Source organism: Dipteris shenzhenensis, chromosome 20 (genome assembly GCF_047967505.1).
Source record: "Dipteris shenzhenensis isolate YYH24624 ecotype China chromosome 20, Dip_SZ_1.0, whole genome shotgun sequence".
Taxonomy (NCBI): Eukaryota; Viridiplantae; Streptophyta; class Polypodiopsida; order Gleicheniales; family Dipteridaceae; genus Dipteris; species Dipteris shenzhenensis.
Genome location: NC_141615.1, coordinates 4,061,940 through 4,206,118, shown reverse-complemented (window position 1 = coordinate 4,206,118; position 144,179 = coordinate 4,061,940). Strand labels below are relative to the sequence as shown.

At 42.2% G+C, this 144,179-nt stretch overlaps 3 protein-coding genes across 13 annotated transcripts; 1 reads left to right on the top strand and 2 right to left on the bottom strand.

Annotated features, from left to right (window-relative positions):
* Positions 1 to 3,553: 3,553 nt before the first annotated feature.
* On the bottom strand, positions 3,554 to 4,636 carry LOC147889149 (uncharacterized). Its single transcript, XM_087391620.1, has 2 exons — positions 4,210 to 4,636; positions 3,554 to 3,844 (listed from the first exon to the last, which is right to left on the bottom strand). The coding sequence occupies exons 1-2, from the start codon at positions 4,462 to 4,464 to the stop codon at positions 3,737 to 3,739; spliced, it is 363 nt and encodes a 120-aa protein (XP_087247746.1). The 5' UTR covers positions 4,465 to 4,636; the 3' UTR covers positions 3,554 to 3,736.
* A 31,390-nt stretch (positions 4,637 to 36,026) lies between these two features.
* On the bottom strand, positions 36,027 to 37,436 carry LOC147889148 (uncharacterized). The gene is made up of 3 exons (XM_087391350.1): positions 36,834 to 37,436; positions 36,316 to 36,589; positions 36,027 to 36,232 (listed from the first exon to the last, which is right to left on the bottom strand). The coding sequence occupies exons 1-3, from the start codon at positions 36,916 to 36,918 to the stop codon at positions 36,052 to 36,054; spliced, it is 540 nt and encodes a 179-aa protein (XP_087247476.1). The 5' UTR covers positions 36,919 to 37,436; the 3' UTR covers positions 36,027 to 36,051.
* Positions 37,437 to 69,700: 32,264 nt separating this feature from the next.
* LOC147889147 (uncharacterized) lies at positions 69,701 to 132,704 on the top strand. Of its 11 annotated transcripts, none has more exons than XR_015542867.1 (13): positions 69,701 to 70,090; positions 70,176 to 70,310; positions 70,539 to 70,999; positions 71,135 to 71,306; positions 104,405 to 104,495; positions 104,699 to 104,764; positions 104,861 to 104,914; positions 125,539 to 125,658; positions 125,835 to 125,959; positions 131,502 to 131,553; positions 131,649 to 131,749; positions 132,035 to 132,091; positions 132,196 to 132,704. XR_015542867.1 is itself a non-coding variant. In XM_087391338.1 (12 exons), the coding sequence occupies exons 1-11, from the start codon at positions 69,900 to 69,902 to the stop codon at positions 131,745 to 131,747; spliced, it is 1,566 nt and encodes a 521-aa protein (XP_087247464.1). In that variant the 5' UTR covers positions 69,701 to 69,899; the 3' UTR covers positions 131,748 to 131,749; positions 132,196 to 132,704. The 11 variants fall into 11 exon arrangements, 9 of the variants coding, with proteins under 9 accessions (XP_087247464.1, XP_087247463.1, XP_087247467.1 ...); XR_015542866.1 differs by having other exon boundaries at positions 132,193 to 132,704; XM_087391338.1 differs by lacking the exon at positions 132,035 to 132,091.
* Positions 132,705 to 144,179: the final 11,475 nt, after the last annotated feature.

Genomic DNA, 144,179 nt, shown 5'->3' with positions numbered 1-144,179 from the left:
GATCTAGAGAGAATTTGAAAAAAAGGAAAAAGGAATTAAAATTTTAGTTTAAAAAAATTAATAAAAATAATTGGGGGGAAACCAAGTGAAATTAGGAAAAATTATGGAAAAGGAAGAGGGAAAAATAGGGAAGAAAATAGCCAAAATTTGGTTAAAGATGCGGGGGGAGAGCGGACGGAGAGAGAGAGAGAGAGAGAGAGAGAGAAATTTAGAGCTTTAAGAAAGAAATTGGAAAAAAATTAGGAGGAATCAGGAAAAATTAGGGAGTGTTTGTGAGATAGAAGGAAAAGGAATTAGAAAAAATAGGAAAAGGGAAAATTAAGAAATTAAATGGATGCAAAAGAAAAATGAGAATAGTAAGTGTGTGTGTGTGTGTGTTTGTGTGTGTGTGTGTGTGTGTGTGAGAGAGAGAGAGAGAGAGAGAGAGAGAGAGAGAGCTAAAGCATAGGATTGATTGGCAATCAATAATTAACATTTATATGAAAGTGTGGAAAAAAAAGTATGATGCAAGTAAAGAGAATATAAGTAAAAGTAGATAGTACATTTACCCATCCTTCATAAAAGTAAACCCACAATATTATGTCCAATCTCATGCCCACATGGCATACTCCTCGCTCACACAATTGACTATATAGTATGCACAAGAATAATGGAAGACTTTGCTCCAAGGAAAGTGAGCCAATAATGCTTTAACTATGGTTCCCCTTTGACAAGAGAAAGATAATGGTCATTGCCAATGACAAGGTTTGAATGGTTCCATATTTTAATCCCAAGTAAACAACCCCACAAGAAGATGCGCAAGGTACAAAATGCATACGATAATTAAGCACCAAGGTTATACACTGTATACAGCCAATTAGCTTTATTGTATTCATGAAAATAAATGGAAAGGACAATACTAATGGTGATTTGGTTCATGAAAAAGAAGCAACTGCACTATATGAAACAAGAAGCGAGTGATCTTTACCAATTGATACGAAGTTGTTTCAAGAAGTGACTAATCTATAATTATTCAAGAAAATAAATGAAATAAACACTACTAATTCAATTTGGTTGATGAACAAGAAACCACTCCACTCAGACATCTTTATAAGAAGTGACTAATCTACATCAATCGATACAACGGATAATGGCAAATGGTGATTGAGCCTAGCCTTAAGCTGATTCTAGATTGGATGACAAGCAAGTTTCATCAATGAAGAAGTGCACTTACATCACAATTTTGTAGCTATCAAGATATATGCTTGCAATGCAACTTAACACAGAGTTACCTTCAATGGAAATGGCTTCCACAGAATGCAATTATTGCGATATATACCTACAATGCAACTTGATGCTTGACGGAGTTATCAAGAAGAGCTTTACAAATGTGAACAAAGATAGGCTACCCTTGGGTGAGAATGGACACTACCAATTACTCTCATTATGTATTACTCTTGAAACAGAGAATGAAAAAATAGTGCTTCCTATTGTGTATAATACACCATACAAGGCCATCATTGCTTCTACAATCAATTTGACCTCGCATCTATATAGGTGAGAGCAGATAACCAATTTAATAAAACAAAGCCCCTACAAAGATTGTTGGCCTTTCAAATTCCAAAGCTCCTTAGAATTCCCACAAAGTCCATCTTCAATGACCTTAAAAATTCCCACAATACAATAGTTCCTAATTCTCCATTTTTATCCTCCAATCCAATGACAGAGAGAGAGAGAGAGAGGTGGGTGGGCGGAGAACCTAAAGAACAGGTGATGAGGGAGGGAACTAACCTGAGAGAAGATGCTAAGAGGCAACCACAGAGAGTCATAATAACATACACGGGAGGCCTCATGGGTCTATGGGACAAAATGCAAAATGCAAAATGACTAACAACATCTGTATAAACCAAAGAGTCGAGGAGTGCACATGGCATCTCAGCTCTTATTATAGCACATATTTAAATTCTAGTCCTATGATAAAATGGCCTTCTTTAAGACTCAAGGTCCTTGGATTTAGATTTGAAATCTCTGCCCATTTTCTAGCTTTGTGTGCATCCTTCACATTAGTAAGTTCGATATTCAGTTGTTTGAGCTGAGTTCGAGTAAGCTCCTCAGATATTCATAACCATGTGCCCTTCAACTTGTATGTATGGCGGAGAATCTTTGCTCTTCCTCTCTTCGAAATACACTTGTAGTTGTTTTCCTCTTTTAGAGATACAACAACTGTCATTTGTGTCCCATTCAACTTGTGCTATCTCCTTCTTGAGACCTGTGCTTCATTATATACTTCATCATCATCAAAGCAACCAATGCAATCTTCTAATAGTCCCCCGATGCGTAGTGTTTTCTTATCTCTAGCTTCCTGATTTTCTTTGTTGATTTTGTTGTTGGCCGCAATAGCCATCTCTTGTTTGGTTGAACTTCTTGAGTGGTGATCATCTCTTTGATAGTGGAGACAAGTGTTGGTGCTGGTGGAGATGTGTTGCACTTCTATATAACCTCTACAATGATTTCGTGCGTGCCATCCCTGCCATCTCCTTGTTAGAAAACGTGGAAACACACGTCACCACTGAGATGCACCTGGTACAAGGGTCCCACACCCCACCCCATAATCATGCAGAGCCTCTCCTACATCCAACAAAAGGCCAACAGGATAGTGGGAGAGGGACTCATTATGTTTGTATATTCAAGGATAGTTGTGTCCCCATATTGCTTATGGGATTTCTTTTTCTTCATCTTCGACTTGTCAACCACGCATCAAGAGGCTCCAATAACCCTACAATACATTCATATTACCAAGGTACCATGAGGGGGGTTAGAACCACACACAAAGGCACCACAATTTCCAACACCCCCCATGGGCCAATGAGTCTTGTAAAGCTTTAACCCATCTTAGGGTTTGAAGGTCTTTGCTTTTTTTCAAAGGCAGTTGGATTTCCCTTCTTGTTGTATATATTTCTCCTTAATAAAAATTTGTTTTGCCCGAGAAAAAATTGAAAAGAAGTGGCTCACATAACATTAAAATTAAATTTACGCCACCAAGGTTGATGTCGGGACAACAATACTCAGCCTGCTCGTTATTAGGAAAGGTTCATGGAACCTCCAAAATTTGGAATGCTTCCTTTCTCTATGACCAAAAACACTCCCGATCTAAGAGAACCCAAAGCTCTTACTTTCAACGATGTATATATGGACACATGCATCGCGTGAGCACTTAAAATATCAAAAGTTCAAACCTCTTTAACTCAATGAACAAATTGGGAAATGAATAGAAACCCATCAACCACATGTTTTTTGAAATATCCATTTGGACCAAACCAAACATAGCAATACACTCTAGCTCTTTGCGAAGAGTCACACATCAGAAGACCACGCACTATGACATTGCACACCACCACAAGTAGCACAATAGTGGAGGCTTTAAAGATTTTACGCTACTTTATGCTAGATCACATCGCATCTCATCACATAACGAGCATATATCCAAGAGACTTGGGGAGAGGAAACAACACTACCCACTCTAGGATCAGATACTAGCAGAAGGTCCCTTCAAGATCCTTAAATCAAGCATTCGAAATGAAACATAGTAAAGTTTCATTTATATGTCCATTAACACAACTTTACATATACCTTTGTAAGACTACAAATTCATTTTTCTAAAGTCCAAACACAACTTTGCATATGTACATACCCAAAAATAACGGAAAAGAAAAGTCCACAAGCTTACATCGTCACCCTGATAACAAGATTCCAAAGCCTAATGAGATGCCATGCTTCCCAGTGATAAGCTTCGCTTTAACTCCTGTTCTTGCAAGGCTTTGACAATCTTTCCAGTGTCACCTGCAGATTTCTGCCTCTGCAATCGCTGCACCACAGCTCATTGGGTTTAAAAAAAGATACAAAACAAGTGCCATAGCATCTAACTGTTACGAAGCCGCACAAGGGAAATTATAGAGGCGCATGAACAGGGAGAACATACACATCCCATGAACTTTGCACGACGTCGAAGGGACTACTAAATATACGACAGCTGCTAAGAAAGCAGGCACATCTGACATTTCAAGCTAAGTTCTCTGACGCTGTATAAACTTGCATCCGTCCTTACTCCAACAGATGAACACAGGAGAAAATATCTATTTGAGGGGATCTTCATAGAGAGAAACGTCATAAGCTGCCACGCTGTAGTAAGATCTTGTAAAGCATCAGACGTCCGTACGTTCGAGATCTTACCCTTGCTTGCCTGTCCAGACTAACAGCATCATGAAGTTTCTCAAGTCTTTGCATCGCTCGCTGTTCAATTCTCTGGCGCAGAAGGAGTTCTTGCTTAACAGTTTGGGACTTGACGACAGCCGTAACTTGATTAGTAAGTTTTGCGCTCTTGCCCATAGCTCTAGGGCGGTGAGGGGCTTGGGCGATCACCCATGGCTGCTTCCTAGGGGAGAGAGGTTGCATTGGGTGGCTTCCATCCCTCGACTGGTTCCTCATCTCCGTTAGTCGATCTTACTCTTTACACAGAATAAGTCTCGGTTCGATGTTTTCTGAGCCGTGAGCAAACAGGAACTGCTTAGTAAGACTTTAGCAGAAAGGGTAAAAGCAGGGAAACGTTTACAAATGAGAGTTCCGAAGCACAGCACCAGGACATGTGCTGCTCAAGCCGGCCGGATCTCAATCCGATACTCTTCCGTAATTGTATCGCAAGGTTGGGATCCGAGGTGACGTGGCGATAAGGAAGATTGCACATCCATAGATGACTTAATGGGGCACTCGTATTAATTGAAATGGCAAAAGCTGCCACCAGGGGGAGGGAGGGGCAGGCAGAGTTGAGGCAAGGGAAGGAGAGGGAGATTTGAGGGCGAGAGGTAAGAAGGAGAGAGTGAAGCATGGGGGGCTGAGTGGAGTCAGAGGAGACGGAGCCAGAGGGTGAGCGCATAGAGAGAGTGGAGGGAGAGGGGTAGGGACGAGAGAATCGAGGAAGAGAAGCTATCACGAGGAGATTAAATTAGGTGAATCACGTTAATTAATAGGGGCGATTAATTAACAGCATGTTTTGAACGATTAACTTAGGTTAATCAAAACATTAGGGAGACAGAGCACTAATTAATTAGCCCCCTCTCGCTCTTAGACCACCTCCCACCCAGACCTCTCTCGCTCTCCAGAATTTTCTTCACAAAAATAGCTCTTGTTTGCAACTGGTTTGGGTTGAATTGGATGTATCAGTGAGTAGATAAGAGCGAGGAGCCATATAACAACGCCAAGAATTTGAGTTCATTACCTTTTTTTTTTCATGGTTTATTCCTATATAATTGATTTTAGTCTTATAATATTATGCTTGTGTGCTTTTATCTTCACATTTGTTTTTCTCAATATGAAGATCTAAATGTTTAATCCATTATTCATTGATTGTTGTATTAATTTCCCAATAAACAATAGTTTTTTCCCTACAAGAAAAGAGATTATATTAATGAAAGAAAGATACAAGTTTAATTGCTCCATCTTGTAAAGCCCTAAAGGCTAATCAAAAGTGTGCATCCCTCATAGCATAATATTGGAGGGCTCGAACGAAAGTCGTTAGGAGCCAATTTAGCTCTACAAAACACCATTGAGTTGTGCAATTGCCATATGTGATTCAACATTAGGGCCCGCAAAAGCTAAAGAATGTGTTGTAGCATGGCCTTTTGATTCCCTTTGTTACCTAGCAGCAGCCAGCACTGCCTTCCATTTAAAGGGAAAATGCAATTGAGCCTTCTGCATCCATTGAGAGGAAGCGCTCGAAATCAATCACGTGATAAAGTAGCTCCAAAATACATGAAAATGCAACCTTACAAAAGGAGCATACCGGCAAAATATCCAACCATTTAACAATGCAATCTTTTCTAGAGAACTTGCTTGTTAGCAACCTCAAGTTGAGCCTAAACGAAGGGGTGAGGACCCACACCCTCTGTAGTCTCATACTCCAAATGTTAGTCAAGTTGAATGTCGTCACAACTATGTTCAAACATGAGTACCTCAAGCTCTACGAAGTGCCTAAACTAATCTAAGGTGGATGAATCCTAAGTGCAATCCCAAGATTATGGTAAAATTAAATCAGAAGAGAGGAACTTACATCCTCTCATTTTGGGATCCCTTTGGTGTATCATTCGCGTTATGTATATTGAAGAAGGGTCTACCAAGCCTTCCCTATGAAACATAGGAAGTTTTATGATGATGGAATGCCATGACTATTGAGGATTCACCTCAACATCATGTAATATCATATGTGTATAGCACTAACACATTGAGTTAAAAAGGCACAAGGGTTAGAGGCCACAACTATCTGGATATTTGGTAGTGGACTGTTAGGGTTATTTTAGTGCCCCAAGTAATGGAGCCTGCTTTGTTATTGTGTTACTCCTACTAATTGCCCACTAATTGGTATCATAGTGTTTGTTTGAGCAATGTCCATTGACTCACTAGGAAGGAGATTCTTGGTTCGAGTGGGAGCAATGACGGAAGAAGGTGAGTTAAAAATTAAGAAGTTCAACAGCAAGAACTATCAACATTGGAACATGCAGATTATCTATACTAGAAGGACCTTTTCTTACCATTAGGTGGGATCACAAAGAAGCCTCCGAGTATGCCAACCAAAGACTGGGAGGTTCTTGATGTTGAGAGTTGTGGTGCCATGAGCACTTGTAGAGCAAAGGTATGAGCAAAGGGCAAGCTGCCACATGGCATGGAGGAGATATCCCACATGTGAGCAAGCAAATGGATGTAAGTACCCTCACCTATAAAAGGGAGGTTCATTTGAAGTAATATCAATCAAGCACTTTGCACTATCTCAAGATTCTCTTTATGAGTCCAAGCTAATCTATCTTGGAACCTAATTGACTTGAGGTACATGTCATGAGCACTCTCTTCATCATGTTTCCACATAGGTTCCATCCACCTTAGAGTGCTCCATAGATCCCGAGGCACACATGTTTTGTCATGGTATCAGAGCATAGGTTTAGCTCTCCTAGTTTAGCTCATTAGTAGTTCACTAGGATTGCTTCCATTCCTAGATTAGTTGTAGGCATGCCTTAGGAGCTCATGTTTTTTCTCCTAGGTTAGTTTTAGTTTTAGATTGAGAGAATTCCGTCCATGAGAATTTGAGATATTTTCGTTCTTGTGAGAGCTAAATCAATCTTTTTGATTGTGTGGAAGAGAGAGACACATTCATGGTCATGCCTCTTGAGTGATTGTTCAGATTTGAGAGCATTCTTTGAGAGATTCTTGCTGAGAGGAGAAGAGATTTCCATTCATGCCTCAGAGATTTGGTGAGAGCCTGATTCACAAAGAATCCCTACGAGTCTTCTTGTGTGTGAGAGAGAAAGAGTTTCTACAACTCTATCTACAGCCAGCCAAGGCAACACTTCTTCTACCTTGACTCTAAGGAAGCAGATTGTAGCGAAGGCAGCTCTACAAGCAACTAAAGCAACCTAGCAGGCTATCTACATTACCTAGAGCAGCCAGCCTTCAAGATAAAGCACCAGCGACTTCTACAAGGCTCCCACGACTTCTGCCATAATAGCGCCAACGCCATCCAACCGACCTTGCAAGCTTCAATGCCCATGGCCCTCCATTGACGAGCTAGCCGCCAAGCAGATCAATTGCCCATCATCCATGAGCCAGATTTAGCAATACGTTCACAGCTTCACAGACTCCCAACAACCAGTGCATGTTAGCCTCCTTCGACGAAGCTTCTTCACCATAGCCGCAACTACTGCTTTTTCGCAGTCAGCTCTAGATGACGAGCAATGACCTGCAATGAAAGCTCCAGTGACTCGAGCTCCAAAGCCTCCACCAACGATGGGCAGCCCCTCCATCTCTAAACGACAGCAGGAGTGATGCGCAGTGCTAGTCTCCATCGATGGAAATTGGAGAAGAGAAATCGCCTCAGAAATACAAAGTCTCGTAAGTTTCTCCACAAACGACATGTGGCAGACAAGTATAGTCAAGCTAAGGTTAGGGAAACTTAACCCATGGTTCAGAGGCTTGGTCAGCTTCTTGCCACATGGCAGATAGGGCTTTACCTTGGTTAGTTCAATTAACCTTGGTTAGCCAGGGTGTGGTCACTGGTAGATAGGGTTAGTTAAGCCACATCAGCATGCACAGTCAGCAATGCCTTCTAAGCACACAGCCTCTTGTTAAGCACAGTATGGAATTCTACATGTGAATCCCTGTGCCACATCATCAAAGGCCCCTCTTCTTCACAAAAGCTTCAACAAGCCATAACTTGCAATCCAGGAAGAATTTGCACACGCTTCGAAAAGGAAAAGTGATAGTCTTTTTGAGCTCTACACGACGCTTGTCAGATCAGAATCATTGTATGCAATTAGACACTGCCAATATTGAAAGAAATCAATTGGTAAGGCCTTTGCAATAAATGGAAAAATGACGCATGAATGCACAAAGCATGCCAAAAGCACAAGTGCATGAGATGACCATAGCAGAAAGCATGGCATCCACACATAAAGCATTAAGGCACATGGAAGAACAAAGCATCATGCATGAAGCTACACAAGAAAGAAGATTACAGATTGAAGAACCAACAAGTCAACTAAGTGGAATCATCATCAACCCATGAGCCAAAAGGTGACATCAATGGAATGTATTGAGAAACAAAAAAAACCTTGCCAACCTTGCCTATATTTTGTAATCAAACCTATCCACCTGAGAGTAGCTATGAAAGCACCCAAGGGAGGTATTGACATGTAAACCACACTTTACCACCTTAAGTAGCAATGTATGCACTAAGGGGAGGTGATGGAATGTAACTCACATCTGACCACCTTGCAGTAGCCAAAGGATTATGGCACCAAGGGGAGGTGTTGAGAGTTGTGGTGCCATGAGCACTTGTAGAGCAAAGGTATGAGGAAAGGGCAAGCTGCCACATGGCATGGAGGAGATATCCCACATGTGAGCAAGCAAATGGATGTAAGTACCCTCACCTATAAAAGGGAGGTTCATTTGAAGTAATATCAATCAAGCACTTTGCACTATCTCAAGATTCTCTTTATGAGTCCAAGCTAATCTATCTTGAAACCTAATTGACTTGAGGTACATGTCATGAGCACTCTCTTCATCATGTTTCCACATAGGTTCCATCCACCTTAGAGTGCTCCACAGATCCTGAGGCACACATGTTTTGTCACTTGACAGAAAGGCACTAGGAACAATATGACTATGTTTGGGAGCATCAGTGGCTTTCAACATTCTTGAACAGAAGATGACAAAGGACTTGATAGGCACACTGGATACATTGTATGAAAAACCACCAAATTCTAACAACGTATTACTTATGAAGCATCTATTTAATCTAAAGATAAGGTGGCTCTATAACTGATCATTTGAATAAGTTCAATACGAATACAAGCCAACTAAGGTCTGTAGGTGTAAAATTTGATGATGAGATTCGAGCTCTCTTGATTTTGTGATCATTGCCAGAAATTTGGGATAGCTTGGTCATGATTGTGAGTAGCTCTATTTTTAGGTAAAGTTTAATGATGTTGTTGGTGTTCTTCTTAGCGAGGAAATGCAATGGAAAAGCATAGGTAAAATATCAAGTAATGCTTTGACTCTTGAGAATAAGGGAAGACAATGGGAGAGAGGAAAGAGCTTAGGACATCACAATAAGTCAAGAAGAAGGAAATCCAAATCCAAAGGGAACCTAGAGTGATGGCATTGTGGGAAGAAAGGACATCTAAAGACAGACTGTTGGTCATGAAATAAAAAGGAAGGAGATGGACAACAAGAGAATATGTAGGAAGCAAATGTAGCAGGTAATGTGTTGCACAATGCCTTAATTATTTCATAGGACACTATCATTGATGCATGGGTAGTGGACTTAGGGGCTTCATTTCATGCTACACCTCATAGGAAATATTTTCAAGGTGGTTTTAGGGTTGTTCATTTAGGTGACGATGAAGTGTTAAAGTTGTTGGAAAGTGCAAGGTGTTGATAAAATTGCAGAATGGAAACCAATGGTTCTTGAAGGAGGTAAGGCATGTTCCTTAGTTAAAAATAAACTTAATTTCAGCAAGAGAATTGGATGATAAAGGAAGGATAAAGGTTGCACAACCACATTTGCAAGAAATTTATGGAAGACCAGAAAAGGGTCAAGGTAATAGCAGATACAACTCTTTGGCATCATAGGCTTGGACACATGAGTGAGAAGGGGATGCAGATTCTTCACTCAAGAAAGTTGCTGCCAAGTTTAAAGCAAGCTGATTTGGATTTTTGTGAGAACTGTGTTTATGGAAAAATAGAAGAGAGTCAGATTTCTCAGAGTCGGGAAAGAAAAGAAGAGAGAAAGTTAGAGCTTTTGCATACAGATGTATGGGATCCTGTTGATGTATCATCTCTTGGTGGTTCGCACTATTATGTTACTTTTATTGATGATGCAACTAGAAAAACTTGGGTTTATTGAATTCAAAGAAAATTTGATGTTTGAACTTTTAGGAAATGGAAAGCTCTAGCTAAGAATGAGACAGAATAGAAGTTGAAGGCTCTCAAATCTGATAATGGAGGTTAATACTGCAGGAAAGAGTTTGATTTTTACTGTTCATACAATGGAATTCGTAGGGAGAAAACTCCAAGAACGTTGCAAGAAAATCCTATGTTAGAGAGGATGAATAGAACAATCATGGAGTGTGCAAGGAGTATTAGAATACACGTAGGACTGCCCTTATAGCTTTGGGCTGAAGCAGCGAATACAGGTGTTTTACTTGATAAACAAATCGTCGTCAAGTTCCTTAGATGGTGGCATTCCAGAAGAGGCATGGACATGAAAAAAGGTTAACTATTCTTTTCTGAAGGTTTTTTGTTCTGAAGCATTTGTCCATGTTGATAAGTAATTGAGAACAAAGCTTGAGGCAAAATTCAAGGAATGCATCTTTATTGGATACGAAGTTAGTGAGTTTCGTTTTTGTCTATAAGATTATGAAAGTAACAAAATAATTAGAGCAGAAATGTTGTATTTAATGAGAATGTTATGTATAGAGATCACTTGCAAAAAAGCAAGAAAGAAAATGCAGACATAGAATACAAAACTCTTGATGAAATCAAAGCAATTTAAATTCCTAAGGTTGCAAAAAATGAGAATGTGCAGAAGAACCTCAAATTCCTCTAGGTGCAATAGCCTGGCAATTATAAATACCTACCAAGGTTACCATATGCTTTGGGCAATCATTCTAAATGCATTTCAAAGGCAAGGAGATGGAGATGGAGGAAGTTACAAACTTTGAAAAGGAGTAAAGGTCTAAAAACAAACTACAAGAAGGTGCCATACTTAATAGAGAGATACACTCTAATAATGTAGTTCATAAAGAGATACACTCTATAATGTTATGAGAAGCAATGCCACCTTCCACAACTTATTATCCTATGAGCACGACCAAATCCACACCTCGAAAGTTTTGGCTTCAAGTCTTGACTTGATATAAACTTTGAGAAGAATAATTGAGAAGAATAAAACAATTACACTTCTTGTACATTACGAATCTCGAATGTTGTGTTCAATATTTTGGATTTATTTGATCCAAATCCTAGCTTTAGGAAGCTTGGACTTCAAATTTATCATTTTTGTTTTTGTTTTTTTTTGGGGGGGGGGGGGCAGGGGGGGGCAAAAGAATGCTTAGTAAATTTTACATGGTGCTTCCTTAGATACAAGCTAGTCTTTTGAGCATATATATAGAAAACCTCATAAATCTAATGAACATCTAGTTTCTATAAGTGCAATTGAGTTTGTTAGCATGGGAGGGAATTAGGTAGTCTTTGAATTTAGAATAGATAGGTAGGTAATATCCATGCATAGAGCTCCTCCTAAAAGACAAGCTTATATGTCTTGCTCTAGAAGATGCTACAGAATGAGGCCTAAGGGCCCTTGTATAGCCAAATGCTGCCCTAGATCTGGGCAGTAAGAATAGAAACTTTACATCAAAATCCTAAAAAAGAAATCAACTTTGGGCTATTCATATGGACCATAGTACAAAGCACCCTCCTAGTATTTTAAGCAATAACCAAGTAGAACATTAGTGGATCTCCCACAAGCAAGTGAAATTTATTCCATACTCTCCTTAGAATACATTTTCTAATGACCCTTAACATCTCTTATGCCTCATATCTGACTTGCCTATCCTTAAGCTCTTAGAGTTTGTCCAAAATATTTTGTGTAGAATGAGCCACATAAGCACTTACATTTAGTTTTGATCACAACCATCCTCTTTGGGTATAGGAATAGGTAGATGGAAATTACTACCTATTCAACTACTCTCTCTTGAAAATGAACTAGGATCCTAACCTCCATAAGTCCTTCCTTTCCCTCAAACTCAGCCATTAGTAGGCTAAGTCTTAGTCTCTAATATTAGGACCAAACTCCCTCCTTATTGTTGGCCATTTATTCTACTTTCACTAACCTTTGTCCCATAGTTGGCCCCGCACCTGTAGCACCTTTTAAAGAGTAAACAAGCTTGAGGTACATTCTCATTACTAAGATGATCATTCTCAGGGATAGCAGAGAACCACATGGAGTCTACTACCATGAAGTGGCCCTTCCCTGACCACACTACCTATGGCTTAATTGCCTCAAATTATTTCACATTGATGTCCATAAGAAACTCCTTAGTTGAATACAGTTCTAGGTTAGCAATAACTGCTGTTTGATGGGAATTCTTCCAGTGAGTTTCCAAAAATGATCTAACCCATAGGAAATCTCTCAATAGGATCTAAGACCACATCTCTATTGACAAATTAAGAATAGAGCTTATATATTGAAGACCCCTAGACCACCTCCTTTTTGTCAATAGTGTGAAGGACCACCTTACAAGATAGATCTGTCTCTTAACAGTGGATCCTCTCTATAGTAAAGATCTACAAGTCCTTTAAAACTAATCAAGTGCTTTCTAAGAAGGGAACTAGCAAGGGAGAAAATAAGGTGATCGAGGACTTTATCTTTCTCCTAGGAAGCCTTTCCACTTCTCCACCTTTCTTAAGAATTTCTATAGAACCAATCCCATCAAGCTCCCTTAGTGTGACTATGATGAGAGACCCTGAGGCTAGGAATAAGGTTTCAAGGCAAGCTATAGCCTCTAAAACATCCTCTCTTATGTTTCTAGGAATCTAAGGATGGTGTCATTTGGAAACTATTGGTTAACTAGTTGCATTCCAAATGCCTTTACAAGCATCATTCTTCACCTTCTGCTATATGAGCCGTCCTAAGGCATCTATAGCTATAAGGCATAATTGCCTTCTTGATATCTTTAATTGGAATTGACTTGAGAGCTTACCTTTAATGTCCACTTAACCTAAGGCATTAGTGAGTAGGAGCCTAATGAATCCCATGAATTCCATCCTTCTAGCTAGTGATATGCCTTATCAAAATCCACTTTTATAATTCCTAATCTCTTGGCATACTTCAACCCTCCATTAAAAAGTGAGAGCTTCTAGTATATGCCTTCCCTTGATAAATCCTTTATACTATAGTTTTGCCATTTTTTAACATTTACAAGCAAAATGAATTTTTTGTTTGGTATACATACCAAGTGAAAGTTTAAGGATATTGTCAGCTCTTGGATGAAAAAGGAGAGATATACTACACTTTAGCGTTGTTTTTGATAGACCAAGAGATGAAAGTTTTGTTAACATAGGTTTAAAGGACTTTCTCACACAAAAAGTTTGGAAATCAAGGTTAGTGCCTCAAGTATTTTTTGGACTCATGAGGTAAATGGATTCTAGCATAATAAAAGTATGCTTGTTTGAGTTATTGGGGAAAAAAATTAGTTTCGTTTAGGTTAGACAATTTTAGTGTAGACTAGCCACACACACACACACATACTATGTTCCTACTTTTTTTCTTATGTACATAATGTATGTAGGAGATGCATTAAGTATGTGTAGGGAGGACATTTTTTAGTGATGAGCATCACAATCTAGATGCATGATTTATAGTCTTGAATTAATTAGTGACCTTATTAATTAGTTTTGAAATATAAGAAGGATCTAACAAGGTAAGAGAGCACTCCAAAGAGCTCAACTTCCATACTTATAAGGCAAAGGTAAATTATAGTAGTAGTTAATCAAGTTCATCTTATAAGCTCTTTACCAAATGTATTAGCATAGGTTAAAAACCAACTTTAACTTCTTGAAAAAGATTATTAGTGTATTAGGAATATTTTGCTATTTAAAGTACAAGTAAGGTCATTATTACATTGTAAAAGGTTATTAGAGACGTCAAGGGAGAATAGGAGGTGGTGTGCACATGTGCACATGTGTGGGTTGAGGTGTGCATATACATGCACATGTGATCTAGAGAGAGCATATACATGATTACTTGCACCATCTATCCTCTTATATATATCAAGTTTTAGAAAAAGGTAAACCATAAAAAAACATTTCAACACTATGCACACATGTGTATACATATACCTATAGGTCTATCTGTGTGTGTGTGTGTGTGTCTGTGTGCGTGCACGCATGCACATGCATGCGTGCGTGTATGTATGTGCCTACTTTTTTTTGTACATACATTAGGAAAGATATTGTGTGGGGAGGGGGTGAGGGTAGACACATGTTTGAGTCACAAGTATCACAAACCTAGAATACATGGTTTATGGCCTTGCGTGAATTAGTGAACATGTGCAAATTTGTTGACAAAAACTAAGTGTTATAAAAAGGATACTTGAATTAGTCATATTACGTATGCAAGAAAGAAATTGTGTGTAGGAAGGGGGGTGAGGGTAAACACTTATTTGAGTCACAAGTCACAAGTATCATGAACCTCGAATACATGATTTATGGCCTTTACTGAATTATTGAACTTTTTCAACAAATTATAAACCTTCCAATAAGAGACTTGATAACTAAATTTGAGTGTTGGAATTGGATGAAAAGATGAGAGCTAGTGAGCAAGATTTGAAGCGACAAGTAGGTACTTATTTCCTCCTATTTTCTCCTTTCCACCTAGTTCATTTAAGAAGCAGGCTATCAAAGTAAGTGGAGATAAATAATAATTATTTGTTATTCCCCATATTTCTTTTTGTCATAGAGGCTAATTTAATTTAATTTTGTGCATAGGTTAATCTTATTCTAGGCATAGGTTACTTTTTTACACCATATTGAAGAGGCAATTATTTTTGGTTTTGGAATGCACATCACATGTTAAGGGAAGGAGAGAAGAGGGGTTACCCATGGGCTTTTATTCCACACGAGAGCTAAAGGGAGTATTTAAAGGGAATCATAAAATTTATATATGTTCCCTCCCCCCTTCCTCTTTGCCCTATCTCACATATTCTACTTTGTGGCACTCCGAGGGGCCCATGGAAAGATGGGATTTTTTTTCGCCAATCTGTACAGTTGTTTGAAATGTAGTCCAAATGCTTATGCTGACTTTCTAAGTCTTAGTTTAGTGTTGGTTAATGCTAGGTTAGAGTTAGGTGAGTGTTTCTTAATCATTGGTTATTGGCCCCGCACACTTGGGATACTAGGATCTTTACTTCTTTTTTGTCTCTTAGCTTGTATGACACCACCTTTATTAGCACTGCCTCCATAGCACCATTCTGGTGGATTGGAAATCCTTTGGTGAATTTCCATTTATGTCTTGAAATTGTCATTTATGTAGATTATCCTACAAAAATTATGTCTTAAAATTTAATAGCCCAACACCCTTAAAAAATCGTACGGATACTCTTTTGCATACAAATGCACTTCCTTTTACCACTATAGTAGGAGGCAGTGCCCATGCACGCTTGTGCACTCTTGTTAAAATCATGTGAATGTACGAGGAGGGTCTCCACACATGTCCCCGCTCATATTTAATTGTCCACCCGCTCTTTGACTTCTCTTTTCACGCCTTTTTTCTCTTTCCCTGTCCTTCCAATTGACACCTTTCCTTTCCCCTTCACAAGTCGTCGAAAAGTTTTATTGTAATATTTTATTGGAGCTAGTTTACAATTTTTTCTAAATGGGGACTTTGTTGTGCCACTTTATGTTAGTATATTATTGTTAAAGCATTTAATCAATGGTAACTCAACAAGTCATGCTTTCATTAAAAGTAGGGCAATAGTGTTTTGCCACCTTGTTTTAAGAGGAGGAGGGACTTCACTTTCCATCTTGGTATGTTATGGGGACATATAATAGTGTTTTTCCACCTTGTTTTAAGAGGAGGAGGGACTTCACTTTCCATCTTAGTATGTCATGGGGACATATTCACACTTTTAAAAAAATTTCACGTAATAGCTTTCATGTTAAGGGAAAAAATTAGCGTAATTTCTCTAAGTTTATGCCCCCTCCCTCAGTTATTTACCTAATTAGCCTAAGTTCCCCCCCCCTCAATCACTGCCATTTGCCTCCCCTTCACTTAGTAATCCCTCCCCTCCCCTTTGCTCCACAACCTCTCCCCACACCTCTACCTGCTCTCTTCCCCTCTCTTCTGTCTCTCCCTCCCCTTGTCCTCCCTCAACATGTCTCCCCCACTCAGCCCACCCCTGCTCCCTCCCCATCTCCGTGCACCTCTACTCTTTTATCCACCATGCACACTATTGGCCCTGCCTCACCCATCACAATTGCTCTTGTTGCTCTTTGAATTTTCCAAAATCGGCTTTCCCTCCACATTGCCTGTTGCCTAGGGACGTACTCAAAAAAAATTAAAACTAATGGAGATTCGATCCAACAAGCTGCAGTTGTACTACTAACAAAGGGAAACTTTGTTGATACTCATAGGCATAATCTAGGCCTCATGATATAATTCTTGTCTTGGATTCTCTAAAGGCGTAGCCTTGATCTACTGCTACCTTATCTAACCCAGAGGTAAGGGGGATGGCAAAAAGAGAGGGGTGAGGAGCAAGGAGAGAGGTGGTTAGAGAGAGGCAAGAGGGGCAAGAGATGAGTGAAAAGGGAGGGAGGATGATGGAAGGTTGAGGTGAAAGGGGAGGGAGGCCTCATGCAAGGAAAGGGCTGACGGGAGACAAAGGAAGCAATGCAAGAGAAGCAGAGAAAGGGACGCGATGGAAGGGGGCGAGAAGAGGGAGATAAGGCAAAGAGAGAGAGATTTTTTGGGGGAGAGAGTGGGGGAGCAGGTCCGTACCTTGATTTTCGCATTGGTGGGGTTATTAATCGAATAAACCTTATCCATGGTCAATTTCAAAAAACAAGTCAGGATCAAATGTGGCACATGAGCTATTTCCCCCTTTTTTTGTGAAAATAAATGAAATTAAATTAGAAATGGAATGAAAAAAAGATACAACTGCAAGAGCTTGAAGCTAGTTATAAGACTTGGGCAAGCATTTTGGTTGCCATAAGTATAGACTCATTTTTTCTACCAAAGAAAAAGAGCACATCTAAAGACACTCTTTCCAATCTAATATGGAGATCAAGTGGCACTCTATGAAAAATTAATGAATTTCTACACCTCCATGAACCCTAAAGTATTGTAGCATGAACCATATGCCAAACATGAGCCAGCAATCCATCATCCTTGCTTTATCACCCAGCACCACGGTCTTCCATTTGACCTGAAGGATTTGACCTGAAGGTGAATCGATGCATGATCCAACCACTAATGAACCATCTGCTAGACCTCCTTAGTTACCAAGCATGCCTAGAAAATATGAAAATGACTTCAAATTGAACTTTGCAAAACGGACATAGAGGGAAGATATCCCTCCCTTTGGCTAATATGTCTTAAGTTGGCAGTTTGCAAACCAGCAATCTCCAAATGAAGAAATTAAGGCTACATGAAGGTGTTGCTTTCCGTACTCTCTAGAACTTGTGCCCAAACCAATCAAGAATCATGTGGGGCAAAGTGTTGCCATGCCAACCTGGTCGCTTGAGGAATATCCTCAGTAGTGGTAATGCAAAATCTTTTTGGGACATATGCGAAAGGTCTTTCCCATCAGCATTAACCCAATCACACAGATCAATTGCCCATTGTAACACAAGTGTAGTAGGCCAGTGGTCTTAGATTCCTGTCAATATGGTACTCACAAATCTTTGCTACACAACTAAGAAATCAAAATGCCAAATTATTTTTGGAATTGATAGAAACTGTGACTTCCTTTGGTCCCAGATAGAGTTCCACGTAGTAAAGCATTTGTTGTGAAGCCATAAAGAGACTCTTGATTTAATCTGAATAGGAGTGACCCCATTATGATACAGCCAACTATAAACCTTCTGCCCCAACGACCTATCCCCACAAAACATGTGTTCATCTTCCACCCAAACTCTTTAACGACATTTCTCCAGATCGGCAAGTGCTATCTTAGTATGTCAGAGTGCTGAATTTTGATCTTGAAAGGAGAGAGAATGACTTCCTACCAATTTAGCTGCCCCTCAAAGAAGCCAAGTACCCAAGAGAGAATGACTTCTTAAAACTGACGAGGATCAACAACCTATCCATGCACATGAGAATCAATCCACCATGCATTATTAGAGATGTAAAATCTGTCTAGCCGGGTAGCCCACCAGGAGACACCACAGTGATAGTTATGACATGTAAACCTAGCGAGCTATTTGAGTTGCTGAAAATCACACAAATCAACGAGCGAGCATTGCAATACCATCCTCTCCCAAGCATGTCTTTCTGCCAATGACAAATGATATGCATCATGAGACTGATCGCTGGAACACGTAACCATGTTCCAATATCTTGCCAAGAGAACCTTTTTGCCATGTACTTTTTGGCAAAGGCGATCCCATAATTGAGCCCATAAAAGAGAGCAGTTGGGAGCGTAAACAAAAGCAACCATGAATTCAAATGTAAATTGACTTCTAAATTAAGAACCGAGCCGTCAGCATTGGCCTCGAATATCTGAGCTTGGATATCTATTTGGACATATATGCCACTACCACCCCTAACTCGAATAGGGAGGTTGCCAAAAAACTTATAGCTATTCACACTAAATTCCCTCTAGGTTGGTGGAACCAATCTTAATCTCTTGCATCATTAGGAAATATGGCCCATATTGATGCAATAATGTAGCCATAGCCTTCGGCTTCCATTGCGCATAACCCATGTGCGTTCTAGCTAGCAAAATTGATGGCCGGCATGAAATTAGGTAGACCAACCTAGCTGGCATCAGGGAAGACCCCAAATTGCACTTGCAAAAGGGGGATCAGTCCTCTTATCCTAGAGAATACACACTTTTGGAGAAGCTCATTTTGGCTGGGTGGGCGAGATAAAAAGCACACAACCCAAGGAGCTAGCAATCATTTCAACTCCATCAATCAAGTGAATCCACATCGTACACTCATGTAATAGGACCTCCTCAATAGAGAACGAAGTGGACCATGGAAGGGAGTAGACAACACCTTTGAAAGATACAACATTGAGCACTACATTGGAAGATATAACACCTTGGAAAACCCATGACCTAAAAACCCAAAGTCCTACAGGTTGCAACAACCTTGAAAGGATGATGAGAACCAACATGCCAACTCATCTTCGCCTGGAACCTTGCCCATAAAAAACAAAATAAAACCACATTCCAACAGGCAATACAATGTTGGCATAGACGTTCTGGAGAAATGGCCACCTTGCCCTTGAATGTCTTAACCATATTGTCATTAGACTCTCTAGCCAAACGTTGTACGTTAGCTAGTGGACCTTCCATGTCGTCATCCATGACCTACGGCGAGAGGCATGCACATACCTCGAGGAGCACTCCTAGCTTCCATTCATGCTTATTTCAGCTATTTACGACAGGTAGCCTAGGGGGAAGTTTGGTTTTCTTGAGCCCTCATTAAGCCACATGTATAATTATGGGCCTTTTTTTTTTAATCTAAAGGTCTGAAATTTTCTTTATTTTTAGGTATGCATTGCTTTTTGTTAGTATATGTTGGGATGCCAAAATTTTTGAGGTTTGCAAACGGGGTCTTGGGTTCACACAAATTTCTATTTCGGAGCAGGAAGATTCACTTTTTGTCTGGCTTGATCCTGTGTTGCATAACATTGTGTACATGTCCTCACTTTGATGTCAAATGATACAAAGAGAGGTCAACATTCATGTAGTTTGCATGCACTTTTTAGCGTATCACTCCATGAAGGTAAGAGTCTGTAATCTATTGTCCTCTCAATACTCAAGACTGCTTGCAAAGACAATTGATCCAAGATTTTACCATCCATGCTTGCAAAGAGTAGTCCATCAAAGCTTTTTCAGTCCACATTGTCGGAATTGTCTCAAAACCTGAATCAGACTCGTCATGCCTCCCCAAAAGCCCTTTCGCTTAGATGCTACGAGTGGCAATATTTCAGACTTAACAAGGCTTTTGACGAGGATGATATTGGCTCATATGGTAGTATCACCGTATCCCGCTGTTTTTGGAAACTCACCACAGAAAGCTTGTCCTTACCGTCGTCATTGACCCCTTCTCCCTTCAATATATGGCCTACATTGCATAGACTAGATTTAGCTGTTATTTAGCTGTTCCAAGCATAGCACATGTTCACCCTCAAGCTAAGCAGCTTCAAATTAGGGATTGTCACGACTTGGAAAGGTTGCCAGCAAATTTGAGTCTTACGAAGGATTTAACTCTGAACAATTGTAGATCCTTGAAAATTACCACTAGTTTGCCTCCCAATTTGCAGAGAATACGTATTTGACTACTGCGTTTGCTTCACATTGTTCATCGACCTCAACTCTCTGGCTGCATTAAGGGAATTAAGCATGAATGACTACGGAAACTTGAACATGTTACACGATCTGAGCGAGGTTCAAAGCTTTGCTTAATATCTCCGACTCATGGAGAGGCTTATGAAGAGGTCAACGCTTCATGTGACATCGGTTGCTGCAGTAGCACACCGAATTGCATTGCCTGCAAGTTGTAAAAGCTCTCCTCTGCCATGGATTCTAGAGCTCTGCATCCCAATTCAAAAAGCTCACACTGTCCAACGCTCAACCCTCGATGCAAGAGCGCAGCCTACTCAAAAATTCCTCCATCAGAGCCAAGCAAACTAATGGATGTGGTGCGCGTCGTCCAGCCAGTCGAAGAAGCTATCGAGCAAGGCGTCTTGGAAGTTCGTTTGGCTGCATAAATCTTGGTAGCAGATGTAGAGAAAAGGGAAATTGAAGAGGAGTTGGAGATGGTGATGGAAGGCGAGAGAGGCTGCATCTTCTTGTGATTGGAATCTCTTCAATTGAATCCGCAGGGTTCCCGCCCTGTTTACAGTTTTTAAGTATTACCTCTTGCAAATCTTTACACTATTTTCTGATGTGAGATCCTTGGGAGACTCTCGAGTTAATAGAATGCAATTCCTTAGTAAGGTTCACATGCGTCCCACCCAACCTAAAGGTTTCTGTGCTACATGTTGCGATTCCTTACTAAAGCTTGATCTGAGCTACTTGGATCGATTGGAGACTATTGGAGACTGTCTAGTTGAGGGGAAAGGCTTTGTAGGCCTCCCACACAACCCAAAGGTCCTGCATGCTACGTGTTGTGATTCCTTATTGCATATTGATTTGAGCTCCTTGGATCAATTGGAGACTCTTCACTTGACGAAGTGTCATTCTTGTGATAATTCTAGCATCGTCTCATGACTTTTTTACAGCTTGGTTGAGAAAATGGGTGCTAACGGAGGGAATGGAGCAAAGCAATTCTCCTCCACTCTTTGTGCACCGTCTTATGAGATATAACTCAAAGATGATTGGGAAAATGATGTGTGGCTAGTGATATATGAAGTAACAGGGGCTAGCCCAGTGTTATTATGAAGTATATCTGATAATGCCGAGGATGGTGAGTCATTGAAGGATCTGGCTGCCGTTCTTATGGATTCAGAGCGAATGACTCTTCAGCTTGCATTAAGGGATCATGAAGGAGATGGATTTAAAGGGCAAGAGTTCCTCAGGATCATGACAACAATTGTGGAGAATGGCGGTGCTGCAAGACGGGAGAAGTGGCATCAAAATTTGGGGATATGGCTAGGGCATATGCTATTGCGCATGGCCTTGTACATACAAACCCTGTGCAAACCTGATTCATGTGAGGTAGAATTTGTGGAAATCATGCTATAGGGACGTGATGCATGACTTGAAAAAGCTCAATTCAAGAGAATACTTCATGGCTACATCCCCTTGTTAATGGCCGCAGGCAACCTAGGGAGAAGTTTGAGTTCTTTTAGCTCTTCTTGACCTACTTGACACAATCGTGGGCATTGATTTCAAGCAAATCTAACGGTGTAAAAAGCAAGGTGCAAAAGCGTAGTTAAGTTTTTTATCAAAAGGATTGTCATAAATCTATATAATTCATAGCAAGGACATGGTTGTTAGCATTGTCTGTGTCTTCAAGCAACAATGCAGAGGTTTGGTTGCTTGCAATGTCTTGAACCAAGATTCCAAGGTAAGATTCTCTCTCAGTTGATGTGCATTTGGTATTTTTAGTTTATAGATTTGAGGTTGCAGGACAATTTAAATCATTAGAGCTCTATGGGAAAGAGGTTGATCGATCTATCTATTTGTCTATCACTCCATGCATCACATTAGCTACAATGGAAACACTCTGGTGAGGTTGTTGGAAGCCAACTAGCCTCTAGGATTTGGTGAAGGAGTCACAAGTAGACAAGATGGACTTGTGTTTAAGCAGGTGCTAGTACATAAGCGTAGCAAGGGCCTTTAAGAGATGAAGGCTAGTGTGGCATAGGCTTGGCTTGTGAAGCTTTGGAGAGCCTTGCAATGACCTTATGCTCTACTCTCACAAGCTTGAAAGCTCGACTTACTATAGTGTTCAAACTCCCATTTTCTCAAGGTTGGAGAGGCACGTAACGCTAGCTAAGTGGAGTGAGAATGTTACGTGCTCTACTTCGGACTTCCTCTAATGATAGTTGTCTGTTTGCACTAACATTCTATTGAACGATGTGAGAATGTTGGATCATCCCGCTCAAGGACACACGTAGATCCTCTCAAGCTCACATTGGCAAGTTTTCAGGATATTGTCTCTAAGATCAAAGAAATCACCAAAACACGACGAGAATTTGAATTTTTCCTATCATGCAGCTCATAGTAATTTTATTAGCGTTTGACTATGATTATGACTATTGACATTCAGGTAATGTGCCAGTTTCTTATCCATTCATGAGACTTATCCTCGGATATTCTTGGTATTATCTCAGCACCCAGGGAATAGTCCGTTTCCTCAGATTATATCTCTTTAGGGAAGGAAGCGCGCTGCCTTTCCGCCCACACTATGTGTGGTTATAATAATTATATATTATATATTATAATATAAATACTTTAAATTACTCGTGCATCCAAAATTTCTTGTTTTCAATCTGAATTCTTATAGCATTACTCTCGTTTAATGCATGTTATCGATGTGAGGGAGCAAGGAAGGATGCAAGATTGAAGGATGATGACACCTTTATTCATATGGTTATAGTCCATGTGGCACTACTGTATAAATTGCAATAAATTGCAATAAGGAATAGTTAGTGTAGTGCCTTATTCATGTATTTGTTGAACTTCGGTTTCCTAAATATGGACATCACAAAATCAATAATAAATCACCACCCTTGACATTTGCAGGGAGAATCGGGTCCTAAGTGACTTTGTCTCAGGTCTCTTATCCACCACCATCTTAGTCATTCACTTTTTGGCCTGCCCTGTATGGGTCGTTTGGTTTCTGCAAAGCAGAATTTTCATCAATTTTCTGCATTTCAAAGTCCTTAAATGGGCCGCTACGTTTTACACTAAACATTCCAGACGACCTGCAAAATCTCAATGTTCTAGATTCGTTGTAGAACTCTAAAAGTAAGCTTGGTTGGATGCGCTGGAAACCTGGGCATATTTGGCTTGGTGAATTTGGTCTCTTCTCTTTATTGTTTCGTTTGTGGCAATGTGGCACGCTTCTCGTGGAGAAGAATAAATCATTCGTGTGCTTGTAGTCAGCTGGCTATATGATCGTGCTTCCACCATGCCAATCCATATTCTTGGTTCTCGTTGTTGTGTTTGCGTTACCTGCGATGGTTGGCTTGCAAGCTTCTTCTGAGTATATGGACACTGACAGCGAGGCATTTGAGAAGGGTGCGTGAACGTTTGGCCTTACTTTTCCTCCTTCCTTCACTCTTACGACTTCGTTTGGCACAATTACAAATTTGTTGGCGATTTGCGGATTCGTGACTATTGTTTTCTTCAGTAGGGCTTGCCAAAATCTGCACCAGATGCCCGTGACGCCGAATTATGCCAAGATCAAATGTGAGGAAGACATTGGCAAAACTACTCTGGAGGGTGCCAAAAATCGCTCCTCTGCAATTCTAAGTAGTTTCTTGCTCTATTCTTCCCTGTCTGTGCGTCATTTTTGCCAAAAATCACCGCGCATTGTTTCTTGCGAGCTCACATTTCGTTCTGCATTTTGGTGTCTTACCCTGGCTTGCATGGCCGAATGCCTTGACCCTGTGTGGTTATTGTTGTTGTATTTGATGAGACATAGTTGACCATAGTTGTGCAATCGTCTTCATACAGTTTCACAAAACTGTGGAGTTCCATTAGTTGTGTTCCACCAGCTAAACTGTTGCGTTCCATGAACATCTCTCACCTCTCTTTGCCTGCATCCTCCTTGATCTACTTAAGGTATTGTATCAGTTCTTGCTATTCTAGGGATATTTTTCGTGCTTCCAGCCTTAGCCTGCAATCTCACACTTTCGTTTTGAGCAATGGTTGATTACCCTTTGTCCTGTTCACCTTCCATGATGTTCGCTGCAGGTTTGCCCCCTCTCCTTTCTCTCTACCGAACGGCTCATGAAAATTCCTTGATGGTCCGGTATGCAGGAAATGATCACCCATTGGGTTATCGCAAGTGGATGGCTGAGAACCAGTGACAAGAAGGATGCAAGGTTTATCATTCGGATTGTTAGCATCCTCGATGTTTCTCTACATCCATTCCATCCTTTGCTTGTCCCAGTCAGATACTTTCGGCCAAAAGCTATAAGATTTGATTACAGAGTCTGGCTTCTGCTCATCCCTTCTACCGTCGACATTCGGGCTCGTTGTTTCCTTTTCTTCCATTATCAACTCAGCCACCAGCACCCGAACGGGTTGTTCCCTGTGCAAGTTTAGTTGTCCAAACTGCTCTTTCATCTGCATGCTCTCCTGAGCTGTGTTTTTGAATCCGCTTATTCCTTTAAGAACAAGGATTATCATGAACCCTAGCGTGCATTTCGAAGAATTGGAAGTGTGCAAACATGTATAGTGCAGGATATTGCACGCTTCTGTCATGAAGGAGATTTAAGACAGCGACTTTCGTGAACGCGTTTCCCGAGCGAAGGATTTGATTTAAGGCTTGCATAAACTCAACCCCAGACCACAATGCTAACGTTAGTCCAAAGAAATGCATTAATTTTTTGATATTTAATGTTATTTTTGTTTAAGTGGCCCAATCCATTTTGCATGTTCTTGCATGAGGAAAAGTCCATCTCCACCTCATGCATTCTCAACCCCATTGGTTGCTACATGCACAAGTAGACCCCCCAAAGAAAACTTGCTCAAGAGTTCTTCAATAAAGAAAATGCCATGGCGCTCACCCAATAACTCTTTCCAAGAAGTTGCGGTGAAGGCTTGTGCGCAAGGTATGCATAATTTCCTATTTTCTATTATTTACTTCACATAGTAAAGAAACGAAGATTGACTCCACATTTTTTTGGCTTGATCTTTAGTGAAGAATCTTGCGGAAGAAAAAACGGAGTACGTTACTTTTAGGTTTAGAATAAGCACTCAAGCTGACCGCATGAGTAGATGTAAGCGCATGCAAGCAGTCATGAAGAATTCAATACCTACAAAGGGTGGTGTGATTGATCTCATTAATATTAACTCCGATTAAATGCTTGCACTAGTTTTTATAGCACTCATGGTACTCTAAGTTGTCATAAGTTTGTTATGTATTTCTTGATTGCTATTATGTTGTGAAGAGATTTTACTTGCCAAACATTTCTCTTGGTTTGTTATTTATTGCAATAGAGTTGCTATAAGTTTGTTATGTAGCTTTGCATTTCTTTTATATTGAGGCAAATTTTACTTTCCAAGCACTTTACAAAGCTTGCTATTCATTTTAGTAGAGGTTTACTTTTTTCTTTAACAAGATTAGAAAGAAAAAAATGATGGCAATGATGGCAATAAATGATGGTAAAATAGAATCATACACTTTCAAATTTTGCAAAGGTAGCAAGTAGGCAAAATGTTTCCAAGCAAGACAATGATGAGGTCAATTCACACAATGGACCAAGAGATGGCAACCACTTACAAGTAGCACCAATTAATTTCCCTTCCTTTTCCAAAGCCTTAATTTCAACAAAGTAAAACTTTGTGGCTGGGGAAAATTTACTTGTGCGCTTGAGCATAACGTAGTTATCAGAGTGTGCGCTGCATTGTCTTGTTTTTAAAGGAAAGCTGCTTACAAAGTATGGTATATACAAAGTTCCAAATGCAAAATACCCTAATTATTTGAAAGTTGATCTAATGAACAAGTTTTGCTCAAACACCATCATGTTGCTTGTTCCTTCCGTGTACATACACCAATTTGTAGACTTCTTGCAAGTTGGTGAATTCAATAGAATAGAGGAGGCGACTGTAGTGCCCAGAGGAACAAACGAAGGAGAAACCTCTAAATTCTTTCTGCCAGTTGATGCAACTACATGCATCATCAAAGGAGAACCATTTGAAGGAAACCTACGCTTGTTGCTTGACCATTACCTGTGCGCATACGTTCCTTGGGCAGCCACATTAGTCAATTACAACAATGGCAATGCATCCCAAGCCATGGGCACAATTGCTATTGCCATAATTAAAGTTGCAAGCGAGGAAGGCATGGAGGACCAAATCATTGTCGCATATGGGCCAAGGGACCAGGATAGAGTAGTAGTAAGGCATTTGTACTTTTTTTGAATTTGTTTTGTGCACCTTGCTAAAGACCTTTGCAAACTAACTTCCCCTTCCATTGAAATTCTTGTAGCTTGCTTTTGTTAACGAGTGAAAGCCCACACTCACGCAACTGATCCAAGAGTTCAACCAAGAAGGTGTTGTCATGTATGTGTTGAAAAATGTCTTTCTTGAAAACAAAAGGCACTATTTGTGTCTTTGACTTCACTATTTTGGCAGAGGTTCCAAACGGAGTGGTGTAAGACACCTTACAAACCACATTTGTGAGCCAAGTTTTAGGCTATGGGACCAAAGTGAGTATGTTACAGATGATTTTTTCTTCAATTTCTACAATGAGTATATGTAATGCCACAAGTGTGCATGCATTGTTTTGTAGATGTTTGGTGTTTTGCACTTCACGAATGTGAACTAAGATTTGATCGATCATGTGTGAGACTTGTAGAGGCACTTGGGTTAGTCGTGACCCTCTTTGTCCCTACTGTTTCTCTTGCAAGAGTTCCCAAAACATTCTCCAAGTCCCCTGCTTGTCAGCAAACTTGTCAAGTGTGCGGGAGAACAAGTGCCCATTCATATCAGAGGTCCTTATGTTGACGTAGTGCTCTCTTTGGGGCTTCCATTCTTGCAATTGTATGAAGAGGATTTGATGGACGCACATTGCAAGCTCAAAACAACCAAACCCAGTGGCAACTTACTATCAATAGCTCTGGCTTTGTCATTGCATTTGAGCCTAGTGCTTGATGTATTTCTAAGGGCCGAAAGGCATTGTGTGCTTCTTTGATTTTGGAAATACATCAATTGTATCTCCTTTTGCTCTTTCAATTGTTGGCTTCTTCTATCTTTGGCATTGCTATGCTTTAGAATGAATCTAGAAGAACAACCCCAAAACAAGCGATTAATAAAAGAAGGCACTTTCAACATTGACAGTGCTGACAACAACAATTGCTTCCAAATGTTTGTTACAATCAATTGCTAAGCATTTTTTTCGACCACATTATGACCGAACCCATGGGACAAATTACTCCATGGCATACATTGTCTTCAAAAAACGGTGAACAAATAAATTTATGTGTTCGTGATGTCCAATCTTTGTTGATTCTGTTAGATATCAATGCTCCACTCTCGTGTAACTATGCGGGAACCAGCTAACTCTACTTGTAAGCCCCCATATGAGGAGAAGGCATTTGAGTAGCTCGATTATCCGATAGGTCCTGGTTTGGACACCAGATGGGGGCCATGTGTGGCCTGATGGCTGGACGGAGTTGGCACACTGCCAACTAGGCTACATGCAAGTGCGGGAAGGCATTCCATGACTGAACACACTGAGGGTAGACGGAGCATTTCCCAAGGCAACCCACTCTCGGGTTGCGGGGCCCGTTTGGAGCCTCAAATGATCCCGGATGGCTCTGGGCCGCCAAACGGTGACCATAGTTAGTTGCTCTATTTTGCACACCGGTTCTATCGTGTGGTCGGTGACCTATTTCGGGACTAACCCCCAGTCGGCCGTTTTGGGCAGACTAGGTCGGTCACTCAATTGGGTCTAACCCACTATGACTAGTGGCTATATAAGAGCAAGCCCGTGAAGCCCATTTTATCATTGGTTACAGTAACCCTGATTCCTTAGCATCCAACCTCCGTCCTCTACTGTTTTCAGCATGCCATCAAAGCTTCTTTCACAGGAGCGCACGGCTGGGAGGCAGCACCATCTATTGTATCAGTTTTACAGTAATCAAATTTTTGATTCTCCATACTATCTGTTTTCTCTCTTGCATACGAGATCCTGTTATCTGTTGAGCACAGATGTTGTATTGTTTTCTTATAGATTCAGCGACCTCATATGGATTGATTATCATCACACTTAAATGCTTCAATCAAATATTTGGAATTGCATTTATTTTGTTACACTACAATGGCTTAAAGTTATCACTTAAAGCCAAAATAGGGAGCCACAGACATGAGCACACCAAGTACTTACTCGTCGATGAATCCCTTGATTCTTTCACTATTTCTCCTTTGTCACATTTAGAACGGAAACGTGAATACATTTTGTAGACCAAAGAACATGAAAACCTCTTGTGATATTTGGTAATGACATATGCAACTTTTCCTGCAAAAGAAGTCGCACAAATGCTCACCAATGAAATAGGTGAAAATAGATACACTACACAAGCTATGCTAAACAAAATCTACAAGCTACGAAGGACTATTGTGGAGCCTATCATAATTGCTACCACTTCCAAGGAAAAAGGACAATCACTAGTTCCAAAAGACACTATTGCTAGTTTCCATAGCATTCAAATGGAGGAGAAGACCAAAGGCACATGCAAAAGAAAGAGAACTTCACTTACACATCAACAACAGTATGCAAGGAAGATCTTGGACTCCCCTAGCTTCACATGCTATTGTTGCAAATGCTTGAAATTCACTATGAAGATGCATGCATTGAATGCAAGCATGGCAATATTTCTCAAGCAAAACGGATTGAGGACATCATCCACAAAGGGAACAAATAGGCTCCTATGCTCACTATGCCACAAACAAATTAAACACAAATCGTTCCTAGTGTTTTCTTGTTTGAATATGAAAATGTCCGAAAAGAAAAACTACACAAGCAAACTCAATGATGTTGAGGCGCACCTTGTCTCCATTAGAATACTGTTTGCACAAATACAAGAATTGACATATGAAGGGTAGTATGGTTTGCTTGTAAGTGTAATCAATGTCTTTGCAAATGTTGAGAGAGCCCAATCCGTATTGCCACATTTTCTAAGCAACGATGACGACAGAGTTGCACTTGCAATCAAACGAAAACTTTCATACAAGCACAGTTACATGAGCGGTCTAGTTAGGCCAACTTTGATAATGCTTTCCTACAATGAGCTATTCTAACACCACTATACAAAGAATACAACGTGCGCATCAATCAAAAATGGAAAAACCATATAAAACTAATTCAAGCACAAGAAGGAGACGATGTTGATCAACTAGACTACCTAATTCCAACACTGACACTTTGGTGCATAGAATCTACAACAACCATCAAGTAGTTGACTTTGAAGGCCAAACCATTGTTGTTGTGCCTTCATACCATTTCTCCCCTTTGAGTATATTCAAAGATAGGCATTGTGAGGAGCTTGCTTATCCAAGGTTGTTCTATGGGGCCTCGTGAAACTATAAGCTTCTAAAATGATTCTCATTCTAAGACATTGCTTCATGGGAACTAACAAATGTAGATAGGAGATTTGCATTTTCAATTGACAACCTTTTCTTCAAAACAATGAAAACTTTGGTTTGCCAAGTATTGTTGTCATCATGGGTTCGCATGCGCACCAAAAACAAAGGGCAGGACGATTCAGATCAAGGACACTTTTCAGGATACCAACATTGAGAAACTGCTTCAATCGAATATAGGTTATCAAGACTTTAGCCACCTTCGCACCTCAGCAAACTACAAGTTCCACTTGAAGAAAAGCATTTTCTCAATGTTGAGGCAATTAGGGCCACCCACTTTTTTTGTGACAGTATCTACGACAGAAAAAACATGGACTCCACTAATAGATTGCTTGCGCAAGCTCAACCCTAGACCATAAGAGGAAACCCACAAAAATCAAAATACTAAAGCATGGCACCTTATACATTTTGATCCTATAACAGCTGCCCAACATTATGTTCATCGCTTCCAAGCTCTAAAGAATTTGCTCAAAAAAGATGCAATGATACTTAGCAAGATGCTTGATTTCTTCTTTGTGACAGAGTTCCATAATAGAGGCAGCTAGCATGACCACATGCTATTATGGATTGAAAATGCACCAATTTTTGGAATATCAGATAACTTAGAGGTTGAAGCATTTGTTGAGAAGTACATCAATACCGATATAGTGACATTTCCTCTGGAAAGGCGAGAAATTCAAACCGACAAACACAGAAAAACATGTTTCAAAAGAAGAAAACAATGTCGTTTTGATTTCCTAATTTTCCCATGGAAAAAACACAAATACTAGTTCAGAAAAACATGCTTCAAAAGAAGAAAACAATGTCGTTTTGACTTTCCTCATTTTCCCATGTACTAGTTCCTTTCAAGGATTCCTCAAACAACAATGCACCAAAGAAAAACATGAAACAAATCAAGTCTCTCCTTGATGACACAATCTTGCCATTAGGCTACATGGGTTTCTCAAACAAACTAAACCTCTCCAACGATGAATACATACTAGCCCTTTGATCATCAATCTCTCAACCAACATTGTTCTTGAAAAGACATCCGAAAGATGTATACACAAACAACTTCAATAAAACATTATCGAGACTATGGGAGACAAACACATACGTACAATTCATACTAAATCCCCATGGAGCAGCAGCATATTGCACATCATACATAACCAAAGTAGTCAAAGAAACAACCAAAGCAGTAAAGCTAGCCCTCGCACAGGTGCAAACTCAAAAGCCCCACCAAATGAAAGAATATGATGCATTGGCAATGCAATACTAAATACACATATAAGCTGCCAACAAGCAGTGTACCTAGCACTCTCTTTGCCACTCACAAGTTCAACAAGGCAATTTATTTACATTAACACTAGCCCTCTTGAAGAAAGAACATTGCTGCTCAAAAGATGACAACAATTAGAAAGCATTGATGTTTTTTACGACAACATCATCTCTAAGTACTTGAAAAGGGATGCATCATTGCATTCTATATGTTTGGCAAGCTTTGCTGGAGATTACATTCTCGTGGGACCCAAAGAAAGAAAAAGGAAAAAAATGAAAACTATAAGGTTTAACAATTACAATGAAATAACAAACCCAGAGAACCATTACAAGCAACAATGCCTTCTATTCTTGCCATATCACAACAAAGAACCGGCCTTGAATGAACAACACACAACTTGGCATGACAAATACAACAACCATTTTCACATCATTAACTCAAATGAAGAAAAATTCATCAAATTAATACAAACAAATAGAACAAAATCAACAACCATGTCTTCCATGTCCATGTCATCTGCGACGACTAAGCAAATGCATGTTTAAGACTATGCATATGATATAGCCATTGAAATGAACAATCAAAGCAAGGCAAACCGAATTCGAAATACTTATACTTTGACCTACAAGCACTTGACAAACAAAGACTACTACAACACATTGAGGAAACTCAACAAAGAACAATGCAACCAACAAAATGTTTCCATCTATTCCTATCGAGAAACGCTGGGACCGGGAAAACATTTACACTGATGGCAATGGTACAAGCACTCCTCAGGCACTACTCCCATAAAGAAAGCTCGGATTTGAGCCTGCCAAAGGTTCTCTTGTTAGCATACATAGGGAAGGTTGCATTCAACATAAGAGGGACAACAATTCATTTAGCATTGCATCTGCCACTAATGGCTTCTCACTACATGGCTCTCTCGGCGAACAAACTCCAAGAACTACCGTCGCTCTACAAGGACTTGGAGCTGGTTGTTTTTTACGAGGTTTCATTAATAGGGCACACAACAATGGTCGTTGCAGACATGCATCTCAGGGAAATAAAGCACAATCACCTAAAACCATTTGGAGGAGTGGATGTTCTGTTATGTGGAGATTTGTGCCAAGTTAGTCCAACTAAAGATTCGTGGGTTTTCATGGGTTACACTACAAGCGCTGCCATGACATCAACATTCTGGCAAGACAAACTATATCTGCACGAACTTCACACACCCATGCAACAAAGAAATACGCAATACATCGACATCCTCAACAGAATTAGAGTTGGACAACATACCTTGGAAGACATTTCTTGCATAAACAACCAATATGTCCCAATATCGTTGCAGAAACAAAAATATACCACATTTGTTCTACACTAATGCTATGAAATATTTCCACAACAAATAAATATTTGAATTGATTCAAGAACCCCCACACATTCTCCTAGCAAATGACAAGAGGCACAAAACATGCAATAAGACAATCCAAATTCCACTTGACCCAAAAGCAACATCAGGCTTGCATACAGAGCTACACTTGAAACCTAGAATGATAGTGGAAATATGATCGGGTGATTTGGACATGCAAATGGACTCATCAATGGTGCCAATGGCATCTTCCAGACAATGTCAATAGCAAATCAACAATTTGTTGCATGGGTTCTCTTTGACAACGAAAACATTGGAGCGCAAACACGTTTGCGAAACTCATTCTGTACAATGAAAGCATACCTACAAGCTAGACTCCAATACAAAAAATAGTAAGAGAATTCCAAATAGAAAAAAACAATCTAAACACAATATCCAAGCTCCAATTCCCCATCCACCAGCAACAACTGCTAGGATAATTCATTGTTCACAAGGATTGTCCATGGATTCACTACTAGGGTTCGGCCCAAGTTCAATAAAGACTCATGGTCTGGTGTACACAACCCTTTCTCAAGTAAGAAACCTAGATAACTCGTTCCTCATAAAGCCCTTGGAGGCGAGGCAAATCAAAGTTGACATGAACATGCTTAGAGAAATTGATCGACTACGAACAAACCGTCAATGGATGCTCCAACAAATAGACTTCTCCACAACACATTTGAATCTAAAAACATTACAATCCCTCAACACACGTGTGCTAGCCTCACACATGCAAGACATGCTTCGATAGCAACCTCCTCAATGCAACAATCTTATGTCTGCAAGAACTCCACAACAACACATCAAATACAATTTCCCTGCCACACTTCAATTGCGTAAGAAGAAACAATGGAGTGGGAATAGCAACATGCTTCAAGGACGAGCTCCAATTGCAAAAAGAGAAATACACATACAACAAAGGGTGTGAATGCTTGCTAACAATTATAAGAAATGAGGACAACCACCAAATAGCAATCAAGGAGCAATCATCAACGTCTACAATCACTAGCATCACTAATAGCATCTCTACTTCAATCATTGGTAATTCATCATATCATTCCACAAACACCAACAACAATAGTAGGGGACCTCAATAGCAACAATAGCACAAGCCTATCAGCGAAATGTTTACATGAATTCATGAGACAAATATAGATGACACAATTGATATCCCAACCCACTACAACAAATGGCACCCAATAGACCACATATGGACAAACAACTTCCACAAGGAACAAACTTCATTTACTAGTCTGACCATTCCCTAATATACAGATCCTTAGCCATTGCATAAGGGCAGGCCTCCTGAATGTAATTCCCCTTTTTTCCTAACAAATTTGATAAAATACTAGGATTCAACTTTAATATTGAGTTAATAGTTACATGCTCCACGATGAAAAGCCTGCTTGCCACAAATCTAGTTCCCCTTTTGCCTCATTAATGCTGCACTATTAATTCTTGTTTTTAGCACTGCTCTGCAGGCAGTGCTTTCCTGAAACTTTTATTAAAAAGTGTCCCTCGAGTGACTTTGTTACACGTCGTCGTCTTATTATGGTGCCACGTGTTGACTTCCGTGATGTTTCCCTACCCACGTGTTGTTGCTATTCTAATCTGAAGACATTTGTTCTTTGATTCTATCTTGGTCTATCTTGCGAATTCCTCGCTGTCTATCTTCGGAGTAGGAGCCAAATTTCGTTGATAGAGTGGGAGCCAGTGGTTTTCGATTTAGTGGTGTTTGCAGTGGCTTGTGGCCAGTTTCTGAAATGGAGAGAGTTATTTTCAAGGTAATAGGTGTTTTGAATTGATCTATGTTTACAGCTCGTCGTCAGTGAGATGTCTAAAGGCATCTGGTGAAAATTTAGAAGAAGGGAGAAAGGAGAGACGGAGGGACAGAGAGCGGGTGTGTTTTCTGCATTGGTTGTTGGGATGGAATGTATCTATGGTAAGCGTTTGGAGCCAGAAAATAGAATGTGATGGGAGTTGTACTGTAGAGAACGACACTTATTTTAGAGGGAAAGAGAGCGGGCATGTGAATCCCTTGGCGAGCAGAACGAGGATGTCATAAGCTTATTTAGGAGTCTTCTTGCTTCCTCTATGGTTGAATGGTGACTTGCATGTATTTCCTCGTCACCACGCATATTGTACTCTTTGTCCATTGGGTATTCAGGTCCCATTGCGTGTTGAGAAATAGAGTTTAGTTCGACTTTGCAGTCATGTCTTGGGTAGTTTGCAAATGGTTGGGGAGCTGTTCCGTGGAGGCGGGATAGGGGCAACACAAGGGTGAGCCAAGGGGGAGGCTAGAGTTTGGAAGCTGATTCAAATTGGCCACAGATAGGGGACCGTCCATGGGCGATGGAACCTAAACCTCACAGAGAGGAGCTGGAAAATGGGAGGAGAAGGTAGTATTAATGGGAGGTGCAAAGGAAGTAAGTCAGAAGATGGAATATGGGTGTTATGTTCGCTGGCTCTATGTGTCTTTGCTGAGTCCTCTCTCTCTCTCTCTGCAGGATCATCTGCTGACCGCCGCAGACATGGTTGTCTAAGACAGAGCGGAACGAAGCAGATATCGAAGTAGTAGTTCCTGGAACGGATCGGACTAGTCTTGACGGATCGTAAAGTCTGTCGGACTAAGTTGCGCCCAAGAGTAGAGAGCCTCCTCCTTCAAGGCCTCTAACTCATTTGCCTACATCCAGCTTAATCAAACAAACATAAGGCCATCAGGCCAATGCGGACGGAATGCAGAGGAGATTCTCATGCTACTATTTTCAGCTCATCACTGTGCATCTAGACTAGAGCAAGAAATTACCGGACATTGATCAGCAGGCACCTGTACTTCCAAAGATGGATCCCATCCTTCTACTCCATTGCCATTCTTTCCGTCCCTATCACTTCCCAATGCCTTGACGCTCAAAATCCATTTTTGCAGCATGCCGTTCTTCATCCATCAACGGCTGGGGTCAGCGGTGAAAACGCCATCCCAACCATTGGAGCTCACATCTCTAATAATCGTAATCCCACTCACTAAAGTTGATCGGCTAATTTACGATGACCACAGTAAATTTACAACAAATTTTAAAAATTCAACTATAATAAAACAAATCAAATATATTACACTAAAAAACATTTAGAAACTCAATTACAAACTGGCTAAATCGGTAACAGGAACAACAGAAGCCAAAAACTGGCGAAAAGGGCAACAAAACGTTCCCGTAGACACAACTCCGTCAATAGGACACTGTGGATACAACTCCGTCAATGAAATGCCGTGACAACACTATCAACGGCATCTCCCCTCTATCATCCAATTACGAAATTAGCTTTTAATGATAAACTACACAATGCCGTTGTTGAAAACGGGTCCATCCAATGAAGCAACCGGACCACCCACGATAGCAAAGACCCAAAGCACGAGCAGCTACAGGCGACACATGACTCAGCTCGTCCAAAATTCCAGCATCATCTTCCCCCCATCGTATAATGAGCCATAGTCCATCAATCCACCGCGACCACCGAAAACACACGGAGAAGCGCATACAACATCCTCCTTCGAACTAGGAATATCTACGCTACAATGCCCAACCTTATCTTCCCCATTAACGCACTCCTTCAAAACTACATTAGCAACAAGAACGAAACCACTAGCAGAAATCATACCAGTTGTAGCACAGGAACTACTACCACCAATACAAACTCCAGCCAAAATCGAATCAAGTCGAAGAAAATCGTTCCCAACAGAAGGAATTGCGCCAGAACAAACTAAACCAAGAATCAGAGAAACTGATCCACCAGAAGCAATGACACCAGCAACAGGAACAGCAGTGACCACCTCCAGATCAATCTTATCTCGAACATCTTGTCCTGAAATAACAAAACAATCACTACAATTCACTCAACAGAAAACACACAAAGAAAAAATATACGAACAACAAAAAAACACATCAAATACATGATACACCCAAAGCACCAACATTAACAACAACCGCATCAGTAACACCACAACCAGTACCACCTGTAGGAAGATCCACACAAACTAAAACAAAAACAAATCATCAAGAGATTAAAGTTAGAAAACACACCAGATAAACCAAGTAAAAACACGAACCTAAAGGCAATTGAGAAGCAGAAACACGAACAGGCGAAAGCTCAAAAAGCACCACCCCATCAACCTTCTCCGAATACAACTTCATATTCTCCTGCAGAACCTCTGGATACTTCTTCAATTTTCAAAAATGGTCATAAGGATTAGCAATTATAGACTGCGCAGCGGCAATCTTGAGCGAATTGCTCTTGTCATATTTTCGATAGCTCAAAGCTCTCCTGTGACCAATAATCAACTGCCCCACATCTTCAGGTATCTAACACAAACTCAAACGTGTAATTGTTGAAGCACGTATACTTTTATTTATTCTCCAACTAGAAACCTCACCACCAACAGTAGAAAGCATCGAGCGAACAAGCTTATTCAGCATCTTCTCACTAACCCGGTTCGTATTGAACCAAACCTGCAAAAAACAACAAAGTCAGGACCACACAAAACACAATCACAAAAATCACAACAATACATACTAACCTCAGTAGCATAGTTCTCGATAACCTGCAGAAACAGAAACTTCGAATTGGCAACACCATCCTATATAGCAGGCAAATGCCGAACCAATTGATCATAACTTCGAACAATATCAGTTTCATGCACGTGCACACCAGCCGAAAACACAAAACAAACAACCTAATTGTTGGATCACTCTAAATCCAACAAACGAAATCAATAATCCACTTCGACACAAAAGCACAAACAAACGCCGCCCACGTGTCAACACCTCCAGGCCTCAGCCGCCGTAAAACATGCACATCCAATCACCAAACACCACGCGTCTCCCCACCTCCACAAACAACGCGTCTCATTGCCTCCACGAACCAACAATAAAAATGCAGGTCGGATCCACGAACCGCCTCCCATTACGTGTACCACACTGCCGTCTCCACAAACCAAACCACGCCGCCTCCAAGAACCGCCTCCTGCCACATGTACGACTCCACCTCCCCCAACCGTCGACGGCCGCGTATCGGCATCGATCGTCACCGATTCCGATTGGAAATCGGGGCAACCGACTCTCGATCTCCGATCAATCGCCGGTGCGCCCAAGTTTCCTTCCGATCAATCGCCGGTGCGCCCTACACCAACTCTGCATAGAGGGCAAGTAGAGTTTTCCGCTCCATTTGGAGTGCCTCTTTCAAGCCCTAACAACATCCGCAATCACATGGTCCCCTTCACTTGCGAGCCCTGGGACCTGGATCTGTCTCATTAAATCCATCCCTTCCCTGAGAATGAGAAACTCCAGAAGTGGATTTTGATCCGAGGCTCTCGGGACTATTAGCTTTCAATCCCTTCATTGCCCTCTTCGATTTGTTCCTTTATCACCCTATATCACGTTGATATAACTTCTACACTTCTCCCCTAAACAAGAGGCCTTTCTTGACACATAGAATCACCTTCATTGTTCGCATCTAATCCGTGTTCCCTCCTTCAAGAACTCTGGTCGTGTCATGTGCCGTAGCCCCTCGAACGGCTGAAATCTGTGTGTCTGATTACGGACCCAGTCAATGAGCTTTTATCCTCCTCTGACTTGTGCCGAGCGAAGCCACTGGTGCATGATCTAGGAGCATCCGTAGCACTTACGAGTGCTACGCCACCATTGTAGACACGAGTAACCTGACCCGTCTACGACGGGCTAGTGACCCGCTCCGCCGGGTCTCAAGATGCTAAAATGTCTGAAACCAGCAACATATTCTAACAAAAAAAAAATGTCTATGACATAGTACTTCAAAATATTACATCCGAAAGTAAAACCAGGAACTCATTGATATGTCCAAATACACATCCCCATACAATGTCATAACTAAACATACAAAATCTACAATAGACACACAAACATCCCTAAAGGAAAAAGTCTGCGGCCATGTACTATAGGGAAAAGCTTGCGTCAACCATGTACTTCACATCCACCATGTCCAAAAAAATAATTCTGTATGACAGAGTAGTTCAAAATATCACATCCAAAAGTGTAGACAGATGTCTGAACATGCAATAGCTACATCAAAGAACTGATTGGTATATCGAAATACACAGCCGCAAAATAAAGTCATAACTGAACATACAAAATCTACAATAGACACACAAACATCCCTAAGGGAAAAGTCTACGGCCATGTACTGCACGGAAAAGCTTGCGACGGCCATTCACTCCACGTCCACCATGTCCAACGCGTCCACCATGGCTACGAACATACAAACGAAGTACCAGCATCACATAGAAAGATAATTGAGGAACTATAATTATTGAGCCATAAAACTTTTATACATGTATGTTGGTAAAACCCAACTCATTCTTTAGAGTACTTACTCAAACGCAAAGGGCTGTCAACAATGCTCACATAGGTGTACGTGTAGTCCCCATTTTGCCCTCGATAGAAAAAATCGTGTCTCCTCATGTCGAATGGGAGTTTAAGGTTGGTCGGAATGAATGTTATCCTTCAAATAAACGTTCTATCACCAGCATTGGTACCAGTAATGATTTCAGCTTCTAACACTTTTGTGTGAAACTCTTTCCAAATACATATCCACAAACAAAGTCATAACTGAACATACAAAATCTACAATAGACACACAAACATCCCTAAAGGGAAAAGTCTGCGGCCATGTACTATAGGGAAAAAGCCTGCACCGACCATGTACTCCACATCTGCCATGTCTAAAAAAAAATTTCTCTATGACAGAGTACTTCAAAAATATCACATCCAAAAGTGCAATCACATGTCTGAACATGCAATAGCTACATCAAACAACTGATTGATATATATCCAAATACACAGCCGCAAATAAAGTCATAACTGAACATACAAAATCTACAACAAACACACAAACATCCCTAAGGGAAAAGTCTGCGGCCATGTACTGTAGGGAAAAGCCTGCGACATTCGCCACATCCACCATGGCTATGAAAATACAACGGGGTACCAACAATTGTATCTGGGCCAGCATCACACAGAAAGATAATTTGGGAACTATAATTATTGAGCCGGCAATCTAGAACTGTGTAATATCCCAAATGGACTCGTCCATCCAAACGGTTATGGATGTGGAGTTTCATTAGAAACCTTGAATCACAAACAATCCTATAAGACAAACAATACCATGTTTTCTCACTCACATATAATCGAAAAAAAACCTTTTGTTTTAACAAAAAAATAAAGCAACAAACAATGTACATGATTCTTACCCAAGGTAGCTCTCGAGCTCAAGCAAATCCAACAATAATTGCATGCTCTCTAGAGATCCCCAGCCCGCAGGATCTACAATTTTCTAAAAGTGAGTGACTATACCATTAAACATGTCAACATAAAACATGGTTGTCAAGCAGCTATGTACCATGCACCTGCGCTCCTGTCGTCTCCTCATGTCGAATGGAAGTTTAAGGTTGGTCGGAATGAATGTTATCCTTCGAATAAACATTGTATCACCAGCATTGGTACCAATAATGATTTCAGCTTCTAATACTCTCGTGTGAAACTCTTTCGAGTAACCTGACCCGTCTACGACGGGCTAGCGACCCGCTCTGCTGGGTCTTAAGATGCTAAAATGTCTGAATCCAGCAACATATTCTAACCAAATAAAAATATCTATGACATAGTACTTCAAAATATTACATCCAAAAGTGAAACCAGAGAACTCATTGATATGTCCAAATACACATCTGCATACAAAAATCATAACTGAACATACAAAATCTACAGTAGACACACAAACATTCTTAAAGGGAAAAGTCTGCGGCCATGCACTATAGGGAAAAGCTTGTGCCGGCCATGTACTCCACATCGGCCACGTCCAAAATAAACTTCTCTATGACATAGTACTTCAAAAAATATCACATCCAAAAGTGCAGTCACATGTCTGAACATGCAATAGCTACATCAAAGAACTGATTGATATATCCAAATACACAACCGCAAAGTAAAGTCATAACTGAACATACAAAATCTACAATACACACGCAAACATCCCTAAGGGAAAAGTCTGCGGCCATGTACTGCAGGGAAAAGCCTGCGACGGCCACTCATTGTACGTCCACCACGTCTGCCGCGTCCACCGCGGCTACAAACATACAATGGAGTACCAACAATCGTATCTGGACCAGCATCACATAGAAAGATAATTTAGGAACTATAATTATTGAGCCATAAAAGTTTTATATATGTATGTTGGTAAAACCCAACTCATTCTTTAGAGTACTTACTCAGACGCAAAGGGCTGTCAACAACGCTGAGAAAGGTATACGTGTAGTCCCCATTTTGCCCTCGATAGAAAATTCGTGTCTGCACACATTCATAGTATCCTAGCCAGCGAACAGTGATGGTCTGTGGTCCATCACCCCTATGAAGCCGGCAAGCCAGGATAGCGTAATATCCCAAATGGACTCGTCCATCCAAAGGATTGTGGATGTGGAGATTCATTAGAAACCTTGAATCAGGAATACTCCTAAAAGACAAACAATAGCATGTTTTCCCACTCGAATATAATCCAAAAAAACTTTTGTTTTAACAAAAATAAAGCATTAAATAATGTACACAGTTCTTACCCAAGGTAGCTCTCCAGCTCAAGCAAATCCAACAATAGTTGCGCGCTCTCCAAAGATCCCCAGCCCGCAGGATCTACAATTTTCTAAAAAGTAAGTGACTATACTATTAAATGTGTCAACATAAAACATGGTTGTCAAAAGCAACTATGTACCTTGCACCTGTGCTCTTGTTTCGGTGACAAACGTGAATTGCCTAGACATCCTATCACATTGCAAAAAAAGAATGAACGTGTAAATCTACATATACTGAAAAAAAACAATAGGCTTTGAAGAGAAAATAGCCTCTAGTGTATTACAAACCCATAACTCAAATGAAAAATGAAATCCAAACATTATCAAGGACAAAGTCATGAAATATTACGTCTCACTCTATCTTTGTATAAATAGCCAACATTCCCAAAAGACCTATGATAGTTGGAATATTGAAAGAACTTAAAAAAAGCTATACAAAGATTACCGAAATGAAAATTTTCCACCCAAGAAAGTCTGAGGAGGGCTTGAAAGAGCAATGTCATACTCCTAGGCTCTTACTGTTGCCAATTGCAAAACTTCATTGTACACAACATTTGTGGTAGAAGTATTATCCATCTCCTCACCCCTGGCATCAGACGCACCCTGCGAAATGAAAACCTTAACAGCATTTGATGCTCGGATACGTGAAAATGCCACATATAATTGGCCATGACTAAATACCGGTGTCGCCAAGTACAGCCCCAAAACTGACAATGTTTGACCCTGTGACTTATTGATTGTCATGCCAAATGCCAATCGGATAGGAAATTGTCGTCTCCTCATGTCGAATGGAAGTTTAAGGTTGGTCGGAATGAATGTTATCCTTGGAATAAACGTTCTATCACCAGCATTGTTACCAGTAATGATTTCAGCTTCTAACACTTTTGTGTGAAACTCTTTGCATATCAACCGTGTCCCATTGCACAAACCCTAGCGAGAATTCAAATTACGCAACAAAATTATAGGAGCATTCCTTTTCAAAACCAACCGATGCGGGGGATATCCACCACCAAGATCAAGACTGTTCAAATACTCGACTGCAAACAAAAAGGAATCTCCCCCTAAGTTGTCCACTGAGTCTGCACTTAGGTACTCCCTTTCCTCACAGGGCATTGCATTCAATGCCATAGCATTAATTGCATCAACCTCGGTGTTTCGAGGTGCAAGAATAGCACGCTCTCGAAAGTTTGTTGCACAGTCCAAAACAGTTGCAAGCCCTCGATACACCCATCCAATGAGGCCTTCCATGGACTTTGTCTCTAAAAGCATATGCGATGGAATCACAACAGTATCTTCTTTTGTACATCTATTTATCCCATTGCCAATGTCCAGAACCCATTGCATGAACTCTTGCTCAGCACAATTATCACCATTCTGAAGGACCCGCATATTTTGCGTCAACTTCAATATTGTAGTGTGACCCCAAATCCTTGAGTGGCATAAGGTAGCATTGATAATGTCCTCTCGTCCTGCCTTTGGAAGAACTGGCAAGACTTGCCTAAAATCCCCCCCCAACAATACCACCTTCCCACCAAAAAGTTACTCATTGGACATGATATCTCGTAAAGTTCTGTCTAGTGCCTCGAAAGCAAACCGGTGAGTCATGGGTGCCTCATCCCATATTATCAGCCTAGCCATCTTCAAAACATCTGCCAGTTGACTATTAACCTTAATATTGCAACTGCTAGTACCATCCAGCTCCAACGGTATCTTGAATCGTGAGTGTGCAGTGCGTCCATTGGCTAGTAGCAATGCAGCAATCCTAGAAGATGCACATGCCAAAGCGATGAGCCCCTCCCCACGCAATCGAGAGAGCAAGCAATTGTAGAGAAAGGTCTTTCCAAACCCTCCTATACCATCGAGAAAAAAGACCTCACCACCATCTCCATAGACGCTTGCCAAAATCTGATTGAATGCAGCACGTTGACAGTGATTCAAGGACATTTCCATTTGCTGGGCAGTCTGTGCTTCTTTCACACAATCAAACATTCTTTCTTCTTGCAATAAGCCATTTCCAGCTTCTAACAAAGAAGATGTTCTATCTACAACAGGCATTCCGTCAAACTCAGCCAACCTTCGCCCATGTTGTTGAAGAATGTGCTCCAAGTGCAATACAGCCTTCGTTATTGCTAGTTCACGATGACCAATTAAATTCCCCATACTTGATTCCAATATATTAAAAAAATCATCCGAAAGCTCAAGGGAAAATTTTTCCCACAAAAGTCGAGGAGACGTTGGCTCACAAAAAACCAATATTGTCACAAATAGGTGTCTCAATTGTGCACTATTTTGATAAAACACAGCCTCTTGCATACACACAAACCATTCATCATCACTCTCCAACAGTCCCCGTGCTATGCATGCTGCCTTGAAAATAGGGTACACTTGGCTGTCAAAAGTACGTAGGTCATCAAAGGACTTGCATCCCGTGCACACATTAAGAAGCATACGCATGAAGTAGAGCTCACCAGCTGAGGGAGAAATATTGTACATCCGACCTATGGTATTCCCCTTTTGTCTTCTAGTCCACCGCTTATTGGTTTTGTTCCAAACCAACTTCTCTGGCAAGTCACCATACAGCAAGTTGCTTGCGTCAGATTGCAACTGATTATAAGTGAACCATTCTGTGAGGGTGGTCTTTTGATTTTGTTCCCTGCCTACAACATTTTGCAAATCATCATCATCTCTAAAGATGACATTATTGCACATTGGAAGATGAACCTGCAATCTTTGCACATCGGGTTTTTCATCGTGCGTGGCATACTCATAAATCCGCCAACATGCTTCTGATGCTGACACGTAACGTGCATCTAAGTAACTACTAATCTCATCAATGCAAACATCAACTATGTTGTGCAAATGCCCTTGCTCTCCTGCATTATTTGCCTGCATCTTGATAATGGCTCTATCATGACCTTTGTACACATATTTATACAAATACTTAACTGCAGTGATTGTGGAGCATATTTCAACATTTATATGTGCCTTGTACTTCACGGAGAGGAAAGGATTAAATGGCACAATCCAACGATTATCAATCACACCCCCTTTCACACATATCTTTCTACCATCATCACGACGCATGTAAACTGGATAGCCATCATTGCCAACAGTAGTCGTCTGTGAGAATCCACGTGGATAATGACGAATGCATTTTCCATCAACCATGCAAGCTGCAGATGGATTTAGTGCATCACACGGACCATGGACATTACACTGCACAATAATATCATGCAACTCTGGGAACATAGCCTTATCTGGCAACTCCGCACACACTAATCGGTCATAGTGACCGATCTCCACGGGTTTGAAACCACTTTCTAATATCAACAATATGTGTGAGTGTGGCAGACCTCTCTTTTGAAACTCTATGACACTCACATATCCAGCCACCTTCCCAAACAAATTATGTTTTGTAATTGACTGCATCATGTCCTTATGCTTTTGAAAAAACACACAGGCTGTCAAATCTGGACGGTCTTGCACAGTTTGCCCCGGCAACAATGCTATAGATATTTCACGCCATTTGGGATTACAGGTGAATGTTATGAATAAATCAGGTTTGCCCCTTTTTCTGACAATTGCCATAGCATCTTGGTATAGCTGACACATATACCGAGGCCCTCCCGTAAAAGAAGAAGGCAACACCACCCTACGCCCTACAGCATTGCCAAGCACAGTACGTGTCCCATCAGCTGTATTCACCATGTCCATCAACCCTTGATAGACTTCAGCGCGTAGGGAAGCTTGGTTGTTTCGTATCCACACCAACCTGGACTCTTCCATGCTACTGTAGGCATCAACCATGTATTGCTGCAACAATCTACCCCCACGCAAAAGACATGCATTTGTATCATATCTCACTTGCAAACGATATGCGTAGTATTGTCTCTGGGTGACACAACTCTGTCCACGTATCTCATGCAATGGTGTGTGATTAGGAACATCACTATATGGGATATATGGATGCCAACCATCTTCCCCCCGAGGGAACAAAAGAACATACATGAGAGGCATGTATGATCGGTGCAAATTAGATATTCTACGCACAAACCCATTGCGGCTAAAAATCTGAATGTCCCGATTTCCAATATCGAAGTCATCCCCTTGTCCTGGCATGATTGCAGCAACCTCGCTAGCCATAGGAGCCAAGTACTGCCTCGAGGTGGAGCGGCTCTCACAAATAACCATCCTCAGGTTTGTATGTGGATTTGTTCTTAGCACTTGCCCAATAGCCATCAATGCACTGGCATATGGATTGCACTCGTGCATCATCCTCTGCAACAACTCCAAAATGCCTGGATCCAAATCAGGCATCCCATGTAAACGGTGTTCTAGTTCATGATCAGTGTCATACACGTATAACTGTGCAAAACGTGGCATCTCTTGCCTAGCCTCATCGGGCAATAAATTTCCAATCCGATGGTACACACTACCATGGACCCGAAAGTTTTGTATACCCCCATTCCCATGGAACATTTGATCAATATGAGCTCCCAATGAAACAAATGCCATGGCACTATTATAAGCCCTAATGTTTTTCTTAAATAGTTTGCTGCTAGCATCATGTCCGTGCAATAGAACTCTCAAAATCTCTGGTGGCTCTTCTAACGACAACAATGACACACGACCAACTTTGCAACAATGCTTGCCCACAACTTGATGCATATGCATTCGCGTCTCTTGTTTCCACAGTTGAGCTTGGCAAAAGCTGCATGTATGATCCATGGATCCAAGTGCATGAACAGAAGGAGCATTGAAGACCAGTGGATACAAAGAAGGATGCTCTACATTTTCCCTTAACGGAAAAGTATGCAAGATAGAGAGGCTCCCCCCTGCACCCAAAATCACAGCCCTATTGTGAACAACATGCCTTCAGGCTCTTAAATGAGTAGCATCCCTGTTTGCATCCATTTGAGTAGTTGTACATACCACTGGAGTAGGTTCATGCTCATTACGTACTATTGGTGAAGTATGGAGGTCCATTGTATTTTCAACAGTGCACGCTACATTACTGTGCCCATGCATTTGATTCTATTCTCTGCTTCTAGCAACTTGTGTTCTCGACCTTGTTCTTTGTATAGCATAAACATGACGGGCCGCCCGCGTTGAATCCATTTGAGTAGTTGTACCTATTACTGGAGCATGTTCATGCTCATTATCTACAGTTGGTAAAGTATTGACGTCCATTGTATTTTCGACAATGGACGCTACATTACTGTGCCCATACATTTGGTCCTGTTGTCTGCGAACGCCGTCTTCTACATCCATAGATTCCACAGCCACCCTCACGCTTCTAACTCCTTGTGTTTTCGACCTTGTTCTTTTTATAGCATAACTATGACGGGCCACCCGTGTTGAATCCATTTGAGTAGGTGTACCTATCACTGAAGCATGTTAATGCACTCTACCTACTGTTACTGAAGCATTGATGTCCATTGTATTTTCAGCCACAATGCACGCTACATTACTGCATCCATGTGTCTGATTATGCTGACTGCAAACTCCTACTTCTACACCCATAGATTCCACAGCCACCCTCATCCTTCTAGCACCTTCTGTTTTAGACCTTGTTCTTTGTATAGCATAAGCACGACGGGCCGCCCGGGTTGAATCCAACAATCTTCTCCTATGAGAACGTATTGAATGTAGCCTCTCTTCTATTTGTCTTGCCATCTTCTGTATCCACTCAACCAACTACATAAATATATATTCCTCAAAGGGAAAAATAGCTTAATCAAAAAAACTTATGCATCATCCCTAACCATGACAAAATTGATGGATCTCAACAAATGTGCCCTAGGAAGAAAATAATTTAGAAAAGCAAGAAGCAAGATTAATTAGCAAAGCCATCCCTTTCCCACCTATCTAAAATTGAGAGCGGACCATCTATGCATTGAACTCATAGTGTCCCATGACCAAGTTTCAGTGTCTCACTATCTTTGGTAAGAGTAATGCTCATATTTTTTCAACATGTGAGCAAAATACAATACCATATGTGCAACCATCATTTGAAACATAAAAACCAAAGCTAACATATCTAAAAAAACTCAAAGTTGACCATCTCAAAAAAGTATAAGCACTGCATCAGCATTTATGCGAATACATGATTCAAAAAAATCACAAATATTTGAGTATATCTTAAATAAAACGAAAATGGGAACGAACGATAGGCAATTCAAATATTGAATTAAATTAGCTTCCATTGCCATATATACGTCAAATGAAAGCAACTCAACTACATGAATCCCATAGAAGCATTTGGGATTCCAATACAAAAAAGACATAAAAGTCTCAAGAGTCAAACTTGTCTTGCCAAATAACATAAGGGCAACCCAAGTACATGAATCCCATAGAAGCATTTAGGATTCTAGTACAAAAGGTGACACAAAAGTCTCAGGAGTCAAACTTGTCTTGCCAAATAACATAAGGACAACCCAAGTACATGAATCCCATAGAAGCATTTGGGATTCTAGTATAAAAAGTGACATAAAAGTCTCAGGACTCTCTTAATTGTCACGGGTTGCGACCTGCTCTAGTTTACGACTCATCCTGGTCATCAAAGCAGTTAGCCTATTTAAACCAACTTTGAACATTGACACCTCAGTGGACAGCAGCTGAACTTGTTCTTTGAGCTTATCAACTTGTAGTCTACACCCATTCTCACATACAACTGCCCCTTCTCCACCTCTCCCCAAAATCTGCTGCATCCATTGATTAGAGTCCTTAACACTATTCTCAATTTGAGAAATCCTTGCAATGAGAGTTCCAGGCAATTCTGCCATGCCTTGCGCTATTACTGCAACACCATCTGAATGGACTTCTCCCCACAAAGAGCCCAAATATCGTGTGTTCATGGCACATGCATCCTTATTATTCTCGCACATGGCTTGAATGGACTTTAAAAGATTGTAATGACTTGAATGCTCAGTTGCATGGGTTGAAGCTCTCCCCCTTGTAAGTCGTTTCATTATATTAGCAGTGCGACGTTCGCGGCTAGACTTAAAACGCTTTGAAGGCAACTTGGGACCGTGATTTGCTCCATGGGTTGAAGTCTCGGCCCTTGCAAAAACTTGATTTATCACATGAAGGCTATCTGGCTCAGGAAAAGATGACAACACAATGTCAGAAACTCCAGAGCCCTCCACCCTTGCAGCTCGCTTTATTGCTCGAAGGCTTTGTCGCCCATGGAAACCCGAGTCCCCAAGATTTGAAACAACGGTAGAAGCCATTCCTGGAGCTGCATCCATAATAAAATACAAAAACCTTTTCAGGTATGTATTCGCTCAATTGTATAATTGGATCACATAGATTCCATAGAATAAACATGAGCAGAAATCAATTGGCATAGGAGGTAGATACCCAAAGATTGTAGAATTTGGAATCAAGTTAGATGGATTGAGATATTTGTGAATGAGCTGCTCTTGCCAAGGATATGGTGGTAGGAAGTAGAAATCACAGGACATATCAAAAGGAGAAATTGACATGGAGGGCACATGGCCCTAGCGTCTATTTCAAAAATCAAATCCCCCTAACCTCCCCTTGCCACGCATTCTAGCCTCCTCTACCCAACCCTAAATCTGAGACCTTAGTCCCATGATCATCACCAAGAAATCTTACTGCAATCTTATTGTCTACTCATGAAGGTGTATCCAACCACATCATGGACTTATTTCACTTATGTCCACCATTATATTTTGCTTTGTGTGTGTGTGTGTGTGTGTGTGTGTCTGTGTGTGTGTGTAGCCCCATCTATCATCCAATCGTCTCACCTCTCGAGCTTAGTTCTCATGGCTATAAAGCACATGACGTGAAACACACTTAATCCTTTACTCTCCTTGAGAAGCAAGGCTAACTTTTGAAAGAGGTTAGATTAGATCACTTAGGAAAGAGGATGCTGGCTTATCTCTAGACATACTGCCAGCTCGATGCTCCTAAGAAAAATACAAATACCTTTAATGATTACTGGTCCAAACACATCATGGCCTTGTCTTATTTCACTTATGGCCTACCATCATATTTTTTCGTCCCCCACCCCCCCCCCCCCCCCCCTCTCTCTCTCTCTCTCTCTCTCTCTCTCTCTCTCTCTCTCTCTCAGTGTAGCCCCACCTATCGTCCAATCGCCATGGGTTGAAGTCTCGGCCCTTGCAAAAACTTGATTTATCACATGAAGGCTATCTGGCTCAGGAAAAGATGACAACACAATGTCAGAAACTCCAGAGCCCTCCACCCTTGCAGCTCGCTTTATTGCTCGAAGGCTTTGTCACCCATGGAAACCCGAGTCCCCAAGATTTGAAACAACGGTAGAAGCCATTTCTGGAGCTGCATCCATAATAAAATACAAAAACCTTTTCAGGTATGTATTTGCTCAATTGTATAATTGGATCACATAGATTCCATAGAATAAACATGAGCAGAAATCAATTGGCATAGGAGGTAGATACCCAAAGATTGTAGAATTTGGAATCAAGTTAGATGGATTGAGATATTTGTGAATGAGCTGCTCTTGCCAAGGATATGGTGGTAGGAAGTAGAAATCACAGGACATATCAAAAGGAGAAATTGACATGGAGGGCACATGGCCCTAGCGTCTATTTCAAAAATTAAATCCCCCTAACCTCCCCTTACCATGCATTCTAGCCTCCTCTACCCAACCCTAAATCTGAGACCTTAGTCCCATGATCATCACCAAGAAATCTTACTGCAATCTTATTGTCTACTCATGAAGGTGTATCCAACCACATCATGGACTTATTTCACTTATGTCCACCATTATATTTTGCTGTGTGTGTGTGTGTGTGTGTGTGTGTGTCTGTGTGTGTGTGTAGCCCCATCTATCATCCAATCGTCTCACCTCTCGAGCTTAGTTCTCATGGCTATAAAGCACATGACGTGAAACACACTTAATCCTTTACTCTCCTTGAGAAGCAAGGCTAACTTTTGAAAGAGGTTAGATTAGATCACTTAGGAAAGAGGATGCTGGCTTATCTCTAGACATACTGCCAGCTCGATGCTCCTAAGAAAAATACAAATATCTTTAATGATTACTGGTCCAAACACATCATGGCCTTGTCTTATTTCACTTCTGGCCTACCATCATATTTTTTCGTCCCCCACCACCCCCCACCTCTCTCTCTCTCTCTCTCTCTCTCTCTCTCTCGGTGTAGCCCCACCTATCGTCCAATCGCCTCACGTCTCAACCTTACTTCTCATGGCTATAGTCCACATGACATGAAACATATTTGATGCTTTACTCTCATTGAGAAGCAAGGCTAGCTTCTCAAAACGAAGGTTAGATTAGATCACTTAGGGTAGAGGGTGCAAGCTTATCTCTAGACATATTGCCAGGTCATGAAAATGCTCCTACGAAAGATACAATCACATTTAATGATTAATGATATCCAATTGCCTCACCTCTGGAGGTTACTTCTCATGGGTATAATGCACATGACATGAAACATACATAATCCTTTACTCTCCTCGAGAGGTTGATTAGATCACTTAAGGTCCAACCACATCATCGCCTTGTCTCTAACTAATGTGTCCTAAGGAAGCAAAGAATTCATGAATTACCAGATCGGAATGGTTTCAATGATTTTGAAAATGTAGCTTGTCTTAAACGATGCAAACACACACACACACACACACACACAACGTATCCTAAGGAAGCAAAGAATTCCAAATAGAAAGCAAAGTCAATTGAAAAGCAAGGCTAGCTTCTCAAAAATGAAGGTTAGATTAGATCACTTAGGATAGACAGTGCAAGCTTATCTCTAGACATATTGCTAGGTCATCAAGATGCCCATATGAAAGATACAATTACATTTAATGATTACTGGTCCAACCCTATCATCGCCTTGTCTCTAACTAATATACTAACTTAATTCACTTCTGTCCACCATTATATTTTCCCTCTCTCTCTCTCTCTCTCTCTCTCTTGCCTCCATAATCTTTTAGTTCTTCTGTCTCAATAATATAATCATCTAGAAACTATAAGATCATAATGGTTTGGATGATTTTAAAAATGTAGCTTCTAAGTTTCTCTCTCTCTCTCTCTCTCTCTCTCTCTCTCTCTCGCCTCCATTATCTTTTTGAAAAAAAATGGTCCTTAGTTCAATTTTCCCCTCCTAAGAATCTAAGCGTCCACGAATTATGATCAAAATGGTTTCATGAATGTAACAGAGAATTCATGAATTATCAGATCGGAATGGTTTCAATGATTTTGAAAATGTTTAAGATGCAAACACACACACACACACACACACAATGTCAATTGGAAAAAAAGTGATCACCTACCTGGATAAACAAAAGTTGTGGAAAGAAGCTAGTGCTAGTCCAACAATAAATTGAAGCACCTGCAAGAAAAACAACCCCAAAAAAAAGTAAAGCTAAGCAAACTGTACATCTCTCTCTCTCTCTCTCTCTCTCTCTCTCTCTCATAGAAATACGTAATGACATACACCCCCACGTATAAATTAAGCTTTTGGGCCGATGATGCTCAGTTACGTCTCAAAGTGCATGTTTGAAGTGATTTTTGTTATGTGCTAGAGGAGCATGCGATGAGGCAAGGAAGGGAAGGCAATAGATAGAAGATAGATGCTCAACGGCGCTCGTGTAACTATACATCTCTCTCTCTCTCTCTCTCTCTCTCTCTCTCTCTCTCTCTCTCATAGAAATACCATAGCTAGAGAGAGAGAGACAGGGGAGGGGGACGGGGGAGGGTTTATCAAATGACTAACGACACTATCTCTCGAAATGCACATCTCAACACACACACATACACACAAAAAACCCGTAGCTAGAGGTGTTAACACATACACATACACACACACACATACACACACACACACAATTGATCAGATATGCATATAGCTTGTAAGGATTACAAAACTATCTCTCGAAATGCACATCTCAACACACACACACAACACACACACACACATACACACGCACACAACACACACACACACATACACGTGCACACACACACACACACAATTGATTAGATATACATATAGCTTGTAAGGATTATAATCGTTATGTTTTTACATTTGTGTGTGAATGTGAGTGCCATGCAAGATTTGTGAATGAGAGAGAGAGAGAGAGAGGGGGGGGCGAGAGAACGCCACTGCCTCTGGAAATGTGTATCTCAACACACACACACACACAAAACCATAGCGAGAGAGAGAGAGAGAGAGAGAGAGATAGAGAGAGAGGGGGGGGGAGGGGGGAGAGGAAGGGTTTATCAAATGACTAATGACACTATCTCTCCAAATGCGCATCTCAACTCACACACAAAAAAAAAAACCCATAGCTAGAGGTGTTAACACATACACACATAATCTCTCTCTATCTCTCTAAAAATGGCACGTACACTTCTATGCATGCTATAGATAGAGGCTAGAGGCACAAAAATACACATTAAAAAAACTCGTAGCTAGACGTGTTAACACATACACACACACACACAACACACACACACACACATACACGCGCACACATACACACACACACAATTGATTAGATATACATATAGCTTGTAAGGATTACAAAACTTCACATGCCACTATCTCCCAAAATGCACGTAAGATTGGCACCAGCATGTACCCTAACTTAAGGAATATGCTAAAATCAGTTAATTAGTTGAAGGGAAAGGAGGGGGTAGCATATGTGTCTACATGCAAGGTTGCACGATGGCGATTGATTGACCTATAGCAGGGTGCACACTACCTCTTTTCCTTCAGGAAAATCTCTCCTTGCTTGCTCAACTCTACCTTCTTTCGTTCCTCCATTATCTTCATTTTCTTTCATCTCCTTTCCTTAGATATTCATGCCCTTTCATCTTCCCCTAGCATCGATCAACCCCTACACCTCTCTTTCTCTCCCTCTCTCAAAACCACATATAAAAATTCTATAAACCTTGCCCCCCCTCTCTCTCTCTCTCCCTCTCTCACAAAAACACAAAAGCACACACACACACACACACACACACACACACACACAAACACACACTCTCTCGGGGGGGGATGGGGGGGGGGAGAGAGAGAGAGAGAGAGAAAGAGATTGCAACACGTCCACTATCTCTCGGAATGCAAAATAAACTCGCCTGGAGGTCGAGATATGGAGCTGCTGGACGTCAAGATCTGGAGCTATCAAGAACTGCTGCAGGTGGCAACTGGAGGTCCAGATATGGAGCCTGAAGGTCGAGATATGGAGCTGCTGCACATCGAGATCGGGAGCTGGTCAAGAACTCCTGGAGGTGGCGACTGCAAGTCTAGATATGGAGCTCCTGGAGGTCGAGATCGTGATCGAAATGGAGGTGGCGCAGGTCCAGATATGGAGCAGGCCGAGTTAAGTAATATAAGTTTATGTTTTATGTTTTCTCATGAATATACAGATCGAAAGGATCACGGCTGTAGCTAGTCCTGTAGCCCAAAACTGAGTATGTAGAAAGCTTAAGACTACACACTGAAGGCCTAAGAACTCATCACCGAACTGGTCGATGTATACGAACTCATCACCGAACTCGTCCCGCAGTCTGTGTTCATCCCGTTTTGTACATGGTCGAGGTCGAGCTGCTGGAGGTGGCGAGGTCGAGCTAGATACTATAGATAGGTTGGAGGTCGAGGTCGAGGTAGATAGGCTGGAGGTGGCGAGGTCGAGCTGCTGGGCGTGGGGAGATCAAGAAGGTCGAGGTCGAGCTGCTGGAGGTGGTGCAGGTCGGGTAAAGGTCGAGCTGCTGGAGAGCTGGGAGCTGCTGGAAGGTGACGATAGTATAGACGAAGGTAGAGCAAGTCGTAGAAGGCGGAGCAGGTCGTAGAAGGTGGCGGAGCAGGTCGTAGAAGCTGGCGCAGAACGTCGAGGTCGAGCTCGACGTCGAGCTGCTGGAGGTGAGGATATCGAAGGAGGTCGAAAGGAGGTCGAGGTCGCTGTGGGACGTCGAAATGGAAGCTCGACGGCGGGAACGGCAGGAGATTGATGGCGATTCATGGAGCGACGGCTCTGGCGACGGCTCCGTTCCAAAAACATTACGTCCATTCCAAAAACATAAGATAGTATAGAAAAACCACGGCTGCTCGACACGTGGCTCTCTCCCAGCTCCGGACACGTGGCGCCAAGTTCGGTCTCTCCCTCCATAATAGATAGTATAGATATAGATGAGAAGTTTCTAGGCTTGAACAAGCCCCAGGTGCGGTGAAACGCTCCGAACCAAAGTATTTCAGTATCAGGCATGCGGCGACAGTTTGGAGGAGAAAGAGGATAGCGAGCACCAATTGAGAGAGGGCTGAAATGAAAGCAGATAAGTTCGATGGATCATTTTCAAAGATTGTCAGGGGTGTTCCTCGCGCCAGGGATCGAAAACGGTAGTGATGATTGTCTACGATGGCTATGGGAGGACCGATTTCATCTTATGCATGAGGAATTCCAGAGGTTATGAAGCAATTGTAAAGGGGGGAGGAGGACGAATGCGTGGGAGGTAGCGATGGCGGAGGAAGCGAAAGGGCCTTAGGGGAGAAAGGAAAGAAAGCTCTACGGCTATGGCGAACAACAGCAGCAAGAGCTCGAAAGCGCAGCTATCTCCGTAACCATCGCTGCCCTTGGCTTCTTGCTTTCTTCTTCTGCTGCATCGACATCCCCTTCTTCTTCTTCTTCACGATGGCTGCCTCTTCTTCTTCTTGGAGGTTTTTGCGCCCTCCCAAGCTGCCTACCCTATGCTGCTCTCAATTCATCTCTGACTTCTCATCGTCATCAATTCGCTGCGTCCTCGCTCACAGCCACATTCTTGATGCAACGTCGACCATACGGCAACAGTAACCGACGTTCTCAACCAACACAATCGGTTCGGTTGTAGCTGGACTATCGAGGTAATGAAAAATACACTCTTGGGGTTGCGTCCGTCCACAATTCACGAATGCTTGGATTAAAGCTCCTAGATGCTTAGGAGAGGTCTATGTCTTCCAGGGATCTTGATACCACTTCCATTGGAAAATTCAACAGCGCCCTCACACCTCGCATTTTAAAAGCTGCCATGTCGTATGCCAGGGTAGTTGCTTCTACTATATCGAAGGTTCCCAACCAAATTCGCGTGCCCTGTCTCGTAGAATCTCGAATCTCAGAAGCATGGCCTTTGCCTGACTCCCCTGAAATGCTTGGTTGCCTTCTTCTCAGCCACTCTTGCAAGCTTACTCTCGCTAACAGGTTTGCTCTCAAGAGGAGCAGGGTTCTGGCTTATGGCGGGGAGTAGCAGGTGCGCAACCTTTCCCGGTGGCCTACTTGAGCACCCATAGAGAACCATATCCTCAGAATCGTTCTCGTTCAAGGGGAGAGCGTCCCAGACACCGATGAAGCAGGGGCTGCGGCAGGCAGCAATGAGGGATGACGGTACCGTCCTAGGAGACTCTCGTAATTCCGTGACGTGTTTATGGATAAGAGCACAAAGAGCATGAGATGGAGATGGGTAAGCTATTCACACAAGCGCCGAGGGTTATGGCGATAGTCTGTCCATCGTCATTGTGCACGCACTAAGCTTCTCTGATGCATTGGCTATGGCGGAGGAGCAACATCAGGAAGAGGATGGCTGTTTGCTTTCTCTCAGCTGCTGCTGCGACTCCATCGCCCTCTGCTTCTACTGCTCCTTCGCTCACCTCGCATCTTCCAATCCTCACCGCCTCGCCTTCCTTCAAACTTACTTCCTCCCTCCATCACCTCGCAGCTTTCCAACACCCACCACAAACAGAGCAACAGCCCTTCCCTCTCTGCCGCCCTGGCGATGTACCTTACACCTCCGCCTAGCTCCTTGCCTCTGCAGATTCATTAGCTCAGCGCCTTCACTGCCTTTGGAGACCACCCTCTCCCCCGGATGCCTCACCTTGCTCCTTGGGCGTCATCCTTAACGAAGGTTATCTGGAACAAGCGTGGATGGGAGAGTAAACTGAAAGGAATGATGGAATCCTTATCGGTCCACGGTAGAATACATCGTAGCTGTCCTTGCAGTGCTCAAATGTGGCGCAATATTCATGCCACTGGATCCATTTTGGCCTACCGAAGGATTTCGGCAATCCTTGCTAACTCAAAGCCTTGCCTCTTAGTGACTTGCGACACAAATCCCAATCTCAGCTTCCCATCCTCTCCCTGTTTCTTGAATTTGCAATGATGCCCAAGAACCACATAGTTAGCCATGGTGCCGATTGTGTTTGTTATGCGAGATCGTCCAGGAACCCGTAAAGCAAGCAAAGAAGAGCCTTCCTTTGCCAAGAATCCTCTGAAAACAGACCACCGGGGCTGGAAAACCCTAAATCCAGCGAGAAACAGTAGATCCAGCTTTGGCCCGGCCTAGAAACAGCGTAGGAGAAGTCTTTCAGGCTTGGAGAACAGCAAAACCAGCGACAACAGCCCTAAAAGCAAGCAGAAAACAGCTCAACTCCAAAACAGCCCGCAACACCTGCAGTAGCTCCTGTTGGAAAGGTCACCTCCCCATCTGTAAGCCCCAATACGAGGAGATCATGGGGGAGGGAGACCTAGGGCATGTGCCCAAAAGAAAAGGTAAGAGAGGGGGCTCCCACATGGGCAACACCTCACAAGTAAAGGACAGCCACTGTGTGTACGGGCTGGAACAGGCCCCTAACAGAGGCGCACATGAGGTCGGACTGAGGCAGCATGTGGGCACACGTGTGGTAGGATAGGGTGTTGGAAAGGGGTGCAGCAGAGGTGGGTGTACTAGCAGGAGGGTCGGCCATCTTGGAGGGGTTGGTTGGGCTGGTTGGAGCCAGCCAACCAAGCCTTATATAGGCAGACAAAAGGGGTTGGGATCTTGCCTTGGAAGGAGGGCTAAAGCCCTTGAGTGTGGGCCAAAGGCTCTAGAAAAGAGAGAACCCCAAAAGGGGCATTTTGAGGCAGTAAAGTTGGTCAAGGAGGGGTTGAGTGGGTTGGCCAGATCTCCCCCTCTTGGTCGGTTTTGGAGGAAGTGTGGATGGATGAAAAGAGAATATCCTTTTGTAGCCGGAGATGTTTCATTGTTTAAGACGTCTGTCAGATTTATTGACTATTTGACGAAGGTCTTTGGATCTCTCTTAGGAAATTCTCTCTCAATTGTGCCACCACCTAGGGCTCTACTTGTTCAAGAATCCTCTTGCAATTCTTCCCTTTTTGCAATACCACAAAAGGAAAAAAGAGCACAGATGACAGATTAGGATCCCAATGTTTGTGCAGAGTTCAAGGGGGATGCTCAATTCGTGCTTTCCTTCCAACGCTTATAGCTACAAACATCAATTCCTGATATCCGAGCTTTTGTTTTGTGCATCCTAATAATTAATATAACGCCAATTAGTAAGCCTAATTTCATTAAGGAGATGGGCATGGAGCATTTCTAGAGATTATTGCTCTCTTGATTCAGCAACATTGGATCGTTTTTCCTTGGTCTTTGGAAGTGCAAGAAGAAGCCCTTTGCTACAATGGCCAGATCTTTTGTAATTGCCCCTCTCTTGATTACGTAAGAAATATTAACACAAGGATTCTTGCTAGGAATGTTTTACTTTGGCGAGGGGGGAATGGTGGTGCTTGCCTGGCTGGTCGGTGGTGTGAATGGAAGACAGATTTTTTCGAAGTCGGAGGCTAAACGAGAAAATGATAATATCTTTAATTATGTATTTATTTATTTTTTCCTTTACATTTTCGATGTTTAATGTCATTATTCTTTGTATAGTAATACGATTTAATATGCCTATTCTATTCTAGAATGGAATAGTGTGGACATTTTAAGACTCATTATGCTTAGTGTACATTCTACTCCGTAATGGAATAGTGTAAACATTCTAAGATTAGTTATACTTACACATCTATTGTACGTGTGTTATTTCTTTTTAAACTGCGATACGTATGTTTTAGGCTTTGTTGTATTTTCATTTAACATGTTGATATAGCATAATGTACATGTTCTATTTGATAACAAAATAGTTTAGATATTCTAAAAATTTTTTGGTTAGTATGTACATTCTATTCCATATTGGAATAGTGTGAACATTTTAAGAGTCACTATGTTTAGTGTGCGCACTCTATTCTTCTATGGAAAAGTGTGAACATTCTGAGATTGGTGGCCTTCCTTGCATACTTGTTGTGTATATTACGTCTTTCCAAAATAAAAGTTGTATGCTTCAGGCTTTATTATACCCTTTATTGTATACTGTGTTTAGTGTACAATTTTTAATGTAAGCGTATACAGTTTCAACTTGATTATACTTTTGATGTGTGTACTGATATACCTTGGTATATTTATAAGAAAACAATGTACGTATTCTAAGATTGACTTTTTTCGTATGTATATTGCTTTTTTTTAGTAGTAGTTTCCATATTGTGCCTATGTTCTTCTGTATTTTTTTTCAATATTCGTTTTGCTATATTCTAAACGTTCTTCCTATATAAAATGTTACAGCTCATGGCACAGTCAGGAGATAAGAGGAAAAGACTAGATTTATGGAAGATGGAACGTCGGTACTTGTCGGAGTGTGTGATTCTGGCACTAGCTAGTATGCACGAAGAACAGCTCAAGAACACTTTTAATGTACACACTAAAGGCGTTCTCTGATGGAACAATTGGCAAATATTGTATTTAGGGAGCTATGTTACCAATGGCCAAAGTTTGAGAGTCAAACTTGGCTATTAACAGACGAATACTTATGAAGAGAGTGTTTCAAGATCATCGGTCAAATTAATATATGCACACAATCACTAGATCGTCAATTTTTTAATAATCCTCATTTCCAAGGTGATCGAACAACTGTATAAAAGATTATAAAGGCAAAGATAGGTGCACAAAAGAAAAAGTGAATGTGCAACAGGGTCATAGTGTTGTGTCCACCTCAATGTTACCCGAAGCACCTTCTATCAATGTTGCATCTGTACCAATGCTACCTAAAGCGCCTTCTATTCAATTACTACATTGCAATCAAATTATTTTCTTACCAAAAGCACATATAGGTATTCGTACATTCACACAGATTAGCAAGGTCAAGGTTTCTGAAAAAAGCTTCAAGGATGATGTATTTGCTTCAAAGTGTTTTGTAAGAAATAGTGATTGAATTGGCAAGGAAATGCTCGCGCTGCTAGAAGCCACGTGTTTGTCTATTTCATATCTGGGTATTATCAATTCAATAGGGCTAGTTAGAGACAAAAATGAACCGATGGTTGTTTACAAATACTAGAATGGTGGCCACTTGGGTAGGTGGCTATATTTATTGGATGCAAACTGTTGTTGATCTGTACTCAATGAATTTTATATCCGAAGAAGTGGGCACTTTAGAACACTTTAAATGCCATATATTTGACATCATTAACTGTTTAATTGAGACTGTCAAATATATACATAACAGAGGCGTTTTGCATAACAATCTGTCTTCCAACAATATGATGGATCATTTTTCACAAGAAACAAGTGATGTTTTCATTAGCTTGGTTGGATGGAGTATGAGCACCAAGGATGATACATCAAAAACATTTCCGACTCTTCATGATGATACTGTGGAAACGTTTCAACTACATAAGCAGAAGTTTCGACACATTGCACCTGAATGTTTTTGTGCTAATCCTCCTCGATATTCCAAGGCATAAGACATATTTTCACTTTGCTTTAACATAAGCAAACTACTGAAAGGAGTAGAATGTAATAGTACACCCAAAGCAAGGTATATAGCAAACAAGTTACATGCTATACGTACAAAAGCATTCTCTGTTGGTAGTAGCCATCGTCCTGCTATTGATGACTTGTCTGAGGTGATGACTAGTGATCGTCATCTTGGAATAGTAGAGTCCGAGCTTCAATGTAAGAATAAATGAATATAATCTAAGAATTTTTGATATTCCTTGCATAAATTTTAATATTTTGCTCACACTGTGTTGATGCATATTTCCATTAATCATTGAAAACATTCTTGCTCCAATTTGTTTTTGTCAAATAATCTTGTTTATTTGTTTTTTTTTAATTTTATTTTTTTTTGCATAATGTATTCTTGGTTTCACTTATTATGTTAAATATTTACTCTTTCCTTTCGGAAGAAAAATAAATGTTTATTTCGTTGTTCCTAAACAAAGTTCAAAAACAAGTACTTGTATACTCCTTTTAATAGGATATCTGAATCCTTTATCCCTTTTAATGAGACTAATGAAGAAATGTTATCTTACTACATATGACAGAGTTATAATATACATATGTTCATAGATGATTTACGTATGGAATCTCAAAATATAAAAAATCATAAACAATTTCCAATTATTAAATCTTTATAATTGCTTTCGATATGGAAACAGCATAAGGTAAAGGAGACCATATTATGAAATTAATTTATTAAAAAAATAAAATCATAAATAATGACCACATATATAAACTCCTCGCTTGAAGTAATGAATTCTATTGATATACTTTACAATAATGGTTTGCTTATGCACATAAAATGAAACTAGTTCCATGACTTTCCTATTGATTTTGTAGGTACATATAGCTTGGAAAAATGGAGAAGGAATTACCGCTACTGAACAAGCAGAAAAGGGTGTGTGATGACAATCTTTGACCCACTGCTAAAAAAGTACTATATAGAGAACAATCTAGCCAACGTAGAGAAGCACTTCACTGTCATTGCCGCTGCTTCTGCAAAAATGAACTCAAAACTTGAAGTTGTACACAAAAGATTTTGACATGAATATACGAGACGTTGCTTTTGAGGGTTTGATCTTGAATAAATATGGCAAATATGATAGGAAGAGAGATTCCAAATATCCAAACGTTCGTGCAAATTTAACAGATAGGCCTGGACTAATTACAATCACACTGCAACTTGATGGTAACCTAATCAATTCTCATGAGAAATTAATTAAGCGTGGTGCATGTGTTCGAATAAAAAATTTTCAAGTAGTAAAGAGAAAAGGAAACACACACAAAAAAGGTGACTCAGAGTTTATCATCAAAGTAACGAGTAGCACATGTGTCATATCAATTCCAAAAGTTCGAAGTTCAACTGCAAATGTTTTCAACAATAGACATCGCAAGCTTCTACAAAGAGATAGAGAGGTTCGCATCAGGAGCCGTTCAGTTTACCGTAATTGCAGACGCAGGTTATGTTAAAGGACAATATGCTAAACAACATTACCTAAAAGTTGCTGATAGGTGACTTTTGAGGATGTCACAATAGTAACCGATATATTTTGCATTTTACTATTGCAAAAGGCAATAAATAAAGACATTAAAAACCACTAACACATTTACGATATGCAATTAGTTCACTCTATTTGTTCTTTTACTTTATCCTGCAGCTTGCATTTTGGGACGACTTCAAAGACGTCAAAAATAACATGCTAGAAGAATTGTTCAGCGGTCATCTAGCAACATACGTAGTAAAAAATGTAGGACTCACAAACGACAGTACAACAACAAGAAAGTTATTGTTTACATATTACTATTTTACACTTCCTGTAACATACAAAGAAGATGTTGAGAAGCTAGAAGAGGTAGCTATATAATCAGCGAATAGTTCAATAAAGGAGGTAGGTTACATTTCATATTTCTTATAGTGTCTTGGTTATACTCTAAAATATATATCCATAACTTTGAAAGTATATGATAGCTCTTTACATGGACATTTCCACAGGTTGTTGGAGAATTTAGTTTTTAAAACACTAGGGCACCATACTTCAATATATGTGCCCATTGCAACAACGCGACATCATTAGTCAAAGTAGCACCGAAATCGTTTTTCTGCGGATGATGTAAGAAGGAAGTTGATCCTATACACGTTGCACAAATGCATGGACAAATACTAACTTCATATGGAGAAACCATCAGTGTGACTGTGCAAGAACCATGGCTTCTTACTTGAACACAAACTGAAGAAGAGGTGGTAACTTTCTTTATGAGAGATGAAGTTGCATTCCATCGGAAAATCTCGAACACAAGAAAGTTTGGTGACATCCACCTAAATGCGTCCATGTGCGTTGCTGGTTTCAACGAAATGAAGGAAGCTTAATACTCCGTTTCATGTAAACCATTTTTTTATAAACAATATGACTTTCTTTCTTGTTGCTACTGGCATCTGTAATGCCAGTTAGCTGCAAAAGTTACTATATTGCAGAACAGAACCGAGACACAGTCCTTTGTTTAGTTTCTAGTTCTTGTTCAGTTTCCATTGTAATAAAGTTTGTGCCTGCACTACAATAGTACTTGTACTTGTATAGTACGGAAAAAAAAACATAGTTAAGGACTACAAGATATAAGTAATAGTCTCGTAATAGTTTGAACTTGTTGTACTGGATTTTTTTTTAAAAAGCAGGAAACAAAGTCATTCTCCATAATTGATGTGCTGACAGTGGCATTCAAATTTCGACCTTGGAAAAAAATAAAAAATAAAAAACAAAGAGAGTCAACGCAAAAATCACCAAAAAAAATAATGGAGAAGAGAAAAAGGAAGGCAAATGAAGAACAACTAGTTACGCTTGACAATGTCTTATTCAATAAACACTGTGTTCGAGTTTCCAACTACCCATACAAAGCCGATGACTATTTGTTTGATTCAATTTCATATTGCATAGGACAGAGCATTGCATCTACGACATATGATGGTTGATCATTTCATGCAAAAGCTCCAACAAAAGGATAGCATTGCACTGTTTTCTTTATCATTTTCTCTTGCACTAGGCTTCTTGTATAGCCTCCATACTGTTCAGATATCTGCCCACTGAATATTTGCACCGAATGACTCTACCTGATGAACAAGGTGGCTTATCGAGTGATCAGTTCGCAATTCAATGGATATCAGATTTACTACTTAGACCTATTATTGTTTGGTCTCGACTTCACTCTCGCACCTGAATAACACATGGTATACATTTTCGAACACCTTCTTTTACAAGTAGCATATGATGACAGGTCTAGAAATGTGTCGCATTTTGAGCCAATTGTACCTATCATAGACGAAAACTTAACATTCAACGTCAGTATGAATATTGCAACACAATTCAAAGACCATGTACAAGGACTCTTACAGAATCAACAATGTAAACATCAGTCAATTACAAATAAGAAAACGGAAAGCATTTTGATTCAACCAATACTAAGTCCACTAAAACTACAAAACAATCACAGTTACACAAACACAGTAACAAATCTCAAAAGAAAACGTACAACATGGAAAATTGAAAACAATATCTTGCTATATGAAACTATTCAGAGAAACAGACAAAGCACCCAGAAAGCTGTTGTCGAAAAAATTATACAGCAGGAGGGTACTAGTAAATACAATCCTGCACAAGTAGTCACGCAAATTCAAGTTTTGTGTAGAGAAGCCCAGCAAAACAATCAACATCAGCAAACCAAGAACAATTGGATAGGAGCTTTCAATGTTGAGGTACCCATTAAAAAAGTAAACAAGCAACATTCCCGTACTCCATGGACATTACATGATAATATAATGTTGCTTACAATGCTACTAGAAACACTGACAAGATCATACAATGACATTGTTGACAGTTTTATAGCAAACACAAATCATAATAGTAGGACTAGAAAGCCAATTACTCACCATGCTAAATATCTCAACAAAAGGAAAAATAGCCATCGGGTTGGTAGAAACAAAAGCTTTTAAGTGTTTCTATTGCGGACACTCCTACTTATGCATGTTGTTGTTGTCAAAGATTGTTCTTTTTTAGCCAAATGACACAGGCAGACGAGAACATAATAAAGTTTTTGCATGATGAAGCAACTTTAAACCGACTCAACTTTCCCCAAAACTTAGACATGCAAGGCTTGCTTACAAGATGTTAATAAAGACAAAATTCCACAATATACAGACCCGACTAAAATGGAATTAAACACATGCATCCAAGATATATTAAATCTAAACGAGCTTGAAGAGCATTTAATAGCACTGCGTGTAGCCTTTACACAAATATGACAACATTTTGGATACGAACAATACAGTATGAAAGGGAGCATTATCAATGTCCCAAACAATGTTGATATTGTGCAAACAATCTTACCTCGCCAGCTACATAATCAGGCAACAATTGCTATTGCAATTACAAGGCGCCTACAATACAAGAACCCATACACCACATGAACTGTACGCCCAAACTGTATTATGAGGGCATTGCACAACGCAATCAACATGCCTATTTATAAGGAAGCAAACGTAATGATTTTTGCACAATGGTTGTCCTTGATCCAGTTTGCAAATTTCAATCAAAGAAGATGATGTTGACAATACAAAAGACAATATCATGTTGCATCGAGATGGTCCAGATGAAATACATACAGATACACTTCTACATGGTTTCACAAACTTACATGCTATGTTTGATAGTGAAAATCAGGTGCTAGAGGTAGCTCCAACTGAAGATCAACGACCAATATTCATACTAAAAGATAGACACTGTGAGGAATAAAACTTTTCAACTTTGTTCTTTGGATATCCAAGATCATAAAAAAATATTTGAAACAATAGCTACCATCAATGTGTGAAATGGGAAATTCTCCACAAAGATAGGTGCCATGCTTTACATACAATAGGTCTTTTTTTTTTTAACAATGAGCATACTTTTAAAAAATGTTGAAAGATCTGCATGGATATGTATACGAAAAGCAAAATTACAAGGAAGACAGCTTACAACAAAAGATGTCAAAACAAAGCCCAACCTAGATAAGATCTTACAATCAGATCTAGGATATCGAGACTTAGTACAACTTTGAACATCACCAGATTATTTGGAACAGTTACGGAAGAACGTATTCGCAATGATCAAGCAGCTAGGGCCACCAACCTTCTTTGTAACCTTTACAAGTGAAGAGAGTCAATGGACTCATTTAACAATTGCTCTAGCAAAATTAGCATTACAAATACATGGGCAAAGTAAAAAAGACATCTCAATTCACAAACTTATACGAAATGATCCAGTGACATGTGCACGCTATTACAACCATCGAACACAAGCACTAAGAGCGCTTTTGAAGACCCAATGTTTGGATAGATCAATGATTTCTTGTCATTCACAAAAGCCCAAAATCGTGGAAGCCTTCATGCACATCTACTTCTTTGGATTAAAAATGCTCCTTGCTATAACAATGCAACAAATGATGAAGTCACGCAATTTGATAGATACATATCTTGTGATGAAACATTACTAGATCCTAGTATCTATGACATTCAAACACATCATCACACCTACACTTGCAAGAAAAAAGAAGAGCAAATATGTCGGTTCCATTCTCCATTACCGCCAATGAGCCAAACAACCATTCTTACTCCACTAAAAAACATTGCAAAGTAACAACAAAAAAGCTGCAAGAAATATACATGGCATGAAACTCCATTGCCAGTTCTGATGATCGAAGCATCTCACAATTTCTATAGCAATTTAGCTTGGACAAAGAACATTATAAAAAATGTATGCAAAGTGGTCTACGAAGACCTACTATTTTCTTACAAAGACCACTGCATAGCATATGGACAAACTGCTTCAGCAAACATGCAACACCTCTCTGGCAAGCGAATACAAATGCACAATTCATATTAGATCTTTACGTAGCTGCAAGCTATTGCACATCATATATCACCAAAGTTGACAATACAATTACAAAAACTTTACGTGAGATAATGACACGATGCCACCAAGAACAAACAGATGCAGCAACTCGAATTCGAAAACTGGGAAGCACATTTTTGAACATGCAATAGATGTTAGCACAACAAGCTGGGTATATAATTCTATCATTACCAATGCACCATTCATCTAGACCATGCAAATTCATCAACACATCACAATCGGAAGACCGTGCTTTCGTTTTGAAGCTGCCTACAGTTTTGCAAACCGTGCCAGACAATTGTATTTATATCAATTGCCCTTCTATAATTGATAGATACATTGGTCGTCTAGCTTCTATCGAAAACTTGTCACTTGCAGAAGTAACATCGTACTATAACATATACAAATCCTTTAAGAAAAGAAAAAAAGCACAAATCATTCGATACGTGCACTACAACAAATTTCATGATCCATTAAACTACTACAGAGAACAGATACTGCTTTACATCCCTTTCCGAGGAGTCGAAGACAACATTAAAAAACAAAATGAAACATGGTGTGATGCTTTTACAAGAAATAACGCACAAATAAAAGAAATTCAAAAAAAGTTCACGTGCAACATGCAAAACAATATCCAACAATAAAAATATGCAATGGAGTGAGATAGAGCAAAAAACCTAGGAGTTAGCCGACTGAAGCACACAACACACTCTGGGAGGAAGCCTTTCAAGATACAACATTAGCAGAACCTTGATGACATCAATGAATGTCACAAACTATGACCCTACCCTTGAAAAAGACACTGCTGATACAAATACCACACAACTACCAAAAAACATAAACAATTGATCAAATTCAGGGTTTAAATCGAAAACAAAGGCTGATTTTTGATGACATAATGTGTAGAAAAAGACTAAACCCTAGCAATCCACTATACATTTTCATCATCAGAGGAGCAGGAACATGGAAAAGTACTATGCTGGACCTAATGGTAGAACAATTAACCAGAACCTACAACAAACAACTAGGTGTTGATCCTTCAAAATTAAAAGTACTAAAAACTGCATACATTCACAAAGCTGCATGTAACATAGATATAATCACAATCCATTTAGGTTTGCACATCCCTGTTAATTGCAAAAATCTCAACCGTTCACACTTGCAAAATAATCATGAATAAGAACCTTCAACTAACAGCAACAGACTTGACACATTGACAAAAGCTTACGGTGAGCTCAAAGTAACAGTGATGATTGATAAAACTTCTCTTGTAGGTAGTATCTAATGTTTAGATTCATTGACCAAAGACTACGTGACATCATGCACATTCAACATTTACCATTTGGCGGCCTTGATATCATTTTAGTTGGTGACCTTTACCAAATCTGTCCGGTTAGAGATAAATGGATATTTCAAGAAACATCAGCTCTCCAACCCGCATAGTTCTGGCAACATTATATACATCAATACAAGTTAATAGAACCAATGCGCTAGGAAGATCTAGAATTTGTGACCATGTTAAACAGATTCAGAACAGAAACACAAATAGACAATGATATTGACAACATTAACAACAGCTGTTGCAGGTCTCCCCCACCTGGTTCAGTAATACCTCAGTTGTTTTACTTCACAAAATCAATCAAACATTACAACAACATTATACTCAACACGGTACCAGGCGACCCTTTCACATTTCATGCAACTAACATACATAGTAACATATGCCCTAAACAATTCCACTTGCCTGACAATCCTCAAAAAACAGCTGGCCTGCATAGGCAACTTCAATTTAAAATAGGGTCAATAATAGAGCTATGATTGGTAACTACGACATCACTAACAGACTCGTAAATGGAGTCGATGGCATTTTCAAAGGAACAAATACAGACAAAAAAGGCCCTATTATTTGGATCCAATTTTATAACAAGAAAGTAGGTGCAATAACACGTTCTAAATATAGCCACATGTACATAGACCACATACAGCAACAATGGACATGAATTCGGCCAATAACAAAAGACATTCAAATGGGCCAAAACAAACATTACACAATAACAAGAACACAATTCCCAACACAACCGCTAGAACAATACATCGTTCGCAAAGTCTAACATTAGACAACAGGGTCAACAAAACATGACTTGACATATACAGCAGTGTCACGTGTACACCATCAAAACCAACTATACTTGCTAAAGCCATTATCACACAAAAATTTCAATGTGGATGCAAAAGTACATACAGAAATGGTAAGGCTATCAACAAGAAAATCATGGAATCTAGCTATTCTCGAACTACAACAATACAGAAACACACACTTAATTCTTCAATCATTGAACACAAGGTCTTTGCCTTCATGCTATGAAGACATCAACCATGATCCCAACTTACAAGCATCAGATATACTTTGCCTAAATGAAACAAGAACCTATGATCCATCACTCTACATTGATCAATCGTGTTACAACACAATATCAGAAAACAATTGCATGGGCACTATCATTTTGTACGATAAAACTCTGATGGTCCAAACCACTGAAATAAATATAGCAAACAAAAACGAATTCATTGCAATACATGTCAATCCATGCACACGAAACTCTGACGGTCCAAACCACTGAAATAAATATAGCAAACAAAAACGAATTCATTGCAATACATGTCAATCCATGCACATGAAACTCTGCACATTCATTATTGCAACATACCACTCCCCAATAAAAAACACTGAATCATATCTACATGAATTGCAACAACTTCTAATACTCTCACCACCAACATGCCCAACTATCGTGCTTGGTGACTTCAATATAGATATGCTAAAAGCTCTAGCCTAGAACAGCTACAATTACAAGCGCTCATGGACAACTTTAACATGAAAGTTGCATTCAAACAATCAACAACAATCTATAACTTGCAACTGGACCACATATGGACAAACACTTATTTACAAGACAGTGTATCAGGAACCACATCAGCATATTGGACTGATCATGTTCCCATCTACCTTGCCTATCATATGCCAACATATACTCCACGATTTCCTCTTCATGATTTCAACATGCAGACAGACATGAAATACAGATCTCTCCACATTATGCAACCTGCAAAAAACACAAAGCAAACAGCAGCTGCACCTGCACTTCAATCTTCGCTTACAGATTCCAATCAAGCTGCGCTTCGGTCTCATCCAATGGTATAGCTTATTCAATTCTTCTTAATCATATTTACGCTAATGTAAATAACTACGTTATCTGCCCAACAAAAGGTCAAAGCCAAGTCAACTTACTTTCACTTTGTTTTTACAGGAGAAACCTATGACTTCACAAAAATGTTCTCCAATATTCTATGGTAAAAGTTGCAATGAATTTTCATCACGAAAGTGCAACAAACCAAAAAGCAGCTACTCAAGCATCGGTAAGAGGACTTTTGGATGGTTACTTTCCTTCTCTGCATGCATTCACACTCACATTACAAAATTAATCTACTAACAACAATTGATCGTGGTTAACATTACATCTAACTTAAAAAAAATAAAATGCCTTGTGTCGATATTTAGGAACAAGCTAAATCTTCTTCACAAGCCTCTACACAGAAATGTCGTACTTTAGACAAGTTACTCACTCAACAATATCAAAGACACTTCAAATTAGTCTTTGCTATTCTACTCTCCAACCACAACACTTTTGGGGATGAGAACATTGTAAAGACAACCAAAATACACTTCAAATCATTCTTTGCTATTCTACCTCTCCGACCACAACAGTTTTGCTGCTGAGAACATTGTAAATTCAAAAGATATTTGTATAGATTTTCTTCGAAAATAACCAAAAAGGGCAGTGCTGACGACGTGCTCGAAAGCACTTCCGAACTCAGTTGCAACGATTGTGGAGGGTGGGTTAACCAGAGTCAGTCGGCTTAATAGCGGGTGTTCAGCGAGGGGATAGCTATTTGAAGCTTCCTCTTATGGCCTCCCACATTCTCACGTTCGAGACTAGTTGGAGGTGTCAGTCTCAAGCTTGCGTGAGCGGGGATCTCTTTTCGATCCAGATTTGCTACAGAAGAGATTGCTTGAATCCGGTCCGAGTACTTGTTCAACAACCGCCAAGCTCATACAATGTCCGCGTCCTCTGTACAAATTCGGAATCAGATGGCAGGTTTTCCTCCCACCTTTCTACCGTTGATATGTTATTGTTTATTCCTTGGAGTTGTGTCAACATTTATATCTAAACTTTGTGACAGAACAAAGAAGCACAGGTCTACCAGAGCTCCTAAAAGCGATGCGGAATTTCGCAGAGAACTTCAGCTCTTCCTCTCATCTGCAGGGCTTCCCCTTGACCAGGTTCCTTCAACAAAGGAGCTTTCCAATCGTGGCAGGTGTGCGCAAAGACCTCCGCCTGCCTGTCCACTCCGTAAGTTAAAAGCTTTGAGGGACTACCTCTCTCTTTCGTGTTTGCATGTTCACTCGACACGTATTCTTTACAACTTTGTATGAAATTTTAGATATTAACGAACCGTGCTTACCACTGAAGCTGCACGAGTTGCATCTTGCTTTTCGCTGTTGTTCATGTGGCAAACTGGAACGCTGAGAGTTTTTTTAATCAGGGAGGATCTTGCCAATATTGTCAGAAGACGGGGATATAAAGCTGTTGCCCGACTTCTGGCCAACCGAGAAATGGGAACAATTGTCCAAGGGAAAGGCAATGCAGTGTCCAGTGTTGAAGGAGCGGCAACTACTAAGGACTTAAATTTGGCCTCTCATGCTTTTTCCTCGTGTGCAATGAAACTTGCCAATGGATCAGCAAGATCAGAGAGACTTAGCAGCTCTGAGGGTAGTGATGGCATGGAGTCCAGATCTCTCCTCAAGCAACCAGAAAAGGTCGATATCTTATTCAGAGAAAATGAGGACCTTAACACCTTGGCCGGGAATAGAAAGCCTGACACATGTTCTCTGGATGGTTCTCATACTGATGGTGGAAGTTTAACTGCAAATCAGACAGAAGAAGCGTTGCTGCAAAAGAGGGCTGCAAAGTTTGTGAAGACAGGCCAACTTGACTATTTGCAAGGTACGTTGGGGTCTTTGTGGTTTAGAAGAGGTGTCTTTGTCCTTTATCCTTGGTCACGAATGCGAGTGATATGTTTTTTATGATAATGTCAAGACTTTTCATAGCAGCAGCTATATGATTATAATTGTGATTTAGGTTCTGATGAGGAGGAGGCAGAAGAGGACGACGAAAATGAATTGGATGATTACTACAAAGACTCAAGTGAAGAAGAGGAAGATGAACAAATATGGGATGGGAAAAAATCAGCAGAAGATGTAGCTGTTGAGAAAGCAACAAAACTCGGAGCAAAGCTTCTGCCTTTTATCAAGTACTGTGGCTTCATGAGTGTGTTCAAGTCTATTTTTATGAGCAAATTTTCTTATTCTTGGCCTTGCAAAGAGGGATATATGTCATGGGCATCTACAGCCCATGGCATCACTGCCTTGCTGGCAGCAGCTCGCCGGCTGAATTGTCATTTCTTAGGAATTTTTACGGTATGATGGCAAAACTGAACCTTTAGCTCAACCAATTTGAGAGTTACTTCTTAGTAGTGCCCACGAAGACTACTAGCAGTGCATCCTTGTATTGATGCATCTTACAGGCAAGGCGGTATGATGGCAAAACTGAACCTTTAGCTGAACCAATTTGAGAGTTACTTCTTAGTAGTGCCCACGAAGACGACTCATCTTACAGGCAAGGCTGTCACTTGGTGGTTGAAGTGGCAAAGGGATCATTATGGCGCAGATTGCGAGACACCTCATTATTCGTGGATGGCATTGCCCAATGATATCGTGACACATTTCCTATCTCCTCGTATTTGGATCGTTTGCAGAGTTAATACTTTCAACTGCCCTGTCTCACCGAATCTGTAAACCATTATGCTACCATTGCCTTAAATGTCACATTGTGTTTTGTGCATGCATGATACACAGGATTCCGTGCCACCACAATAGCACTATGATTGCCAGCAAGTTGGGAGTAGATGGCTGGATACCACCATTAAAGATCTGCCATCAATCTCCTAAGCCACACACATTCAACTGTAGTTGTGAAGGTTGCTCTGTACTTAGCTTCACAAGATGATTTTGCCACAGTGGATTGTTTCTTGCTCAACCAAGAAATGCATGGACTGCACATAAAGAAACAGTTTTTATGCTAGAAGGTCTGGTATAGCCCAATTTGAATCACTGAAACCATGTAAGCCAGAGTCAACCCCCCTGTCATAGAACCAATGGAGAGACTAAGTACCCTGCAAATATCTGAAAATGCACTTTATGGCCTACCAAATTCTGTGCATATGCCTGCCCAACTGGAATACATTGAGTTAAATATCTAGGCAGGTGCAGAGATGAATAAGGCATGTAACAGCTTGACTATGTACAATAGCATCAAAAGGTTTACCTGCATCATGCATGTACAGCTTCAACCTTGGCTCCATGGGAGTTGAAATAGGCTCGTGTAATGAAGGGGGAAAATGGGCTAATTTAGAGGCCCTTTAGGGGGATTTTAGGTGGGACATGTGGAGGGACTATATAAGTCTCCATCCACCACTCATTGTAGCACCTTTTGATGTGACATCTAATCCTATTATGCCCACCTCCTTCCTCCTACGTGCTCTGCCTACATGCTCTCTCCCAATCTCTCTCTCTCTCTCTCTCTCTCTCTCTCTCCTCCTCCTTCTCCCCTCTCCTCTTCCCCCTGTCTTGCCATCTATGGCCTTCACCAATTCAGCCCTTATCCCCTTAATTGCATTGGTATCAGAGCACCTTCCTAGGACCTTGAGCCTTGCTTCTCATTCCAAGGTGAATCTCTGGAGCTGCTAGCAGTACTATGACGACAACAACACTGTATAGCTACAGCAAGACCAAAGGAACACCATCCTACAGCAGTTGAAGAAGCTAGACATCACCCTTTCCGTTTTAACAGCATATGGAATGCCTCGATGTGATGCAGAGCTTCTAGCAGGCTCTTGTAATAAATCGCCACAAGTACGCCTCAGTGTGAAGCAAATCGAGCTGCTTGTGGAACGTAGTATCTAAGGGGTTCAGAGTTAGTGATGTGAGGTTCACCAGCAAAAATCTCTGTTTCACTGAGCCTCAGCCACATCGCTCTCCCAAATCGATGAAGGCACCCAATTCCGCCTCTTCTGGTCAAGGTCTTATGTCTGCAGCCGTTTGCCTTATGGACTGAAGACCCTTTGCCTTCTGTCCACCGCTGCTGTCTGTGAGCCACGTGAGCCCATATGTGATTGTGAGGCGCGTTCGTGCCACCGCTGCTGCTCATCCACGCCATGCCCGCCAGCCATCGCGGGTCACGTGCTCATCGCCTTTCATTCTCTCCACCACGTATCTGCCCTTGCAACGTCCTTGCCGCCGCCCGTCGCCGCCCGTGGCCAGGCCTTGCAGTAACAAGGGCTAGTTTAGTTAGTGGGTAGTTAGTTTTGGCTAGATTAGGTTTAGTGAACTTGGGTCAAGTTAGTTAGGTTAGGTTAAGTCAAGCTAACTAGGGCTAGGTTACTTGTTAGGTTGGGCTAGGTTCAACTAAACTTTTGTCTTAAGTGCCTTAGCTATCCTAGGTTAGGAATCCTAAATGTCCTAGGTGACTTAGGGGACCCCTCCACCCCCCAAAGAAGAAAAAAAAAGAGGCAAAAACTTAAAAATTTCCAGCCTCTTTTAGGTGCTTTCCACAAGCCTATTTTGGCTCATTTGGGCCCTGTTTCGAAGCTTCTTCGATGACCTTTCTCCAGAGCCTCTCCATCGATATTTTCGTGTTTCTACACACTATCTCAGGTGTTCATTACAGCAAGGAATTGCTATCTATTTCTCTTTGCCTACATTCGAGCTCCTCTCTCTAGGGCCGGTCACCATGCCATCGAAGCGTGTTCCTCGTGATATATTACATGACAGTGATGAGGCTGCTCAGTATGAGCAAGTTCCTTGCATCCACTGGTGGTATAGAGGCTCCTTCCACTTAGCCTCTCTCTCCTGCATCCTAGGAAGCGCAAGCAGCGTAGACACAATTTTTGGATGCCCTTTCCTCTATGCTCCAAGATGCTTTCCATATAGATAATAGGACAAGAGTTCAGCCAGCAACCACAGCCATGGCTATGCAAGATACCGCTCTTGCCCAGATGGGACAACAGATTCGTCTGCATATCACATCTGCCATTGCTATGTAGGATAAGGGTAAGCAGCCCGCACCCCAGCATGGGGATCAGTCAGATAGCCATGATAAGTTGTCGGGCCCACGCAGAGGGTTGATGGCTGATGCACGCCGTGCCTATGAGCATGTACCCTAGCACGGGATTACATTGATTTGGGTGATGCTTTTTCTGTGCCGCAGAGCACTTCCTTGACAGATACCAAGCCACCTTTTGGCTCACAGTTTCTTGCTTCTACGCAGGCTGGGCCGACGTTTGGGTATGCATGCATTCAGTGTTGCACCCGTGAGCGTGCTTGGATCTGGTTTTGGGTTATAGGGCAGCTGGGAAAGAGGTCAGTCCTCTTCTCAGGCTCATATGCTGACACGACCCTGCAGGATCTGACCCTATCACTGACCTAGAAACTCGTCCTCAATCCAATCAGAATCATAGCGCAGGTGCCTCAATCCTCCCGACCACCCCCGAGCACGTGGGCTACAGCTTGACTCATCCATAGGCCCGTATCTAACTCAGCCGTCCCGTACCACTTGAGCCCGTCCAGAAGACCTTTGATACACCACCTATGATCCGCCATGTAGATGGCCAGAGTCTCGGCTTGGGTCCAAGCCCCATCCATCAGTTGAGGAGCGCTCAACTGAACTGCACAATAGCACTGGCCCTCCCTCTATATAGAAGGAAACCCGCTATAGATAACACAATGCTATGAATAGCTCCATTCATATAAAGCGAGCACTATATATGAATCAATCTCTATATATAGCAATCTCGGCTAAATATAGCCATCCAGCCCCATGCTATCCCGTAACCTACGTTCACCTGCTATCCAACCGTAGGTACACCATGCACATGACATACTCCCCTTCCTCTAAGAACTCACTCATGAGCTCACTAGAAAACCCGAAAACTCTCTGTGAAGAGGAGTCAATGCCAATAACTATACTCTGACTATCAGTTTGAGTGTGCTATACTTTCCATGAGATTCAAATCAAAGATAATCTAAGGCCAAAGCCACAATCCTTGATAACCAACTCAAGGAAAGTAAATCTCTCAATCTAAACAAGGTTACGTATCGTCGAGTATTTTCCTCGAGAAATCAAGTAACGCCTGAATCCACATAGTTAGTTCCGTTGACATATCCCGTACACAAGCATGGTAAAATTTGTACCTCAAGGTAAATGATTCTATCAACCTTATACTTGAACTCAAAATCTTAGGTTGAGATCAAGGAATCATTGTTCGATCTATTGAGTATACTTGATTCTATCTATTGAGTATACTTGAACTCAAAATCTTAGGTTGAACTCAAAATCAAGGTAAACGATTCTATCTATTGAGTATACTTGAACTCAAAATCTTAGGTTGAGATCGAGGAATCTTTGTTCAAACAACCCCATCAATTGAGCCCCTCGAGGTCAATGTCTGGGTTGTAATTTCTATCAACCCTAATTTCTTGAATTACTTAGTATTCAGAAAATCCCCCAATGGAATACCCTTGTATCTGTTCATAACTCATGATGGAAGAACCTTCATGGAAGTATCAATGGGCAAAATTCTAACCAAAGATATGGTCCCCTGATCTATCCTTGGAATGCCCTTACATGAGTTAAAATTCAGTTGGCTATATCCAGTCAATGGTACTATTCTAGACATGTATATAGTCAACCATCATAGGAGTAACATTCTATGTGATCCAAAGACTACGGAAATATACAATCCGAGATCTCTTAAAATAAGATCCACTATCGAATATCCTGTATAAACTTGTGCACAATAAACCGCTCCTATCACAAGATCATCCAGTTCTTAGGATCTCTTATCTAGAACACCAAGTTCCAAACAAGACATTGACAGACCATCATTTGAAGAGACGTGTTAACCCTCCCTGAGATTGAGTCTAGACTATGGAGCTCTAGGGTTGAACCCAAAAAATATGTGGTTTCTCTCAGGGTAAAGAATCTTAGTCAGTCCTCGTAAAAAATCTAATCAGGTTGCCCCCAATTCAATTCAGCCTACTTGTACTTCACCCTAAAGGTCCTTGGGTATTATTTCACGCTGGATTATACCACCACATTAGAGAATCTTAAATGTAACATACCTTAGTGTCCCATACCACCAAAGTATACTGCAAATAAAAACCTCAGTGGACAATATGAGTGAATGAGGGTAGCCAATCCCTCTTCAACTCAGATGATCCCACATTGAATTAGGGTGGCAAATTCATTCTCAATCCTTTTCTTAATGTGATTATATCACCCCCTTGTGTTACAATACCCCAACCAATAGGTCAAAGAAGAAAACAAGCAGGTAGCATCCCTAACAACTCTTGAATCTTGACTATCCATGACCTCGGGCAAAAAGAGTGAGAATCAGAGTGACCCCGCCTTTGGACATGATTTAAAGAAGGTATCCAATAAGACTCATCCTGGTCTAATCAATAAGAACCTTCATATGTTCAAATGGTAACTCGAAGAAACGTCATACCTGACAATAACATCGAGATCAAAACTTCAAAACAGGAATCTAGGCACCAAGATTCGAGAAAGGGAAATCCAATTGTCTTAGTTAAGTCGAGTTTAAGATGTAACAAAGTCTTAGGCATCCTCAATGTACCATATATCGAAAAAACTTCAAGATATATGTAACAAAAGTACACATCATATAATTTGAAAAAACCAATCAAATTATAAATGCCACTTAGTTACAAATCAAAACAAGAGTGGTTCAAAAGATCCAGTTGACTTTTTGGCTCTTGAGCTTTTCATGCATTGCATGATGTATCCTGTATGGAGCTTGCTCTAACGGTTTTCTTTAATACTTAATAGAAGTCTCTTTTTGCCAAAAAAAAAAAAAAAGATCCAGTCGAGCAAAAAATAATTGGGTGTTGGTCAAAACTGAGGATTTCAACTTCATCGCTTCTCAATAACTGGGAAGCGGTATAAAGACTCTAAAACAAGCTGTCTACATTTAGAACAGCACGAGCCTTCTTCAATATATTTCTGGTACTGAGGGGTTTTATAGTAGTGAGCTGCCCAGAGTTCATCCATCAAGGAATCCATCTCTCGTAGCCTGACGCAAAAGAGAATCTGGTGCTGCGTGGAATCAAGGAAGGTGGGTAGAGGACAGCAAGAAAGATGGTGGAATCCGATAGGTTGATCTCAGAGAGAAAGAGGGTGGGAAATTCGCCTTCATGCGCTGAAGTGAGAAAGAGAGAGGAATCCCGGGTATATAAATAGCCAGGAAGGGCCATCAAAAGCTAGGCGAATTTAGGGTGGGTGCTTGATTTAGAGCAAGTGCTTTCCTTGCTAGAGAAAAACAAAAAAAACAACCTGCTTGTTTGACCAAAAAACAGTCTCGCTTTTAATAGATTTGGTCCCGCTTTTCTCCAGCCAGCCAAAAATAGCCAAAACATGCTAAAATCAGGCCATACACTCCTTCCCAAAGCCAAGCGCTTGCCCCAATCATATCGCCCCTGTCTCTGATGCCCGAATTTTCTAGACAAGCTGTTCTCTGGCTTACGAACGCCCTCTCTTTCCTCCTACTTCTCAACTGCAACAAATCTAGGTCTCTAGGGTAGGAATCTCATCCTTGAGACCTAGAGCGAATTCTTTCCCTAACCAGCCCACTCTTCCCAACACAGCCAATCACATCAACAATCCAAGAGTGGGAAGTTATAGGTCAGAAACAACACATACTCATATCTCTTGCTGATACATCAAGTCTTCTCATCGCCTACCCTTCTCAGGGAATCTCGATTTCCAAGCATGTATCAACCAAGAGTGAGCACACAGCCTATGGACGTCTTTCTTCCACAACTCTCCCAATCATGAGCACGCATCATCAGCCAACGATTCAGCCCATACATGAGCGGAAATTCAGATTTGCCAGAGCAATTTTAAAAAACATACCTAGAAGACATCTTTTCTGCATACTTCGCGTTGAATTCAATTGTGATAGGATGGCTTTGATATGACCCCGCATGATCTGACCCTATCCCTGACCTAGAATCTCGAACCAGAATCATAGTGTAGGTGCTTTGATCCTTCCAACCACCCCCGAGCACGTGGGCTACAGCTCAACTCATCCATAGGCCCATATCTAACCCAGGCGTCCCATACCACCTGAGCGTGTCGAGAGGACCTTCGATACACCACCTACCATCCGCCATGTAGATGGCCAGAGTCCCGGCCTGGGTCCAAGCCCCATCCATGGAGCGCTCAATTGAACTACACAATAGCACTGGCCCTCCCTCTATATAGAAGGAAACATGCTATAGATAGCACAATGCTAAGAATATACTATATATGAATCAATCTCTATATATAGCAATCTCGGCTAAATATAGCCATCCAGCCCCATGCTATCCCGCAACCCACGTTCACTTGCTATCCAACCCTAGGTACACCATGCACATGACATATGCAGCACCATGTATGCTGTCCGTTCCACTCTTATACTTGCTGGAATATTTCGGCTCAAATACCTCTGCCAGCTCGGCTGCCCTCTCAATAGTTTGAGGGTTATGTGCCTTCACATCTGCAGCCAGAGAAGGAATTAATACCTGGATGAAACACAACAGCTTCCCCTTTTCAAAAACGTCCTGCACAAACATGGAAAGCCTCTAGAAACGTTGCAAATACTCTTGGACAGTACTGGTTTGCGACAAGGCAGAGAATTGAGCCCATTACTGATCCAAGATGAGTGGGGATACGAATGTAGTGACCATCAATTCTTTGAAACCCCTCCAGGTGGTTGGTCTCGGAGGCGAATCCCTCATGTATCACTACCATGTGTATAGTCCTGCATATGCATACCTGCAAAAATGATGCACTCCTCCTCAGACTTGGGGTAGAAGCGGAAATAGTCTTTGAGCTTCGTGAGCCACTCCTTCAACTCATTGGGAGTGCGAGTGTCCCCTTTAAACTTATGCACTGAGAGCTTATCTCTCACATCCTTGGCTGCATACTGCTTATTGTACCCACCAGAATGTCGGGCATCCTCATGCTTAAGGCTCACATACTGAGGAAAGGGCATCTCATCCCGCACTTCCATAGGCATCTCCTTTTGCATCCCTACTGCTCCTGGTGAATAAGAAAGAGAGTTCATACAGCATGTGCATTGACTATAGAGACTTGAATAAGGCTACTATTAAGAACAAGGATAGATGTCCTGTTAGATGAACTCAAGGGTGCTCGATTTTTCACTAAGATTGATTTGAGGTCAGGCTACCATCAAATCAGAATGAGAGAAGGAGATGAGCACAAGACAGCCTTTCGCACAGAAAGAGGTTTATACGAGTTCAAAGTTATGCCTTTTCGATTGACCAATGCACCGGCTACTTTCCAGGCACTCATGAATAAGATTTTGCAGCCTCTTCTTTACAAATATGTGATGGTTTTTTTTGATGAGGATGTCATCTATATAGCAAGGACAAGTAGGAACATATTTGACATGTCAAACAAGTCCTGGAAATCTTGAGATTGCATCAGCTTTATGCTAAAGCCAGCAAATGCACCTTCATGGCAGAAGAGGTTGAATATCTTGGCCGCATTGTGAGCAAGGATGGAATTGGGGTGGATCCAACCAAGGTAAAATGCATAAGGGACTGGCCACAGCCGCAAAATCCCACCCAACTCAAAGGCTTTTTGGATCTGGCTTCTTTCTACAATTATACTACATTTTGCCAAGGGGGCAGCCCCTCTCACTGACTTGTTGAAAAAAGATGTTTTCGAATGGTCAGGAGAAGCACAACTCAGTTTTGAGGACCTCAAACATGCCTTGAGACATAGCTGAGGTGAGAGGGGCCTTGAGACATAGCCTTGTGCCCTGATTTTTCACGCCCTTTCATTGTAGAGACGGATGCAAGTGGCAAAGGACTAGGGGCTGTTCTCAGACAACAACATGGAGTTATAGCTCTTTCGAGAGCAGAAAATTTACAGCCAAGGAATTGGACTATCATATTTATGATTAGGAAATGCTGGCCATACTATATGCTTTCGAGAAATGGCACCACTACCTGTACGGTAGCAGGATTAAGGTTAAGACGGATCATATGACACTCAAGTACTTCCTTGCGCAGTTTGTCCATGAAGTAGAAGAGGTGGTTGGCTGTAGTCCAGTCTTACGATTTTGAAATTGAGTACAGGAAGGGGAAAGAAAATGTGGTTGCCGATGCTTTGTCTAGAATGTGGGCTTGCTGCTTGTCTGCCGTTTCCACCATCTATCAAGATTGGATTCAGGAAGAGTATATGCAGGATTCAAAGGCAGCTCCCATATTTTTAGAGTTACAGGAGCCTTCAAACCACAGGCATGCTGAATTTAAGCTTCATAATGGGCTGTTGTACCGCAAGGACATAATTTATCTTGTGCCAAATTCAAAGTATAAACGGCTGGTTCTGCAGGAAATGCACTCATCTCCTACAACAGGATATGCTAGTATCACTACGACATATGAAAGAATCAGACAGAGTTTCGTCTGGGATGGCATGTGGTGGGATGTGGTTAAATATGTCACTGAATGCTTGCCTTGCCAATAGAATAAGGTGGACAGCCAGCTACCCACAGGTCTCTTACAGCCTCTCCTCCCTATTCTAGGAGGCAAATGGACTCATATCGCTACGGATTTCATCACAGGTTGCCCTCTACAGAGAAGGGATGGGATAACATTTATGTGATGGTGGACAGAATGACAAAACAGGCTCATTGCATACCCACTAAGTCCCGGGATTCAGCATCACAGGTTGCTTGGCAATTTATTGAGCATGTTTTTAAGCATCATGGCTTCCCTCAGGAAATTGTCAGTGGCAGAGATGTAAAGTTTATGGGTCACTTTTGGCAAGAGTTATTCACGGCGATGGGTACTCTCCTCACACCTGGCACTACTTACCGCCCAGAGACGGATGGATAGTCAGAGAGGGTGAACAAATGGGTGGAGGAATACTTGAGGTACTTTTGTAATGATACACAGAAGTCCTGGGATAAGTGGCTGGCTTTGGCTGAATTTTGCTACAACAGTACCTAACACCTTTCCATTGGCATGAGCCCTTTTGAAGCAATGTATGGATGCAAGGTTGGAGTGCCGCCTTTAATGGCAGACATAGCTGTGAAAAATCAGCAAGCAAGGTGTGACTTGGAAAGAATGAATGCTCTTCTGCAATTGGCTAAGAAGAATATGGAGGATGCCCAAGCCAAGCAAAAGAAGAATGCGGATGAACGCAGGAGGTATCTGTCTTTTGAAGAAGGGGATTATGTGCATTTACACCGCCATAAGAACCGTTATGCCTCGCTGAAAGGTAACACCAATACGAATCTTGCTCGCTCCCTACAAGATTATTTGCAAAGTTGGAGGTGGCGTATGAGTTGGAGCTACCGTGTACCTCCAAGATTCACAATGTTTCCATGTGTCCTTGCTGAAGCCGCATGTGGGACAGCATGTCCAAGTTCTTCCTGAGCTACCACCTATGGATGAGGAGGATCACATCCTCTATGCCCTGGAGCGCATCATGGGTTTTAGAGACCATGTGCTCAGAAACAAGATCTATGTAGAGTATCTTATCAAATGGCATGGTCTTCCTGAGGATGAAATTCATGGCAGCCAATAATCATTGTCCAGGACTACCCCTATTTCCTTCCGGGTTGATTAGTAGTTGCTGTTTGTTGCACCGTTTGGACAGCCAGGATGTAAAATTTTGTGGGCAAAATTCAATGGGAAGTGATGGCTGTAATGAAGGGGGAAAATGGGCTAATTTAGAGGCCCTTTAGGGGGTTTTTAGGTGGGACGTGTGGAGGGCAGCGACACCCAGCCCTTATGCATTGCATTTCAAGCGAAGACCTGGACCAGACTCACAGGAGCAGATCTATTACCTAACACATGAAGTAAGAGAGCTCAGGCTTATAGTAGCAGCTCTCGGGAAGAAAGTGAAGGAGTTGGAAAACAATGAAGGTAGGCAGGAAATCATTGCTGAAGTGTAAAAATGCAGCTCATCTCCACGGTCGAGAAGATGATTACCACTTAGCTCAGCTCAGCCAAGAAAGAGATGGCTATTCCAGCCAACAACAAAATCAACAAAGCAGATTTATATACGGAGGTAAAAGAGCATGAAGCCATAGCAAAAAACAAGAAGAGATTGCGCATAGGGGGGCTGCCAAAGGATTGTATGGGATGTCCTGCAGATAATTTTACAGAGGGATACACAGTAGAAGAGAAGATCACAAGTCTCAAGAAGGAGATACCACAGATAGAATGGGATGAAACTGACATCAGTTGGATCTCTTAGAAGGGAACACAAGTACAAGGTGAGGTCACAGAGAGGGCAGGTAGAGTCAAGATTCTCCGACAGACAAACAAATTGAAAGGCACACGGGTATGGATATCTGAGGAGCTTACCCCGAATCAGCTCAAACAAAGGAATGTTGAACTTACTAAAGTGAAGGATGCATGCAAAGATGGAAAATGGGCAGTATATAGGGATGGACAAGCCTTGATCCGTGATTTCAAATCTAAACCCAAAGACTCTCAGAAGCTGATATACTGCCCCAAAGAGTCTCAGTCTCATAAAATTAGTAGCTAGTTTACCATCTAAATAAACTGGGGCTGAGCTGATATACTCCCCCGAAGAGTCTTAGTCTCTAACTGATGTTGATGATTTTGGTGTGTGTTTTTTTTGTCCCATAGACCCGCGAGGTCTCTTGTGGACGTTAATATATCTTTCTTTCTTTCTTTCTTTCTACCCCTTTCCCTCCTATCTCTCTCTCTCCTCCTTCTCCCCTCTCCTCTTCCCCCTCTCCTGCCATCTCTGGCCTTTACCAATTCAGCCCCAATCCCCTTCATTGCAGCTTGTAGTCCTAAAAATTGAACCTTTGTAATAGTCCTTGAATGTATTTTGATTGGTTGAGCGCAATGCCTTTATTTGTTTGCATAAATTGAATGTCCAAATAATAGTGTAAAAGTTTTTTCAGGCATCTATAATGAATGCCCAAATATTGTGTAAAAGTTTTTGCACGAATCCCTATGGGCATTGATTGCGCAGTCCTTTTAGCAAACTTAAATCTCTTCACTTATGAATTTGAGTAATGCAACGTCTTATTTCTATCAATACGTGCCCTATCATTTTACATAAGCTTAGCCAAGTTAGGCGTTTTATAGAAGATTTATTTGTACCAGATGTTCATGACTTTCAAGAATTTATGTACAAAGATGCTCGTGCTTTTGGACAAGGAATCTATCCTCGTGACTCTTGTGAACTGAACTGCACTTCAAGAGGGGATTCTTGTGTTTTATTAGATCTTAGACTTTCTCAATCTACCATAGGATTATAGGTTGATATATATGATAAATGTGAACAATCTAAATGTAGTGGTTTACACATTATAAAAATGCCTCACATTGACTCAAACATTTCTGATTTGGCAAAATATGGAGTCATTTCATAGATTTTCCTGCCTGTGTACAACTAAGGAGTCTTTTTTATCACTCAATGTAGTAATTTTATCACTTTACTAATACACAAGAGGTATAATTAAAGAAAAATAATAAAAAAGGTACGCAAAATCTTAGATATGAACTTTTTATCTATGGTGTATTGGCCTTAGGTGTGTTTAAAATGATTGAACATAAGTTGAAAACAAAAAGTGGGGAGCTGAATAGCCCGTTTTTCTTTAAGTTTCAAAAGGGAGTTTGATTGAGTATGCATATGCTTTCTAAGTTAGGAATGTAATTTTGCATCTTTGTAGGAAGCGTACATAAGTGTAAGGGGTTCTTTATATATTAAATAATTCTTTCATTCTATAAATTCTTTCTTCCATTCCTACATATGTGTGAGAGAGAGATTTTATTCTTGTTTTTTGTTCGATTTTGTTTCTTGATTTGCTTAGTCACCTTCTTCCTTTCTTCTTTATTTCTTGTTTTCTTTCTCTTTTGTTTATTTGACGTATTTTAGTAAGCACCGGGTTTGTCCAAGAGACTCCATGGGTCTTTAGAAACCCAGTATAGCTGTGGATGCTTCGGCATTGATGACGACATAAGTGTTGCTTTGCTTGCTAAGTATGTCTTCTTTTGTTTTTCAAAATTTTTTTGTTTCCTCTTTTTTCTTCTGTCATTTTCTCCTTTATCTTCTGTGTAGATTTTTTGGACTTCAGAACAACAAAAAATCTAAATTGTATGATTGGATATATTCTAGTCTTACAAAGGTATATCTAAAATGAAGCTTCGAGATCATTATTGAATTGTGCTCTGTGCTTGTGAGCGATATATCATCCACATACAAGATGACAATCAGCAAATCTTTGTTGTCTTCTTGACATAAAGGGTACTTTAAGTTGGACTATTCTATAGAGACCTTGATTGGTGAAAGGGGTTTGAATTTTCTCATACCAAGCCCATGGGGCTTGTTTCAGCCCGTAATGTGCCTTACGGAGTCTACATACATTATTTTCCTTGCCAGGCCTCTGCCAACCATCAAATCTTCTTTTGATCTTGTATATCCAATTTGTCCCAATAGCTTTCTTCCCTATGGGCAAATCCTGAGAGTGGTGCACGTGCGGAAGCGTGATAACTATATACCCTTGATCTAGGGATACAATCCACTAGGTGAGGCCCCCATCTAGCTTGGTGGGTGCCAATGAATTGACCAGGCAGGTTGGTTGACCCGACCCTGGTTGGGTCAGGTTAGGGTCAAGTTGACCCGATCATATAGGTCGATTGATACGACTAGGTTGGGGCCTAGTTTGGGCACCCGACCCAGCCCTAAAGCCTGCTTGTCATAGCCTATACAGGTCTACCCAACCCAACCTCTTCCAGGCAGGCACTCACTTGGATATATACGATCTTGGACAAGACACAAGCGATGGTTTCATCTATGCGTGATGCAGTAAGGGTAGGTGGGATATGAGCCGAAACAATACCCCGTACCACCTTCTTGCCGATTGTCCACTTCGTGTGTTGGCTGCTCTAGGTCGCTTGAAGGACTTGTGATCGACCTTGTGTGCTGTCCACTGTGTGTGCAGGCTGCAATAAACAGCCGCTTGTCAGTGCCGCTCAAATCGCCCTTTGTTCTTAGCTCTAAAGCTTGCAGTAGGAGGGCATGATCAGCTCCCTCGAGGTGTCTTCTACGTGGCACTTCCCTCAAGAATGTGCCAGCTTTGTCCTCTCAGCAAAGCCAGGGGACATTGTGAGGCCGTATGGCCAAATTTTCGGTATTCAAAACAAGCACTTGCCAAAAGAGCTTATAAAAAGCACTGCCCACTGCACCATTATGCACAATGATTGAATAAGATTCCAGTGTGGGGACACCATTGTTCCGCAATATGCAATATCTATAAGAATTCTCATTTTGCCGGGGTAGACACACCACCTTGCCCAACGATGCTGCAATTTTTGGCAAGAGTTTCTCCAAGCATTGGGGAAAATCCACAACTTCAACCCATACTGCCCAACAATGCCTAATCAACGAAGGATATTCTCATGTAGGAGACCAAGGCAACATATGGATCATTTGTTATCCATAATAAAAAGGAGAATACCCTAGAAGCACTTGCTTATGCTACTCATTTTCCATAGTAACTTCAAAAAAGCCCTCACTACATAATGGACTTTCTACACAAAGCATAGTCCCTGGGAAAAAGATAATAACAGCATTCTTGGCATATTCCCTAACCAAATCCATAATCTCATCAACCTCCACAGTAATGCCCATTGTAGGAGGAGGGTCTTTCCAATCTTTTCTAGTATCTTTGAAGCTATACCATGCACCGGTGCAAGGTTCTCCCTGTCTCAATCCTTAGATGATGGGATGAAACCAGCATCTTGTTAGAAATGACCCAACAAAGGGTACACGCAGCGGAAGACTTATAGTAATGCCCAGGAGCTCACACAGTATGCGGTGTGGGTGTGGAATCACAAACTTCTTTACTTACGTGCATACAATAGGTGTGCAGACTCATCAATAGACAATGAATCAACCAGATAGAGAAACCACCAAAATATATGTTTCTGTCCACAACTATGGACACAATACAAAAGAGACAGATCTAGAGTCCCACCAATGATGTGGTCCTCTGATCTTACCACCAGGTCCTTCTCCTATCTGCTGGCTATCTCTAGACTCGAGTGCGCGTGCTCCACCTCGAGCTTGTAGACTTTCCGTCTAGATCCCTTCCACCTTGCTGTCTTTGCACCAGCCTAGGTGGGCAGCTCTTCCAGCTCTCAGTCTGCAGCTCCTTGTCACCTTCTTCACCTCCTGATATATAGGCCCAAGAGAGGGTTCCTTGGCTGCTCCAATCTGCTGGTTCCTGCTGCTGCAAGTGATGTGAAGTGAGGCCTCAAGGACCTCCTTTTATAGGGCCCCAAGGGCTGGTAAAAATACCGACCAGCCTGCAGCAGACTGGCCGACCAGTCTGTGGCTGGTCCAGCCCTATAAGGGCTCACAACCCGGGGCTTTTATGGCCCAAACTTCCAGGGCCTTTGGCCCTCCATTCAAGGCAGGGGTCCAGCCTATATAAGGCATGCCATCTGCCCACTGACAGCCACATTTGCTGCTCCACATCTGCGCCTGCACATCCTGCGCCTCTGCCAGGCCCTCTCCCAGTTCCGTACAGAGCCGTACACCGTGTAGATGTCAGCGCCATGTGCTCGCTTTTTATTCCGGGTTCCTTGTGCTGGCTACTGCTTCGCCTTTTGCTGCTGCAGATCCATCCTAGCTCCAGGTACCCTCCATCTCTTTGATTCTTGCCCACAACAGCTCTAGATGTGCTGCCCACATGACAGCCAAGATGCTGTCCATGTGGCAGCCCCATCTTATCACTCAATCCCTTTTGGCTCTTGTCCACATGACATCCAATCAGATGCCCATGTGACAGACACTCAAACCCTAGGTTCACCCCCCCCATGCTCTCCTCATATGGGGGCTTACAGATGGGGAGGTGACCTTTCCAACACCCCCTCTCATCGACACATCTCGGCCCAATGCCTACACGTCGATGACGATGCTCTAGTAACTCCCTGGTTGTAGTCCTCTGGAACCTTTGGGCATCGAAATCTTTTCCTTGCTTTTCATCCAGTGGCTCCTGCTCCACCAAGTCCGGTTCCGCTTCCGCACACCATCCTGGTACACAGGTCCATCTTTGGTAGCACCTCCTGGTACCACCTCCTTCAGTCACGTTCCCGCCTGTGAACTCGAGCAATCCAGCCGTCACGATCTTCCAGTCGTCCCCCTCATAATGAGTGAACAACCTGTAGTCTTTTAGGCACCATGCTCTAAGGGTCTGTTTCAACCCGTCCTTCCTGTGGCAAGGTCTGCAACCAATGAATATTTCCAGATAACCTGGACCATGAACTCTCGCTGAGTTCTCAAGCAGGTACCCTTCTGGCTTCAGTACTCTTTGTCCATCACCTTCTAGCAATCTGCGTCCGAGATTTGAAGAAGCACCAATACTTTCCCTTCTACCTTCGAAGAAGGCCAATTCCTTCCAATCTCTTATCACCTGAGACAAATGAAGAGCAGAGTCTCTCCACAGCATGCTATAAAGGCTCAAATGCAGAATATCAAATACATACCAGACTGTTGTACTGCCTAAATGTTCGCTCTGAAAGCAAACCCTCATTGAGGCACCCACCAAGCGCTTGTGTAATCTTGTACTGTCCCCTTCTGAACTCCAGCATCCATTTGACCATGAGACCCCTAGGCCCTCCATGGAATCCACGCTTGTGTTAGTGTCGACAGCCACACACGTGGAAGGTACCAAGTGCTCCATGCTGTCCTTCACCTTCACAAAGACATCTGACTCCTCGTCGACCCACATCTCTATGTCAGACATCCTCACTGTGATTTCTGGATCAACATATCTGACCTCGGTAACACTCGGTGATGTCACCAGGAACAACTCCTCGATTACCACATTTGCTTTGGCCTCTCCCTCTGAATCTGAGTCAGACTCCTTTTTGTTTTTCAGATCCACCTTTTTCTTGCTGCAGTCCTTTGCAAAATGTCCTCGCGTATCACAGTAGAAGCACTTCTTCTTATGCTTCCTCTTCGAAGTCCCCTCGTCGTCAGAGTCGTCTTTCTTGGACTTGCCACCGTTAGGCTTGCCCTTTCCTTTGCCAGCGGAGTCCTTTGCTAGCATCGCCTTGTCGTCTTTGTCCTCGTTGTAGAGCTTCTCCCGAGCTTCCTCCTGTAGCAGTAACAGACCCAACTCCTCAAATGTTAGAGGTTTGGTTTTCTGTCCTGCTGTCACAGCCGTAACAAAGCTCTTGAAACTCCGAGGCAGTCTCCTCAGTACCATCAAGGCCAAATGGCATGAGTCTGTCTTTTGACCAATTGCTGCCAGCTGATCCCTCACCACCTTGACCTTCGTCAAATGGCTATGTACCGTATCTCCTTCTTCCATATCAAGATTGTAGAGTTGATGCTGAAGAAGCACAATCCAGGAGGTGTTGTCCGTCTCGTACAGATCCTTCAGGGTGGCCCACGCCTCTACTAACGTCTCGGCCAACTGGATATGTGGAAGAACGGAGTCCGCGGTAGTCCCTACGATTATTGCCAGGGCATGGGCATCTCTGTCTTCCCAAGCTTCAAGCTCCTCTCTGTCTACTGCCATGAGTATCTCCCCTTTCCTGTCCACCATGTCCTTTGGCTTCACTTCCACCCGTGGTCAGCTTCCACAACTTCCGAGCCACTAAATGACTCTGGATCTTCACTTTCTAGATCGGGTAATTAGTCTCGTCCAGGTTCCCAGACTCTCCAAAGTTAGGGATAGTGAAAGAGAGAAAACTGGGGGAGGAGGAAGGGAAAGGAGGGGCTGAAGAGGCTGTAGAGGTCGACATCTTTGCTGTTTATACCACACAGCAAAGTCAACCAAACTCAATTTCAGTAAACCAGAACTTTGAACGCACCTGACTGAACTTGAGTCACCCTCCTTCTCGCAAGGGCACAATCCTCCAGTCGTGGAAGTCGATTCCTTAGAGCTTCTGAATCAGGGTGTCCTTCAGCAAGGTCCCTGCCTTCAGGCTCCCACACCTGTGAGCCTCCTACTTGGGCTCTGATACCATGTTAGAAATGACCCAACAGAGGGTACACGCAGCGGAAGACTTATAGTAATGCCCAGGAGCTCACACAGTGTGCGGTGTAGGTGTGGAATCACAAACTTCTTTACTTATGTGCATACAATAGGTGTGCAGACTCATCAATAGACAATGAACCAACCAGGTAGAGAAACCACCAAAATATATATTTCCGTCCACAACTATGGACACAATACAAAAGAGACAGATCCAGAGTCCCACCAATGATCTGGTCCTCTGATCTTACCACAAGGTCCTTCTCCTATCTGCTGGCTATCTCTAGACTCGAGTCCGCGTGCTCCACCTCGAGCTTCTATAGGCTTTCCATCTAGATCCCTTCCACCTTGCTGTCTTTGCACCAGCCTAGGTGGGCAGCTCTTCCAGCTCTCAGTCTGCAGCTCCTTGTCACCTTCTTCACCTCCTGATATATAGGCCCAAGAGAGGGTTCCTTGGCTGCTCCAATCTGCTGGTTCCTGCTGCTGCAAGTGATGTGAAGTGAGGCCTCAAGGACCTCCTTTTATAGGGCCCCAAGGGCTGGTAAAAATACCGACCAGCCTGCAGCAGACTGGCCGACCAGTCTGTGGCTGGTCCAGCCCTATAAGGGCTCACAACCCGGGGCTTTTATGGCCCAAACTTCCAGGGCCTTTGGCCCTCCATTCAAGGCAGGGGTCCAGCCTATATAAGGCATGCCATCTGCCCACTGACAGCCACATTTGCTGCTCCACATCTGCGCCTGCACATCCTGCGCCTCTGCCAGGCCCTCTCCCAGTTCCGTACAGAGCCGTACACCGTGTAGATGTCAGCGCCATGTGCTCGCTTTTTATTCCGGGTTCCTTGTGCTGGCTACTGCTTCGCCTTTTGCTGCTGCAGATCCATCCTAGCTCCAGGTACCCTCCATCTCTTTGATTCTTGCCCACAACAGCTCTAGATGTGCTGCCCACATGACAGCCAAGATGCTGTCCATGTGGCAGCCCCATCTTATCACTCAATCCCTTCTGGCTCTTGTCCACATGACATCCAATCAGATGCCCATGTGACAGACACTCAAACGCTAGGTTCACCCCCCCCATTCTCTCCTCATATGGGGGCTTACAGATGGGGAGGTGACCTTTGCAACACATCTATCCTAAGTGTATGTGAGGAGATTTGAGCGGCTACTGGTGACCATGGGATCTAGGATGATAGATAGTGACTTTCATTCATAGAGTCTGGGACTTAACCTCATTTGAGACTACTGAGGCTGGCTTTGGAGTCATCCAGACGACGAGCCGAGGGTGGGACGGACACATGGTGTGCACGTATATCCACATGGTTTGCCAGACACGGGATTCAGATGGACAGGCTCTCCCCTTTCAGTATAGTATGGATGCACCCCCTAAGTTGATCGCGTGAGATGAGATTATCCGTATCATACGGTTAGATCTTCTCCAGCTCCACACGTCTTGGGGTTGGGGGGGAGATCAAGAGCTGCCGAGAAGGATTGAGCTCTACCGCGACCATTTCATGAATGTTTCGGAGGAGGGATTCATCATCAGACCCCTATATCTTGAGGATAGAAGGATCAACTTATGATACGTGCTTGCATCCACTAGATCACTTGGATCATACTTGGTCAATTTGGTATTGGGGTCCATCGGTGAGGAAATGGCATGATAGTCGGACATATGAAGCTCTTGAGTATAACGTTTCTGGGACACAAAGTAACCCTCCGGTCCTTGTGAAATCTCCAGACCCAGGAAGAAGTGTAGAAGACCGAGATCTGTCATCTCAAAGGCCTGAGAAAGAGCTGCCTTGGTCTCGGCAATGTGGGCTGCAAGACTTCCTGTAACGAAGAGATCATCCGACATATAGGATGATAAGGAAAGAAGTCTTCCTTGTCGATAAATGTATGGGTTGGGATCAGCCCAAGATCTACGGAAGTGCTTGCGAACAAAGAACTCATCAATCTTCTGATTCCAAGCTTGAGGAGCCTACTTAAGACCATATAAAGCTTTCCGTAGCTTGTAAACCATTCCCGTAGACTTGGAAACCCAGGCGGTTGCTCCACATAGATCTCTTCCTTCAAATCACGATTGAGAAATGTAGATTTAACATCCATATGATAGATGGGCCACTGCTCATGAGCTGCAACTGCTAGTACTGTTCGAAGGGTGGCCATCCTGGCGGTAGGAGCAAACGTGTCATCGTAATCAATCCGAGGGCGTTGAGCATATCCTTTGGCCACAAGGCGAGCTTTGTGCTTATCCACAGTGCCATCTGAGTAATACTTGGTCTTGTAAACCCATTTGACACCAATGACGAAAGGCTGCTGTGGGCGGGGAACTAATTATCACGGGGGCTTGAGATTCTGATAATTTAATTATTGGTAAAAAGGCTAACCTTGTGAATTAATTCCTAGGGCCAAGGGCCAAGGTTGTAAATTAATTCCTAGGGCCAAGGGCCAAGGGACAAGTGGTTAGAAGGGGGCAAAAATCCTTTGGATTAAAGCAGAGCTTTTCAGGGCCACATGGCACAAGTGATTTTTGGCAAAGCAAGAAAGCATTGAAAGTAAAGCTATCTAAAAGAACAAGCAAGGCTATCCTTCCAAGTAATTGCGATTTGTTCCAGAACAGCTCCCACTTGAGTTCCAGGCGCCCTGCTCCAGCTCCCTTGCAGTTCCAGCTTCCAGATCTCCACGCAGCCCTTGTACTGGCCTCCACGCAGCCATTCTCTCTCTAGTCGCAATCTTGGACAGCTCTCTTCATCTCTGTCGCTAGCTTCCATCATCTTCTCTCCCAGACGCATGCTTCTGCTCCCTTTCTGCTATCCTTTCCCCAATCACATGCTCTTGTTCTGACCTGGGAGACTGTCTGGAGTGGATCATGAAGTTTTCAAACTGCCAATATCTGAATCGTTGCTGTTTGGAGCTATCTGGAGGTGCCAGTATTCAGTTCGTTGCATCAGAGAGCTTCAATTTACAGCTGCACCTGTCAAGAGGAGTTTGCCACTATTACGGATCAGTACGGGACTGTTTTGCTGAGGATTTCAGCATCCTGTTACTAGCCTAGACCAGCCAGGGGTAGCAGACAGTGGTCTCCTTGATTAGAAGAGCCAACCTTTGCAATCACAATTTTCAGCCAGGCGATGTTGTTGCAGTTTTTCAGTTATTGCTTTGTCCATAGATCTTGCCAGATGCCCAGGGACAGATAGGGTTTGCTGTCCTTGAGTTCACAGTTTATGTGGGCAGTTGTCAGTGGTTGTTCTTGATGCCCTTCATCTGTTTGAGCTTGCCCTGCGGTCCTTGTAGGCCATCTTCTGGTGGTTCTAGTGATGTCCTGTAGGCCATGGTATGTGCCTTGTAGGCATAAATAAAGGCACTTGTAGTGTTAGTGTCTTTTAGGCCACATAGGACACTTAGTCCTAGGTCTAGGTACTTGTACCTTGTACTTCTCTTTTTCCTATTGTCCAAGTTTGACGTGATGGCTAAGACTTGTGCGACGCTTTGCTACCTGCACTCTCTCTCTTTCATTCGATCCTACAGTGGTATCAGAGCGAGTCTTGACTCGTCTTCTCTTGCACCTAGACTCACATCAGCTCTCTTCAGCTTCAGTGCCCTTCACCCGTATAGTCGTACCTTCATCCGTACAGTAGTACAGTACGACGATTGTACCTCTTGCCAGATCTGTACCTGCGTTCCGTACGTTGCACTTGCGCTGTACGTCGTACTTGATCAGTACACAGTACTTATTACGTACCTGTGCCGTACGTGTCCGTTCCGTACTAGAGCCACCGTACTTGCGTCGTCGTACAAATGAGTATCTGCATCGCCGTACATATTCCGTACCTGCACGTGGGAGCCTCCGTACAACGTACGGCCATACAGCCGTACACCACACATCGTACGGTGTCCTTGATCCGTACAGTCGCTGTACACTGTACTTGAGTTGTCCGTACAGCTAGTACTTCTTTCGAGATCTCCATACAGGTGTTGCATGTACAAGGTCACATTCAGGACATTGGTATTTTTTGGGGCTTTCAGTTCATTTCACCTTCTTTGGTTGCAATTTCTTGCAAGAACATTGGGGCTTTGGGATTTGGTCTGCAATCTCTTGTTGTTTGCAATACATTGGGACAGATTGGAGAACATTGAGTCACATTTGCAGGACATTGAGTCAGATTTTCAGGAATTGAATCTTTTCTACAAGACTTTGAGTCAGATTTGCATACATTCGGTCACATTTGCAAAAATTTCAGCAAAATTTGGGACTTTTGCCAGATTTGCTGTTTTTGCAGTGAACATTGCCTGCCACAGTCACATTTGGGTTAGATTTGCATTTGCCCTTTGATCTGGGTCGGAAATTTGTAGATATTTGCTGTCATTTTTGGACAGCCAGCTTTTTGTAGTGATAGCCTTGAGGCTTTTGGGTTTTCAGGCCTCTTTCAGGGTATCACATTTGCTATGGCTGGGAACAATCAGGATTTACTTGGAGTTCTTCGTGAAGATGATAAGTTGGATGGCACCAACTATCCGATGTGGTCTTATCTCATGAAACATATTCTTGTTGCAAAGCATTTGTGGAATATCGTTTCTGGGGCTGATCTGAGGCCAGCCAATGCTACAGTGGTTGCCTCTACTGCTGGTCCCTCTGTAGGGGGTACTCCTCCTAATGCCTCTTCCTCTAGCACTCATGCTGCTGCTCTTCCAACTCAAGAACATTCAAGATGGGATGCAAGAGATGCAAATGCACATTCATGTATTGCTTTATCATGCAAGAGAATCATTATTGCACACATCCGGTCTTGCAGGACAGCAAAGGATGCTTGGGATAAATTGGCTTCTCTCTATCAGATTTGCAATGAAGCTTGTGTTGCATATTTGAGAAGGCAATTACAGGAAGTTAGTATGAATGAAGGTGACTCTATGGATGCATACCTGACTAAGGTCAAGGACCTCACGGAACAGCTTGCTAACATTGATGAGGTGGTGCCAAATTCACAGCTTGTCAGTGCCACATTGAATGGACTGCCAGATACATATCAAGGGTTTGCTACAACCCTTCGATTAGTGGCCATGGGTAATCCAGACCACTATTCTTTTGATCAGCTAGTTACTTTGCTTTTGCAAGAAGAGCAAAGTAGAGCTAATAGACAAGCCATTATTCCTGATCATGCATTTGCTTCACAGCAGACAGGAAGAGGCAAGGCTTCCAAGCCTATGGGCAAGCCAAAATTTGCGCATAGCAGCTGCAATTCCTCCCATGCATCTAAAAATACAGCAGATAAGTCAAAGAAGAAAAGATGCAACTATCGTCGCAAGCCTGGACATGACATTTCAGAATGCAGGAAGCGCATTGCTTTGGAGAAAAAGAAAGCAGGATTGACAGTTAATGCCTCTCATGCTATTGAATCCCATGAGCCAGAAGATGCTTCACATGCACATGCTCTTCAGGATGATTAGGCATGGGCTGTCTATTGCTCATTTGATCCCTCCAAAGCTGATGCATTCTTTACTGCTAATGATGCGCAGTCTTGGTACTTTGATAGTGGTGCTTCCAAACATGTCACATCTTGCAGATGGTTGTTTCATTCTTTAGCTGATGCACCTCGAGGGGGGACTGTCTGATGTGCTAATAATGCTTCATATGCTGTAAAAGGAATTGGAGATGTGCAGCTCACATCCATTTCAAGCCATTCTGTTACTCTGACAAATGTTCTTTTTGTGCCTGGAATTGAAGTCAACTTGATTTCAATTTCAGCAAATTGCCACTTCAGGTTTCAGAGTTATTTTTGATGGCTACAGATGCCTAGTTTATGATCTTCGTGATGACAATGCCATAGTTCTCACTGGCACTTTGCAAAAGGGGCTTTATCACCTTGATCATCACACAGCTGCACTTTCTATTGAAGCATTGGCTATTTCAGATTCACAGCTGGCTGAAACTCATCTTTGGCATGAGAGAATGGGCCATCTCAATTATAGAGCTCTTGCAAAGCTACATTCACAGCAGATGGCAAATGATGTACCTCAAACTCACACAGTTTCAAAACATGTGTGTGAGGGTTGTCTTTTGGGTAAGATGCATCGATTTCCTTTTTAAAAGAATTGTCCAAAACTCTCACAAAGGAAATTGCAGCTAGTGCACAGTGATGTCTGTGGCCCAATGAGGACAAATGCCATTGGAGGATACAAATATTTCATGACTCTCATTGATGATTTCACAAGATATTGCTGGGTATATCCTTTCAAAGCCAAATCTGAAGTTTTCTTATGCTTTCAGAGGTGGCTGAATATGAATCAACATGCAAGCTTGTCACCCTCAACACAGATTAGGGGGGAGAGTATATGTCTAAGGAGTTTGATGCATTTCTGTCTTCACGGGGCATTATTCACTCATGCACTACTCCTTACACTCCTCAGCAGAATCTTGTTTCTGAAAGGAAAAACAGGTCCACAATGGAGATGGCTAGATGCATGCTTAAGGCCAAGTCTTTGCCCAATAAATTTTGGCTTGATGCAATGATGTGTGCCAACTATGTGCTGAATAGATCACCTACACGGGCATTCAAGAGTGTTACACCTTATGAAGCATGGAAAGGCAGGAAGCCTTCACTTTCACACATGAGAGTTTTTGGGTCTCTTGCATATGTTCATGTACCATCTCAGCTGAGACATAAGCTTGATGACAAGGCAATCAAATGCATATTTATTGGTTACAGCCAGGAGAGCAGAGGGTAAAATACTGGGAAGATTATTGTCAGTAGAGATGTAATCTTTGCTGAACATTCAGCTTTTCCTCTTGTGGACTGCAAAGCTAAGCCAGATGTTGACATGTTTGATGCTTTTGAATCTTGGTTACCTCTGCCATCCTCAGAAGAGGACTTTGACCAGCAACATGAGCCTCCTGCAGGCCCTCCACCAAGCAATAATCAGCCACTACCTCATGCTGATTTGCAGGTTTCTCTTCCGGCACAAAATGATCCCACTATTCATGATGCAGTCATTGAAGAAAGAGCTGTCAATAGACAGCAAAGGCAAGTTCCCAGATGGCTTCTTGATACATTGAGGGACAGCAAACATGATCAGCCTTTTGCTGCCTGGACAAGATCAGGGAATAGACAGCATGGTCACTTTCTTGAGTTTGCACTCCTTGCTACAGCTTGCAATGAAGAGCCTAAGAGATCTGCCCACAGCCCAAGGCAAAGCGCTGGTGGGGGTGAATGAGTCAGCCAATTTAGGACGGACCACCCTTGGGGGCCTATAAATAGGGGCATTTGGGCCTCATAACAGCATCCAGCAGGAGCAGCAGTTCCGCAGCAGATTGCAGCAGGAGGAGGCCAGCCAGCCAGGCTTCCACAAGCCCCAGGAAGGTGTCCAGGACCTGCAGTCAAAGAGCTTGGAAAAGGCTTCACCCTTGGCTGTCATCTTGGACAGCAAGGTGCAAGGATCACAGACAGAGAGTCTACATTCGCTCAAGGTGGAGCACGCGGGCTCAAGTCTAGAAAGAAAGAAAGAAAGAAAGTTTATTAAAGTCTTCGGAAGACCGATGGGTCTATGAGACTGTGAAAATCCTGATACAACGAGCTGTGGTAGTGGAGCTACTAAATGAGTGTCCATACCAGTGCAAAATGCAAAATGCAAAAAATGCAAAAAATGCAGAATGGCAGTACTAAGTCCTAAGTACAACATAGTCATGTCGATGGTCGACTATATATCAATCTCAGCATCATCATCAATATCATCATCATCCCCAGCAACAGCAAGATATCAGGATGGATGAGGCAATGGAGGCATGAAGTCGGCAATAGAGTGCTGTCGGCCACTCAGAGGTGCGGTCTTGGCACGTCTCCTGGTCGTAGCTCTGCGTCTAACCAGGGCTACTGTGACCCCCGTCAGTCGGGCTCCAACTCTAAACAAGGAGGGGATGTCTCTAAGTGTAATCTGTGTGTCGACCCTCTGTCTGAGGTGTCCGGTCACGGGCTGCGGGTCACGGTCATGTCGAGATATCCGGCAGATAGTAGAAGTACTTTTGACAGCAAAGAGTGCTCAGTGGATGGATGCAATGGGAGCTGAGTTACATTCCATTGCTAAAAATGACACATGGGAATTAGTAGATCTCCCTCCCGGCAAGCATGCCATTGGAACCCGGTGGGTCTACAAATTAAAAAGGAAATCTGATGGCAGCATAGATCGATACAAAGCCCGTCTTGTTGCAAAAGGGTATGCCCAACAACAAGGCATTGACTTTGAGGAGACATTTGCTCCCACATCCAGGATTACTACCATTAGATGTGTCATTGCCATTGCAGCCCATCATCATTGGCAAGTGCACCAAACTACTTTTCTTCATGGGGATCTGCAGGAAGAAGTCTATGTCTCACAACCTCCTGGCTTTGAGGTTGTTAATTCTGAAAATAAGTTATGCCGGCTTAGAAAAGCCCTTTATGGTTTGAAGCAGGCACCCAGGGCATGGTATGCCAAAATTCATGCACACTTACTATCCCTTGGTTTTCAGAATAGTCCCATTGAACCCGTTCTTTATGTCCGTGGAAGTGGATCTGATTTTTTAGTGCTGATTTTATATGTGGATGATATGCTCATCACGGGCCCAGATACTCAGCAAATTGCAGCTTTCAAGGCTGATTTGCAGCAGGTTTTTGAAATGTCAGACATGGGACAGCTTTACTATTATTTGGGCATTTAGTTTGCTCATGTTAAGGGGGATATCATGATGTCTCAGTCCAAGTATATTGGACAGCTCCTTGATCGTTTTTAGTTTGAGGATTGCAAGCCAATTTCTACTCCAGTGGACCCTGGCTTCAAATTCTCAGCTCATGATGGGAGCCCACCATGTGATATCACTCTTTATCAGCAGGCTGTTGGATGCCTTATTTATTTATGTCACACTAGACCTGCCTTGCAGTATGCAGTATCTCAGCTCAACAGATTCATGCACATGCCCAGTTCACAGCATTGGCAGGTAGTGAAGAGAGTCTTCAGATATCTCAGAGGCACTCAGGATTTAGCCCTCTTCTATGGTGATTAGGGTTCACTTACCATGCATGCTTACACGGATAGTGACTGGGCAGGATGTTCCGACACCAGAGTGTCACATACTGGCAATTGTTTTTTGCTTGGCAATTCATGTATCTCTTAGCTCAGCAAGAAGCAACCAACAGTTGCTACATCTAGCTGTGAGGCTGAGTACAAGGCAGCTTTCACGGCTACAGTAGAGTGTGTTTGGCTTCGACAGTTACTTACAGATCTTGGTATTCGCCAGACATCCTCCACTATTGTCTACACTGACAGCCAGAGTGCCTTGGCCATTGCGCGTAACCCAGTGTTTCATGCGCGTACCAAGCATATTGAAGTTCATTATCATTATGTTCAGGAGCGGTTGTCAGCAGGAGACATAGAGTTGTCCTATCTTCCCACAGAGGACAACATAGCAGATATGTTTACAAAGGCACTTTCTCGTCCCAAGTTCGAAGTCTTTCGACAGGCTTTACACTTGGTTCCCTTTGTTACATGATCTGACATCCCTTGTACATTCATAGGTGACTATATCCTTTTGGATGAACATGTGTCACCATGACCAGAAAATACCAGGTATTCTGAGACGTTTCCAGAGTACTTCAGCCCATCCCATGGAGGGGGGTTTGTAGGCCATCTTCTGGTGGTTCTAGTGATGTCCTATAGGCCATGGTATGTGCCTTGTAGGCATAAATAAATGCACTTATAGTGTTAGTGTCTTTTAGGCCACATAGGACACGTAGTCCTATGTGACACCTAGGACACTTAGTCCTAGGTCTAGGTACTTGTACCTTGTACTTCTCTTTTTCCTATTATCCAAGTTTGACGTGACGGCTAAGACTTGTGTGATGCTTTGCTACCTGCACTCTCTCTCTTTCATTCGATCCTACAGTCCTACCTTGAATTGCTAGGGTTTTGCACAAGGTATCCGTTATCAGTATTCAGTGATTAATGTATCAGATATTGGCCAGGCTATAGCTCTGTTGTAAAATTGATCTGTCTGATAATATTAAAGAAATACCGCAAGGGGTGCCATGTTTTGGGCCAATACGGTGTCAGGTGTGACCCCAGGGCAATCTAGCTCTGGGATTGTTGTTTAAAGTTTCTTTCTTGCAAATCTGAATTTTCTAAGTGGCTGTAATTTATATTAATTGCTCATTAATCGTATCTACCACCCTTTGGGGATTCTGAAGGCCGGTGACAGTGGTTCCATTGTCGAGATCCCACCATCTTTCTCAAGAGGTCAGCCCGTGGTTGTGCTGGGCAGGCATAGGTAACTGAGCAATAATTTTAGCCAAGAAAGTCACTATGTATTGTATTTCAACCCCATATACATGGCTGTCTACATGCTTTCACAATCTATAGGCGACCATGCATTTAATTATGCTATACTTAAGAAAGTGACAATTTGAACAAGCTTTAGTTTAACTGAACGACAATCGTACCTAGAAGATCACACAACTTGAGGCCAGTAAAAGGAATGCTTTCCTCGAATTGCAAGAGCGCATAGGGAATTGATCTTGATTGTGTAAAATCCTATGTGAACTAAGACACTAAGACTAAAGCTCTATCGCCTCCTTTGTAAGTACTTAGAAAAGTATAACTATAATCAATTGGCAAACTACAATAAGCCACTTGGCTTTGGAAAAGCTCATGCATGTGGCTTTTAAACTTTCGAAAAGATTAGCCTTACGCTTTCATAGATTGCTTGTTTAATTTCTCTCTCTCTCTCTCCAAATATCACAAACCTTCAAACTTTTAACAAGAACTGTAAGCTTCTAAAGTATTTTGATAATCAAAAGATGATCAACAACAGAAAGATGGACCACTCATGAGCCAAAAGGTGTCGTGTTCCATTTAGGTTCTCGCGGAGATGATCTGCTCTGATGCCACTGAGACGACTCCCTTGTTGAGTATCTTGCAAGGTCGTCGTCACGAAACCATAGACTAGGAACCAAACCACTGAGTGCGCTATCTTGAGCTCACCACCCAAGCATAAAGCAATCCGCTCACCCCTAAGCACTAGTGGTCAATAGGAAGATACAAGGCCTAGCCTTAGGTCAATAGATCTTCATGTTGTATATCAAGGAAGTCCCATCCATGAGAGATGTATCAAACAAGCTTACTGGCCATTGCCATGCCTCTAGCACGATCCACTGTCCCGATACTAATCAATGTGTCCAACACTAAGCCCTTGTCCTAATATATAGCTTCACTCTTCTGGTATAATAAGCATGTAGGGTCCATATCCTTCTAGACATCCCTTGAGCCATTGTTAGTCTCGCTACCAAACTTGGGTCCACTATAAGGGTTCATTATCTGGGTTATCTAAGGGTCAACATATAATCTCATCTAAGCTGTGTGCACATCCCTTTAATTATGGCTGGATTAAAATCCTCCAATGGCCTTGTATTACAAAGAGTCTTAGAACGTATACTTTACTTAATTATGGGCTTCTAAGGCACATAACTATCACAAAGAGTGTAGTCATTGTTGGAGATAAGTGCACACTAAGTGTACTATTTCCCTAGTCTACATTTGTCTAGTCTAGTCTAGTCTAGTCTTGTGTCTTGAGTGTGTGCCATGTGGCACCTCTACAATTATCCCATAAGCACTCTTGCTTTATGTCTTGTACTTTGGCCCATATATTCATGGGTCACATCATTGCAATTAATCTATCTAGCTTGTGTCTTGTCTACACTCATCTACAAGGTAACTCTTTGTCTATCTTTCAATCTTGTTCTTATTTTACTTCTAGTTTTCTAGTTTCTAGTTCTCCCTTTTATATTCCTACATGGTATCAGAGCCATGTAGATCCCTCTTCTCTCCCCTCAGTCTGCTGTAGCCATAGCCGCCTCTTCTCAGATTTTTGCTCCGCTCAGCTGGTCGCCATCTCCATCTTCTGCCCGTCTTCTCCACGCTGCTGCCGTTCCTGTTCAGGTTGCCGCTGCAGATCTGCCTGCCTCTTTCTGCCCCGCCATCTCTCTGCCAGATCTGCGCCACCATAGCACGCCATTGCGCTGCCAGATCTGCTGCGCACCATCTCTGCCAGATCTGCGTGCCATTGCTGCACAGTTCCGCTCCAGATCTGCGCCCATCAGCTCTTGGCCCTGCTGTAGCTCCCGCTCCTGGTGTCGCTCCTGCACCTGCATCAACTCGAAGTACAGCCAAGACTGTCCGTACAGTTTGTACGACTGTACGGAATCTGTACCTGCATAGGCCGCACCTCTCCAGCTGCTGTTCGTGATCTGCGCCATCTTCACGGAGATCTGCGCCATTTGTTCGTGATTGCTTTGGAGCTCGCGCTGCCTGCACCTCCTGGACCGCGTCCCCTTTTTGCGCCTCTGCCTCTGCCTGGGATTAAGGTACTGTGCATTGCCTCTTTCAGTTTGCTGAGCAGTCCTTTTTTTGCTGGTTCCTCCTGCTTCGATGGGCTGTCACATGCTATGGCCTTGACAAAGTGGTGAGAGAACCGGCTTCTTGGATCTCTCCTTTCATTTATTTCTGCAATATTGTAAGGGAATAGACACTGCCCTTGCATCTTAGCAAGAGGTAAGACCTTCCCACATGGCCTCTTCTACTCATTCTCTCATGTCTATTGACAAATTTAATGGGTCCAACTTTCATACTTGGCAAATCAAAATTAAGTGCCATCTTATGAAAGAAGGTCTTTGGGACATTGTTCACCGTGCTGCTCCCGAAGATCCTGACATTGAGCAAGTTGTCACTGCCAAGAACGACAAAGCCTATGCTATCATCTTGCTCGGTCTTGGAGATGATTACATTCATCACATCTCCGACATACAGTCTGCTCCTCAAGCATGGATCACTTTGGATACCCTTTTTGGACCCCGATCTAAAAACTCTAAGATTGCACTTATGATCTCATTCTTTGATCTACATATGCAGGAAGGAGCTACTATAGCCTCTCATGTCAATTATCTTCGCAGTCTTATGGTTCAGCTTGCATCAGTAAAGTCTCCCATCTCCGAAGATATTGCTATTGCTGTGCTTCTCAAAAGCTTACCTGACACCTATGCTACTCTTCTCACTACCTTCAAGTATCACAATAATCCTTCTCTTGAAGGTATCATCAATGCTCTCCAAGAGGAAGAAAGAACTCAACAACGAAAGGTAACTGACACTGCATTTTTAGCAAAGAAAGGAAGTTCTAAGGTAAGAAAGCCTTGCACCCATTGTGGCAAAACTAATCATATTGAGAAGGACTGTTTCAAGGCTCATCCATGCACCATTTGTGGCCGTGATAATCACCGGGAGAGGGACTGCTACTCCAAACCCCCTACATCAGCCCATGTTGCTGCAACATCTCCATCAGCAGATCCTGCTGTTCCTTCCTCATATGATGAGAAGTGGGCTTTCTGATTACTTCTATTTCTTGTCTACCACTTTGACCACCGATGATGTAGGTCAAGGGGTTCTAGTGTCTTGGTCTTTCAGTTTGTCTATAGTCAGTCTTCTGTCTATCTAGTCTTGTTTGTCTGTCTATTTGTCTATCAATCTGACTATGTTTTGTTTTAGATCCATCTTGTCCCTACCCTTGTGGACCCATATGAGGATATCACTTGAGGAGGGGTGTCTCAGGATCTTTGTCTGTCATGTCTTCTGTCTTGTCTCTCAGTCTATCAGTCTTTATGTCTGTCTTCTAGTCTTGTCTTTCTGTCTTACTCCTAGTGTCCACTTAAGGAGGGTGTTGGAGAAAAGTGCACACTAAGTGTACTATTTCCCTAGTCTACATTTGTCTAGTCTAGTCTAGTCTAGTCTTGTGTCTTGAGTGTGTGCCATGTGGCACCTCTACAATTATCCCATAAGCACTCTTGCTTTATGTCTTGTACTTTGGCCCATATATTCATGGGTCACATCATTGCAATTAATCTATCTAGCTTGTGTCTTGTCTACACTCATCTACAAGGTAACTCTTTGTCTGTCTTTCAATCTTGTTCTTATTTTACTTCTAGTTTTCAAGTTTCTAGTTCTTCCTTTTATATTCCTACAATCATCTCAAATTTTTGTGCTAAGTCTATCCCATGTGATAGATATAGTGAGTGATTGAAGAAACATTGGACAACTATGAAACACTCAAGGCTAAACCAATCATCGTGTTCACATCGCTGAAACTTAAATGGGCTTCCTTTGTGACCTCCATCATGCTTCTGGAACATTATATTATTGTTTAACTCGACATAATAAAACAGAATTACATGGATGGACATGGAGGTTCTTGGATGAATGAGCGGTCTTAGTCTTGTACAACCTATTGATTTGGTGGGTCATCTGGTGATATTGGAAAGTCCAATGGAGCTGGTTGCTCATAATCTCAAATAACATCAAGTCCACCATGTTTGTTAGCTCATCTTTCACCAAGATAGATGATTGATCTGAACATGATGGCATAGAGGGTGTCAGTGGTTGTTGCCACTGTTAAATCTGGACGCACAAACAATACAGAGCTAATCAAAATGACATGCATGTAGATAATTGTGTCAAGAGCATTTCAAAATATGTTGACCAGTGAATTGTGTCTATGGCGTGGCCCTCTATCATGTGAAGCCTTGCCAAGCAAGCACACTAAAAGATGTCAATAGCATATTCACGAATAATGGAAGTGTAATGTGCAATGTGCACAGTGCGCTAATGGACATAGAGAAAGTCTCTAGTAGCATGACGTACTTAATTCTGTGTAGCATGGCAGGCGCATATTCCATTTTGAAAAGCTGTGGTGAGTTTGGGCATGCTCCTAGGGTCCCCGGTCCATGAATTTGTGCAAGGATATCGGTTTAGCTAGTCAAGAATCCACCTATACTGCCTGTAATCAAGCTGGGCCTGTGATGTGGGAAAACTTTTGTATTTAGCTGGGACTGCGATGCAGGTTGTTTTTTTAATATCTTGATATTTTCTTGCAGTCATGGATATTGATGTGTTGAGCAGTTTAGCAGTTTTTAGCGTGATAAATCTCATGAATCCTTTGTTTGTGCAAGATCACCAAATAAATTCTGTTATTGAATGCATGGCCAATTCTAGGTGCATCTGGTTAACTGCTTCTAAAGTGTTTCTGGTATAGCACGTATTTTAATTTGTGGCATGCTCCTTCATGCCTGATAGTTTTTGCTTATCATTATTAAAAGCATGCAATAAAGGAATATGCATGCTCACAATTCTAATGCATGTTACTGAACTAATGGTCAGGGTCAATGCTAAAGATTTGAGAAAACTTGACAACGAGCATGATGATATCCTTTCCAGCATCTCACGAAAGCAAAAGGATGAGAGATTTCAAGTAATACCTTATGGGCACAAATCCTCTTTATCATGAATGTTCAGGCTGATAATGAGCAAATTTTGATGAATTGATGGGGCTAGGTTAACTTCTATAACTCTTATTATAGCTGCTAGGTTATGGAAATAGCTTGGTGTTTTTCTTAACTTCCAAATGAATGTGGGGTCAAAATTTTCTGATCATTATGTACCTTCTGCTTGAAGGGGAATGCACGCATGTATTTGGCAAGGGAGACCCAACTGGAGCTTGATCAAATCAAATCTGCTCTGGTTTGCATAGATAACATTCTTTTAGCATCTTAATATGCTGCTTTGAAGTGCCAATGCCTTGCTCCTTAAAAAGTAGATACATTGTTCTGTGTGCAGCACTCCAGGGAGGTGGAGTTGGTGGAAATTTCACGGGAACTGGATGAAACAAAGGTAAGGTGGGAGACTTTCTTAAAAATTTACAGAGTAACTTGCAAATTGTTGTGCAGATTTACAGAATCAGCATGTTAGGGGTCAATCCTGTGGATGAAAGATGTATGTTAACCTCATGAGTTCAAGACATAAAAAGTAGTTGGAGCTCTATAAAAGCTGCTTGGAAGCATGGTGTTAAGATTTAAAAAGTTTTTTTGAACACTTTGTGAAAGGAAATGCGTCTATTTTACAATAGAAATTAGTCAAGGAGGCAGAGGTGTGCGTTTTAAATGCTGCCTTGCATCCATGTTTTTCTGGAGGGTGTATGTATCCCAAAGGACCTCATACGCCATCTAGGTTATAAAATAAGTGTTGTCTCTTGTAGAAGGATTGTATAAGAAGCTTTGGCCAAGTTTTATGTGTTTATGTGCCCATATTGATGGGCACACTGATTCTAAGATATATAGCTGCAAAACAATGCATTTTCATAGTGCATAACGTTTGAAATAGCATCTTGTAAATACAATTACAGCCTTCGATGGACGAGAAAGAAAGAAAGTTTTAAAGTCTACTGAAGACCGATGGGTCTATTAGACTGATAGAAAACCTGATACAATGAGCAAAAAGGGTGGAGCTACTAAATGAGCATCCTAACCCGTGCTAGAGGACATAGTCAATGTCATCATCATCAATATCACCATAGTCATAGTCCTCACTAACATCATCATCATCCTAGCAGACTATGTCGACTCGCCTCATGAATGAAAGCGGCAAGGCACCTCTGGTCTGGGTATGAGAGAAGTCTGGAAAGGGTCTCGGAAGAGGCAGTGGTATTGTCCACTGATCTTGTAGTGAACCGGGCAACAGAAAGCGAAGTGTTCCTTTGACTTGATCTCATGTCGGTTACATAGTGTGCAGGTACGACTCCCTCTAGGTATCCCCTCAGCTCGTCCACTCTCGATACGGAGTTGGTGTGATGAAACACGGAACTGCCCAATGGCAATCCTAAGTGAGTGTGGTAAGTGGATCTGAGTGTACCGTGGCGGGTCAATGAAACCCTCCTCTGAGATGCGCAAACAGTGATCTCCATAGAAGCTGAGCTTCACAGGGTGCTCTCTGGGTGCCAACTAGGGCTTGAATGTGTGTAGCTATAAAAGATCCTCTCGGATGATCGGGTTGAACTCGTTGCCGCGAAACGGGACAAATGGGGTGTCAATGCTATTTTGGAAGGGTGGCAATGTGTCTATGTGGAATCCCAGTCTCTCGAACCACCTACATGTGCGTGCTTACCAACATCTCTGATAGCTGCTAATGCCATAGAAGAGGAGAGGGCCAACCAAGGTAGTATGCGTCGCCTTGTAGGATAGGAGCCATAGTCTAAGCACGTGGTATAGGTAAGTGTTAGTTTGGAATGTCGCATCTAACTGCAATGGAGATGCCCTGAACTCAGCTTGAATGATTTGATGGGGAACCGACATATGTGATAGAACCAGGCAAGTCCACTCTATATTCGAGAGGTCTGGCCCTAGCAAGGGCTGCCATACATGCCTGTTGGTTGGACCAAGGAATCGAAGAGGAGAACATTAGTCCGTGGGTCCTGAAAGTGTGAGTGGAAGCACTGTCTCTCGAGTCGGGCAAGCAGGCCTGCATCAGGAAGATAGGGCCAGCGAATAGAAACCCTAGGTATGCGTATGATTAGACAATCTCAACTAGTGAACCATCAAAATAGCTTCCCTAGAGGTGTTAAAGATCATGACCTTGGTTTTACGAAGGTTGACCTTCAAGTCATGGGACTCACAAAAGGCTAGTAGTGCATCTAGGTGTCTCTGGACCCTCAGCGAAGGAAAATAAAAGCACCATGTCATCAACGTATAATAAGATCTGGAGCAAAAAGAGGACCCAGTCCCATCTCATCTGTCCTCCCACTGCCCGTCCGAACTCTGCTGGAGACTCTCGTATAATGCCATAATAGCCTAGACAATCTCTTGGCCATAACCGAGTCTGATGAAGGTGTGCCTATGGCACACTATCAAAGGCTTTGCGGAAATTCAAAAAGCAGAATAGATTCTTTGCTTCCGTGCCCTGGCCGCCTCTATGACACTCCTGAGTGAAGTATGTGGTCCATGGTCCCATGATCACGCCGGAATTCTGTGTGCCCCTCTGTGCTGAGTCCCTCCATCTTTGCATAGCTGCTGACCTCCATGTCAAGTACTGAGGCATATATCGTGGACATGACATGCCTGATCATAATGGTCTTGTAGTTTCCAGGACTAATGGGATCCCCTACCTTGTGAATAGGTGCAAGAAAGGAAGAGGGACAGATTTGGGGAAAGGCCAAAGATGGCAGAAAAGGGGAAGAGGTAGGGGAGAGGAAGGAGGAGAGAGAGATAGGAGAGAAAGGGGTAGGGAGGAAGGGGAAGAGAGAGCTAGAGAGAGGTTGGGAGAGAAAGAAAAGAAAGAAGGAAAATTTATTAAACTCCGCTAAAGACCGATGGGTCTATGAGATCGAAGAAAAACCTGATACAATGAGCAAAAGGGTGGAGCTACTAAGCGAGCATCCTAACCCATGCTGGAGAACTGTTTAGACATAGTCAGTGAAGGTAGGAAGGAGGTGGGAGATAAGATTAGATGTCACATCAAAAAGTGTACAATAGGGGGTGGATGGGGACTTATATAGTCCCTCCACGTTTTCCACCCAAAAGGCCTCTAAAGGGCCTTTAAATTGGCCCTTTTCCCCCCTTCATTACAGCCATCCCTTCCCATAGAGTTTTGTGCTCAGAATTTCACATCGTGGCTGTCTAAAAAGTGCAGCAAACAGCAACTACTAATCAACAATGCTTTCTGGCTACCATGAATTCTCATCCTCAGGGAGTCCCCGCCACTTGATGCGGCCTTAGCAAGGACACATGGAAAACATTGTGAATCTTGGAGGTACTCTCATATGCCACCTCTCCAACTTTGCGGATGATCTTGTAGGGACCGTAATAACTGTGAGCAAGCTTCGTGTTGGTGTTACCTTTCAGAGAGGCATAACGGTTCTTATGGAGGCGTAAATGCACATAATCTCCTTCTTCAAAAGACGGAGACCTCGTGCGTTCATCTGCATACTTCTTCTGCTTGGCTTGGGCATCCTGCATATTCTTCTTAGCCAATTGTAGAAGGGCATCCATTCTTTCCAAGTCACTTCTTGCTTGCTGATTTTTCATAGCCATGTCTGAAATAAAAGGCGGCATCCCAACCTTGCATCTATACATTGCTTCAAAAGGGCTCGTGCCAATGGAAAAGTGTTTAGTACTGTTGTAACAAAATTCAGCAAGAGCCAACCACTTATCCCAGGACTTCTTTGTATCATGACAAAAGTGCCTCAAGTAGTCCTCCACCCATGTGTTCACCCTTTCTGATTGTCCATCTATCTCAGGGTGGTAAGCAGTGCTAGGTGTGAGGAGAGTACCCATTGCTGTTGAATAACTCCTACCAAAAGTGACTCATGAATTTTGCATCTCTGTCACTGACAATTTCTTGAGGGGGGTTGGCAAGGCAAGCGTTAAGTGACATATTGAACTACATCCCGCCTCATGCCATCCCAGGATGAAGCTCTGTTTGACCTTTTCATATGTCTTATTAATACCCACATGTCCTGCCGTAGGAGATGAGTGCATTTCGTGCAAAATCAGCAATCTATACTTGGAGTCCGGCATGAGATAAATTCTGTCCTTGCAGTCATATCCAACGCCGCGTCATCACCTGCAGATTCATAATCATCAGAGAACTTGATTTGTGCATTCTGGCAAAAATTGTGAGTGCTACTGCTGTCCACTAGTCATGCCATTAATCATCCCTTCAATCTGATAGTTTCAGCACTTTGGCACCCATCAAGGCATGAAAAGAGAGAGCAAAAATTATTTGCTGCGCATCCCAATAGATCTCCTCCTTGTCCACACGAGCATTACCAGTAGCATCCTCACGTGCATGAAAAGGTATAGCAACCTGATGCTCCACAAGACAAGATGTAGGCTTACGACCTCGCATGGCACGAGTGGGCTGAATGTCAAGTGATTGCATATCATGAACATCATGATCAGTAGCACCACCCAGATCAAAAGGAAAATCAGTTCCCTTCATGGCTCCAGCATCAGGTACCTTCAGAGTCGTCCGAATCATGTGTTCTTGCCATCTCATCATGAGAGGCATCCAAGGACTCTGTGGCATCAACTAAATCCTCATCATCAGAGAGTTCAATGATCATGCTAAGCTTGGCTGGGCCAGTGTTCCGCATCTTACACACATCCTGATGCTCAAGGGTCCATTTCTCGCCACACTTAAAGCACAAGTTTGCTTTTTTCCTGTTGTCCCTTATGGCCCTGGTATATTGCTGAATTGTTGATTTTTCATTTCCAGCAGTAGGCTTGGTTCCTAGCTTGGCATTTGATGGCTTGTATGGATTAGCATAGGGCATCTCTGCTGCAGATTTCCTATCATTCCAATCAGTCACCTTAGGCTGCTTCTCAACCTCATTTGCATTCCCGTATGCGCTGCCCGTTGCCATATTATACTTGCTGGCATATTTGGGCTCAAACACCTCTGCCAATTGAGCTGCACGCTCAATTGTTTGAGGGTTATGTGCCCTCACATCTGCAGCCAAAGAAGGATGCAACCCTTGGATAAAACGCAGCAGCTTTTCCTTCTCGAAAGTATCTTGCACAAACAAGGATAGTCTCCAGAAGCGCTGCAAATAGTCCTGGATCGTTCCGGTCTGCTGCAATGCATAGAACTCAACCAGATTGCAGTATGAGCGGGGATACAAATGTGGTGATCATCAACTCTTTGAACTCCTTCCATGTGGCTGGCCTCTGAGGCGAGTCCTTAACATAACGCCTCCAAGGATGTGCATAGTCGTGCATATCAGCAAAGATTATGGGTTCCTTATCCTGCTTTGGGTAGAAGCAAAAATAATCTTCCAGCTTCGTAAGCCACTCCTCCAGCTCATAAGGTGTGCGAGTGTCCCCTTTAAACTTACGCACTGTGAGTTTTTCCTTGACATCCTTGGTTGCATAATTCCTGTTTGCTTAACCTCCAGAAGTGCGGGCACATAATCGGAGAAAGACATCTCAAGTTTGATGGCCTCAGGTAGGGCCTTATAGGAACGCAAGGAATCTGACAACATCTCATCAAAAGTGGCCTTCTACCCACCACTAACCCCTTGTTGCATAGTAGCTTCTGCCATCTGATGCACTGGATGAATCTGGTTGTATGTGCTCACTGGTGGAGCGATGCATGAACCCCTGGCTGGGTCTCTCTGCCAAATGCATCTCTTCGAAATGATGGCATGCCAAAGGGCTGAGAAGAGGATTGACCTCTCTCGTAGGGTGTGGGCTGCCATATAAACCAAAAGCCAGGTCTAGGCATACTCGCTGGTGCAGTGAAAGGAGCACCAACCGGATGCATACCAACGGGTCGGCCTAAAAGAGATGGTTCAGCTTGCATCTATGCAGAAAACTATGAGCCAAAAGATGGTCTGACTTCCTACAAGAAGGTGCTCTGTAGTACAGAGAATGCATCATCCAAGTCCAACTAATCCCCATGCTGGGGTACATGTGTAACGGTCTAAAAGACTGATGCTCATAGGCACGGCGGGCATCTGCCACCATAAAACCCCTGTGGGGAGCATAAAAAAATCCTCACTATCGAAGTGGTCCCCTTGTTGGGGCACGGGCTGCTTGCCCTTGTCCCGAGCACATGATACAGTGTAGAACCATGAGAGTACGTCCCCTATGTAACAAGATCCTGCGGCGTCTACAAACCATCTCATATGTACATCCACAGGCTGGAGGCATGTGTCCTGTGTGAGCTCTGACCTCCTCATGCTCCTCCTGGTCTCTGTCCTCTGGTATAGCGTGTGCCTGAGCTCTATCAGGCTGGGCTCTATCACGCTCCGGTTTGTGCTGATGGTTTTGAGGTAGTCTCGTCGAAGCATAGTGGCCTCCCTGACATAAAGAGCTAGGCAATGCTGATCCTCGTAGTCCATCACTTGTGAGAGAGGTCCAAAGCCATCCGTGAAGAGACAGTGGAATCTACCTCTGAGCTCATAATATAGCGGGCATCTGCAAATGAAGTGCTCCTCTGACTCCCCCTCTCCCATGGTGCAACAAGGGCAGATCCTGGTCTCTCGGCCTGGTCGTCGTCCATCCTCCATGCGTCGCATCCTACCAGCCTCTATCTCGAGCTGATGCGAAGAGACTCTAAGCTGGCCAAGGGCAATCCTCAGTGAGTGGGACATGTGGATACCTGTATAGCCTAGTGGAATGACAAACCCATCCTTTGACATCCGAAGGAAGTGGTCACGATATGTGGCCATCTTCGTCGGAAGCTGCGTGGGATAAATCCAAGTGCGATACGTATGAAGCTGCAGCAAGTCTGCTCTCGTGACCTGGCTAAGCTCGTGGCGAGTCAACTCGAGATGAGGGGCATCCATGCTGTATCGGAAGGGAGGTAGTCTATCCATGTCTAGTCCAAGAGATGTGAGCCACCTAGTGAGTCTGAAGTACCAGCAGTATCGGGCCCCAGATCGTGCCAACTCCATAGAAGATGCAAGTGCTAACCATGGCAACCGAGCTTTGCCTGCTGCTGAGTCTCCAAACTCCCTAACCCTGTGCAAATACATGACCGACTGAAATGCTGCATCCAATGCAAGGGGAGTAGCTCCAAACTCTGCTAGCATGATCTCGTGCGGAACTGTAGCCTTGGCCCTAATGAGCCGAGAGAACATGATGATCTGTAACCTCTCTACTCGTCTCCAATCTGCAGCGCCGAGGTCTCCTGCCCAGAAAGGAGCTACATACATCGCAGCTGGTCTCACCAATGTATCAAAAAGCAAGGATTTCGTATCGGGATGCTGAAAGTGGGACTGAAAACACTGACGCTCAAGATGAGCCAACGAAGCATACCCTTTACTAATCCTATCTCGTGCTGCATATGTCATGGTGAAGACCGGTCCCCTGAAAACTGCCCCCAAATAAGTGTACTCTCTAACAAGCTCAATGGGCTGTCCGTCATAAGTGAAGCAAAACTCATCCGTGCTGTAAATACGATCAGAGGTGTTGAAAACCATAACCTTGGTCTTGCCAAGGTTTACGGTCAACCCCCTGTCCTGGCAAAACCTGTGGAGTGCCTCAATATGTGCCTGGAGGCCCTGAGCAGTAGAGGAAATGAGAACCACATCGTCCGCATACAGGAGGATAGGAATGGAGGATCCTGAGAGAGTAGAGCCCACACCGCCTGTCATCTGTATAAACATCTCTAGCTCATCAATATATAATCCAAAGAGAGTAGGAGAGAGCGGGCAACCCTGCTTCACCCCAATCGTGCTGCATACCTCCTCTGAGAGCCCCTCACGTGTCCGAACCCGACCAGTGACCCTCTCATACAAAGCCATGATAGCCCACTGTATCTCTCCACTGAAGCCCATCTGACGAATCCTCTGAAACAATCTGAATTGCGGAACTGTGTCAAATGCCTTCCTGAAGTCCACGAAGCAACAATAAAGCCGTTGCCTTCGTGACTTCGCCTCCTCTGCCAATGCCCTGAGTGTGAGGATGTGGTCAAGTGTCGAATGATCCCTGCGAAATCCAGCCTGCCCTCTGGCTCTGAGTCCTGTCGTCTCGGCATGGTCAGTTATACGGCTTTCCAAAACTGATGCATAGATCTTGGCCATAACGTGGCCAATCATGATGGTCCTGTAATTCGACGGCTCCATAGGGTCCCCCGACTTGTGGATAGGTACTATGGTATTGCCTAACCAGGACTGTGGTAGGCCTGTACAAACAGACTCATTGAAGAGACGGGAAAGAACAAAATCTAAGGCATCAATCCCATGGATTACATACTCCGCTTGCAATCCATCATGATCCTTAGCTCTCCCGTTCTTCAATCGGTGGACTGCTGCACGGACACTCTCTGGTGTGAAGAGACTAGATGAAGCTGGCCTAGGGGTATGGGATAAATGGATGGCTGGCTGATCTGGAACATCGTATAGAGCTGAAGTATATGCAGACCAAACACGTGGATCTGTGAGGGGGCTCTGAGACTTCAAGCGGAGGAATTTTCTCCAGAATTCCTTGGAGTCATCGCTGAAAAGCAAGCTTCTCAGCTCCTCCTCATTCCGGGCTAGAAACTGGCGTTTCTCGCGCCTAACCAACCGCTTGTAGTCTCTCTTGGTTTCGGCAAGGAGGGGAGACTTCTCCTTGGTCTCAAGGTGAAGTTTCCTGCGGAGTTCCTTACACTCCTCGTCATACCAACCGTTGCAAGGAACAAGACCAACCGGTGGGGGACTAGAGGAATGACATGTGGCAGGGAACGACATGTGAGCGGCAGAAACGAGTGAAGTATGTACAAGTTCCCACCGGTCCTGCGTGGATGGTAGAGCATCTAATAGATGAGGACGGAGTAGGCGGCTGAGGTTCTGGCTATATACATCATCGAACTGGTGGTCGAAATGAACCTCATAATAGGATTGGCGGTCGTGATAATGAGGGGGGGTGGGTCATGGGAGACATGAGTCAAAGTAAAGTGGATGAGTGCATGGTCGGCAGAGGGCATGAAGGGGCTAACAGTAAGGCTATGGATGGAAGGGACTAGAGTCGGGGGACCTATGATGTAGTCGATCACGCTAGTACCACGCCCAGAAGCAGAAGAGAATGTAGGCATGGAAGACTGTGGCCACCTGGACAAGGTGTTATAAATGACCATACCGTGCGAGGTGGGGAGCTCCAGTAATTGACGTCCCTGATCTGTGGGCTGTACTGTGCAGTCTGATGAAGTCCGACAGAGGCTATCATCGTGAAATGCTGGGAGTATGACCGGATCCTCCATGAAGTCACAAGTGAGGGCCTGTCTGTCTGAGGTCCTCGCGTTGAAGTCTCCTAAAAGGATGACTTCTCTGCGATGTGAAAAACCTGCAATGTCCGCTGAGAGATCCTCAAATATGGACTGGCCTGGTCCAGTGGAAGAATAGATCGACTGCGCCGGGGGGAAGTAGCAAACTGCAATAAAAAGATCTCGCTGAGGGGCTCTGCGGCGGATGCGTACCCACAAGAATCGGGCATGTGAATCCGCTCTCTCCACTGTGATGATCCGATCGAGATGCTCTCTGTACAAAATGGCCACTCCTCCAGATCCTCTCACTCCAAATGTCCGAGTGTGCTGCCTGAAAGCAGATCTCCATGTATACCCTGTCACTCGTGGCAAAGGTCTCTCTGGACTCTCGTGTGTCTCCGTGAAAAAGATGATATCTCTCCCAAAGAATGCCCCCCGTAGATTGCCTGGCTGTGCTGTAAAAGAATCATTGCAGTTCCATACAGCGATGCGTAGACTATCTGACGGGTGGTGTGTCCCATGGACCCTGTCCCGTCAAGCGGTCGGAGCAGGAGGTGGAGGTGGAGAGAGAGAGAGAGAGAGAGAGAGAGAGAGATGACATGATATGGTTGTATTAAATTCCGTTGTGAGACCTTTCAGGATCTATGGGACGAATAGTGATCCCTTACATCCAGTGAAAGAAAATATTTCAACCTTTTATGTATGTATTATCTGTTGGGTTATAGCTCGTGTGCTAGTTCTAGTACTTTGTTACGATGTTCCAAAACCTCCTTCAAGTAACTCCCTAGCTTTTGGGCTGGCTGCTCAAGCAGGATTTTCAAAGTGTCTCTGCTGCCCTTCATATCCTTATCTGATGAACGTCTGAGGAGTACATGCTGCTTATTTTCTACCTCCCCTGTTGAGCAGGTCCGTTCCTCTCTGGGGATCCTGGGTCTTGCCCACCTAGCCCTCTCCACCTCTTATTTTTCTGCTCAAGAATAGTGCCATATAGCTTTGGCATTAGGCTGAAAATAACGACTATCATCTGTTGCGTCAGATTCTTAGTTTTCTGTTCTTGATTACTGAGGGAGAGAGAAGCCCCGTAGGTAGTCTATTACTTGCAAGGAAAACTGAGTACAAAGATTGCAGCTCATGGTTGTTCTTTCAGAATCCACAGGCTGAGAAATTTACATGGGTGTGGGAGACCCAATTGCCTAGTTTGGCAACTGCCACGTGTCAAAATCCAAACTACCTTCTAGTTACATGCCAACTACTTGGCAACTCTGGGCCTTCTAGCTAAGCCCCATAAAACTGGGAGAATTAACCACCCTTGAGAACCTGCAACAATTAATTAAATGCACATAGCCATGGCACCCATTAATCGTTAGTCTCTTGCATGCAAATAGATCTCTCTAGACTAATCCTAGTCTCTGTGGGCATCCCCACAAAGCAAACTGGTGCACACAATCGAGGTCAACCCTCTTTGATCGTGGTTAAGAAACTTGACCGAGGTCAAAGTACTTAACCCTAGTCAAATTTCTCTGACTGTAGTCAGCACAAATGCTCTGGTTGACTGAAGTCACCTTGGCCTAAACTAAGACTCGTTGACCAGAGTCAATGCTTTGACCCAAAAAAAAAAACTCTTTGACCATAGTAAAATGAAGGAAGAACTCTTTGAGCATATGGTCAAATAAAAGGGTAACGTTATATTTGCTTGGAGTATTTACAACTTGTGACAAGGCTGCTCACCATGATTGTTCCATCATTATTTGCTGTCTTACTATCTCCCCCCTTATACATCGGTATAATCCTACTAAGTTGCCAATTTGATGGGAATCCTTCTTCTAGTGCCATATTAAGCTTGGTAGGCATTTTCTGTCTTTTTGCCTCCCCATGTCAACATTTCTGCTACTAGCCCTTGTGTGTCTGAAGCCTTCTCATTAACAATCTTTTTCAGGCCTTTTCCTCTGTTATGATTCCATTTGTTGCTTTGATAGTAAATCTGTGATTTATGTTTTCTTCCCCATCTCTTTCGTATAGGCTTTTACAAACTGTATCATGTCTTCCCATTTTGCCTTACTTTCTTGGGGTTTGCTGCCATGCAATTTCTGGAAAACTTTTTGGGATATTATTTCAGCTCATCAAAGCTTCAAGCTGCTTACTCTTGAGAAATAATTTTTTTTTGTTCCTTACCCCTTACTTATATATTCAAGCTTTATTCGCCCTCTCAGTTGGGACTGCTTTCTTCCATTCTCTATTTGCACCATTAAAATCCTGGGATTACATGGCATTCCCTTGCTTCTCCCCTTGCCTTTAGTGAAGCATTTTTGGGCTGTTGACAGCAGCATATCTGTTATGTAATTGCTCATTTTGTGACATGCAGAAGGCATGTTTCCTTTTGCCATTGCCTCCTTTATCTCCCTTTCATAGATATGAGTTCTTTTGCAGTCCATTCTTAACCTGGCATGTGCAATAACTTTCTGTTTTTTCACAGTATTAGTTGTCCACTTTATGCATTTTTGTGAATCCATAGAGAAAGCAATGAGGCACAAAATGTAAAGCTTTATTCAAAGAGTGGTTACATATATAGGCAACTGCCTCCATGTTGGTAGATCCCAGATCCACAATCATCTCCATGATTATCTCAATCAGTCACCTCCTATGATCACTCACACATCACACCAACCTGACACAAACTAATGAGTCACTAGAACCTTCTAGCACACCTACACTCACACACTCCTTGCATAGGACTCCAAGCCCATAGGCATACACACACACACATCAATTTGCCCCTTCATTCCCCCCTACAAATTGATGACCTCATCCCTCAGCAGTAGTACATGGGATGCTCCATGGCTTGCCCACCATCATGTGGCAACACACATGGCCCCAACCTGTGACTCACTCTTAGGATTTGGTTTACAACTAGGAGATCGACAATGACTATGTATGAAAAGCCCAATGAGTGCAACAAGGAAAGAATCTCAAAAGACTAACAATTATTTAAGGATGGACTATTCATGGCAGAGAATCATTTTTGACCTCACACACACACATAACTTAGAAAACATATGGATCCTCACCCTTGTCAGAATTGACTTGGGTGTTGTAAGCAGTGAGAGCTTTGACATTCTCTGGTTCTTCTTCTTCTTCTTCAGTCTCTGCTTCCTCAACAAGATTGGTTGAACATCTCTTCTTGGCATAACATTCCTTTTCAAAGTGTCCAGGTTTGCCACAAAAGTTACACTTCATTTTGCTATTTCCCTTGAAGTTGCTTTTGGCCAAATATGCCCCTTCTTTGTAATCACTTCTTTGTTTGATCTTTCATTCCTCTTCCAAGAGGGATGCTTCAATTTCTACCAGACTTATCTTTAGTATATTGGTAAGTCTGGTTATAATAGTGCCATATTCTTCAGTGAGACTTCTAAGTAAGATGGCAATTACAATATCTTCATCAAGATTAAACTTGATGCCAGATAACTGTGTCAAAATACTCTTCATTGAATTTAGATGTAAAGAGATGGATTCTCCTCTATCCAATTTTAAATCAAAGAACTTGATAAGCAAGCTAAACTTAGAGCATCTTCCCTGTGCTCCAAAAACATGCTCAAAATGAGTCCATGCAGCATGAGCAGTCTCACGTCCATCAATGTGATGAATAAAGGAATCAGTCAAACAAGGAGCAATTATAGCGCTTTTTCATCTTTGGGAAGCCATGAAGCTTCTCCTTCTTTAGTTGTACGTTTAGTTTCTTTTCCATTTGCTACCTTCTATATTCCCTTTTTCATGAGAATAAGCTTCAGTTTTGTTTGCCAAGTGTGGAACCCCTCTCCTTCAAACTTATCTATTTTCCGTTTGGAAGCCATTTTGGGAAGGTCTTACCAATTTAATGGCAGTGTCTAATCCCTTTACAAAAGATCAATCTTTTTGAACAAAGAAATCACTTTCACCATATAGATGCAAATTGCAAGATAAGAATTCAAGAAATCCTAATTGTTTGGCATATGCATAACCAGTTGGCTTCTCCCACAACCTCTTAACTGGGGTCTTCTTTACCTTGTACTTTGTCTTTGTAGTCTTCTTGGCACTTGAAGAAGATTGAGAGTTTGGCATTTTGTCAAGAAATCAACATCAACTGAACTTCAAAGAGCATTCTCTGATCTGAAAAAGAAATCTTTGAATCTCTGATTTGAATTTTAACTCCTCAATCATCAACTTAGCATTTAATGTAGCATCTATTTCTAAAAAATAGTCAAGAAATGCTTGCAGAAACAGAGTAACCTTGGAGGATTGCTACCTCACACCACAAAGCATCAACCAGAGGGCATTTGCTGTGCAATTAATGATCCTTGGGAGTAGAAGACTCAGTGCAAGTCTCAGACCAAAAGAAGCTTCACACCTCTAGGGGCAGCAGCATCTTCTCTGCCTCCAAAAACCATGTCTTCTTGAAAAACCTGACTGGTTTTTCTGTAGTTTCTCCTCATTCCTTGGACCATTTGCTCTCAAAATTCATCAGCAGGTAGCCCATAGGGTCGCCTAAGTGCACCTCAGACCGTTTTTGAAATGGTGGCTTCAGCAAGCTGTATCATCAAAAATGTAATGTAGAGACCATAATCCTTCAATTCCTCTCAGGTGGAAGGGCGCCCTAACTAGGGGAATCTACACCTGAAAGGGTTGGAGCAATGGTGGCTTGTAGGAGGAGAACGAGCTTAAGGAAATTCATGGAAGGAAGAAAGAAGAAAACTCCATTTGGGGAAGAAGAGAGAATCTAGAGGGAATCTTCAAAGAATCTCTTCAAAGGCACTAGGATCTTCAGCAAGCTCTGATACCACATGTGAATCCATAGAGAAAGCAATGAGGCACAAACTGTAAAGCTTTATTCAAAGAGTGGTTACATATATAGGTAACTGCCTCCATGTTGGTAGATACTAGATCCACAATCATCTTGATGATTATCGCCTCCTATGATCACTTACACATCTCACCAACCTGACACACCTAACTGATGAGTCACTAGAACCTTCTAGCACACCTACACTCACACTTCTTGCATAGGACTCCAAGCCCATAGGCATACACACACACACATCAATTTGGCCCTTCACTTTTGATATTGCCCTATGATCAGACTCAAGAGACTCCTATTTCTAGTCCTCTTTATGCCTATAAATATTACCCTATGATCAGACTGAAGAGACTCCTCCTCAATCTTGATATAGTCAATCATGTGTTTTGCCTTTGAATTTGTGATCACATAATCAACCACACTTGACTTGTCTTGCATGTGAATCCTCCCATGTTTTGAAAGTATGATGTGCCATTGCATATTTGCAGCCCAAAACATCCACACACTGTGAGGAGTTGCTCTCCCATGTGATTTCCCCCACATCCTTTCATGTCCTTTTCCAAACCCTTCTTTCTTCGTTGTCCTCTTCCACTTCATCCATCCATATGGGATGTGTCCCCTCCGTTGTTACGATGCATTGCATTGATCCTGTTCGTGCATTAAAATCTCCTGCAAGGATAATTGTATTCTCTTTGGAGAATGTCCTCCCCTAAATGCATGAGGGGGTCTTCTCGAGATATGTGATGTTGTTTTTCTAGATGGGTGATTGTGGTGGTGCAAAATAGCATGCTGCCAGCTTGATATTCCCCTCCTTTGCCATGATTTCTAACCACATGTACTGTTTATGTGGGTCTACTTTTATCGCTTTTGCTGGCCCCTCCCATGTCATTGTAATGTAGCATGCTATCCCTCCAAACACTCATCCTCCTATGTGTAAGAAACCTTGAATTTTCGGGGATGTGTTACCCTCATGTTCCCATGTCTCCGAGATGATGAGTATGTATGTTTCAGCTATTTCACCTTCCAATGTGATGGCCTTATCCAAGGTCCATCCTTCTATGCTCCACACTTTGATCCTAAGGGTCTTGAGTCCCTATGCTTGTTTCTCTCCTCCCTATTTTTTCCGTAATGACGGCCTTCGCATCCTTCATGTATGCATGTGTACCTTCCTTTTTTACTTTCCTGATTTTCTCAAGCTCCTTCAACTTTTGGGCATACTGACTTCTCGAAGGACCTCACATATGGAGTGTCCCTTAGGGTGAAGTTTGTGAATGAGCACTTTGAGGCGGGATTGAGCCTTGAGAGTCTTGAAACTTCACAAGTATTTGCCCTGGCTTTTCTCCTTTCTTGCCTACCCTGAAGGCTTCCTGCCACTTGGTGGTTGATATGTGCATCGTTTTTTGAAAAACTGGAGTGAGGACTTTCTCCATGTCCTTTCTTCTACTTTCACAATCCAAATATTGAGTACTTTTTCTTTTTGTTCTTGCGCGCGCGCGAGACACCTCAGGGAAGATTTATGGGTCTACTAATGGGAAAATTCAAAATCTTTGAGCTCAAGCATCCGATTTGCATCAAATTTTTTGCATTGTGATTGCAATTTTGTGATCCAATCTACTATGCAATTTGTATTGTTATTGCATCAACAGAAAAACAGAAATTTGCAAAAGTGGTATATGAAATTCATTCCATTAAGCAATAAGGGTCCTAATCTAATTAATCCCTCCCCCTCCACTTCTCCGCCCTTCACTCAGCCTCGCCACCCTGCTCCGTCCCCTGCGCCTCGCCGCCCCCCCCCCCCCCCCCTTCTCTCACTCCCTTCATTCCTCCGTCCCCTCCGTCTTGTCATCCCCAGCCCCCTCTCTGAGTCCCTCCGCGCACCCTACCCTGCCCGCTCTCTCACTCCCTGTGCCAGCCCACCCCCCCCCCCCCCAACACCCCTCCACCCTCTCTCACTCGCTCCGTTCAGCAACAAGCAAATAGAGGTTCCCTGTCCCTCCATCCTTCCTTGCAATGATTCAACTATGGTAGGCAACTAGTAGAGTTAGGGAGTGATGCAGGTTTAAGCAGGGGTGGGGTGGCGTCTTTGTTCCCCTGCGTAGTCCTTGCCTCTACCTCTTGGTACGTGCCCAACTGACCTCTTGCATCTTTGCAGTGCTTTCTTGCTTCTTCGACGGCCTCGTGTTGCTCTTCCCTTAGGTGGAGGGAGCACTTTTGATTGTATTTGCGAGAGCGAAGATGGGTTTTTAGGAAGAAGGAGAAGGTGAATATCATTGATTTGTTTAGGACGAGTGAGCGAGGCTTTTTTGTGTCAGCAATGACGCTTACGGTCTTGGTTTGCATGTGCTATTTAAGACGAGGAGATGGAAGAAGGGAAGGTGCTGCAGCAGATCTGCGATATGCTAAGCATCTCAGAATGCGAGGAGGCAAGGCGATTCAGAAAGATCATAAGCTATCCAAGCACGGAGCCTCTTTATACGTGGTGAGCAGGGAGCTGGAAACATCTGGAAAGACCTTTACATGCGTTGAGCAGGGCATGTGGTGTCTTATCCTTCCTCCTTAATCCCTCCCCCTCCCCCCCTTCCCCCATTCCTCACAACTAGCTAATACCATTTTCCACCAAGTGGGGGCCCCTATTGGGGATGGCAGAGACAATTTGAAAAATATGCTGGAGCAGCCAGCCAAAAAGTTGAGAAGCTACTTAAAAGAAGCTTTGGAACACCGCAAGAAGGTACTAGGACTAACATACAAACTAGCCCAACAAGTACTCACTACATAGCAAGTATGTAATATTTTCTTTCACTGGATGTAAGGGGTCGCCATTAGTTAATAGTAATCACCAGTCCCATAGATCTTGAAGGGTCTCACGCGGACTTTAAAAGAATCATATCATCTCTCTCTCTCTCTCTCTCTCTCTCTCTCTCCCCCCCCCCTCGCCCCCGCGTGCGCACGCACGCATCGGTGGGATTGAGCACCATGCCCTTTTGGAATGCATTCTACACATCTAAGCGTTTGCACGTCCTAGATGGGGGCTACAACATTGTTTGCTCCCTCTTACAGGGTTGCTCTGGGTACTTACATCGACCATGCCAGGGAGATTGAGAGGCAATTCCTAGAGACGCTTCTTGGCAACATGCAAACCACTAGCAACAATCTATAAGTGTTTGTTCGTGGTTGTGTTGAGCCTCGCTAGACGTTAATTAGGGAAAAGCAGCTAGATAGCACTCATGTTTCACAACTCAAAGAGTACTAGGCTCGTTGGGTTTACTAGACCTATCACTCATAGTATAGAGAGGGCTGATGGAGCTACTAGGACAATGGGTTGACAATAGTAAATCAAAGACGTACTCCAGAGGCAAAGATGGGTTGACATTAGTAAATCATAGATGAACTCCAGAGGCAAAAGATGGGTCTTAACGTAGTCTGGTGGCATCTAGATACATCTATCTCCATCATGTCAATTGCTAATGACATACCTCAATCCATTTGAGTTAGCTTAAATTATTTCCATCTTCACTTTCATTGTGTAAGTGGGTGACGGTGCTACTAACCCCTCCTTGTTTCGTGCTACGGTGGCTATGCAATACCTTATTAAGACATTGCTCGCTTGACACCGTGCTACACAAAGAATATTGTGCTAGGGGGAGTGTCTTGGGTTTTACAAATTAGTTAGGTCGAGGTTGGCCTAAAGGAGCTAGTAGTGCCCACAGCTAGTAGTGCCCACATAAGATAGGCTGTACAATTAGTGCTTACTACATACCTTTAATGTACTAAGTGTCTTAAGTCTACTAATACATCATTGGTAAATGGCCATTGGGCCTAGGTTTGGCAGATGGTGCTAGAGGCTGCTAGTAGTGTGTCTTTGCGGGTGCACCACTGATGTCAGGTGGAGACACACACATGCACGTGCCCAGGCACACACTTTCTTCTTATCGTTTGCTCCAATTTGTTATGGGTGGTATTAGAGCGGTGAGATCTAGGCATGGGTGTGGACTATCTGCATAGTTTCATAGGAAATACATTGAAGAACATTCTAAGCGTTCGTCTAGTTAAGAGAAGTGTTGATGGGCATCTCTGTGGGTAGCTTGATGGAGTGACAAATATATGTCTGCATTGGTACTAGACTGTGGTAAGATTTTGAACCAATATATACCGTAGACATGCGGCTGTAGTGACAGAAGTTGATGACAGTGACGGTGTGCTCCTGATCGTGACTGTGACATCAACTAGTGCACAATGCTTTTATAGCTTGTGGAAGATCATGTACAGTGAAGGTGCATTTACAGCTTTTGGAAGATCATCGATGGTGAAGGCATCTACATATTTGTGACAAAGTGATGCGGTGACATGTACATGCAATTGTAGATCGTCAATAGTGATGTCTGTTGCAGATCATGGGTAGCGAAATGTTAGTAGTGACGTGTGTTGCAGATCGTGGGTAGTAAAATTACTTAGTTTCATAACGAATTCCTTGAGTCCTTGAGAGGTGAATTTAAACATGATAACCTTTACTCAGAAATTTGAAAAGTTGTTAATGCCTCTCTGCTTGTTTGCACTTATTGTGTAGGCTGAGAGGATGCATATACTAGGAAGAGGACATGGTGATAATGTCTCCCAAGCTCATCGTATGATCCTGCACAAATATTCTGCCAATCCAATCTGCAGATGATGCGAATGATGAGTGAATCATTTTTTGGAATACATGTTTGGGAGCTTAGAATCATCTGGACAGATTTTGCCCACTGCCTATGCATGAGCGGACCGCTAAGAACAAAATTTATGTCACAAGAAGCTGCAAATTGTATCAATACATATTGATAGCGACATTTTCATTAGTGTAATGAGAATTGAACCAGAAGGTTGAAAAGAGCTTCCCCCACATTTGTTATTGGACAGCATGCTGCCAGACTTACATAGAAGCATTGAACAAAATACACCCATGCCCTGGGGAAATCATTTAGTACTAATCATTGGACACCGGATTCTTGTTAAAGCATTAATGGGTGTTACAGGCATTGTTCTTTGCCACTCATCTTAGAGGAACTTCGCATAGTCTCTAGGAATGTTTTGAAACATGGAACGTTTGGAGTTTCAAAGCGTTTTAAAATGTTTCAAAATAGGTGCTTCGGTTTTGGAAACCCAAATTTCCTTCAATCATCATAAAACGGTCCAAGATACAAACCTTATTGGAAATGCAACAGTATGGCTCGAAAGAGTTCAGGCCTTAGCCTTGGCAAGTTGAGTAGCAGGTCTGTTTCTTTGGCAATGAAACGCTGCAAAATGTTTCAGAGTTTTACTTTCAATGAAGAAGTTTTCTTTGTGGCTATGGACTTATGTGCTGATTGAAGACTGCTCCTCTTAGTAAGTCCTATGCCTAAACTTCAAATTTAAGTAGATAAATTCTGAATGCAAGGCATTTCGATTTGGCCAGGGGAACCTGGCACCTTTGTGGGTATTTGATAATCTCAAAAGGTCTTTGTGAACCTGCTCTTTGGAAATCTTGTCATGACAAATGTTAGGTTGTGTTGATGTTCCTGTGTCTTATCCCTTACCTTCTTGCTATATATAAGGCTTTGGAGAATGGGATATTGTCACATTGTTGGTCCCGTATTACTTAACATGTTTTCTGTCGAGAGGATATTGAATTGGATATGGATGCCATAAGAAACTTTACTTATGTTTCTTAGCCTTTCTCAGTAGGAACTTCGCATAGTCTCTAGTAATGCTTTGAAACAGGGAACGTTTTGAGTTTCAAAGTGTTTCAAAATAGGTGCTTCGGTTTTGGAACCCAAATTTTCAAGCATCATAAAAAGGTCCATAATACAAACCTTATTGGAAATGCAACAGTATGGCTCAAAAGAGTTCAGGCCTGAGCCTGGGCAAGTTGAGTAGCAGGTCGGTGTTTCTTTGGCAATAAAACGCTGCAAAATGTTTCAGAGTTTTACTTTCAACGAAAAAGTTTTCTTTGTGGGTATGGACTGATGTGCTGATTCAAGACTGCTCTTCTCTTAGTAATTCCTATGCCTAAACTTCAAAAATAAGTGGATGAATTTTGAATGCAAGGCATTTCGATTTGGCCAGGGGAACCTGGCACCTTTGTGGGTATCTTTGTGAACCTGCTCTTTGGAAATCGTGTCATAACAAAAGTTAGCTTGTGTTCCTTACCTTCTGGTATATATAAGGCCTTGGAAAATGGGATATTGTCACATTGTTTGTTTTCTGTCGAGGGGATTTAATATACTGAATTGGTTATGGATGCCATAAGAAACTTTACTTAGGTTTCTTAGCCTTTCTATTGATTAGATGTCTAAGGGATGGCCATGGTCAGCAAGGAAGCAGAGGGGCGATGATAACATATTGGGTGGATTTATTTGTCTCGTCTATTGGAGCGTGTGATAGGACCCCACCAGCCTACCAGACATCCACGCACTCTCACCGAAGAGAGAACCCCATCCTTATAAAAAAACTAAGCCCCATCCTTATAAAAAAACTAAGTCCCCATCCATCCTAAGGACAAATTGTTCTTATGATGTCCATATTTCCTTATGATTGGCCTGGCAGGACTCAAACTTAGTCAAAAGCATTCACAATCACCTGCACTACCACGTCCAGCTTCCCTTTCACAATGTATTGAATACATTCTCCTTTAATACATCCATCCCAAGTCCCTGCCCATGTATGCATTCCGGCCGGAGCCAGAATGGCCTACAGCCGTGGTCAATGGTAGGATCCTCCTCCACACACGTGACACAATACAACGAAACCAACCTGTATCCGAGGCCAAGGAAGCTTGTGCCTGATTCAAAGCTGCTTGTGATCTGAGATTGGTGACTGTATAGAAATTATGTCACCATGAGGACTTTTGGTTTCATGATTCTGAGTTTGATCATGTGGTCTGGCATGTTATCAAGCAACTGTAGGCGTGTTTTATTCTTTTGACAATCCACAGGCGCAATTGGCTCTTGTCCAAGCAAAGATGACAGCAGAGCTGGCACAACTAAAACAAATGGCTCTGGAAAAAGATATACGTCTAAAATCAGCAGACAAAGCACTTGCAAATTTGAAACAGGTATGAGATCCTACCATGCTTGATTTCTACCTGATATAATATGGGTTTACTAATATCGTAAGGGTAAAACAAAAGCTGAAACAATAGAAAATAAGATGCCAGACACCTATCTACTCTGAGTTTTCAATTTATCGGTTCAGGCTCAATATTTTGAAGAGTGAGGCCCTGTGGTCCAGGTGCAGATAGAATATTGGGGTGAAGGAGGAAGAGTAGAGCTTGCAGGCAGCTTTAATGGTTGGCAATACTTTGTTTGTATGGAGCCAGATCCAACCTCAGAAATACCCAAATCTGGTGGTTCAAGGTGAGTTGCTTATGTGGTGTGCTTTGGACCTTTTGGAGTCACCAGATCCTACATATCTCGTGGTATATATATGCGGGGCTTGTGGAGGAAGTCAGCATTTTTCCAGAATATAGTGGTGTCTGCTAAATTTTAAAAAATTTTGTAATCCCAAACAATGTTATCGCCCTCTCAGTTCTAATAACAAGTAGTGTCTGCTAAATTCTAATAAAATTTGTATATCCCAAAGAATGTTATTTCCCTCTCAGTTCTAATTGTTGTTACATTGTTGTCTAACAAATGCAATGCTCAGTAGTTTGAAGTTTTAGATGTTATGCACTATGTATTAAATTCCTTTTTAAGCTTCTTTTGCACTAAGCGCCATAGAAATGATCTTTTTCTCAGAACATTGCAAGTGTTTCTGTACTAGCGGAAAGAAGTTCTGATTTAGAATGTAAATTTAATGGACAATATATTTCTCCTTGTGACTGAGTGCCAACTCTTGCAAATCTGCACTGCTCCTTTGTATGGCATCCATTCCATGTGGCCCATTTGTCAAATGGAAGCGTGTCTTCCACCTTGTAGATCTGAGTGATCACTTGGCATACCTTCTCCTCTTTGTGGTAGTCTTTGACAAGGTTGCTCCAAATGCAGAACTATGGGTGAGTGGTCGGACATCATGGTACTTGCCAAGATGCCCATCCATCTCGCTATAGGGACTAGTCACCCACATAGAAACGATCAAGCGAGTCTAGTAAGCAATCATGCCGACCTGTCCAAATGAGTATCTAAGGCTACCCTTTAGTCTAGTGAACTTTTATTTCCTTCATGCATTTTTACCTTCAATGAGTAATATGAATTGCTTGTAGGAGCCCCCATGGGCAAGATCTTTAAAAAGAGGCATGTGAAACTCGAGTTTGTTGCAATCACACCCAACAACCTAAGAGCGTACATTTGACATTCAATTGGTAAGTGGTCTCCAAACTGTTCTCTAAAAGCTTGTGTAACATAGACCTTCAAGATTTTTGTCACGGGGACGCGAATTTCTAAGCTTTAGGAATTTGTGGTGACAGCCCTAGCCTCCAACTGATCAATATTGTTCAAAGGACACTTCAGTGCAATTAATTCCATGGGCCAAGGCAAGGGACTGAAGGTTAGAGAGGGGTACAAATCCCTTTAGCTAAAATAGCTCCAGGAGCCCTGTTTGGCAAGCTGGCTTGTGGGACAAGGCAAAAATTCAAAATTTGCTTTGAGGCTGGTTTTTGGACCACAGAAGGAGAGGCAAGTCACAGCCCTTCCCTCAAGATAATGACTATAAAGAATGGAAGAGGCTGGGAAAGTGCTCCAGGCTATTCTATCACATCGCCTTGCTGATTTTCGACTACCAGGGCAGTCTATGGGCTGTTGGTGGGTTGCCAGGGCTGTCAGAAGCTCAAAAACGAATTTCGTTGTTGTGCCAGGAGACTCCAGTCTCCAGACCAGTTCGTTTTTGCTGCATGTCTGCTGTTCATGCCTTCCCAGAGGCCCACATCGGATTCGCACTTCTTCCAGGAGCCTTCCAGGCTAGGCACCTATCAAGATCACACTTTTTGGGGTAGTTTGGAGCTTCTAGGTAATCGATTTGCTTCTAGGTGGGAGGATTTACCAAGTCACACTTGCCAGAGGCTTCTAGGGCTGACAGATCTGATTTCCTTGTTCCAGATCTATTCCAGGGTCACTAGACAGATCGTTTTCAGAAATTCACACCTGTTTGAGCTGCTCTAGGCCTCCAAAATTGGACGGAATTTTTGTTGCTGGCTTCCAGGGTGCCATACTGCTACCAGCTTTTCAGGATTGGACTGCTTGGGGCCTAAGGGGTGTCATAAGGAAACTGTTTTTGCTGTTTTTCAGGCTGCTCTTGCTGATTTCGATTGCTAGACTGCTTGAGAACTGCTCTAGACAGTTTCGCCTTTTTGTTTGTTGCTGTTTCAGGGTTCGGAGAGCCTTTAGATCAATCGAATGCTTCCCAGAAGCTCTCCTACTACCTCAAAATCTCCAGATCCTATTGCCTTGTTGCAGCTAGCCTTTCTGTGTGCCACAAATAGCCAGGGTTGGTTGTTTTGCCTCTTTGTTCTGCCAAGACTCCTGTGAAGGGTATCAGAGCTGCCAGGACAGATTTGGCTGATTTCTCTCTTGCTAGGACTCCGTTGAAAGGTATCAAAGCTGCCAGGTTAGAACTATCAGCCAAAATCATAAGAAAGGCTGTCATGGGGTATTGGACTGGACTGGGATGCCTTTCTGAGACTGAAAGCTGGATGGAAGTGCCTATGAACAGATTATTCAGTTGGTTGATTTTGGGCTATTGCACGACAGTTGTATTTGGATGCCTTATGAATAAATGATAAAGAAATACCGAAAGGGGCGCTAAGTTTAGGGCCAGTCTGGTGACTAGTGCAGGACAAGGGCAATCTAGCTCTTGGGTGTTTTGTTCTAAAAGCGAGGGAGAGGGAGAGGGAGTGGAGTAGGAGGGAGGGAGGTGGAAAGAGATGAGGGAAGGGGAGGGAGAGAAAGGGAAGGGGAGGGAGAGAGAGGGAGGGAGGGAGATTTGAAATTTGAAAATTCAAATTTCAAAAAGTGGCCCCCTCCCCTCATTGATGGGGAGGGAGGTGGGCTCAATTGTGGGCTTAACCCACATAGGTTGGGCTGGTTAGGCATCTTTGGGACCCTCCAAGCCCCTTCAATTAGCCCACTAAGAATTCCCTAATCCATTCCTTATGAGGCCCTTTTGCTCGAGGGGTTCACCTCAAAAAAATTTAGTGTACCACGTGCATTCAAAAGGAGGGTCCGGGTTTTTTAATTCACATTTTTGAAAAAATTTAATAGGATTACAATTACAGGAGGGGTTTTTAAATATAACTTTGAAAAAAATCACTTAGTTCGTAAGTAAAGAGGTGTGTTTTTATTCGGGGAAAAATTTTAGTTGAGGGATTATCCCTTGAACGCACGTGATACATACAAATTCTTAGTAGTGCAACCCCCGAGACCTTTTGAGACCCCAATTCTCCCCTAATGCTTGTTTTGGTTTGCTGTGGGATTTCTAACTGGCTGGAAATTAAGTATTTGCTGGTTATTATCTGTTCACCGCCTTTTGAAGTTTCTGAAGGCCGGTTTCAGTGGTTCCATTGTCGGGACATCACCAACTTTCTCAAGGGGGTGAGACCTGTGGTTGTTCTGGATGATGCTAGGATCAGAGATATCATATCTCTTTGAAGAGGCATGTGGTTGCTAAGAGAGTTCAGCCAATAAAATCCAACCAAGATGTTGTGCAATGAAAGCACATAATGTGCCAAAGTATATGCCTCATGAGGAATAGCCAGAGACAAAGGAACACAATGAGATCTTGATTTAAGGACAGTTATTGGCACAAGTGGTAGAGTTTCCTCGTCGCTATTTGGATGTGATGTGGATGGAGGAGGATGAACTGGCAGATTCACCTCAGTTGATGCAACTCTACTTTTCAGCTTGAGCCAACTTCGGTGGGGGCTCATTTAGGCTCAACACAGTGTGCGGTTGAAGCATTGCCCTATGCTTAAGAGGGGGGTAGCACCTCCACTCCCTTAGTTCAACTTGCTTTTGATATCTAGAGGTCGCTTGGTGACACTTTATGTCTCACACGAGCTACCTCTATGCTAACGGTATATTTGCTGCGGGACTTCTAGATCAGTGTACTAGTCACTGTCACACACACACACACACTCTCTCTCTCTCTCTTCCTAGCCTCTCTTCGTACCTCGTCCGTACCTCCCTCTCTCTCCCGCTAGCCCCCCCTCCGCTCAGCCTCTCTCTCTCTCTCTCTCTCTCTCTCTTGTGATATTGTATTGCTCAGGTCCCATAGGCCGGTTTTGGTCTTCAGAGGACGATAATATATTCTTCTTCTTCTTCTTCTCTCTCTCTCTCTCTCTCTTCGTACCTCGTTCGTACCTCCGTACATCCGAAGTACCTCCACACCTCCGTACTTCGTCGGTACCTCCAAACCTTCGTACCTCCGTCATCCGTACCTCCCCTCGTCCGTACAGCTTGTCAGCAGGCAACCAGTACCGTACAATCCGTCAGCAACAGCCTGTACCTCTCCATTCATATCTCTCCCTCCGTACCCGTTAGAAGCAGCCAAACTAACCCTAACCCCGAGTTGGGCTAAACCCTAACCCCGAGTTGGGCTAAACCCCCAACCCAACCCAGGGGTTAGGTTAAGCTAGGGGGTTCAACAGACAGCCAACTATGGATTGGCCTACCCTCTCCTCCAAGTCCCCCTCAATTGCCTCAACTCCTTCAACATCCATCAGGGCTCGGTTCCTTGGGCAACAGGATCAAATTTTTTATCTGCAGCAGGCCACTAGAGAGCTACGATTGGAAATGGCAGAGGTAAAGGCTCGACTTCACATTCTGGAAGGGCTTGGTAAGCAGGCAATAATTGATGAGGCTGTAAAATCTTGTAAGGATTCCCCCCCTACCCCGCAGCTAATCTCTACAGTCAAAGATCTTGTTCACACTAAAGTACAAACTGCTGGACACCAAAGCAAGTAAGTCTGATATTCAAGCAGAGATTAAAGAACACGAAGCTAGATGTGATAATGCGCTGAAGATTAGAATAGGGGGGCTCCCAAAAGATTGGTACAAAGAGGAAGACACATATAGTGAAATATTCACAAGAGGTCAAGTTCAAGATTGGATTCAGACGAGGCGAGCACTCGAGGGTGATCACATCCAAGGGGTCACCATCTATGGGAGGGGTTTCCTCCTTGAGCTTACTGCATCAGAGATGTTCTGTAGTGTGGGGAAAATGTTTATCGAACAACACACGGTGATTGCAGCCAGATCGTCTCTCTTTCTCTGTTTTTGTTTCCTTTCCCTTTGTTTTCTCCCTCTGCCTCACCTTCTTTTCTTCCATCTGTTGAAAGCAGCAAGTAATCACCTAGTGCTTGATGGCAGATCATTTCCTTATCCTTCTCTTGAAATATTTAATTGGTATGGCAGTTTTGATTAGTTCCCTTGTGTCATGGACTATGAAGAAAGAGATAACCACGTAAGCTTGTTATTACATGTTTTATGTAAGCTATGTAGCTTTCGTAAGTATTGTCCTTAATGCGAGTATATGGATGCACTTAGCAGAGTTGGATGAGGAGCAGGATTAAGCATTAAGAAACCTTTCAGCATGAGGAATATAGAGAACGCCTGGGTATCATTGAGATGAGCTCAGTACGATTAGCAAGAAAGCCCTGCAAAATTTAAAGATAATTTCAAATAGTGTAGAGGACTTGAAGGGGAGTCTCATGTTTGATTTAAACTGTTGGGAGGGTTTGTTTTTGTTTTTTTGTATGGCAGTTATGTATATGTAAAAAAGTTTAGGGCTTTTAATATATACTATAGACAAGGGTGAACCTAAATGGTTTTAACATGTGAAGTATCTGATTCCAGAGCTACATGCTTTTCATATGGCATTGTGGTGAAACGTCTTAAGCATTTCCACTGTTATGAAGTCTGCTAAAGATTTTACCTTGAATGTTGTAACAGTTTGTGTTTATTGTAGGGGCGCAATGATGTGGGAAGCAGAACTTTGGCTGTATCCTGGTGTCTATGAGGTGAGCTGAAATATTGCCGATTCCAATGGAGTGAGAATGAGGAGGGACTCCTGAGGGTGACTGTTATTAATGCACCTTTAAATTCTTTTGTCCAGATCAAGTTTGTTGTGGATGGAAACTGGCAAATAGATCAGAGGAGGGAGGTAGTAATGCGGAACGCGCACCAAAACAATCTTTTACGAGTAGAACCATAGTGGTAAACAAGAAAGGCCTACAATGTCTTATGGGGGTTGTTATTGGTCACGTGATTGCTTATGGGGGTTGTCATTGGACACTCCTGATAGTTCTACTTGATTGGATTGTAAGATTAAGTGTTATGGTGTTCAGGGTTGAAACTTTGTATAGGTAGAATGGGTGGCAGTTGTGAGGTGATGTGGTAGATTCTAGCTTTGACAATCCTATGCTGTGGAAAGAAACAAACTGAGAATGAGTTGACTAGGCATTTTTTCTTTGTAATATTTATTTTCCAATATATCAGCAGAAACACGTTTTGAAGATCTGATTGAGAAACATTTCGTGACTAGAGGGATAACACAAGGTATTGATGAAAATTTCATAAAGATACTTGTATGGGTAAATACAGGTACCTTTAAATGAGCATGATTTATTGTTTGTACTGTTATCCTTTGCAATGTGCAGCAGTCCACTGAGGGTCCAAAGAAAGGATGGCCTTGTTGTCTCTAAGGTGGAGACGTCCTCAGACAGTGACTGAAATCTTTCTGCCCATGCCGTGTCATGAGTCTCCTGAGGTGTGTCATGGGGCCCTCATTTAAAATATATAAGCTGTATGATGGCACTGAATTTGGTGACAAAAACCCTGTATTCTTTGCAGCCTGTTTAGGAGTCGCCTTGTCTGTAAGGAATGCATTGATTTTGCAGGCAACCTAGGGCTTAAAAGCTGAATCTGTGTGTGTGGAATTCAACGAGGATCTCTCTCTCTCTCTCTCTCTCTCTCTCTCTCTCTCTCTGTGCACAATGAACAAATGCACAGTGGACATCAACCAAAATATGTATCGGTTGTCAATGGTAACCGCTGAGAGTGGAGAATGAGGTCTCAAGACTGAAGTCTCAAGACTGAAGTGATGTGACAATTTGGTAAATGGGTCTCACAGAACATAGGCGACGAATAGCTACCTGACTTAAGGAGTTTGGCTCTAGCTCTAGGGTCTACGATGCAGAATTCACATGGTCTGCAATGTATGTGATCATTTTTTAGGTTCTTATGGTAAGATATAACCGTCGGACCAAATTATAATGATAGATTATAATGTCACATATAGTGGTTTACACATTATAAAAATGCTTCACATTAATTCAAACATTTCTGATCTGGGAAAAAATGGAGTCATTTCTTCGCAATTCCATAGATTTTCCGGCCTTTGTACAACTAAGGAGTCTTTTATCACTCAATGTAGTAATTTGATCACTTTACTAATACAAAAGAGGTATAATCCAACAAAAATAATGGAAAAAGTACGCACAGTCTTAGATATGAAGTCTTTTATCCACGGTGTATCGGCCTTAGGAATGTTTAGAATGATTGAACACAAGCTGAAAACAAAAAGTGGGCAGCTGAATAGCCAATTTTTCTTTGAGTTTCAAAGAGAGTTTGATTAAGTATACATGTGCTTTCTAAGTTAGGAATGCAATTTTGCGGAAAGTGGTACATAAGTGAAATGGGTTCATTTAGTTTTCTATGTTTTAAATAATTCGTTCATTCTGTAAATTCTCTCTTTCATTCCTACATGAATGAGAGAGAGAGAGAGAGAGGGAGAGAGAGAGAGAGAGAGATTTTCCTTGTTTTTTGGTTGATTTTGGTTCTTGATTTGCTTGTTTATTTTTGCTTAGTCACCTTGTGCCTTTCTACTTTATTTCTTGTTTTCTTTCTTTTTTGTTTATTTGATATATTTTAGTAAGCTTTGGGTTCGCCCAAGAGACTCCGTGGGTCTTTAGAAACCTAGTTTAGCTGCTTATGCTTGATGACATAAGTGTTGCTTTGCTTGTCAAGTATGTCTTTCCATTTGTTTTTAAAAAAAATTTGTTACCTCATTTTTCTTCTCTTTCGTTTCTCTTTTATTTTTTGTGTAGATATTCTTTTTGCATAAGCAAGGTCCTAATGAATTTTGAAAGTTATTTAGTTTTAAGGAGCAATTGATTGTACTTGGTGAAATGGAATTTGATTTTGATATTTAATTGCGTAAGGTCCTTTCACCTCTGTACCTCGATTCCAATAACATTATGTGATCTTTGTTTGGGTTTTTATATCATGATCATTTTTAATATCATCTCTATGTCTTTAGGACTTTGATTCCATTGTTTGTAAGCAATGCATTATCCATGATTGATGCATTGAAACATTTAAGTAATATTTGATTCATTTCAACATTGTCTAAATGTATCGTTTTTGAAGTCGAGTTTTGCCACATTGTTAAAGTACAAGGAGAAAGACTTGGACTACTGTAGAAACGGGTGAAAATGGTGTTGGAGAAAGTAAGAGAGTCTTTAGATACTAATATTTTGAGGCTTGTTTCAGCCGTACAATGTCTTCTTTAGGCAATAGATTGTGTCAGCTTTGTGTGGAAACCTGGGTGGGGGTTGGAGATAGATTTCCTTATCCAAATCTCATTGTAGGAATGATGTTTGTACGTCCATCTGATGAATGTGCATATGGTGCATGACTCTCCATCTAATTAGAAGCCTGTTGGAGGCGATGTTGACATGTGCAAGCATGTCAATGTCTTGATTTTGTGCAAAACTGATCGTGACAAGCCTTGCCTTGTATCTTGATATTACTTTGTTAGGCGTGTACTTAAGCTTATTGCCAATGGCGGTGCATCTTAGTGGGAGTGGTACCAGGGTTGAGCATGTGTCATTGATATGCTAGCATGTGGACAAATACCCATCACCCAAAGACCTCGATGACACACACTTGCTCTGCTCAAGGTGTGGGTGTGCTTGAAGAGACCCTGAAGTGAGGAAGGAACAAGAGGGGCCATGAGTAGCAAGGGTGGATGTGATGCGACAACCCGCAAAGAGGGGGAAGGAGAATAGCTTGATGCTCAAATAAATGAATAGAGGATCACCAGAGTATGCCTTTGTATGTTGATAGTGCTTGCCAGTAAGCTTCAAGGTGGCTTCTCTTAGGTTGACGATGAGGAAGCGTCAAGCATGCACTAGGTCAAGCATGCGTCAAGCATGCAGTGGATTGAGCCAACCTCACCAAGCATAATTTCAAGGGAGATTAATATTGGGCCACAAGAGGTAAATGGAAAAATAATAGTAGGCAACAAGCATTAGGGGAGGGGGGGATTTTTATGCGATTTGATTGTCTTCCATGCCATATTTTGTTAGGAGTTGACACACCAATTGGAGTCGTTGGAACCCAATTGAGTAGATAGAGTGTTGATGAAGTTGCTTTTGCCCCTACAAATTTGAGAAGTGCCTCATGGTGTCTCATTTCCATTATGACCCGCTTCTTTCTTTTGAAGGTTCCTTTTTGTTCAGGAGTCTTTTTGGGATGGTGAATCGCGAAGAATCTCAACCATTTGACATAGTTGATCAAATTGTTGACTTCGATGTTTGTCTCCGGTGTTGGATTTGAAGTCTTTTTATTCTGCTTTGTTTGATTTTCAATCATAGCTTCGAATTCTTGGAATTTATCAAGTACCGTGTTTGTATTTGATGAAATGTACCGTTTGTCGGCATGCTGGGGGGATAAGGATCCTTGTGATCTTTGTCATAGACGCAACCCACACAAAGTTCAAGGTATGCTTCTTTCTTGTAGTTGAGCCATTGGGTAGGGGATGTGTCGCCTTGGTGTCAAGCTTATGCATACTGATATGTCTAAATTAACGGTGCAAATGCTTGCCATGTCTTGCCGTGGCAACGGTAGCAAGTGCAGTTAGTTGCTTGGGAGGATACACGGTTGTTGCATTGAGTACACCGCCACGTGCTCCGTTGGCATAGAGCTCCTTGTTACGAATGAGCAAAGTAGACCTCCAAGCCTTGGTTGTCAACCATGACTATCGATAGGAGATTCTTTGCAAGCCCGGGGATATGAAGAACATTGTTGATCTCTCTGTTTGGTAAGGAGATGTTGACCGAGCCTTTGCCAAGAATGTTGGTGGACGATGACGAGCAACCATAGGTCTTTGTCTTTGAGGACCATTTGAATCCCCCATTTCATTGTATTGACCTTCAAGGCATTCAAGAGCATAGGAGTTGAGAAGGGTGATCGGGTCAACTACCATAGGGTGCTAGCCAGTGATGCTTAGGAGTGAGGTTTGGAATTCCTAGGCAATGAGGTCAAAAGGACATACATGATGATATAAGGGGCGTAATTGCTCAGCGAAAGTGCAGGAGTGGGCCCAACCATTGAATCCAAGAATGCGAGCAAACTAGAAAGAAAGCGAGCAAGTAGACCTTTAGTTGCAAGAAGCGAGGACAAATATGATCAGATATATAGCCAAAGAGAGTACAATACCAAGAAGCAGGTGAGTCTAATAGACTTGATGATAACTAATGACGTATCTGTAAATTGACGTAGACCTTATGGGATACTCTAGAGTAATGACTTGAAAGGGACTCACAAGAGGGTTTTTAAACTATCCCATGTAAGACGTAAATCGAAAGCTAGATGCTTGTTATGACTGCGTTGGGCCGAAGCGTTGTGAGTCAAGAAGATAAAAAAAGAGACGGTTAAGGGTGCCAACCTTGTGCCTCAATTGTGTTCTCAGAATTTCGTCCAACCATAGAGCAAGCTTGAAAATAAGGGGAAGAGACAATTTTGATTCTGTTGAATAGTCGGTGCAATCCAGGAATGATTCTAGGCAATGACGCTTTTAGTGCACCTTGGCGACTTGGAACAATTCAACTTTTTCTTATTTGCACCTTCTTAAAGTGAACTCTGGAGTTTTGTTGCAAAAGGACCTATATCAAACAACAAAATCTAGGACATAAATTTGGAAAGTGCTTAATTAGGATACAATAATCCAAATTTAAAAAGCATCCCAAAACAAAGCATAAAATCCATAGGATTCACACCATTAGATCTTAATGGATCAAGGTTTATAATTTGTGACACATGGCTTAAAAAGAAGACTTGGCCTACCATAACTAGAGTTCGAGGGTGGGCTCAATATTCACAAAATTGGCTTGGTTGTTTGCTTAATGATCTTGCCTAGTTTGTGGGATTTGCGAGGTTGCCATTTGTTGAAACACCGTGTTGGAGGCATGGTGTGGCCCTAGGGAAACATAAGCAAAGGTTGGAGGTTTATGAATATGATTGTCATATACGGGATGGGAATCCATGAGGCCTTTGATTAAAGCAAGTGTTATTGCATTGCATGAAGAGGGCCATTGGGTTTGCTAAATAGGAAGGCTCTATATGCTAAGGCAAACAAATTTTGAAGGATTTTTAGTGTTGACAAGGTAAATTGTGCAAGGCCATGCTAGATTGTGACAACCCTCCAAGAAGAAGGAAAATAAGGGTCATTGTAAGGCGAATGTGACAAGCACATGTATATTGTAAGAAAAATGCCCTATCATGCTCTCACATAAATTTCAAAGCCAATTGAAGTTAGAGGAACATACAAAAGGGGCCTAGCACTTATAAATATTGATATAACCATCATTTCATGATAGTTTATTGACACTGCTTTGTATCGATAGTTTAATTAATGCTAGTTTAGTATTAATAGCTATTTTGACATTTAGGATTCCATTTCTAATTATTTTGATGGTTAAGTTTTTTGAATGAAAATTATATTTTCTATGATAATAATAATATGTTTTCCATATATGATTACAAAATTTGATGGGGGAAATTTCGATGATTTGCAAATGTGTTGAGCACCTCATATGTTTTAGAGAAACCCTCAAATTATGTTGATGGCTGATGTGAGAAGATATAATGTTATTGTGCATGGTGTAAGGATGCCATAAGTAGATAACTTAGATGGCTAATAAGCATATGGGTGAGTCGAACCATAGGCACATGTCCAAAACAATGAGGAGGTATGAGCATGTTGATTCGTACTTGTAAGGATCATTGAGATTTGAAATTTATTTCAATATGTGGAAATTATATTTTAGGGTGGTGAAGGGAAACTAGATGAAAGGCATCATGTTGCATCACATTATCAATCTCATGACTAACAATTGAATTAAAGCCATTGATATTTTCTAAAAGAAGCATGGGAAAAGAGGAGAAAAAGTATGAGGTTACGAGATGAGGCAAATATAATAGTATACACAGGATCCAACACATCTTGTCTCACAACAAGTCTTGTCATATTAAATTGTTACTAAGTATGGTTAAAGGTGTGCATGAGTCCAAGTTAGTTAGTTATCCTTAAAATTAACCCATGTTTCTTACATGAATTTTCCATCAATTAGTGGAAATTGGTCAATTCATAAGCCACATTGCCTAATTAAGCATTCATTGTTACTATCACACGTTGTATGCACTTGTAGTGTTTCATGATGTACATTTACATATGGCAATGCTCCCATGTACCTGATAATTGAAACAAGATTATCATCTATCATTCCCATAAGAAAGAGACTTTCGTAAATTGTATTGACTTGCAACATAGAAGGAAAGTCATGAAACATATGCAATAAAATAATAATCATGGCATACGATATGGGGCCTAAATGGGAAGACCCCCCTTGTGGGGACTATTATCTTGCTAAGGATACATTCCATTTCAATCCCTTGATCAATAGATCAAGGCACTATTGATCTCCTTAAACATGATTCATATCATGTCCATGCCAAAAGCACTAAAGATCACCATGAGACCTTGTAGATATAATCTCCATAAGTCATTCCATTCTTCTTGCTACCACATGTCATTGATGACCAAGGTGATGGCACAGCTAGCTACACCCATCGTAATCCACCACACCAAAGGGAATTAAGTAAACATCATGCTCCCCATGAACCTAATATGGAGAATATGACATTCCAAAGGCTAACAACTCTATAGGACCATGGAAGCTTTACTTGGAGACACACAACAAGTGCTTCCTTTTCTTGATGTTGGGAAAACTTATGACTACCAAATCTTCATATGGGTAGTTATAACTATTATTACCAAGAATTCCATGAAGTCAGCCTGTGAAAATAGATTCTAGATCATAGATCTCAGTGTAAGACTTATGAGCATTGGAATCCATTTTAATTTAAAATTCTGTGATGACTCAAAAAGGATTTCATCAACATTCACATTATTAAAAGATGATGATTGGATCTACGGATTAAATCTAAACCATTAATTTGAACATGATCAACTAAGCTAAGGTATATAACTCTTAGTCCTTAGGCCCTCCCACTTGGCTGTCCAAAAACCATGGTTTCACACAACCATGTTCCATAATTATGGTTTACCAAAACCATGTGTGAAAAACCATGACCTACCACAAATTTGTACCAAATCGATGTTCCGAAATGGTGGAGTCCTAACTCAACTCATACTTCCTCCCAGTTCCAAAAACCATGCCCACTGAAACCATGGTTCCACAAAATGGTTTTCCAAAACTATGGCTTTCCAAAACCATTTACTACCAAAACCATGTGTGAAAAACCATGATCTCCCACAAATTTGGACCAAATTGATGTTCCAAAATGGTGGGTTCCTAACCAAACTTAGAGGGAACTTCTAGTTGAGATAGTTCTATTCTAACTATTTGGGTTCTATATAAGAATGGGAACCAAAGGAATGCAAGATATATCATTCTCTAGGTTCCCAGATGCTAGAGAAACAAGTCGGCCCTCTTTACTTCTTTTAGGATCATCTCCTCCATGCATCACTCCCATTGGTTTCATCCCTTGCCATGATCATATTACTTCCTCTCTCAAAGTATGCTCTTTCTCTCTCCTTCCCATGCACTCTTGTCACAAAAATGTTGCTCAAATGATGCAAAAATCTTCCCCTTGATTTTATCACTCTTACTAGTGTGCAGGTCCATCATGTCCATATGTTGGGTAGATTGGATGATGGTGGAGAATAGCTCTCAGAAGAGATCCACTTCAAGAACTTGTTGTTTGATTGAATCTTCATGTAGTTTTCCTACGTTTTGTTTGTTGAATCTTTTCTATTATTCAAGATTGAATAATAAAAGATAATAGAATCATTCTATTGTGGATTTGCCTTGTTTTGCATGTGATTCAAATCAAGTGATTCCCATTTCTTGAAGTGTGTCCATTGGAAAACTCATCTTTGTTGTGTCCAAAGCCTTAGTACTTATTTGTTGTAGCATTTTACAATCTAGCCCTTGGCTAGGGTTTGGCTCATTTGCCTTTATGAGCTTATAGCTCTATATGTCACTTATTTTCCCACCCTTGGGCTATGGCCAATTCATGTCTCAATGGCTGAACATGGATCATGCCATATGCAATGTTATGAACTAAACACATATTCACTATTATGATTTTATAGCATATAGAAGTGTTGTATGCTCAATACTTAGCCATCTTATATATCACTCTTCTCACTATCTATATCAATCTAGAGCATAGAGAAGATTTATAAGGTGACTCTCAGCCTATCATATCATTTCTATCACTGCCTTGTGCCTTGCCCAATATCAAGTACCCATTAGGGCACATCATAGCAAACATTTTTGCTGCACTCTTGATGCCTTGGGTGAAATCATCCTCTAGCAATAGACAGGACTTGTTGCATCTTTGGGAAACCCATATAGGTTTCACTTATTGTTTTCCTCTTTGGGAAAATCATACAAGTATCCCTTCCTCTTTGGGAAAAAGTTTTACTTTTTCCTCTTTGGGAAACTCATATAGGTATCCCTTATTGTTCAACTAAATCTTGGATTAATAATAGCCATCCTAGGATTTATGGATCTTATGTGCACATAACGATTGCATCAAGGGTTCAACAACCTTAAAGTATGCATGCATTTGAATTAAGAGCACAATAGCCATTTTCTCATCATGGGGGGAAGAATATCATCTTTCGGCATTGCGAGATGGCGTCACATCCTTGGGTAATAGACAATGGCTAGACTTTGGGAAGTCTTGATAGACAGCTTGATATATAATGTAACAAACATTGAAATTATACATTTGTCATGCATACAAGCCTTACAAAGGTTTATTTCATCAAATGAATGTTGTTTCCATCTAGCAATGTGGGATCAAACAATAAGACCCATGAATATTGTTTCCATCTAGCAATGTGGGAAAGGGAACTCCTAGGTCTGGAACTATGGAGGGTTGCTCTGAGAAATCCTTTATCGTCCCCTCCAGAGGGTGCATACACACACGAATGATGTTTTAGCATCCCTATGTATTAGCATAAGTGGTTGTCTCTAGTTGCCTTGAATATTTATATAGTGGGATTGTTCCAAGTTTTGATTCTGATATAGTGGGTGGGTGTTTCTCTTAGGTCACTTCCACTTTTTGATAAATAAGCACAACATCAACTAGATGCATACATCATCTTAGGTTATGTTCATCATACAAGCCAATGTACTAAGATGAATGCAACATAACTGTGTAGATGTTCTTAATCTTTGGGGATATAACTCCTTACAATGCCCATCTAGCTCATTTTATATTTCTTAGCATAATTAGCTAAGAGTAGCCATTTTTGGGGATCCTTATATGCCATCCTGTTCTAACACATGGCTAGGAATTTGGCAACCATATTGGCTTTCCTTTATCTAGTTTTAGAGGTGATCTATGGTTACTATGGTGTCCATTGGTGGTCGTCCCCTCTAATTAGATAAATTGGATGCTTGATTCATGCATGGCCATTTAGCCATTTCAATGGTTATGCTATCTAGCACTTAGCTAGATTCTGAATAATCGTCCAATGTCTTCCAAACAAGAATTTCCTTTAGAATTATTCAAAATCTCCTAAAGATTCACCTCTTTAGCTATATGTGTCCTATAGCTTAGGGGATTGGTTGATTTCTCTCGATCATGCACCCCTATTAGCTATGCCACATTGTCAGGTAGCATCACTTGCATGCTTAGTTTAACTATGGCATAACCCCTACAATGTTGGCCAAGATTTTTCTCTTAATAACCATTTGGTCAACTTTATGCTCCAATTAAGTTCTTAATCAGGACTTCATGCATCTATCAAATGCTTTCTTCATTCCCATGCCTAAGAAACAATAATTGTGTCAAATTTGATTGAATATTTTGGGCCTTGCATTTTTGTGCACTCAACATGTTGCCATGTCTAGTGTAAACATGAATCTTTTGGGAAATGTTTGATGTTGTTTGAACTACATATCCATTATGCTAGCTCATAATAGTCAAAGCAAGAAGATGGGTGCAACATCTTTTAATTCTTGGGTGAAACAAGTGTAACTAGTGGGATCACCTGAGAAAGACACAGGTTGTATTACCTAGTACTGTTGAGATATGGTGCCATGAGCACATAATTAAAGGCTAAGGTATGGTATAGGAAAGAATCAAAGTAGCCACCCTAGGATGTGGACTACATGATGTGGAGATGTGGATTGATAATATTCACAAGGAGAGATGTGGATGAGAGGATCACACAAGTGTTGACTATTCAAAGGGCACTCTCTATATAAGAGGCCTACCATGTATTATTGAACACACATTGCAAGACATATAGATTTGCTATCTCCCTCTCATGTCTTATTTAGTGTTCTTTGAGCCTCCTTAGTTCTTCCGTTGATCTTGTGTGCACTAGGCTTAGTGGCAATCATATATTGGATCTTTCACATGGTATCAGAGCATGGGTTGCCCACAAGCCTAGGTAGTTTAGAGTGAGTGGCACACTCTTATCTTGATGTTAGGGAGAGTTTGTGAGATTATGTCCATGAGATAGTTTAAGTTCATAGTGGATTCTTTGAGTGTTCATTGAGAGCTGTTGAATTCTGTTCTATTGAGAGAGAGAGAGAGTTTTTTTGAAAGTTTCTTATGAGAGGAAATGCTCCTCTATGAGTTGTGAGATTTGTGAGATTACAAAGATTTGAGAGACTCCATAGTGCCTACCATTTCCTTCATAGACTGAGAGAGAAAGAAATATCAGTGACTTCAAATACTCAGTAGATTGAGCAACTCTCCAACCAAAGCCCTCACAACTACAATGCCTTCAATGACCATGAGGACTCCATCAGCAACTCGGCTGGATCAATCTCACCCACGGGCAAGACATAGCAACGCCATAGCTATAGTAGCATGCACCTCCAGTAAGAGTGGCTCAACACCTCCATAGCCATCGACCCGCCTCTGATGACCAACTTCTCCATCAGCACACGGGCTATCCATCGGGATACCTGCAGCCTCCAACTACTAAAAGTCGCCTCCTACAACGGCTCAACCGCATCGGCTGGCTCCACTCCAATGACAGACCAGTGAACCCACAGCAAAGTTGCTTCAGTGACACCTCCAGCCTGCCAAATTTCTAGCCCCTGCGACTCAATACGACCGGTAAGCTCCTATGCTAAGCTCCTACAACTAGGCTTCTTCAACAATTACAACGATCACCAACGAGCGTTCTCCAATCAACATAATTGCAAGGAGTTCCAACGAATCCAACTAAGGCACACAGAGAATCATGGCTCTCCATCAACAACAGAAGATATAATCCAGTCGACTCTTCAACTTGTCCTATGCTGCAAACGTCTCAGCGACAGAGGTGCTTCTACAGCTCTTGCCATCACGAGCCTGCCTTGAATGCAGCTTGTCAAAAGGGATTGTGAATCCTTCAAAATTGCCTCCAAAGATCGTCGCACCATCGCCTATTCTCGTCTGTGAGCCGTCGCCCCCTGCAACAGATTTCCTTCAAAGAAGAAAAGTCGCATCTCACAGACCTTTCCTCAGAAATTCCAAAGGTCCCTCAAGGCTCACCATTGACTGACACGTGTTAAGATAGGATTTAACTGTGGGTAGATTAAAAGATAACCATGGTTAGTGTGGTTCAGTTAGTGGGGCTACTTGAACCATAGTTAAGTTTGATAACCTTGGGTTAACTCATTCGGTTCAAAAGATTGACACATGGCAAAGTGCCACATCAGCATGCACAATCAACAGTGCCTTCTCAGCACACAACCTCTTGTTAAGCACAGTTTGAATTCTACATGTGAATCCATGTGCCACATCATCAAATGTCCTCTTCTTCATAGAAACTTCGACAAGCCATAACTTGCAATCCAGGAAGAATTTGGACACGCTCCAAAAAGGAAAAGTGATTGTCTTTTTGAGCTCTACGCATTGTCAAGTCAGAATCATTGTTAGCAATGAGACACTACCAATATTGAGAGAAATCAATTGGTAAGACCTTTGCAACAAATGACAAATCAAAGCATGAATGCACACTTTGCTAATGCATTCAACTCATTCCAATCATCCTCATACATATTTGCAGTCTTAGCTTCAATCCCTGCCAAGGGTTTAATCTGCTTCTTTTGAATAAGCACATCCCTTATCTGTTCTTTCCACAAAGAGAAGTTTGTTCCATCAAACTTTTTAATGTTGAAAAACTCCTTTTCAGACATGGAAGAGGATGCCATGATGCAAATAAAGCAAAATTCCCAAATGCTAGTGCTTATAAGAGAGAAGCACACCAAATACCAAGTGCACCCAAATGTGTATGCCACAATAGAGTGAAATATCA

Coding starts and splice junctions, on each gene's coding strand:
- LOC147889149 (XM_087391620.1), bottom strand. CDS start 4,464: ATGAGGAACCAGTCGAGGGATGGAAGCCACCCAATGCAACCTCTCTCC. Junction 3,845..4,209: donor GTCTGGACAGGCAAGCAAGG/GTAAGATCTCGA, acceptor GCTGTGGTGCAG/CGATTGCAGAGGCAGAAATC.
- LOC147889148 (XM_087391350.1), bottom strand. CDS start 36,918: ATGAAGTTGTATTCGGAGAAGGTTGATGGGGTGGTGCTTTTTGAGCTT. Junction 36,590..36,833: donor TGCTTCTCAATTGCCTTTAG/GTTCGTGTTTTT, acceptor TTGTTATTTCAG/GACAAGATGTTCGAGATAAG. Junction 36,233..36,315: donor GAGTGCGTTAATGGGGAAGA/TAAGGTTGGGCA, acceptor TCGGTGGTCGCG/GTGGATTGATGGACTATGGC.
- LOC147889147 (XM_087391338.1), top strand. CDS start 69,900: ATGGCCTCCCACATTCTCACGTTCGAGACTAGTTGGAGGTGTCAGTCT. Junction 104,765..104,860: donor ATCAAATCAAATCTGCTCTG/GTTTGCATAGAT, acceptor TTCTGTGTGCAG/CACTCCAGGGAGGTGGAGTT. Junction 125,960..131,501: donor CCCAAATCTGGTGGTTCAAG/GTGAGTTGCTTA, acceptor TGTTTATTGTAG/GGGCGCAATGATGTGGGAAG.